The sequence below is a fragment of the Ixodes scapularis genome, unplaced genomic scaffold, assembly GCF_016920785.2.
Source record: "Ixodes scapularis isolate PalLabHiFi unplaced genomic scaffold, ASM1692078v2 PGA_scaffold12__126_contigs__length_90152505, whole genome shotgun sequence".
NCBI lineage: Eukaryota > Metazoa > Arthropoda > Arachnida > Ixodida > Ixodidae > Ixodes > Ixodes scapularis.
The window spans coordinates 72,963,644-73,107,822 of NW_024609838.1; the positions used below are offsets into that span (position 1 = coordinate 72,963,644).

At 46.3% G+C, this 144,179-nt stretch overlaps 2 protein-coding genes and 1 pseudogene across 2 annotated transcripts; 1 reads left to right on the forward strand and 2 right to left on the reverse strand.

The window, feature by feature from the left end:
* Positions 1-9,278: 9,278 nt before the first annotated feature.
* LOC120842154 lies at positions 9,279-101,871 on the forward strand. The gene is made up of 7 exons (XM_042289240.1): positions 9,279-9,404; positions 9,512-9,983; positions 15,952-16,058; positions 17,394-17,467; positions 98,628-99,360; positions 99,438-99,640; positions 101,307-101,871. The coding sequence occupies exons 1-7, from the start codon at positions 9,279-9,281 to the stop codon at positions 101,785-101,787; spliced, it is 2,196 nt and encodes a 731-aa protein (XP_042145174.1). The 3' UTR covers positions 101,788-101,871.
* A 1,206-nt stretch (positions 101,872-103,077) lies between these two features.
* On the reverse strand, positions 103,078-104,384 carry LOC120842155 (annotated as a pseudogene).
* Positions 104,385-104,878: 494 nt separating this feature from the next.
* Positions 104,879-105,870, reverse strand: LOC121835247 (THAP domain-containing protein 5-like). The gene is made up of 2 exons (XM_042289241.1): positions 105,805-105,870; positions 104,879-105,181 (listed from the first exon to the last, which is right to left on the reverse strand). The coding sequence occupies exons 1-2, from the start codon at positions 105,868-105,870 to the stop codon at positions 104,879-104,881; spliced, it is 369 nt and encodes a 122-aa protein (XP_042145175.1).
* Positions 105,871-144,179: the final 38,309 nt, after the last annotated feature.

Below are 144,179 nucleotides of genomic sequence, written 5' to 3' on the forward strand. Positions count from 1 at the left end.
CGCAAGAAGTCCTTCGTCTCAGCCACACCAGCCATCGCCGCACCACGGCGTACCACCCGCAGACCAACGGGCTAACGGAGAGGCTCAACAAGACCATCGCCGACATGATCTCCATGTACGTCGACGTGGAGCACAGGACATGGGACGAGGTGCTGCCGTACGTCACATTTGCCTACAACACGGCCGTACAAGAGACCACCGGAGTGACACCCTTTCAGCTGGTGCATGGGCGCAAGGTAACGACAATGCTGGACGCTATGTTACCCCACGAAGTGGCTGTCGACGCAAGTGACGACGCCCAGGTGGTTGCCCAAAGGGCAGAAGAAGTCCGTCAGCTCGCCAGACTTCGGATTCAGGCTCAACAACGTGTCGACACTGGCCGCTACAACCTTCGTCGTCGGGACGTCCACTTCCAGCCCGGAGACAGGGTGTGGGTGTGGACACCGATTCGCCGCCGCGGACTCAGCGAGAAGCTCCTGAAACGTTACTTTGGACCCTACAAAGTGCTTCGTCGACTCGGGGATCTGAACTACGAGGTGATGCCCGACGGAACACGAACATCGTCACGCCGCCCACCACGACCTGAGGTCGTCCACGTCGTGCGCCTGAAGCCGTACTACGCTTGATAGGACTGTGGACCTTTTGTGCTCCAAAAGACTCTTTAGTTTATCGTTCTTTTTTATTTTGATTTGTTTTACACTGCATCGGGGCGATGCACTTTTAAAGGGGGGAGTAATGCCGCGCGCAAGGCTGAGAAAGCAACGCTCGGTCGCGGTCCTCCAGAAAGCTCCCGTTTATTCATGTACCGCCCGTAACTTCTATCATTTGTCCTGCTTTTGTTTTCTAGAAAGTGCGTGTTCATTCTCGCCCCGATCACGCGACGCTCGAGCCGCTTTCGCCGAACCTTCGAGATAGCGACGCACTCTAGATAAGAAACCGCCCGCGACCTTGTCGAGTCAGTCTCGCCTCAGCGTTTGATCGTGCTGCTTCGCCGCCTTCGACGCCCGCGACGCTCTGTTGTTATCTTTCTTTTGTACCCTTTTATTTTTGGCACAAGTTCGCCACATTAAACGTTTATTTATTCCTGTTTATTCCTTGTTTATTAGTCACCACCCGTGACAATATGATGCACGCGCAAAGACGGCGGCGAGATATCGGATATCGTTATCGGAGTCATCGGACCGATCTACTAAAATTCTTCATTGTCTAAATCGCGAAGCTGTATTAGTTATCAATGGCAAAGCATAGTTGTAACAGTAAGGCGATAATTAAATAATAAATAAGGTTTGGCTCGATATTCTTCTTCCTTTGGTTCTGTACATTTCGAGCCTCACTTGAGACGTTGGTGAATAAAAAAATGTTTCCAGTATATAAATATAAGTAATAAAAGAAAAAGAAGGACACTCATAACAACAATTAATTAGAACGTCGGTTAAAACATGCAAATGTAAACGCACGTTTGCCGTGTGTACCTTTCTTGGTGCCGCTAAAAAACGCACGGAGCACGAACCGACTGCAGTTTACTCCGGTGTTCTCCAGATAGACGTCCGCTGATGCCACGGGCAGCAAAGGGTAGAGTGCTAAGTAAGCCGCGCTATGGCCCCACTCACGAGTTTCTCTCTATCCTCAAGCCAAGAATATCAAGTCTACGTCAGCCACCATTGTGTTTTATTCGTAAAAATATCTGCTTGAGATAAGATGCGTCCTGCTGGGGCAAAACAGGAAGGAGAAGAAAGGAAGACTATTAACATTTTTTAAGTGCTCGCAAAAAGCTGACTCACAAAAAGAATAGGGTAGACGGAGCGTTGTCTCGTGTTGTGACATTATGAAAATGGTCGTAGTCACTATAACCGAGAAGGACTTTGTTAAACATTTTGAAAAAACCCCGAGACTGGGACAATTGTCCCAGTCTCGGTTTTTTTTTTTTTCAAAATGTTTAACCACCACCAGCTTGTTTGTGCCCTTACCTTTTGTTCACATTGTTAATTCTTTTCAGTGCACTTACCGCCTCGAGCTTCTCGGAAAGGCGCACAATCACTTGGTGTCCTCCTCTCCCCGCCTTCAATCGCAAAGAAAAAACAAAGGGACTAAAAAAAAAAAGTGGAAATAAGTTGCCTCCCCCCCTTTTTTTTTTGTGGAATCGTTCTTTTGGATTTTTTGACATTGATGTTAGGGTCTAAAAGAAGGTAGATTCAGGGGCTTGGTGTTGCAAGAAACGGCTTTGCGGAACTGAAGAGTGCCAAGCCTCCTTTTGCGCTGGTCGATTCGCGTGACAGTGTCACTGCACTCGACATTATTAAAAAAAAAAAGAAAAGAAAGAAAAACTTAAATGAGATTTGGGGGGGGGGTTGGTTCTGAGAAAACAAAAGTAACGGATTACAAGGAATCCGTTACGTAAAAAATGTAAGGGAATTACTTTAAAATTACTCTAGAATATATGTAATTAATCCGTTACTAAATTACCCATAAATGTAAGGGATTACAAGTAATTTCGTTACTTGTAACGGATTACGTACAAGTCTGGGCTAGACGTCCCCGCGTGTCAGTGACTTACTTGGGAGCCGTATCCTCACCAGGAGCTGGCCCGGGGACGCTTCAACCGGCCTCTTTGTCCGGTTCCCTGGGTTCGATTGCAGGTTTCGGAGAGGGTCGAAGTGGCTTCCTTTTAAGGGGTGTCCAAACAGGACACTACAAAACGCACGACTTCGACAAATCGTGAAAATTGAAGCGGGCGCGAAGCGGGCGCGTCCGCTTTAATTTTCACGATTTGTCGGAGTCGTGCGTTTTGTAGTGTCCTGTTTGGACACCCTTTTAGGCGGTGCCGCCTTCACCGGTGCCTCTGCCAGGGTCGGTCTTCCGTCAACTTACTTGTCGGAGTCTTCAGGATGCGAGCGTTTCGTAGCCAGCCCGCTGGCGTCAACCATGTGAACCTCGTTAACCGCTGGGACCGCAGTGTTTAACTGAGGCCCTTCATTCTTCGACGACGACGGTTTATTTCCTGTCGCTGTCTCGTCTTTATTGGTCGGGGCCTCTTCCCGGTTTCCTGTGGGTGCGTCGACCGATGAACCAACGACCAACTTCAGCGGGTGCTCAGACGCGGCCCGGTCGACCTGCGTGCCTGTGCTTTCCGGTGACTCTGTGGCGGGGCCCGTCCCTTCCAGTGCTTCCTGCGCGTCTGCTTCATCCATGACATGCTCGGCGTTGGCGTCTTGTCCACTCGAACATGTGGCCGTTGCGTAGGTCTTGATGCAGTGATCCGCGTCATGGCCGAACCGGTGGCAGGTTGCGCACTTCGGCATACGGTGGTCCCGGCGGATGTACCCGGTCCGCTGACAGCGCAGGCAAAGCGGGGGTCTGCCCGGCACCACGACGAGAGCCGGTCCTCCGGCTATACGCAGCTGGTGGGGCAGGCCTTCCAACCCTATCCCTGGCTTGAGCCGGATAACAGCCGTGCGTGTCATCGACCCGGAGCCCATGACTCCTTCAACCCGCCACCTCTCAGTTCCTACGTCAATCACTTGGCCATACGGTGCAAGTGCCACCCTCACCTCGTCGTCGGGAACGTAATGAAGCAGTCAATGAATCTTGTTTAGGTAAATGGTCAGCTAGAACGAGAGGGACAAACATAGACAGGAAGAAACAGAGACATACAGATCCTCGAGGCCCTGGCCATTGAGCAAACCGGCGACGACTGCGTGAGCTTGCCCTCCATCACGGTCAGCAAGAAAGGCAGTTTTTGCAGTGTGGCACGGCGCCGTGAAAGGGACTAGGAAGGATATGTTTCGGCGGTGGTCTGTGGGTTGGACCAAAATTAATAATTAATAATTTAATGTAATTAATTAGTTTCAATTTTAATTTAATATTATTTATTCAGTTTCTTGATTAGTAGTGTACTGTAAGGATTTAGGGTCATTCATTGGAATTACTTTAGGTGTGAATTTGTGGGTCACAGTGATGAAGAAGAAATATAAAGTCTTAGTTGATAGTCAGCGGTGTGTATGTCTCTGTTTCTTCCGGTCTATGTTTGTCCCTCTCGTTCTAGCTGACCATTTACCTAAATTATGTACCAACTAGCTCAACTTCAGCCTGTTAATGAATCTTGACTCGGACGTCCCTATTCGCCGGGTCCACGACGGCGCATCGCCGTTCTTTGACGACGAGGTCGCCCGCAGCAATGATTTTCCGTTTACCCTCGGGTGACCTGAAGGTAACAGCCCAGACGTGGTTCATCTGGTATGCCCCTAAGGTAAGTTCCTCGGGGAGCAGTGTCAGACGACTCAGGGTGTCGCGCAAGTCCTCCACACGGTACGGGCGTCCCCGGACATCAGCGTGAAGAAACACGGTGTTGAGCACCGCAGGTCCAGTTGGCAGAGGAGGCAAAATGATCTGATACTCCGAAGACGCAGAGTCATTCGTGTCACCGCGGCCCGACTGGGCCGCTATCGCTGCTCCGGCGGAGCCTGCCAGCCCACGTCCGCACTCGGTGAAAGCCAGAAGTGGAATGCCACGGGCGCTCTGTCTGTTTGGTCAGCTGCGCTCGCGGCATTATTCCCCCCTTTAAAGAAGTGCAAGATGCAGCACAAAACGAAAACAAACAAACAAAAAAACAAAAACAAATCGACAACAAAAAGACAGCAGAATCGCGAGCCGCAGGTCACATTTCACAGTGCACAGGTCACTCGTTGACGAGCGTAAAAAGTTCTATCGTTCGTAATACGGCTTCAGCCGAACGACGTGCACCACCTCGGGTCGCGGCTGATGTCTTGCAGATGGGCGCGTCCCGTCGGGAAGGACTTCGCAGTTCAGATCGCCGAGGCGTCGGATGATCTTGTAGGGTCCGAAATAGCGTTTCGAAAGCTTCTCGCTATGACCGCGGCTCCGTATTGGTGTCCAAACCCATACCCGGTCTCCGGGATAAAAGTGGACGTCCCGGCGACGAAGGTTATAGCGGCGTGCGCCGACTTTCTGTTGGTGATGAATCTTGATTCTTGCCAGTTGTCGAGCTTCTTCCGCGCGCTGCGAGATCAGTTGAGCACCGTCGCTGCCATCGTCGGCCGGCACTTGAGGCAGCTTGGCGCCGAGCATTGTGGTAACCGTCCGGCCGTGTACCAGTTTGAACGGTGTCATTTTCGTGGTTTCTTGAACCGCTGTGTTGTACGCAAATGTAACGTACGGCAACACCTCGTCCCATGTCTTGTGCTCTACGTCGACGTACATGGAAATCATGTCGGCGATCTTCTTGTTGAGCCGCTCCGTTAGCCCGTTGGTCTGCGGATGATAAGCGGTTGTTCGTCAGTGGCTGGTATGACTGAGCAGAAGAACTTTTTGAGTCAGCTGTGCCATGAAGGATGACCCGCGATCTGTAATCAGGACTTCATGTGCGCCGTGTCGAAGGAGAATGGACTCGACAAAAAATTTGGCGACTTCCATGGCTGTTCCCGATGGCAGTGCTTTCGTCTCGGCGTATCGTGTAAGATAATCGGTCGTGACGATAATCCACCGATTTCCTTGCGTCGATGTTGGGAATGGCGCAAGTAAATCCATTCCGACCTGCTGGAAGGGCGTAGTCGGGGCAGGGATCGGCTGCAGGAGTCCTGCTGGCTTCGTCGGAGGCCTCTTATGTCGTTGACACTCATGGCACGACCGTGTGTACAGGTGGACTATTTTCGGGAGCCTCGGCCAGTAGTACTTGTCACGAATCCGTGCCAGCGTCCTGCTGTAGCCAAGGTGTCCAGCCGTCGGGTCGTCATGGCATGCTTGAAACATTTATTCTCGCAGGCTGGCCGGAACAACCAACAGCCAGGCAGGGTTGCTCGTTCCGAAGTTCTCCTTGAAGAGCACGCCTCGCCGCAGAACGAAGCTTGGCAAGTCTCGGGCCAAGACTCGCGGAACTAAACTTCCTTGACCTTCGAGGTGGTCGATCACGGAGCGAAGTTTGGGGTCGTCTCGTTTAAGTGCTCCCATGTCAATATCTGTAATTGCTCCGAGAAAACGGGCGTCATCGTCGTCGTCAGTGCTGTCTGGAGGAGATTCAACTGGGGCCCGAGACAAACAATCGGCGTCATTATGCTTGCGGCCAGACTTGTGCGCAATGGTCACGTCGAATTCTTGCAGTCGAAGGTTCCAGCGAGCGAGGCGTCCTGACCGGTCCTTGAGGTTGGCGAGCCAACAGAGAGCGTGGTGGTCCGTGACAACGCGGTACGGGATCCCGTATAGTTTTGGGCGGAACTTGATTAACAACCACACGACAGCGAGACATTCCTTGTCGGTTGTTGACTAATTTTTCTCTGCCTTGGTCAGTGCCCGGCTTGCGTAAGCGATCTCCCTCTCTGCTCCGTCTTGTCTTTGGACGAGCTCCGCACCTAGCCCGGCGTTGCTGGCGTCTGTGTGAACTTCCGTTTCCGCTGATGGATCGAAGTGTCCCAGCATACGGGGCGACTGGAGTCTTTCGTTCAGTTCGTTGAACGCTTGTTCTTGCTCGTCCCCCTACTGGAGGTTCACGTCGTCCTTCGTCAAATGCGTGAGCGGTGCAGAAATCTTGGCAAAATTGCGAACGAAACGTCTATAGTATGCGCACAGCCCAGCACATCTTCGTACGGCTTTCTTGTCTGACGGCTTCCGAAATTCGGCGACAGCGGATGTCTTTGCAGGGTCAGGACTTACCCCTTCAGTACTCACGACATGGCCCAGGAATTTGAGCTCGCCGCAAGCGAACCGACATTTGAAGGCTTCAGTGTCAGTCCGGCATTCTGGATATCCTGTAGCATGGCTCGCAAGCGTCTCAGGTGCTCGTCGAAGTCGCTGGCAAATACCACGACGTCGTCGAGATAGACGAGACAACTTTGCCATTTCAAGCCGTTAAGAACGGTGTCCATTACGCGCTGGAACGTCGCCGGTGCTGTGCATAGTCCGAACGGCATTACTTTGAATTCGTACACCCCGTAGGGCGTGACGAAGGCAGTCTTTCAAGATCTCGTTCGCCGACCTCGATCTACCAGTAACCACTCTTCAGGTCCATCGACGAAAAGTATCGGACGTGGCGCAGCCGGTCCAGAGTGTCGTCGATGCGTGGCAGCGGGTAAACGTCCTATTATGTTACGGTGTTTAGTCGGCGATATTCCACGCAGAACCGAAGAGTACCGTCTTTCTTTTTCACCAGGACTACAGGTGAAGCCCACGGACTGCTTGAGGGCTGGACAATGTCGTCATCGAGCATTTCTTGGACCTGCCTCTGGATGACATCTCTCTCTTTCACAGAGACACGGTACGGCGACCGATGAACAGGAAGCGCGTTGTCTTCAGTGATAATTCGGTGTTTCGCAACGGTCGTTTGGCGCACCTTTGACGACGTGGAGAATCACCCATTGAACTCGGCGAGAAGGTCACTGAGTTGTCTTCGTTGTGGGGTAGGCAGGGTTGGGTCGATGTCAAACTGCGAAGGCGGCGTTGTCTTGTGTGGCCACGAAGAGAGGTCTTTTGATATTCTCGCGAGGGTCTGAGCGTCGGTCGTCTTCGGCAACTCCACCTCCAGGGATAGCCGCGCCTAGTTTTCCCGGCGAGGAGCAAGGGGTGACAGGCTTTCACGTCGGGGTCGGTGCATCGGCGAAGCTGGACGTCGTGGCGGCGGCGATCGGAACTCTCGGCGGGACGCAGGTTCGTTGGGACTGAGGTCGTCGCAGGTACTCGTCGATCTCCCGAGGGCGTTCACCATAACGAGGGCGTGGGTCATTTGGGTGGAACCCCCACACCCCGAGTCGTCGGTATGGGCATTGGCGGTAGGTGTGGTTTATTTCCCCGCAATGGAAGCACAGAGGGCGTCGGTCGGGCGTTCGCCACACGTCTGTCTTCCGAGGTGCCCGGGCTCTTGGGCGGCGTACTGAACCTGGTCGTTACGGCGGCGGTCGTGCTGCGGCGCAGGAGACTGACGTTGGGGCGGCGCAACGTAGGTTCGAGGAGGAGGCGGTGGCCGTCTGGCCACTGCGGCGTAGGTCAGGGTGGGCTCCTCGGGTGCAGCTACGCTGGCAGGAGCCTCCGGTTGAATTGCCCGCTGAACTTCTTAGCGCACCACTTCGGCTATCCACAGCGAAACCGGCTGGTTGGCAGCGGGCAGCAGCTTCCGGAGCTTCTCCCGGACAACATCTCGAATGACCTCGCGGATGCCCGGAATACTGGAGGCAAGATCGCAGCTAGACGGCGCGAGGACAGCAAGGCCGGGTGGTCGATGGTAGTGGCTGGCTCGGGCTTGCACGGCACGCTCGATGTTCGTCGCCTCAGTGACAAAATCTTTGACTGTTGTCGGAGGGCTACGAACAAGGCCGCCGAAGATGTTGTCTCTCACGCCCCGCATGAGGATTCGAACGTTCTTTTCTTCCGTAGCCTGAGGGTCGGTGCGGGCGCTCAGGCGCAGAACGTCCTCGACGAAGCCGGTGACGCTCTCGTTGGGGCCCTGGGTTCGGGTTTGAAGTAGGTCTCCGGCTCTCTCTCGGCGTTGTTGGTTGAGAAATGTTGCCTTCAGCTGGCTCTTGAAAACATCCCACGATGTCAAAAGAGGCTCGCGATTTTCGTACCAGTACCTGGCAGTCCGTGTGCTAGGAGCTATAGTCATCGCGAGGCGTGAGCCGGAAAAGACGACGATGAAGAGAAGGGAGGGTCGCTCGAGACAGATGATTAAATGGCTGATTCTAAACGGACGCTGGTTGAGTCCTGAGTTCCTGAGGCCCTGACAACACATGGTGTCAGAAGTGCGCCAAGGCGATATCGCCGGAGTAGGAGCTACGCGAGCAATGGCCACGTCCAGCTTCTTGTGTCAACCCCCCGAGCCGTACACCTTTGGAAACCCAGAAGAATGGACCTCGTGGAAACGCCGCTTCGAACGATTTCGAGTCGTCAGTGGTCTCGCTGTGAAGCCAGGAACAGAACAGGTGAATGCTCTCATCTACTTCATGGGGACAAAGCGGATGATATCCTGCTGTCTCTCAGTTTACCTGAACAGCAAATGACAGACTACAGCGCCGTGCTCCAAGCCTTTGAGAACCACTTTGTCGTGAGACGGAACGTTGTTTATGAACGAGCCACTTTCCATCGGAGATGTCAAAGAAAAGGAGAGAATGTCGAAGAATTCATAACAGATCTGTCTGCACAAGCTTGCCAAGTTCTGCAACTTCGGTTCACTCCACGACGAAATGATTCGAGACAGTAGAGTGGTGGGACTTAAAGATCACAAGTTTTCTGAAAGACTGCAGTTTGATCCAGACTTGATGCTTGAAAAAGCAACAAACATGACGCGACAGTCTGAGGTTGTGAAAGACCAGCAGACCAGACTTTACACGTCCAGCGGAACCAACGTGGATCGCCTTTACGTATCAAAGAAGGCTCCTTCAAGAAAAGCCAATCGTGGAGGAAGGGTGGGCGAGAAGACGGTACCCAACTTTACTCAGTTTCAAGCACCGACTGGACACTGCGCACGTTTGGCAAGAGTCAGCATTCAGAAGAACAGTGTCCGGCACGAAAGGCGATTTGCAACAAATGTCGCATAATTGGACGTTACGCCCGCCAATGCCGAAACTCCGCAGCGCTGAACCAAGTTTCCAGCACAGAGACTGCATTTCTTGGAGTCATCGAAAGCGAAAACAGTCAACGGTGGACGGCGACAGTGCAAGTTGGCGAGGTGCCAATCGTCTTCAAGGTCGACACTGGCGCCGACGTGACAGTCATTCCGACAGAGACGTACAAAGCGTCTTTTTCAGCGACGTCCCTGCAGAGGCCCACGAAGATCCTGAAGGGTCCCGGTCGCCATGAACTAGACGTACTGGGAATGATCACGAAGGACATGACCTACAGAGCCAAGTCGACAAAAACGGACCTGTACGTTGTTAACGACTTGGATGAAGCTCTTCTTTCGAGAGAAGCCAGTGAGAAGCTGGGAATCGTCCAAAAGGTCTGCGATGTTGCGACTTTACGTACTGGAGACGTCAAGCCGGAAAGTGAGTTACCCAAACTTTTTTTTGGGCTGGGACACGTGAAAGAAGCTTACAAAATTGAGCTACGAGGTGACGCAGTTCCTTTTGCACTGATGACGCCTCGGAGAGTAGCCATTCCTTTGCTAGGCAAGACAAAGGAGAAGCTTGAGGAAATGGTCAAGATGCAAGTAATAGAACCCGTGGAAGAGCCAACAGAGTGGTGCTCTGGAATGGTTATAGTCGTAAAATCCAAGGGAGACGTGCGAATCTGCGTAGATTTTACCGAGCTAAACAAGTACTTGAAAAGAGAAGTGCATGTTTTGCCAATTGGAGAACACGTGCTGGGACAACTCGCTGGAGCGAAATACTTCTGTAAGATTAATGCCAACTCCGGATTTTGGCAGTTTGAACTAGCCGAAAAGTCTCAACATATGACGACCTTCATAACAACTTTTGGAAGGTTCAGGTTCCGGAGATTGCCCTTCGGCATCACATCAGCACCGGAGTTTTTCCCGAAAAAGATGACACAGTTTCTCGAAGGTCTGCAAGGAGTCCTGTGCAACATGGACGACGTCGTTATCTACGGAAGCACTCCAGAACAGCATCATGAGAGGCTTCGTAATGTTCTCCAACGACTCCAGGACAGGGGAATGACCCTAAACGCAGATAAATGTTAATTTTTCGTTAAGCAAGTTAAGTTCCTTGGAAACATTATCGACCAGGAGGGTATCCGACCAGACCCAAACAAGATCAGAGCAATTGTCGATATGAAAGTGCCGTCAAATCTGTCTGAACTAAGAAGTTTCCTCGGAATGGTAAACTACCTAACCAAGTTCGTTGCAGGCATGTCAGAGATTGCCTACCCGCTAAACTGCCTACTAAGCACAAAAAACGAGTGGATCTGGACAAGCGAACAACAAAGAAGTTTCGACCAGTTGAAGAACGCATTGACAAGAAGTCCAGTGTTGGCACATTACGACCCAGGGAAGCGCACAATCATTTCGACTGATGCTTCATCGTATGGGCTAGGAGCGGTACTGCGCCAACAACAAGAAGATGGAACGTACCGACCCGTCGCCTATGCCTCAAGGACTTTGACTGAAACCGAAAGGAGGTATGCGCAAGTGAAGAAAGAAGGCCTGGGGGTCGTGTGGGCATGTGAAAGCTTCCAAGATTTTATAACCGGACTTCACGTCTTGATTGAAACAGATCACAAGCCCCTTGTGCCAATTTTCTCGTCAAAAAACTTAGCGGACATCACTCCACGACTTCAAAGGATGAAACTTCGGATGATGCGATTCTCACACGACATGTGACACGTTCCTGGAAAAGCCTTGATTACTGCCGATCTTCTCTCTCGGAAGCCTCTACAGGAGACAGGTCAAGGTGACTTTCAGGAGCAAATTGCATTGTATGTCAGTGGACTTACAGCATGCTTGCCGGGAACTGACCATAGGTTGAAAGAAATCCGAGAGAATCAAGTTGCAGATGTCACGTGCAGGACACTGGTCAAGTACATTGAAGAAGGCTGGCCGACACGGAATGGGGTTCAAACTGACTGCAGGGATTACTGGCCTCATAGGTCAGAAGTAGCTTTGCAAGACGGTCTCCTCATGAGAGGATCACGCATTATTATTCCTCAGTCAATGCGCAGTGACATCCTACAAAGACTTCATGAAGGACACCAAGGCATTACCAAGTGTAAGGCGCGTGCCCGACAGTCTGTATGGTGGCCTGAACTCTCCCGTCAAGTGGAACATGTGGCACGCACATGCACACAGTGCATCCAAGAAACACACAACCGACACGAACCACTGCTTCCATCAAAGTTTCCAGATCGACCATGGCAAAAAGTCGCAATGGACCTGTTTTACTTGGAAGGAAAAGACTACCTCCTCGTCACCGACTACTTTTCAAGGTTTCCAGAGATTGCACTTCTGAACAGTCTGACGGCGACTGCAATAATAACTCACTTGAAGTCTTTCTTTGCAAGACATGGAACACCTGAAGTAGTCTTTAGTGATAACGGACCACAATTCCGAAAAATACAAGGGTCGGAGTTCCAGAAGTTCGCCGAAAGTTGGGGTTTTGAACACAGAACATCCAGTCCACGTTACCCCCAAAGTAATGGCTTCGTGGAAGTTGCTGTTGGCATTATCAAACCTAGTTTGAAGAAAACTGGGGACAGCTACCTCGCGTTACAAGCCTACCGCTCGACACCGTTGGATAACGGCTACAGTCCAGCAGAGTTGCTGATGGGAAGGAGATTGCGTACTTCTCTACCAACGGCTGACTCCCTTCTTCAGCCAAGTCAGGTAGATAAAGAAGCCCTCAATCGTTGAGAAGAACGTAGGATCATGAATCAGAAGCATAACTATGACCGACGACACGGTGTCCACCGGCTTTAACCTTTGATGCCTGGGAATAGAGTGTGGATAACCGATCGACGCGAAACTGGAATAGTGCAGTCGTCGGTGGACACTCCAAGGTCCTACTCCGTCAACACACAGGATGGGAATCTCAGTCGGAACCGATTTCATCTCGTCCCGATTCCGACAGTGCCCAAATCACCTGACCTTCCACCGTAAGGTAGGATTGCGGAAAGAACACTAGAGCTGACCTATGGGACCCCACATTCCGATCACGTTCTGACCCGAAGTGGCCGAGTAGTCAAACCCATAGTACGCTTTAGCCCTTAGCTAAAAGGGGGAGATGTGCTAGGAGCTATAGTCATCGCGAGGCGTGAGCCGGAAAAGACGACGATGAAGAAAAGAAAGGGGCGCTCGATACAGATGATTAAATGGCTGATTCTAAACGGACGCTGGTTGAGTCCTGAGTTCCTGAGGCCCTGACAACACAGTCCTTTCGAGCAAAAAATACGCGTTTTGCAGACGCTGCTCGTCGGTCCAGTCATTGTGGCGGGCGACACGTTCGTACTGGTCAATCCGATCCTCGACGTCTTCGTAGAGTTCACCGTGGAAGGGGGCAGCCGCCCGCGGTGCGACGGGCATGAAGATGACGGGAGAAGCGGCGGGGGCTTCTGACTGGTTGGCCATCGTTGCCTTCTTCGGCTTGGGCTTGTCCAGCGGCAAACCATACTCAGGAACCTCTCCCTCAGTGCGGCGGCTAGTCCGAGTTTCAGGTTCCGCGTTGAGTGGTCTTCTCACCGAGCCGGGAATCGGACTTGCACTGCGGGCCCTTGGAGGGGAACGCTGCACGGGCATGCGGTACCTCGCACCTCCACCAAAATGTCACGAATGTCAAGGGAAAAAACGGCGAATGACTGAGTAAACTGAACTTTTAATGAAGCGAACTTGTGCCGAGAAATACAAGAAAAAAAAGAAAGATAACAACAAAGCGTCGCGGGCGTCGAAGGGCGAAGCAGCGGGATCGAACGCTGAGGCGAAACTGACTCCGGCTTACCACGCGGAGCCGCTTTTGTGCACGCGTGGGCTTCTGGAGCATTCGGCGTAGAAGGTTCGGCGCGTAGAACAATCTAACCTTGAATCAGCAAGACGGTTCTCGAATTCACCAGAACATCTCATTACAGTGCAAATAAAAATGTGTAGCCGCGGCCAGGAATCGAACCCTGGCCTTCTGCGGGGAAGGCGAGCGCGATAACCGTTAGGCCATGTGTGTGTTTGGTCAGCTGCGCTCGTTGCAATATTGTACAACAATCATATAAAACATTTCAGCATCATCGAAATAGTTTCGCGGATTTAAAATTGAAAATAGGACATCAGGAACAGGTATAGAGCGTAAAGTCCCGTAGAACGCGCTTTCAGGGGATTCAGAATAACGGCAAGAGATCGTTAAGGCATCTCTCTCCATTTCGCTTCACCTTACTACGAACCGCCGAGGACGCTGCGAGCCACCGAAGCGAAATCCAAGATCATGTGAGTGTCACGTGACCTTAGGGAGGTGCGCAGTCACGCTCGAGGGGCGCGGCCACTGACACGATTACCGCACCGAATTCACTGGAATGATTCCTAGCGTTCGCTGCGGTCTATCGTAAGGGGAAACGAGGTACAGAGTCATTATTTAGTTTCTCTCTCTCTCGCTAATAAAGCCCGAATCTTTAAATATTCCCAGCTGTATAAAGATAAATGCCACACTCAGCTCAAAGATTGATGTGGAAGTCTGTAAGAAATTTATCTAAAGGGGGGAACCATGAAATTATTTTTCAATAGTTCCCTCGTTAGCTTCAATCCTTAGGTGAAGAGGGAAATGAGAAATCACGTGGCCGTGACATGCTTAGGCAGCGGATGCGATGGCTCTAAGCTTAAACTGTGCTTTCGAAGTGCACCACAAAACTTGTCATTTTTAAGTTATGGGAAGTGTTGTCCCGCTGCTGTTATTGACCCTGAACGCGAATAAAAATGCTTGTCGACGGATTGATTGTTGACGTAGTGCACGTGTGACGTAGTGCTCATGTCCATTGAGTAAACTGGACTGAGCTGGCGTGTCTGGACACAGCAGATGCGTCACAGCGTAAAGGCGGAAAGCGTTTCAAAAGCGTTGAAATTTTTTATTTCATTGAGAGACGTGTTAGAAGTTTTTGAAGATTTCGAATTTCTTCGGTGTGCAAGTTTCAGAAGTTCAAGAAGCTCATAATTTAAGTTTAAAATATGAATATCACCGGCGAAAATTGACCTACGCATTTTCAAAAAGAAAAAAAAAAAGTTTTCAGGGATGCATTTAAAAACGTCGCGAAATGGTTTGCACACTGTGGTGAAGACACTGCACTTTTTTCTTTTGCTTTAATTATTTTTTTGTACTGTGGTACTCATGATGGTACTTGTGCTATTCGTTATTTATCGTAACTTTTGAAAAAAAAAAGCTTTGAAATGGTTGATCCGTTGATCAAATAACCCAGAACGCACATGTTCTGCTTGCAATGCTGGCAGATAAGAATATATAGAAGACAAGGTCTGGCGGAAAAAAAATTATTCACCCTCCTGAAAATGCTTAGTTTCTCTGGGTGCTCGTTTTCGTTGGGATGACCCGTGAGATAAAGGAAACAATGGATACAGTAACAGCAACGGACACAGTTTCAGGTTTAGGAGAACGTAACCAAACTTAAGAGACGCCCCGACACCTCGAAACGCGGCTAATAAGGTCACGACTCGAAGACATCGGGCTCACTGTACTGCCGATGCATAGAATTTTTATTTTTTAATGAGTGAAGATATAGATATTGGCCCCTCTAAAATGCAGCCGGTTCCTATTGATAATAGAAGTTCTTATCAGCGCTCGCCCTGTAGCGCGCCTGCGACGCGCTCCGCGAGGGCCATTCCCCAACCCGTGGCTTACTGCAGGGAATCAAGGCACTTACGTTCGCAGACAACTAAGCTAGGTTATGACCAGTGTTGGAAAGTGCATAGAGTACATTGTAATTAAAGCGCTAATTTAAGTACGCTTAGAAAACTCGTACTTGGATCACATTATCTGACTGTGTAGTTGTACATTACGTGAAGTATTTTTGTCTTGTACTCTCCGAGAAAATTGGAACTCACGACTTCAGTGTTAAATTTGAAAAATTTGATGTTGTTCAATTTTAATAAAAAATGGGTGCTTTTCCAGCTCTAAAATTTTTTTGAGATTTCTTTCTGGTTAGATACTCGAGCAGACGATGCATAGTTCCGTCTGTACTGGGGGCGGCTTTCCCGCAGTATTTTGAACTCTGGCTACTTATTGATTGGTAAGCGCAGGTGAGGAGCTTAAAAGTAATATTAGAGAACATCCCTTCACAATAGGGCTGTTTGCGGAAACTAGAGATCCGTCGTCATGTTCCCTTCTAGTACGTTTATCTCCTTTGCGTGCAAGTCAGTGAAAGAGGCACCAAATTCAGAAGCCGCAGGTAGAATTGTGAGCATGGGGAACACTCGCAATGTTCACGGCACTTTCGAGGTAGAGTGCAACGCATGCGATGTCTTCTTTACACACAATAAATTACCTGCGGTTATTGATGGTGTATGGTATGAGATTGCAGGATCGGATGGCAACAAGTTTTATGCTATATGTAAGCTGTGTCCACCTGGTAAACGGCCTCTTAGTTTTGAATGCGATGCAATATCGAATCTTGCGAAGCACCTAAAGGTGAGTATGGGAAGTAATGGCAAAAACGAGCCTCATAAGTTGATTGTTAAATATTTTGTCAGCAGGAGTAAAGCAACTACTCTGCGGCCACTTGACTTTATCCAATATTTGACTCCATTTTAGAAAATAGCGGATGCACCTCGCCCTTCAATGCACACAGCTAAAAAAAGTCACTAAACAGAGGAACGAGAAAGCATGAAGAAGTATTGTCTTTGAAGTACTGAAACTTTACTTTGAAAGATGACCCTACTTTAGTACCCTACTTGAGGTACATTGCGCCCGCTAAACTCACAACTTTACTTGAAGTATATAACTTCTACTATACTTATACTCTACTTCAAAAACTTTTAGCGGTACTTTACCCAACACTGGTTATGAGGAACGTCCCATGGAAGCGAATTGGTTGAATTTCAAGTATGCAGATTACGCACTGTTCGGACCGTCGGTTATTACCTCGGGGGGGGGGGGGGGGTAGTAACCTACGGAGTTGTGTTGGGGGATGCTCTAGGAACGACACACGAGTCCAAGACCACCTCAAAGCGATCGCTGAAGTCTTTAAAAGCAAATTAATACTTTGAATTCAGCTAGTTGGTTTGGAATGATTTAAAAGCTGAAAAACAAAGAAGGCATAAAGAAAACAAAACATTGATTTTAAAGCTTAAAAGAGCAAAACGAGTCACTGGTGGCACGGTAGGTTAAATGAAACTTGAGTTCAATTTATATTCCACTCCACACATTCTTATTTTGGTTTACTTATATTTTTTGCCTTGAACTTTTCAGGGTAAACCTTGTTCGTACTTGGTCGATCTTTTGCTCAGAAGTTCAAAGTACTTCAAAAGTTGAAACTTAGCAGGTTCGACAGTTCGGCAGTCGTCAGTTTTTTTTTTTTAAATGATAATAATGAAAACACAGTGAGGGCGCAGGTGAGTTAGGGTAAGTTCAACATTATGTAAAACCACCTGAGTCTGGTTGAGAAAAAGACCTTGAAAAAAACCAAAAGTGGTAGAGACAGCGAAAGAAGTCAGTCAGACGACCTCTTATTTCAGACGTCGTCTGATTGACTTCTTCGCTGTCTTTTCTGCTTTTGGTTTCTTCGAGGTTTTTTTTTTACACCCAGTCTTGGGTGTTTTAATATAATGGTATGATAGTAATGAAAGTGTAAAGCTGTGGAACGTCCGCCGAAATCGAAATTTCGGAAGTCGTCAAATGTTTTTCCTGTAATAATATCGACATTTACAAACGCTTTCGAACCTTTTGAACCTCGGGTTCGAAAAAAGTTCGCGGCATCTCCAGGTCAGAAAATAAATTAAACTTTCGACGTTGCAATTTTTGCAGACAATGACCAACGTTGACATCGACGAGGATAAACCGAGCACGGACAAGGACACGGACAAGGCTGACCAAGAAAGGTGAGTGGCCGTGTATGCTTTAAACATCTTCATTTACGCATAGACAATTTTTGACGACTTTCTGTTTTCCCATATCCGGTCACCTCGTTGCCACAACGCTTTTCGGTTTCGGAAGGAGCGTATCGAATTTTTATGGGATGTTGCTCATCCTCAAATCATTTTAGGTGTTGCTGTTGAAAGATAAGTTTGTCCTAACGCTCGGCATTGTGTTTAGAAATGCTTTAGGCGATCGCGAGAAGTTGGAAATCAACTCTCACGAGGAATTTTTTTTTTTCGGGTCATGAACACGCTGCCGTCACCATTGCACATCGACGATGAAGGAATCTTCCAGTTTTCTCGCTAATGTTTATCCAAAATGATAGCAATTTATTCAAAGTGCCTACCAATTTCATCCAAGTGCCATCTAATGTAATCCCAGCGCTACCCAATTTAATCTCGTGGTTCCTCAACCGCAAAATACACATGCTCTTTTGTCTTCAGTGGTGTGTTTCGCTTTCACTTTTGATAACTAGACCAATTGTTCAACTTTATAAAATTATATTTTGTTTGGGTACAACTGATTTTTTTAGCACTATGTTAACCATTTGGAGTTACTAGCCGCATGACTCACGAGGCTCAATTGACATGGTGATTATTTTTTGTAACCTTGAGTTATTGTTGCGCAGTCGACATCATTATATCTGAATTAATGTTTCTTTTTACTCTATTATTTCTTCGAACTATTATGGAAACAACTCACAAGGTAAAAGTACAATTGCAGAAGGGTGTGTACTTGGGCTAGTTGGTTATTCATGAATAGGAGGTAAAAGCGCTAAAAAACGACGGACAAGTTGAAGAATGACGAACACCACAGAGCGCTAGCGCTCTGTGGTGTTCGTCATTCTTCAACTTGTCCGTCGTTTTTTAGCGCTTTTACCTCCTATTCATGTACAATTGCAATTTAATATTACTCTTTGAATTACCAAGCGTTAATATTCACATAGCTGCCATGATTAAATTTAGTTGCCGTATGGCTTCCACTTCTAACTACTCTATTAATAACAAAATTTACAAAGCAAAGTTCAACATTTTTTATTACTCTCTCGATGACTTTAGGGCATTATTAAAAAATATTGTTTCTTAGAAGCTCATTTGACCTTTAAATTACTCTTGGGTTAATGCAACTAAATTTATTTGCATCAAACATTATCATTGCTTAGTCGATTACTTTGAATTAATATTGACAAATGCGACTCATATAAGTTCATTTAACATTTCGATTATTTTTTTATTACTCTGTGTTACTAATCCCCCAATTGTAAATAAATTGACTTACTTAACTTGGTCGTTACTTATTTATTTTTACCTGATATTTTGTTCACACAATTGAGTTTATATCAGAAATGTTGACATTTTGACTACTTTGACTTACTAGTGACCTATTTGAAATTATGCTGGTGTAGTTGACATATGCCTCTCTTTTCATTACTTTGAGTTTTGTGTTTAGAAGCATTTTCAGGCCAGCTACCAATATGATCATTCCTACTAACTTTGGCTTACTATTGGCCCAATGAAGTTCAATTCGGCTTAATTGACATCATAATCACCCTTGTTATTACTTTAATCAAATTATCAACCAAATTATTTTTATGAGCTCAAGTCAAACCATTACTACAGTTTTGTACTTTAGTTCGATGTAATTGACATCTTGAGGACTTTTGATTGTTTTAAGGCTATATTCAACCAATTGATTTGTAATGAGCTCAGTTAATGTTATGATTACTTTTTTGATTATTTAAGGTAGTATTAACTGAATAGACTTTATGTCAACATAATGTACATATGGGCCTTATTGACATTATAATTATACTTTTGATTATTTGAGTTACAATCGTGCCAATGGGCTTTAATTTAAAATGACTGACATTTTGGTGGCTCTTTTGTTTACTTGGTGTTATTATACCACCAATATATGTGTTGCGTGCTCAGTTCTTGTTATTATTACTTTGTTGATTACTTCGAACTACCCTTGACCAAGGTGTAGTACGGTTTCTCCTAATTAATATTTTAGCGATTCTTTTGGCTCGTTGGAGTTAATGTTCAACTAAATAAATTTACTATGATATAATGCACATTACGATTCCTATTTTGATTTATTTTTATTCTTATTGACCCAAACGACTGTGATTCCGCCTAATTGACCTTCTGCTTAATGTATTGATTGCGTGTTATTACACCTTCAATGCATCTATTATGAGCTCAATTCGCATTATTATTTATCTTTCAATTACTTCGGATTACTTTAGACCCAATGGACCTGAAATTGGTCTGAGGAGTTTCTCTGCACGAGCTGTCGTGAGGTTGACCCAACATAGAGCACCGGCGACAGTTTGGAAAGCGCACGGAAACACGTTGTCTTGTCGCAACAACAAAGACTTGTTCGACACGTTGGCAGAGCTGATGGACGTAGCCTTGGTACGTTTTCAGGGTTTGGAAGGCTTGCGGCATGATAGAGGCATCGCTGCCGACTGCGTGGTTGTGGCGGTGATATTGGAGGTGGACTGGGCGGAGGCTTTTATGACCGCGGCAGCAAAACCGGCCAGTCCAGCAAGCTTGAAGAGCGCGGCTGCTCCAAACTGCACATCTTCTCACAGTCTCTATGAGGAACAGTTCTTGGAGCAGAACATCGAAGATGGTGTTACCACGCATCCCGAGAAGCTATGCCATTCGACGCACCAACTGTGAAAGACTTCAATTTCCGAGTTCCTCTGCTAAGAGTAGTTGCTGGTAGCTGAAAAGTTTGGAAGCTTCGGTCTTTGCAACAGAGGCGCCTTCATTTGGGCGTAGGGAATCGTAAGTAAAGGGTTGGACAGCGCGTGGTATACTTCATCGTCTGCAGTTGCGAAGAGGTTGGAGACGACGTCGCGGAACGTCCGAGCCAGGTTTTCAGTGCCTGGCAGGTGGAACTGCGTATCTGCCTAAAAAAAAAACCTCGCGCGTTGCAGACACTGTGCGGCAGGAGCCGAACCGCAACGGCCGCGATTGGAGGTGGGGTCGAGGGCAGTGGTTAATCTTCCATGCTTGACTAACTGTCGGGGTCACCGCTTCTGGGGATAAAGAACCAAGCGTGGCCGATCGGTTGGTGTTTTTTGTGTTCTCTGTTTCTCGGGGCGCGTGTGTATTAGGCGCGCCGAGAACATTCACATTTATTTCATTTATCTGTCCAGAATACTGACTGCGGCTCGACCACCACAGTGGAAATCATGAGCCATGCCGTGGAGACGACCCGCATTGGCCGAAGGACACTCGCAAACCCGCGGAAACGTAATAACATAAAGTTACACTCACACCTTACACACGAAAAATAATAAGGCAAAATTCAAACAAACCGCGCTGACTGACAACTCTTTTTATATAACTTTGTCTTCTTCAACCTCTAGCACCACCGAATTTCCCAATTCACGCGCACCGATCTCCTAGATGCCTAAAAATGTTTTCTCTTTTTCTGTCAGGTGTAAAGATGGTGTACTTATACAGTTGTTATAGTTCCTGGCGATATGTTCTGCTTCGATAATTTCTCGAGTTAATTGGTTTCTGTTCCTGCCTAAAATTGTACAGGATGGCAAGTGAACGTCGCACCCACAATCCCGGCAGTGTATGCCTAGATGCCCTGAGTTGGCTCTGGAGCTGTTGTTGTTGTGTTCCCGGAGCCTATCGTTAAGGCATCGTCCGGTCTGACCAATGTACACTTTCCCGCACGAAAGGGGAAATGAGTACACCACTTCATCGGCACACTCAACGAACCTGTTCTGATGGTTTTTGGTGCAGCATACTGTTCGGTGGAAATCAGGTGAGTTGACTTGTTTACACAAGTTGCCAAGCTTATTGGGAGCAGTAAAGACGACAGTGATGTTGAACTTGTTTGCAATTTTCTTGATTCCATGGGAGAACCTGTGGAAGTATGGAAGCACGACAGGTCTCGTAGATCTTTCTCTGGCTCTTGGTGTGATATATGATGTACTTTTTGTTTTCAAGATGCTCTCAGCAACCGATGTTAATAATGACGTGGGATATCCGGCGGATGTTAATCTGGAAATTTGGGCATCGAAGCTTATTGAAATAGAATGCTCGCAAGATTTTTGAAGAGAGTTACTTAGACATAATTTGACGATTCCTCTTTTTACTAGCTTAGAATGTGCCGAATTGTACGGAAGAATTGGTTTTTTATTCCTTGGCTCGTATTTCCAGCATATATGAGTGTGTTGTAAATTGAGCCTGAGATCGAGGAATCGGATTGATCTTTCTTCCGGAAGCTCGTAAGTAATTTCCAGTGGTTTCAGGCAGTTTTTAAAAGTAGATAGAACACCGGCAATAGTGGTTGGAACATTACTGTTCTCGGCGTCAAGAATGATCAAATAATCATCGACGTACCGAAATATTCTAGCAACTCTGGTGGAGTCAAGCCAATTGTTCAAGAGTTTGTCTTGGTGGGCGAGATAGAGATCGCTTAGCACTGGGGCAATGCACGACCCAATGCAAACACCTTTCTTCTGTAGATACGTTTTTTCTTTCCAGGTAATAAAGGTGGAGTGTAGATAAACCGAGAGTAGATGTAGAAAATTGTCTTCGGAAATACCCGCAGAATTTTGGAACGCTATGCCACCAAAGGAATCAATACTCTCTTCTACACATCGCAAAAGACCGTCCTGGGGCAGTTCGTAGTACAGGTCTTTTATGTCGATGGAAAAAGCTTCTAGGTGATCATTACTCTGCTGTGACAGGAATTGGATGACCTCGTTGGAACTCTTAATTAAGAAAGGGTCGTCAATTGTTAGAAGGTTTAGCTTTTCTTTGAGAAAAAGGGCGAGTGATTTTTGCCAAGTTCCCTTTTCGGATACAATGACTCTGAAGGGATAACCGGGTTTATGGGTTTTGGCACTGAAAAATACACTGAGGCTTAGCAACTTGTTGCGATCGATGTGGGTGCAAAGACTTTTCAGTTCATACGACTGGCACAATTGTAAAACAAAGACGAGACGACTTGAAAGGTTTTAGGGGGCCTTCCTTCTGGGTCAGCAGGGGTTTTCACAGCACGGGTTCTATCTTAGTACTTCCGGACGGCACCGATGCGACTGTGGTTGGTCTGATGATGGAAACAGCGTTGTCGCCGGCCCACCACGTGTCCGGCACGAGGCAATAGAAATTTAAAAATAAACTCAAGAGGCTATGGCGCGGTAGGAATAAATGGCCGCTCCCCAAAACATTGCCTGCGCAACTGCGCATACTGAAGCAGGGCTACTTTCTCTTCTCCTCCCGAAAAACCGAAGAGGGCATGGATATAATGAACTAAGAGCTCGTGCTTTAGGGGTTAAAAGCGCTAAAGATTGATGGACGAGCAGAAGAGACACACACCATAGAGCGCATTTCGGCTGGTTGTCTCAACGACATGCTTTACTTTTAGCGCTGTTAACCCCTAAACATGTTCGACCAACTTGCCGAAACTCAAACCCTTCTACGTGCTCCTTTTGTCGTCTTCGCCACCGTCGCAGGCTATCTCGTGGCAGAGACGGTATAAAATCTCCCGAGAGGTGGTCCGAATCGTTACCACCTGGAAAATGCGACACGTCTACCTCTTCGAGTTCATGGGAAGCATTTAGGTCGGCGGCATGAGTGAACCCGCACACTCCACCAACTTCGCTATGCACTAGATCATAAGAAAGGTTGGAGAGTTTCTTCCTGTCATGGCAGGGGCCTTCCCATCTCATTGCTAAAGATGCCCTGAAGCCTTTAGCAGCATCTCTTAGCGCATAAGTTAGTCTCAGCAAAAAATCTCCCACCTTGAACTGCAGATTTAACATTCTCTTGTACATTTTTGCCTGCTAAGTCTCGTGACTTCGACTCACTCTCGAGCTTCCAGCAAGTCTTCTGTGAACCGGTTCCGGTGATTTTCTGCAAAATGCGTTTTCGTGCGCTGCATGCTTGCTGCGTCTGTGTAAACAAGACCGATTCCCAGGGGAAACGAGAGCTCTTTCGCAAATTAAATTAAGCTGTGGTAAAACTCGTGGATCGGTTGATTTTTGTTCGGGTAGGGAATGCCGCTTCTGCCAATTCTGCGTCCCAGTCTTTCTGTCGCTGTGTATACGCTACTAGCATCAGCTTCAGGTTACGGTTTACTCTTTCCGTGACATTCGCCTGTAAATTTTACAACGACGTCCGTTTGTGCCCTACTCCTAGTGCCTTACACGCATTCACGAAGACCTTGCTAACAAAATAAGAAGCGTTTTCTGTAATGAGCTTTGCGGCAAAGGCAAAGCGCACGAACGTCTGAAGAAGACAGTCCAAACTATTCTAGAGTCCAGCCTGCATAAAGGAAAGATTTCGACTCAGTTTGTGAAGTGGTTACTCACTAGTAGCAAACACTGTTTGCCACGTGAACTATGAGAAAAGGGACCGACAACGTCAGAGGCAACACACTCCCAGGGGTACTTGCTTTTGACCGACTGCATTAAGCCTGATGGCTGGACACCTGGGCCCGTTTTCTCGAACGTGAACTGTGGTTTAAAGTTAACTATTGTCCCTAGAAGGGGGAATTTTTTGGTCACGTGACTGGGGGAGAGCAGGGGCGCCGAGGGAGGAGCAGTACCTAGAAGCAAAATGCCCGCGGCGTCGCTTAATGAGGGCTAATAGTTCTGCTGAACATTCATTTCGATCTGGCTGTTATATTAATGACTCACCATCAACCTATTAGCACGTCAAGCAAAGCGATAGTTCAGAGGGACTACTAAACTAACCGACGGCAGCATTCCGCGAACGCATCACACTTCAGCAGTCCGGGATCCAAGACGTATGACGGTACATAAGCCTTGCAAGTGTTTTTATGGTGAGTAAAAAAATGTTTTGCGAACGAGTGTTGGTACATATTTATACTAAGACGTTTAAATTGTTACACTATGCACGCCAACTCGTGAGCAGCGATTACTTTGCGGAGAAAGGGGGTTATCCTCAATAAAGTCTTCGTTCCTGGTGAACAGCTGGGACATTGTACTGTTTTCTTGTTCGAAGTGCGCCGACAGTATGCCGACAGCATCGAGGTTTCTACATATTCCCGGTGGCCAGCAATTCAACGGTGACGAGAAGCTTAGCTTCTCGTCACCGGTGGATCGGTTGGGCAAACGGAAGAGGGGGCAAACAGTTGAGATTAGCAGGAATCGCAGAAACGTGCGTCGTAAGGAACGAAAACGAGACTACAGCACCGGCGTTGCCAGACTGGAAGAAACACGGGAAAGTTATGCATTGTTTATGGCGAAACATATTAAAGGAAATGTTTCCTACATTTTCGAATATTCGTCGACAAACTCTAGCATAGCAGCTGAAATTTCTTCGTACCATCGGAAGCTAATAAATTGGTCTTCAAGTACAACATTACTACATTTTGACTTAAAATACCATACTAGATCGATGACAACTAGCGGAAAAAGAGGATAAAAAAAATGACTGCCTTGTTTCACCGATAGATGGCGCACCTTATTGCCCAGTCAAAAATAATTATTGTTCTATATCCAGCCGTTTGTTACAGTACCTAGGTACTTTTCCCTTCCTAGGCACCGTGGTTTACCAAAATGGGTTTACCATTGCTTCGAGAATACCGGCCCTGGTTGTTTCGCCTTCGTACACACCGTGCAGCTACGTGTGCGCCTTATTATATCCTGCTTCATGCCTGTCCACGTTACAATTAGGAATAACTTTTCGTAATTTACGCTTCAAATGCTGTCGCCTGCCAAGGCGGGATCATGCATATATCTTTTACACGACTAAAGCAGTTTACGAGGTATTGCAGTCAGGAATGGCTGGCCACAGGACTCATCGTCCGCCTGGGGTATGTACCACAGCAGACTGCCGTCGCTGCTCAGCAAGTATGAGTCAAGTTTCCAGGACTCCCGGCGTCGGCTCCGCTATTTTCTGCTAACTGGTGTATCACCTCCTGACAAAGTCCATCGGACAGCTGAACCGCCCGGAGCTCCTTTCTAGTTATTTGGGTTAATTTACTTTAGCATTTTCCACCCGCATTTGACCTACTGCGTGGAGTCATGGGGGTACACTTATATATTGTACTGCACAGCTAATATTGTATTACAGAAAATGGCCATGCGCATAATAGCATTAGCACCGAGAACCGCCCCGTCTTCGCCATTTGATAAAAAAATTAATAACATGCGCTTATTTAAGCTAGAGATTACAAACTTGCAATACTGGTCAAAAGGGTAATATGTACTAACACTCCGTACCACTCTTCTATTCTGAGTTTTCTTAATAGAAATACAAGGCATGCTAACAATAGTAACCTAAACTTGCCTAAAATATCTAACACATATGGGCGTCGAAGCTTTCACTTTATTGGGGTAGAAAAATGGAATAATCTACTAAACTCAATAAAATGTCTTACACAAAATGAACAATCAATAAAAACCTATATAATGTCTGATATTTATAGTTTACCTAGCTGAATCTTTGTTCGTTTTGTTATATATAGTATGTAGTCATGTAGTTTCTTGGCTCCCTGTATAGGTCCGAAGTTTTATACGTTTGTTTTGTTTCGCATCTTGGCTTTTATTTCATATTTTAGCACTCTTGCATTTCTTTAGCGTACTTCTCGCATCGTTCCTGACTTGGATTGAAAAAAAAATATATTTGTATCCAAATCTAGCCTTGTGGCTATGTATCCAGATGCCATACACAGCAGTTGTACATATGAAATTTTCGAAATAAAAACCTTCTTCTTCCCCACCGCGAATCAAATGGGATGGGTGCCGCATTGGCCAGTGCCTCCAAGTCGGAATCGACCTGCATTTTCTGCCAGGGAAGTGGAGCACGGGACAAGGCATCTGCATCAAATACGATATAGCTTCGCCAATACTGGAAACTCCTCCGAAAACCTATGGGAGCGGCGGCGAACGGGACAGTGGCGCCTCTAGCGGACTCGGAGTCTACGGAAGCAGACGACGCAATGGAAAAGTATGGGCTCTGCGACGTCCTCGAGCTTTGCGTGCCCCGTTTCGTCACCCCAACAGCAGAAAGAGTTCATTACGTTCAGTCCGTTTGCAAAGCGGAATCCACTGACCGCGACTGCAACGACAAACAAATAACAATGCGGGCATAAACAAAGATAGAGCTGTTTATTCAGAGGTCTAAAACGCCACTCAGGGCGATCACGTGCGTTTGAAGCGCATTTGGGAAGCGAAAAAAAAAGGCGTTTAGTTACTCGAACTAAGTCGTAAGAAGTTACTGTTTATCCGTTACAAACTGCGTTGCCAAAATTTCTTACCTGAATAGGTGACTAATAAAACGTGCTCAAACAATATGTTAAAATCACCAGAGCAAGTGCACAAGCCTCTGCAGCATAAAAAAAACAAAAAGTAACGAGAAAAATTACCGTGCAAACGCTTTCCGAACTTTGCAGAAAAGATGGGGACCTCATCCCAGACGGATATAAAAAGAAATGGGGAACAGTCGTAAACAAACGGCGAATGAAACGAAGAAGTTAGCCGACGATACAAAGATGCAAATCACCCAGCAAAGACCTCCTTCAACGACGACGATCGCACGGGGCGTCGGTAGGAGCATTGAACATTAGCAGGTGGTGCTCGCCGTTGGTGTTGTGTTCGCTACAAACAAAGCGGAAGTAGGTCACGTCACGCCTATATTTCCGCTAAGTTTAGCGAGGAAACTGAAATGGTGACGTCTATTTTTGCGCTGTTAGTGGGGAAACTGAATTCGTGCATAGGTCACGTGACGTCTATTTTTCTGCCAGGTATAGCAATGAAACTGAATTGATGCATAGCTGACGTCACGCATCTATTTCCGCTAAGTTTAGCGAGGAAACTGAATCTGTGCATAGCTCACGTGACGTCTATTTTTGCACCGTTTAGCAGGGAAACTGAATTGGTGCATAGGTCACGTGATGTCTATTTTTGCACTGTTTAGCGGGGCAACTGAATTGGTGCATAGGCCATGTCACGCCTTTATTTCCGCTAACTTCAGCGAGAAAACTGAATTCGTGCCTAGGTCAAATGACGTCTATTGTTCATCTAAGTATAGCGGGGAAACTGAATTGGTGCATAGGTCACGTCAGGCCTAGATTTCCGCTAAGTTTAGCGAGGAAACTAAATTCGTGCATAGGTCACGTGACGTTTATTTTTCCGCTGTTTAGCGGGGAAACTGAATTGGTGCATAGCTCACGTCACGCCTATATTTCCGCTAAGTTTAGCAAGGAAACTTAATTCGTGCATAGGTCACGTGACGTCCATTTGTCTGGTAAGTTTAGCGGGAAACCGAATTGGAGCATAGGTTACGTAACGTCTATATTTCCGCTAAGTTTAGCGAGGAAACTGAATCTGTACATAGGTCACGTGACGTCTGTTTTTGCGCTGTTTAGTGGGGAAACTGAATTGGTGCATAGGTCACGTGACGTCTATTTTTCTGCCAGGTATAGCAATGAAACTGAATTGATGCATAGGTGACGTCACGCATCTATTTCCGCTAAGTTTAGCGAGGAAACTGAATCTGAGCATAGCTCACGTGACGTCTATTTTTGCACTGTTTAGCAGGGAAACTGAACTGGTGCATAGGTCACGTGACGTTTATTTTTCCGCTGTTTAGCGGGGAAACTGAATTGGTGCATAGCTCACGTCAAGCCTATATTTCCGCTAAGTTTAGCAAGGAAACTTAATTCCTGCATAGGTCACGTGACGTCCATTTTTCTTTTAAGTATAGCGGGAAACCGAATTGGAGCATAGGTCACTTAACGTCTATCTTTCCGCTAAGTTTAGCGAGGAAACTGAATCTGAGCATAGCTCACGTGACGTCTATTTTTGCACTGTTTAGCAGGGAAACTGAACTGGTGCATAGGTCACGTGACGTTTATTTTTCCGCTGTTTAGCGGGGAAACTGAATTGGTGCATAGGTCACGTGACGTCTATTTTTCTGCCAGGTATAGCAATGAAACTGAATTGATGCATAGGTGACGTCACGCATCTATTTCCGCTAAGTTTGCGAGGAAACTGAATCTGAGCATAGCTCACGTGACATCTATTTTTGCACTGTTTAGCAGGGAAACTGAACTGGTGCATAGGTCACGTGACGTCTATTTTCCGCTAGTTAGAGGGGAAACTGAATTGCTGCATAGCTCACGTCACGCCTATATTTCCGCTAAGTTTAGCAAGGAAACTTAATTCGTGCATAGGTCACGTGACGTCCATTTTTCTGTTAAGTTTAGCGGGAAACCGAATTGGAGCATAGGTCACGTAACGTCTATCTTTCCGCTAAGTTTAACGAGGAAACTGAATCTGAGCATAGCTCACGTGACGTCTATTTTTGCACTGTTTAGCAGGGAAACTGAACGGGTGCATAGGTCACGTGACGTTTATTTTTCCGCTGTTTAGCGGGGAAACTGAATTGGTGCATAGGTCACGTGACGTCTATTTCTCTGCCAGGTATAGCAATGAAACTGAATTGATGCATAGGTGACGTCACGCATCTATTTCCGCTAAGTTTAGCGAGGAAACTGAATCTGAGCATAGCTCACGTGACGTCTATTTTTGCCCTGTTTAGCAGGGAAACTGAACTGGTGCATAGGTCACGTGACGTTTATTTTTCCGCTGTTTAGTGGGGGAACTGAATTGGTGCATAGGTCACGTGACGTCTATTTTTCTGCCAGGTATTGCAATGAAACTAAATTGATGCATGGGTGACGTCACCCTGTTGAAAATATTTCTAAAGGGCCCGTCAGCCTTGAAGGATTATGGGACCTCACAGGCCTTCAAAACCCTTCCAAAATACCCTTCAGAAAAACCCTTCAGGGATACCCCATAGAAAAACCCTTTAGTCCTACAGCCCTTCAACCCGTACGACCCTTTAGCCCATCAACCCTCTAGACGCCCAAATGACTGTGAACCATAGACAAAAATGCAGTTCAAAACATTATTGATAATTTATTGCAGACATTTAGTTTTACATGCATATTATAACTCAAAAAGACGATAAAGAGCAACGCTTGCTCAAACCCGGCGCAAGGAGCTGTAGACGAGAGATCACATCAAACAGGGACAACTGACTTCTTGATCACAAAGAAAAAGATCTTTCAAAGTACTCAAAATGCCGCTGGGTATATTCCTGATGTACCGTAGTTCAGCTAATAAAACCGAGCAGGTGCACCCCACGGACACATACACAGTCTCAGTAAGCATGTTTAGCGAAAACCACAACCTCGCAAGCAGCACCCGCCGCCGTCGAGAAATCCCGAGCACAGTCACGGTTTTGTCCATGATGACGTCGCGCCGGCGTCTTCGGCGTATATTTCGCTTGCTGGATGCTTCTGAAGTCGAACGGACGAAGAGGCGCAAGGAACAAGTCCGAACAGCGGCCGTCATCCACCGTCTCAGGACTCACAGTGGCATAATCCCGGTGCGCAGGCACAACATGCGGTGGGACGCTGACCCCGACTGCCAGGCTTTGCAGCGAGTAAGTCGACACCGGCCACCATCTCCTTGAATGCGCCGAACACGATGGCGCTCGAGCGGTGCTGAAGGCGGCCAACGCCGAGCTGGGGATCACCTGCGGAACCAAGGAAGAAACTGCACTGATCAAAACAGACCAAGGGGCGAGCCCTCAAAGCCATGCATGCTCACCTTCCTGGAGGAAATTGGTCCGCTCCGATAATCCGCGGCGGTTCTTGGGCTAACCGGAATCGCCCACGAGCAGAAAGAAAATGGCTACACTGGCGGCTGGCCTCCCCCGCTTGCACACACCACCCTCTCCCGCCGACCGCTGGCCTGGCTGCCCTGCACCCTCTCCCCATCGCCGGGCGGAGAGAAACGCAGTGTGGATTCTTTTTTGGGGACCGTCCCCCGTCGAGGAGCCGGTTCCCCGAACGAGCCGCTCCCGCGTGCATCCCTGTTCCTGGAAAACGCGCACTGCTCTCGACTTTTATGGTTGCACGGGGGGATCGGTGGCCGAGTGGTCTAGCCCACGCCAGCTCGGAGCACGTGGAGCGAAAGCTCGCGCTGCAGAACCCAGGGATCCTGGGTTCGAGCCCCACCCCTGCCCGTTTCGATCTGGATGAGCATCGTACCGGCGTGCGGTCGTGTATCACTACTGGGTGATGCACGTTAAAGACCCCAGGCTAGCGGTTGTGCCGCACTGGCTAAATTGCTCATCTACAGCTGGGAGACTCGTCGCCCCTGTGAGGCAGACCAAGTTCTAGGCTGTATAAACATACACACAACCCAATTTTTTTGCACGGATTTCGCCTCGAGCGGGCAAGATTGCGTTCGCCTCAAAACGCCGCTCGGTCAATACCACTCGGCCCGCGGCTCGTCAATTCTCCACATGGGGCGGTCGCCCTCGCTGGCCTTCTTGGCGACCGAACACCCGGGCAGTGACAGACGGGTCCAGGAGCCCACTCGTATTTGATAGAAGAGCAGTAATAAAATCTGACCGTACATACATACGATCGACATTTTCCACATACTTATTTTTGTTTTCCCGTAGCGTACAATGAGCAACTATGTTCTAATTCTGCGAAATCTGTTTTCTCCACCTAAGCCTTTGCCCACAGACATCTGAAGAAGCCTGAAGGTTTTTCCGACCCCATTAGAAAAGTTCTTGACAGGCTTTCAGACGTTTCAAGGCACTGTAAAGGGGACTTCAGACATGTCAGGAGAGCTTCTGACGGGGCCAACGAACCCACCAGGAAATATCGGTGCACCTTTCAAACATCTCAGAAATTCCTGAAGTCCCTTTCACACCCTTTAAAAAAATCCTTAAGTCCCATCAGAGCGATTTTCAATAAGGCACGCATCTATTTCCGCTAAGTTTAGCGAGGACACTGAATCTGAGCATAGCTCACGTGACGTCTATTTTTGCACTGTTTAGCAGGGAAACTGAACTGGTGCATAGGTCACGTGACGTTTATTTTTCCGCTGTTTAGCGGGGAAACTGAACTGGTGCATAGCTCACGTCACGCCTATAATTCCGCTAAGTTTAGAAAGGGAACTTAATACGTGCATAGGTCACGTGACGTTTATTTTTCCGCTAAGTTTAGCAAGGAAACTTATTTCGTGCATAGGTCACGTGACGTCTATTTTCCGCTATTTAGAGGGGAAACTGAATTGGTGCATAGCTCACGTCACGCCTATATTTCCGCTAAGTTTAGCAAGGAAACTTAATTCGTGCATAGGTCACGTGACGTCTATTTTCCGCTATTTAGAGGGGAAACTGAATTGGTGCATAGCTCACATCACGCCTATATTTCCGCTAAGTTTAGAAAGGAAACTTAATTCGTGCATAGGTCACGTGACGTCTATTTTTCCGCTGTTTAGCGGGGAAACGGAATTGGTGCATAGCTCACGTCACGCCTATATTTCCGCTAAGTTTAGAAAGGAAACTTAATTCGTGCATAGGTCACGTGACGTCTATTTTCTGCTGTTTAGCGGGGAAACTGAATTGGTGCATAGCTCACGTCACGCCTATATTTCCGCTAAGTTTAGCAAGGAAACTTAATTCGTGCATAGGTCACGTGACGTCTATTTTCCGCTATTTAGAGGAGAAACTGAATTGGTGCATAGCTCACGTCACGCCTATATTTCCGCTAAGTTTAGGAAGGAAACTTAATTCGTGCATAGGTCACGTGACGTCTATTTTCCGCTGTTTAGCGGGGAAACTGAATTGGTGCATAGCTCACGTCACGCCTATATTTCCGCTAAGTTTAGAAAGGAAACTTGATTCGTGCATAGGTCACGTGACGTCTATTTTCCGCTATTTAGAGGAGAAACTGAATTGGTGCATAGCTCACGTCACGCCTATATTTCCGCTAAGTTTAGAAAGGAAACTTAATTCGTGCATAGGTCACGTGACGTCTATTTTTCCGCTGTTTAGCGGGGAAACTGAATTGGTGCATAGCTCACGTCACGCCTATATTTCCGCTAAGTTTAGAAAGGAAACTTAATTCGTGCATAGGTCACGTGACGTCTATTTTCCGCTGTTTAGCGGGGAAACTGAATTAGTGCATAGCTCACGTCACGCCTATATTTCCGCTAAGTTTAGCAAGGATACTTAATTCGTGCATAGGTCACGTGACGTCTATTTTCCGCTATTTAGAGGAGAAACTGAATTGGTGCATAGCTCACGTCACGCCTATATTTCCGCTAAGTTTAGCAAGGAAACTTAATTCGTGCATAGGTCACGTGACGTCTATTTTCCGCTATTTAGAGGGGAAACTGAATTGGTGCATAGCTCACGTCACGCCTATATTTCCGCTAAGTTTAGAAAGGAAACTTAATTCGTGCATAGGTCACGTGACGTCTATTTTCCGCTGTTTAGCGGGGAAACTGAATTGGTGCATAGCTCACGTCACGCCTATATTTCCGCTAAGTTTAGAAAGGAAACTTAATTCGTGCATAGGTCACGTGACGTCTATTTTTCCGCTATTTAGAGGGGAAACTGAATTGGTGCATAGCTCACGTCACGCCTATATTTCCGCTAAGTTTAGCAAGGAAACTTAATTCGTGCTTAGGTCACATGACGTCTATTTTCCGCTATTTAGAGGGGAAACTGAATTGGTGCATAGCTCACGTCACGCCTATATTTCCGCTAAGTTTAGCAAGGATACTTAATTTGTGCATAGGTCACGTGACGTCTATTTTCCGCTATTTGGAGGAGAAACTGAATTGGTGCATTGCTGACGTCACGCCTATATTTCCGCTAAGTTTAGAAAGGAAACTTAATTCGTGCATAGGTCACGTGACGTTTATTTTTCTGCTGTTTAGTGGGGAAACTGAATTGGTGCATAGCTCACGTCACGCCTATATTTCCGCTAAGTTTAGCAAGGAAACTTAATTCGTGCATAGGTCACGTGACGTCTATTTTCCGCTATTTAGAGGAGAAACTGAATTGGTGCATAGCTCACGTCACGCCTATATTTCCGCTAAGTTTAGAAATGAAACTTAATTCGTGCATAGGTCACGTGACGTCTATTTTCCGCTGTTTAGCGGGGAAACTGAATTGGTGCATAGCTCACGTCACGCCTATATTTCCGCTAAGTTTAGAAAGGAAACTTAATTCGTGCATAGGTCACGTGACGTCTATTTTTCCGCTATTTAGAGGGGAAACTGAATTGGTGCATAGCTCACGTCACGCCTATATTTCCGCTAAGTTTAGCAAGGAAACTTAATTCGTGCCTAGGTCACATGACGTCTATTTTCCGCTATTTAGAGGAGAAACTGAATTGGTGCATAGCTCACGTCACGCCTATATTTCCGCTAAGTTTAGCAAGGAAACTTAATTCGTGCATAGGTCACGTGACGTCTATTTTCCGCTATTTGGAGGAGAAACTGAATTGCTGCATAGCTGACGTCACGCCTATATTTCCGCTAAGTTTAGAAAGGAAACTTAATTCGTGCATAGGTCACGTGACGTTTATTTTTCCGCTGTTTAGCGGGGAAACTGAATTGGTGCATAGCTCACGTCACGCCTATATTTCCGCTAAGTTTAGCAAGGAAACTTAATTCGTGCATAGGTCACGTGACGTCTATTTTCCGCTATTTAGAGGAGAAACTGAATTGGTGCATAGCTCACGTCACGCCTATATTTCCGCTAAGTTTAGAAAGGAAACTTAATTCGTGCATAGGTCACGTGACGTTTATTTTTCCGCTGTTTAGCGGGGAAACTGAATTGGTGCATAGCTCACGTCACGCCTATATTTCCGCTAAGTTTAGCAAGGAAACTTAATTCGTGCATAGGTCACGTGACGTCTATTTTCCGCTATTTAGAGGGGAAACTGAATTGGTGCATAGCTCACGTCACGCCTATATTTCCGCTAAGTTTAGCGAGGAAACTTAATTCGTGCATAGGTCACGTGACGTCTATTTTCCGCTATTTAGAGGGGAAACTGAATTGGTGCATAGCTCACGTCACGCCTATATTTCCGCAAAGTTTAGAAAGGAAACTTAATTCGTGCATAGGTCACGTGACGTCTATTTTTCCGCTGTTTAGCAGGGAAACTGAATTGGTGCATAGCTCATGTCACGCCTATATTTCCGCTAAGTTTAGCAAGGAAACTTAATTCGTGCATAGGTCACGTGACGTCTATATTTCCGCTAGGTTTAGCAAGGAAACTTAATTCGTGCATAGGTCATGTGACGTCTATTTTTCGCTATTTTGAGGGGAAACTGAATTGGTGCATAGCTCACGTCACGCCTATATTTCCGCTAAGTTTAGCAAGGAAACTTAATTCGTGCATAGGTCACGTGACGTCTATTTTCCGCTATTTAGAGGGGAAACTGAATTGGTGCATAGCTCACGTCACGCCTATATTTCCGCTAAGTTTAGCAAGGAAACTTAATTCGTGCATAGGTCACGTGACGTCCATTTTTCTGTTAAGTTTAGCGGGAAACCGAATTGGAGCATAGGTCACGTAGCGTCTATCTTTCCGCTAAGTTTAGCGAGGAAACTGAATCTGTGCATAGGTCACGTGACGTCTATTTTTGCACTGTTTAGCGGGGCAACTGAATTGGTGCATAGGCCATGTCACGCCTATATTTCCGCTAACTTCAGCGAGGAAACTGAATTCGTGCCTAGGTCAAGTGACGTCTATTTTTCAGCTAAGTATAGCGGGGAAACTGAAATGGGGGTGCATAGGTCACGTCACGCCTATATTTCCGCTAAGTTTAGCAAGGAAACTTAATTCGTGCTTAGGTCACATGACGTCTATTTTCCGCTATTTAGAGGGGAAACTGAATTGGTGCATAGCTCACGTCACGCCTATATTTCCGCTAAGTTTAGCAAGGATACTTAATTTGTGCATAGGTCACGTGACGTCTATTTTCCGCTATTTGGAGGAGAAACTGAATTGGTGCATAGCTGACGTCACGCCTATATTTCCGCTAAGTTTAGAAAGGAAACTTAATTCGTGCGTAGGTCACGTGACGTTTATTTTTCTGCTGTTTAGTGGGGAAACTGAATTGGTGCATAGCTCACGTCACGCCTATATTTCCGCTAAGTTTAGCAAGGAAACTTAATTCGTGCATAGGTCACGTGACGTCTATTTTCCGCTATTTAGAGGAGAAACTGAATTGGTGCATAGCTCACGTCACGCCTATATTTCCGCTAAGTTTAGAAATGAAACTTAATTCGTGCATAGGTCACGTGACGTCTATTTTCCGCTGTTTAGCGGGGAAACTGAATTGGTGCATAGCTCACGTCACGCCTATATTTCCGCTAAGTTTAGAAAGGAAACTTAATTCGTGCATAGGTCACGTGACGTCTATTTTTCCGCTATTTAGAGGGGAAACTGAATTGGTGCATAGCTCACGTCACGCCTATATTTCCGCTAAGTTTAGCAAGGAAACTTAATTCGTGCCTAGGTCACATGACGTCTATTTTCCGCTATTTAGAGGAGAAACTGAATTGGTGCATAGCTCACGTCACGCCTATATTTCCGCTAAGTTTAGCAAGGAAACTTAATTCGTGCATAGGTCACGTGACGTCTATTTTCCGCTATTTGGAGGAGAAACTGAATTGCTGCATAGCTGACGTCACGCCTATATTTCCGCTAAGTTTAGAAAGGAAACTTATTTCGTGCATAGGTCACGTGACGTTTATTTTTCCGCTGTTTAGCGGGGAAACTGAATTGGTGCATAGCTCACGTCACGCCTATATTTCCGCTAAGTTTAGCAAGGAAACTTAATTCGTGCATAGGTCACGTGACGTCTATTTTCCGCTATTTAGAGGAGAAACTGAATTGGTGCATAGCTCACGTCACGCCTATATTTCCGCTAAGTTTAGAAAGGAAACTTAATTCGTGCATAGGTCACGTGACGTTTATTTTTCCGCTGTTTAGCGGGGAAACTGAATTGGTGCATAGCTCACGTCACGCCTATATTTCCGCTAAGTTTAGCAAGGAAACTTAATTCGTGCATAGGTCACGTGACGTCTATTTTCCGCTATTTAGAGGGGAAACTGAATTGGTGCATAGCTCACGTCACGCCTATATTTCCGCTAAGTTTAGCGAGGAAACTTAATTCGTGCATAGGTCACGTGACGTCTATTTTCCGCTATTTAGAGGGGAAACTGAATTGGTGCATAGCTCACGTCACGCCTATATTTCCGCAAAGTTTAGAAAGGAAACTTAATTCGTGCATAGGTCACGTGACGTCTATTTTTCCGCTGTTTAGCAGGGAAACTGAATTGGTGCATAGCTCATGTCACGCCTATATTTCCGCTAAGTTTAGCAAGGAAACTTAATTCGTGCATAGGTCACGTGACGTCTATATTTCCGCTAGGTTTAGCAAGGAAACTTAATTCGTGCATAGGTCATGTGACGTCTATTTTTCGCTATTTTGAGGGGAAACTGAATTGGTGCATAGCTCACGTCACGCCTATATTTCCGCTAAGTTTAGCAAGGAAACTTAATTCGTGCATAGGTCACGTGACGTCTATTTTCCGCTATTTAGAGGGGAAACTGAATTGGTGCATAGCTCACGTCACGCCTATATTTCCGCTAAGTTTAGCGAGGAAACTTAATTCGTGCATAGGTCACGTGACGTCTATTTTCCGCTATTTAGAGGGGAAACTGAATTGGTGCATAGCTCACGTCACGCCTATATTTCCGCAAAGTTTAGAAAGGAAACTTAATTCGTGCATAGGTCACGTGACGTCTATTTTTCCGCTGTTTAGCAGGGAAACTGAATTGGTGCATAGCTCATGTCACGCCTGTATTTCCGCAAAGTTTAGCAAGGAAACTTAATTCGTGCATAGGTCACGTGACGTCTATATTTCCGCTAGGTTTAGCAAGGAAACTTAATTCGTGCATAGGTCACGTGACGTCTATTTTCCGCTATTTAGAGGGGAAACTGAATTGGTGCATAGCTCACGTCACGCCTATATTTCCGCTAAGTTTAGCAAGGAAACTTAATTCGTGCATAGGTCACGTGACGTCCATTTTTCTGTTAAGTTTAGCGGGAAACCGAATTGGAGCATAGGTCACGTAGCGTCTATCTTTCCGCTAAGTTTAGCGAGGAAACTGAATCTGTGCATAGGTCACGTGACGTCTATTTTTGCACTGTTTAGCGGGGCAACTGAATTGGTGCATAGGCCATGTCACGCCTATATTTCCGCTAACTTCAGCGAGGAAACTGAATTCGTGCCTAGGTCAAGTGACGTCTATTTTTCAGCTAAGTATAGCGGGGAAACTGAAATGGGGGTGCATAGGTCACGTCAGGCCTAGATTTCCGCTAAGTTTACCGAGGAAACTGAATTCGTGCATAGATCACGTGACGTGTTTTTTGTGCTGTTTAGTGGGGAAACTTAATTTGTGCATAGGTCACCTGACGTCTATTTTTCCGCTGTTTAGCTGGAAAATTGAATTGGTGCATACCAAAGCAGCAGAGATTTGGCCAATCATTGTCCATTTGCGGGCAATGATTCTTTGGATAGTGGCCAGAAAGTGGCCAAACATTGGCCGACGCCTGGCTACTCTCTGGACATGGACCAAAAGACAATCGCCAGCCATTGGCTAATGTTCGGCCGAAATCTGCACTGCTTGGGTTGGTCACGTGACGTCTAATTTTCCGCTGTTTAATGGAAAAACTGAATTGGTGCTCGGGTGACTTGACGTCCATTTTTCCGCTAAGTTTAGCATGGAAACTGAATTAGTGCATCGGTTACCTGACGTCTATTTTTACGCTAAATTGATTAGGAAACTCTATTGGTGCATATATAACGTGACCTCAATTTTCCGTTAAATTTGACAGGAAACGTGAGTTGAAGAAGGTTAGATTTACGCCAGGGACCCCCCCCCCCCCCCCCCCCGCCCCCCCCCCCCCCCCTTACCGTCTCCCCTTCCTGCCTTGTAAGTTAGAGCCCAGATAGATAGGTAGAAATCTGTGATGAGTAGTTTAATAACGCTATTGCATTATAATCTTGACGCCATTAAGAAAAACCGATGTTTTTCTTCACAAAAAAGATATTGCCTATCTTGACACGTGCTGAAGCGGTAGTGCGGTTCACTTCGTTGGTGTTTTTTTCAATAAATGTTTAGTTGTAAGTTCAGCGCTTGTGTCGTTCACACCTTCCTTTCGTCCGTGTGTATTTTTTGCGCGCTGTTTATTTCCGTTACCATGAACCAACTCGCCTACATCACGACACTAGTCTTCAGTATTATGTGAAATAAATATTTCGGTGCCCGCAGAATTCATAATCAATCAGATACTGGCCCTATTCTGAAATGTAATAATGTGATAGGATATTTCTATTTTCTGGACTCTAGTTCTTCATTTACTTTAGCATTTTTTATTTTACCAAGGTCCCACGCTTTTTTTAATGCCGGGCCTAAATATTGTCATTTCAAACAAAACGTAGCAACAAGATCAGAGGTTTATAATCCTTGAAAAAATGCCTAAAATATATAATTTTTATTTTGTACGCGTGTCTCCGACCCGAGCAACATCGGGCAGATGTTTTTTTCTTAATAATAGTAATAATAATTTTGATTACTTTATTTAGAATACAGAAAATCGGGTCCGTCAAAGCCTAGAAGCCTGTACGACGTGGCCTGGCAGCGGCGAATAGTTATTTATGCAACGCTGCTATTAGGTGTTGAAAAACAGTTTGCTTGCCGCTTTTTCGCCACTGGCCTAGTACTGGAGGGATATCGCGCGTGTACTGCCCAGATCAAACTGTCGGGCAAGTAGCGCCCAAATCCCACATTTGCGTCTGCGCTGTATCTGTTTGATGTCGCTTATGTGCTGCTTTGTGTCGACAGTATTGGCAGTATTGGCTCGCACAATAATTTTCAATATAGGCATACTTTGAAGGAATACATGGACAAACGTTATTGTTTTCGATCGCTCTCAGGAGTTTCTAAAACAATTCTCATTACGCCATGCTCCTTCTCAAGCCATTTGCTAAAGTGATACTCCTCTGCCAAGCAAAACTCAGAGGGGAAGCACCATGGAGGTTAGAGAGTTGCAGTAGATTGTTTTGATGACTCCCATAACGATAGCCGATACTCCGCCGCCGCATTTGAGCATATATCGTGTCGTTATCCGTTATTGCTGTGTGGGTAACGGATGTATCGGAACAATCTACTAAAGCTCTCCATTGAGACAAGAAGTAGTACCAGAATTATGCCTGTATTGTAGTTACGAATAAAACAACGATATCATATAATCTGGAATTGGCGGATAATCTTACTCGGGAGCACAGATCAACGGAAACACAAAGTCGAAAAAAAAGAAGGTCGCCCACAATCAAAGGAAGTTTCGCTGTCACGGATGAGCGCATAACAGAACACAGTATTTTAATGAACTTTGACGAAGTAAACGGCCATTACCAAAAAGTTGGCATGGACGTATTCAGGCCGTTTTCGACGAAATGCGACGTCTGTGTCTGTAACACAAGAATGCAACAAAATATTAAAGAGCCAATTTCGCAAACCACGCCTACATGGCGCCCTACCCACGAACATAACTTGGCCAACGGCAAAAGCTAAGGCCCCTGTGGAGATATCACCGCATTTGAGCGATTCACCTGAAAAAGTTTTGTCCAAGTGTTTTTGTGCTACGAAGAGCGGTCACTGTTTAACTCCACCCCTCTGACGACGAAGTTAAGCTCTCTCAATTTCTTTTTTTTTGTCAACGGTTAAAGTACGTAAATTCTGTTTTGCTTAATATTTTCCTTTTCTTTTTTCAACGTCGGCTCTTAGGTGGTCAGAGAACCGAAATATTTTGCGAGCATAGGGGATTTGCACGTGACACTCCAGTCTTTCAACCAAAAACCGCGGAAGGTACTGCATGTGAAGAGGGCATGGGGACGACCCATCAGATACTTCACATATATCGGCTGAATCAAAATAATATAGGCAAAATATTTTTGATGTCACGCAAATATTGGCACAATACTGTGTTCTTGAACATGGTTAGAATTGCGGACAAATAGAAAGGAACAGAGAAGAGGGACGAGAGAAAAGACAAGCGCAAACTCACAACTCGATGTATTAAGGTAGAAAAAAGGAACAGTTCTCGGTATCAGCTCGAGCCGAGGCCACACTCGCACGGGGGCACCCGACCACGCGGAGGACACACACCATCAACCAAACTCAAACGACTGTAGAAAGGCCATTTCCTTGTCGGTTAATGCCACAGAAGGACGGCTGACACAACGCTCGCCTAAGCGGAATATACTAAAAGCTTCAAAAATTTCCCGAGTGTGTTTTTCGGTGAATCTGCCAATTATCAAGGTCTTTTGTGAAGAAGGTGTACACTTACACGCTTGACAATGCAGAGGTAGGTGACCCCCCACCGTTGAATTTAAGAGAAAGATTGTGCCTCCTTAACCGGTCATTAACACACTGCCCTGTCTGTCCTACGTAGGATCTACCACAGGAAAGGGGAATGCTATAAACCACCCTGGCTGAACAGAGCGCGTAAGGGCGGACGTGTGTTGTACGGAACCTGTGTTTTGTAATGTTTTCTATTTTTGCTGGAACTTTAGAACAAAAAACCTCGATAATTGGCAGATTCATCGAAAAACACACTCGGGAAATTTTTGAAGCTTTCAGTATACTCCGCTTAGGCGAGCGTTGTGTCAGCCATCCTTCTGTGGCTTTAACCGACAAGGAAATCGCCTTTCTACAGTCGTTTGAGTGTGGTTGATGGTGTGTGTCCTCCGCGTGCTCGGGTGCCCCCGTGCGAGTGTGGCCTCGGCTCGAGCTGATATCGAGGGCTGTTCTTTTTTCTTCCTTCAATACATCGAGTTGTGAGTTTGCGCTTGTCTCTTCTCTCTTCCCTCTTCTCTGTTACTTTCTATTTGTGCGCAATTTTAACCATGTTCAATCCTTACCAACTCGCCCAACTAACCACTTTACTATACTGTGTTCTTCCCGGGCAAGACCTGCCCGATGCGGCAGTAATTAATATAAAGAGTTTTATTTAACTCGGCTTTAAAGGGGCTGTGCAACAATTTTTGTACTGTTCACAAATACCGCTTAAAACGGATCCCTAACGTTAATGACCTATGAAACACGCGTTCGTTTTTCACCCCACGCAATAGAAGTCCCAGAAAAAAATTTAAGAAAAACGAGCAGCGCTCACCCCCTCAACTCGCAGCCAGAACAAGCGGCCACGTGATCTGGAGCCGATTATATGCCGCCAATGTTGATCATAGCCACGCACTGGCGTTGGCAAAGCGCAGGACACGCGCTGAGTTCCAGACATTGTTATGGCTCGGCTGTTGTCGTCGTTGCAGCGATTGGACACGAGTCACAACCCGAATGCTTCTCGAGCTAGCAATTGTCACGAGCCCAAGTCGAGTGCCCACGCAATGCTCGGGTCCAATCTATGAACCGCATTCAAATATCGTCACTTGGGTGTACTGCGACCCCCGAGTTACGTCATCAAATTTTGCAAAGGAGAGATTGAATGAAAATGATCGCTTTTGTCCTTGAAATTACATCGCAACAAAGGAGTTTCTTGGCCAATGGCGTTGCGTGTGAGTATCCTTGAGTCCCAGGTGTGCCAGTAAGCTCGTGTAGAGAGAAAAACATTCCAATTGAATATCGTTGCACAGCTCCTTTAAACCTGCTGGTTCAGGTACTCCATCACTGTTATAAAGTGCACAAAAGCAAAAATAAAACTCTTTCGTCAATGTATGTTGAATCAAAAATTATCTATGACAAATTCGTAATATATTACGGCGACTTGTGGTATTTATAAAAAAGTGCTGACACTATTTAATTAATTACCTGGTTTCTATATACTTAGCGAAGCTTCACACCTCATATGGCCCTCCCCTTTTTCCTGTGAACAACAGAACAAAACAAGAAAAAACAGGATTCGTACTTTATTGTTGCGGCGTATACCATCAGGTAATTGTCAAATAACTTACTGGAGTTTATTAGTAAATATTTTGCAAACTTGAAGAACAAAAAGTGAAAGTTAATGGGCTTAAAGTTGATCTAAAAAAAACTGACCAATGTATACAATAAGTGAAGTTCAATAATTAATGTTCATTTTAGTACACTGATTATAAAGTCTCAATACATTTCAAGTATGCTCAAGTAAGAGTGCTAGTTTTGCCTTTACAATTATACTTGAGGGTACCTCAAGTATAATTGTGTAATTGTAGTTGTAGACGTGTAGTGTAATTGTGTAGTTGTAGACGTGTAGTGTAAAAAGTGTAATTGTAGACGGTACGTCTACAATTACGCTTTTTGTTCACTTAATATACCTTCTATGCGCCGCCCGACTAACTTTATGTTTTTGAGCATACTAAGTATATGTACTACACATTGATTTGTACCAAGCGGTGCACTTCAAGTGGGAGTGAAACGCAAGGTTGTATTGAAGATCTCAGCCATGAGGATAATGCCAACGCCGCGGCAACACCGGCCGGGATCTTTGGAGCCGCCATTTTCTAACTGTGGTCGACTAGACTTCAGCCAACTTTTCGAGCATCACGAACCTTCGTTAGAATAATTCAAAGAATCTTCGCTTATGCTTGGATTTGAGCTAGTTGGTTTCACATGTTCTACCGTATCTACCTTATGATATTACCTACCATATATATCACACTGTCTACCCTGGTCGTCTCATAGTTTACGAGTGTACCTCCCCAGTGTAAATTCGCAGCGCAGTATACCGCATAATCTTTGCGTATTCACGGAATTTCGGAAACAGCGTACACAAATATGGAGCAATCAAAGGCTACCACGTGTTTAGTGTTTGATGGATGAGCAATGGAGACAAACGAAGCTATTCTCTGCGCACGCAAAGTTCTTTGCATGCGCTATATTAGACCTTTTTATTATCATCCCCGTCATTCGTCGAATAGCTTCTATATATGGCAGCAACTGGTTTTTCTAAGAACTTTGTAGAGGAGCAGACACTCTAGAGTTCTTAAAGTGCACAGACGAACACGCAGAACGACGGACCATTCACTGCGCCTGACTGCTTAAGTCGGTGATGGCCAACGCGCAAAGCCGACGAGAACCGAGATGATGCAACTTTCACGTTGCTTTATATGCTCTATCAGGTTGTGGCGTCAGCTGCGCTCTGACTTATGATGAACTCCGCTCGCAGATCTTGAGTTGTTCCGTTCCGGAGGGGAATCGACGACTCGGAGACGCGAGGTTGACTGTGGTGACGTTTCCTTCCCGGGCAACCGGACAAAGAAAAAGCCCTTTGCTTGTCGTCGCAGCCACTTAAATGTGCACAAATTGAACACTACGCTCCTTGACAAGGCGGTTATTCAGCTTACGCAACCGCGATAAGCCTTAGACGCATTGACCAGATGAAAGCATAACAGAGCGCTCCAGAAGCACCCCTTTTGGAGCGATTTTAACATGAGGAAGATCCATAGAAAGGGGGGACGGACAACGAAGACTTTTTTTTTATAGCAACAACATTTATTGACCCGAAGTTTGCATATATAGGTGAAGGAGGGGAGGGTGAAAGACGCTACACTGGAAAGTGGGAAAGCGATGGGAGGGGGTGTGGAGCCAGGGAAGTGAAGGACGATTCCGTGGGGTTGACATCTAATCGCTTGGAGCCGCGGAAACGAGGGACGTCACTCTGGCCCCAGGAGGTTTATCTCCCTCCTGGATAAGACTATGGACGGGGACCCGAAGTTGTTGTGACTGTGGTGCATGGCGAAGGCCTCCATGATCTCTCGTCCGTATCTTGAGGCGTGACCTCCAATCCTGGTGGTCGAGGGAAGGTCGGCCGTACAGGGTTCGCTGCACTCAGAGGTGTGTTTGGCAATCGGGTGGTAACTAATCTCCGAAGTGTCAGAGGCGGCTTTCTTGATCTCGTTTGCATGTTCCCTAACCCGATTGTTTAGGCATCGGCCCGTCTTTCCGATGTATTTAGCACCGCAAGACACAGGAATTGAATACATGCACTCTTTGCAGCAGGTTACATAATTGGTCTGGTGCTTTTTCTGGCACGGGGGCACTAGACCGGGGATGTTGACCTTTCCACAAATAGACGCTAATTTGAACTTGCAGGAAATTACAACGCTGGTGTTGAAGCCGAGCGCAATAGATTTCGGGCGATGTGAGGTGTTATGTATGTAGGGGATGCATGTAAAGCGTGACTTAGGAGGGAGGGGTTTGGACTTCTGCCCCGCGAAAAGTCTTTTGATTGTTGTTTCAATCATGTCTCTCGGGTATCCTGCCTTTATGAGGCGACTAATCTGCTTGGATAGGCTGGGGGGGGGGGGGGGGAAAGGTGCTGACAGGATTTAACCTTTGCCGAAGCAATTAGATTTCGAACGATCCCATTTTTTACATTCCTCGAGTGTGAGCTGTTGAAAGGAAGAACGGGCTTAGAGGACCTCTGCTGGTGAGCCCAGCAGATGCCTTTGCTAGTTGGGACCAACCTGAGATCCAGGAACTGTAAGCCCTCAGGGGAGGGGGCGTCTTTGGTGAACGTGAGCCCATGTGAGTTCTTCTGGAACACGCTCTCTATGGCTGCAGTGTCGAAGAGGGTGGAGTGTAGGATGAGATAATCGTCAACATAACGAAAAACCTTCGCATCGGGAAAATCTCGTTGAAGGTCCGACTGAACTTTGGCGTCAACATAAACAGGTTTGCAACCTTTGGCATACCACGGAAAATAATGTCCGACAACGGGACCGCCTTTGTATCGGAAGAAATTAAGAGCTTTTACTCCTCCAACGGCATCGCAGCGGTCACCAGTGCCCCTTATCACCCTGCAACTAACGGCCAAGCTGAACGAATGGTCCAGCAGTTAAAGAAGGCGTTGGCGAAGGGCGGAAAGGGCACGTTGGACTGTACGTTGGCACGCTTTTTATACAAGCAACACAAAAATGTAATGTATCCCGGGCGAAGCTCAAGCCACGACACCGAGGAGCGTCCAGATGTGCTTTTAATGGCGCCTGGAATTGCAATGCCCGAGCACCCGTCCCGTGCCCCAGGTCCGTGCTCTTGAAAAGCGCGGGATAAGCGCGTGTGCCCGGTGACGCCATCTCTTGGCCACCAGCGGATACATGACAGTATCCGTCGGGGGGGAAGCTAATCCCCGAAAGTCGTATTTGTTTCCGTCGGTGGGGGGAACTCTAATCTCCCTCTCGTGGCTTCCACAATGCTAAGTCAAAGTCGAAAGATAAAGCAAATATGTACAGAAAGGCGAGACCCTCCTCCCGCGTTGGTCGCGACGTCACGGAAACGGTGGGACGCTATTGGATGCGGAGGTGGCGGAGGGATATCCGATTCCCTTTGAGGGGCATTTGCCGCTACCTTCTTAACCTGTAACTGACTATAGTTGAAAGTCTTCGTTGTCCGTCCCCCCTTTCTATGCGGGTGTATACCGAAATAACCCATTCCCGTTTGAACCCGTCCCGTTATGACCCGTTCCCGAAACAACCTTCCCGTTTGAACCCGTCCCGTTTCGACCCATTCCCGAGACGACCTTCCCGTCTGAACCTGTCCCGTTTCAACCCGTTCCCAGAACACCCTTCATATTTGAACCCGTAGCCAAGACATATTTTACGTTGGAATTCGTCCCGTTTGAACCCGTTGGTATAAAACCCCGCACATCTCAACCTCTTCGCGCAAAGTGTCCATCGGTCTAATCCTGATTTGCGCGGTTTTTCTGCTTAAGAATTTGTCCCGAAATCATGTTAATGCAATTAATGCAAAGGTGCAGACGAGCAATTCAGTTATGTTGTGAAATATTTTTGCTTGTAAACGTATTCCTAAAATATGCAATACTTTCAGACAAGTTTCAACGAAATGTATTTCTACTTGAACCTCTTAAAATGTTTCTTTCAAGATGGCCCCCAATATCTGTAACTACGAAATGGACTATGTACACGGCGTGACAACGTTACCACGAACACGATGTTGGCGATTTTTTTTTAAATTTTACTTCGAAATGGTATTAGAAGGTACCACATTTTACCGCTTGTTCGCGCTAACGATTTCGCGCTCCGTACAATAACAGGGAGCTTTCGTAGACCGTTTTCGACGTCATGCGACGCTCCTCCACAACCCGCTACGATACCCAGAGCTCTACAGTCAAAGCCATCGGCGCGCAGGCGCAGTAGCGGCTTCTTCGTTGCGGAGGGCTTAGCGAAAGGGGAAACGCGGTCTACGAAAATTCCCTAATAAAGTCTTAGAGTAACGCAGGCAAGCACTTTGAGTAAGTAAAAAGTAGCGTTGCCTAAGTTGTTATATCGCGGCGCTATTTTTAGGTTACCCAAAGCACTTGCGCACGTTATTCTAAAACTTCCTTATAGTGAACGGGATATTTTTAAACGTGATAAATCAGACAGGGTGACGGGCATATGATTGCGACTTCATTTTCTTACAAGGTCAAACACAGAACCGTCGCGTACACAGGAAAAAATCATAAACCACAAAATGCTATCGCCTTGCTTGAGGAAGTCGAGCAGGAAAATAGCGCCATCAGAAAGGCGACACTCCAATTGTGATGGTTCGCGTCGGTCACCTGGCCCGCACGGCACCACCAATTGCAAGCTGCTGCAGCGATATCCTTGTCAAGGCCTCATCCCGTTTGCAGGTCGATGAAATTGTAAATGTTCGGGTAAGCCCTCCCTGACACAGCGTTTATCTGACGGTTCCATGTCTCCGAGGTTGTTTCGGGAGAGGGAGAAGTGATGTGGGAGCAAGAACAGACACTGGTCACTTGAACCTAATCAACTGTTAACGAACAGCACAAACCAACCGAACGATGGCCAAAGCGGCAAGGTTGTTTAGTGGAGGGGGCGAAACAGGAAAGAATGAAACGAGAAGGTCATTTTGAGTCGGGTCGAAACGAGAAGGTACAAACGGGAAGGTTGTATTGAGAATGGGTCGAAACGGGAACCACCCTTCTATGTATCTTCCTCATGTTTAAATATTGGTCATCTCCCTCTCGTAGATTTGTTGAAGCGCCCACATCGTGACGGCGTGCCGACCTGACCGGAGTAGATCCATAAAATTATACGAAACTTCCCGTAAGTCGACAGAACCACCCTACGTTAGTTCCCTTAATTCAGTCGTGAGCATATCCGCTGCGAGTCGCTGGACCGTCCGGATCGTTTTGTCGGAGCTGTTCGGATGTGTCGGCTGTTTAAGCGGGATTGTGGCTGCTCTAACGCCACAATCTCGCGTACATCACAGGTGCAAAGGTGGGACTAGAGCGTGTCAAATCGTAAGCGCTGAATTCTATAATCCCAAGAGGAAGAACGAAAAAAAGAATGACAAAAAATCCGAGAAACCAGACGCTTAGTAAGGTATGCTCATTTTGCCGCAACTGATTGTTTACCCTCTTATACTGCACGTCGCCGTTATTTTATCCTGCAGTAAAGTGAGCAAAGACTTGGGGCAAAAACCGTACAAGTGATGGTTTGCAACCTCTTTGTCTTTATCAAAGGCTTACCAGGAATCTGAGCTCCGCCGATGGCGATCGCTGTACGCCTTCCGCTTCTCCGATGCAGCCGAAGGGTATGGGACGACGGCGAACGCGAACGTTTTTCCCGTTATTTGCAACATAGACTCGAGGGTGCGGAAAACACGCCAGGCCTTCGCGTGATGCTTACTCAGCTAGACAGGCACAGTAGTGATTTGTCTTCCGAGAGCTCAGTCGGCTTGTCAAGTTCGAGCAGCGGCCATTTTTAACGGCAGACTGTCTCGGGCGTGTCGCTTCAAAACGTTGTAGTCCATCATCCGCTCGCCGATTCGGAGCATGTCCCACAGAGCGGTTTTTTTTCCTCCCTCCAGATTTTCGAACGTTCTCCGGATTTACTACCACAGTTCACTATTAGAGTGAAGCGTAAAATAGAACCGTACGCACAATCTAATGACCTCCTGACAATGTGTTTTGCCTTTTACAGAATTGTGCCAAACAGGATGATTCTGCACGTAGCAGTCATGATGGTGTTGTTAGCTGGAATTATTTTGTTGCTGTATGCATTTACAAGTAAGTAGACCACTTTGTAACCAAACGCCTAATTTCTTTTTTTTAGTATTGACTGTTCTTTACAGCCAGTGTGACACCGTATTAACGGCAGCACATTCAAGTTGTATTCATAATGTATAACCGAGTGTAAAAATATTACTTAGAACAAAAAATAAACAAGTGTTCCTCTTTTTTAAAAATCAAATCTCGGACACTCGGGTATCCATCGTTAGGTAGCTAGCCAGCATTTTAATATTTGCTTCGAACTGAGTGCATCTCCGTGACGCGTTAAAAGAACTGAACGAGCCATACGATTTTAAAAAGTGACCTATTCAGAATTATTTAGGAACGCCCAGTGAGTTGTTTTTATCGTAAGTTATGTTTTAGGGGTGCTTAAAAGCAGGCAAATATTGCCGCGCGCGCAGCTGGCAAAATGGGCAGCGCGGCAGTGGTTTCACGGTTATCGTGCGTTCCTCCCAGATATTTCCATATTCAAATAAAAGTTTGCATCATCATCATCCCAGGCGGAGAGCCAGGATTCGATTCCGGGGACCGACGCGTTTTTTTTTCTTACAATTTAGTGTTCTGGTAAATTCGAGAACCGTGTTGCTTGTTCGAAGTCCGAGTGTTCTACGCGCCGAAGCTTCTACGCCGAATGTTCCAGAAGCCCACGCGTGTACAGAAGGGGCTCCGCGTGCCGAGCCGCAGGGCCGCCTCGGTGGCTCCGAGGCGAGAGCGCCGGCCTACGGGTCCCCATGTGGCGGGTTCGAATCCCGGTCGAGGTGCCCGCAATCTGGCGGAGGCTTATTGCGGAGAAAGCGCCGTGTAACCGAGCTTTCGGTTGCACGTCAAAAGATCCCCAGGTGGTCCAAATTAATCCTCAGTCCTCCGCTGGGGCGTGCCAGATGCCCGTCGTATTTTTGGCACGTAAAACCCCCAAATTTGGTTGATTGTGCCGAGCTGCAGGCAGTCTCGCCCCAGTGTTTGACCTAGCTGTTTCGCCAACCTCGACGCCCTGACGTTCTGTATTTATCTTCAGTTTCTTCTTGTTTAGGGACAAGTTCGCCCTATTAAACATTTAGTTTCTTCAGTTATTCTTCGCCTCATTATTTGCCATTCGTGACAATATATTTAATAATTTTATATTCAACAATGCTACGCATTTGCTAGCATGGTCCATTAGCGATTGCCGATAAGCAGCTACTTTTTGTGTTGTGGTGTATAGGTTTGGGTGAAAACGATTATCCATCGTGTTGTCAGAATTCGTGTATACGCTGAGTACCAAAATGCGTGTATCTTATCAACAAAAAAAAAGTACATTTTGCTATTTGTTTAATAATAACTTCACATATATCTCATAATCAGGATTTCTGCGCGAAGGCGCTTGCCCTCTTGATGCAGGCGAAACATTTTGTATTACCAAGAAATCATGAGCGAAATCAGCTACTCAAAAATACGAAAGAGTTAGTCAAAAAAAGACGGGCAGAACAAGCATATTTCGACTTTCAAAAATACATCAAGGTCTTCATTGTCAGGCCGACAAGCAACGAGCTCAACGAGTGACGAAGAAGGACGTGTATCCGCTGTCCCGCATCGACGACACGCTGGACCGACTGCGCCACTCCCGATCCTTCTCGCCGATGGACCAAAAGAGTGGTTACGGGAAGATCGGTCACGCTCGATGAACTTTACGAGTTTAACGTGATGCCCTTCGGACTATGCACGGCGTCGGCAACTCTTCAGCGTGCAATGGACACCGTACTGGGAGGCCTCTGGTTTACCTCGACGACGTCGTGGTATTCTCGGCCAACTTTGACGAAAACTTGCGACGCCTTCAAACCTTTCCGCAAGCAATCAGGACCGCCGGACTCACCATCAAGCAAAAGAAGCACCGGTTCGCCTAGGGCGAACCAAAGTTCCTATAGGCCACGTTGTGCGCTACGGAGGTGTTCGTCCTGACCAGACTTGGAAAGTAATCCGTTACATGTAACGGATTACTCGCAATACGTTACTTTTTTCAAGTAATTTCGTAATTCCCACGTTACTTTTTTGGAAGTAATTTGTAATGAAAGTTCGTTACATAACATTAGTAACGGATTGCTTTAATTAGTCATTACTTGTTAAACATGTGAGCTAGCTGGAGCAATACGAGTGGAACATTCAGCAGCATAAAGAGAGCAAGTTCAACAAAATAGAAAACATCAGGAAGGGGAGGATATCCGAAAAGAAAGACGAAACCCCTAGAAAAACGGGCAAGGCCTGTACAAATATACGAAAGACAAAGATCAAGTCAGATAACACCGAGTAGGCACTCCGTCGCCTTCCATCGTGTTTTTCTTGTTCTCCCGGGCAGGAGAGAGATCTTCGTGTTTATTTGTTTTTGTCTTTTACATCGTTCCACCCTTTCCAGCTTCTTCGACGTTTCCCGCCACCTGCACAGACATCGAACGTGAGTCCGTACCCCATCGATTCGCGTGTTCACAACTAGCGTACCAGGCGATGTAGCCTCCCTCGAGGGGGCCGAATTATCTTTGTCTTTGATGTGCGCTACTTTATTCTAGCACGCTCTTGAGTAAAGGCTAAAAAGCGCCCGGCGCGAGGCTAAGAGTATGTTCTTCAAGGGTACGGCCGATGCTTCTTTTCGTCTACCTGTCTGGGCATAGTAGTCGAGTCCACTCCTCCATTTTACTGTCAATTATCAACATAAAAGAGCGAGGGGGGAGGGGAGGGGGATAGGCCTTTTAAGGAGTGCTGACAGAGAGCAAGAGAGAACACGTACATTTTTTGTGATCCTCTAGTTTTTTGTGAGGCCGATGGCCACCGCTTCTTTCGCTTTCTATGCTTTCACCTCTCCTGGCTCCACCAATATTGGTATGAAAGTGAGAACCGATGAACGATCGATAACCCGTAACCTCCACTTTTTCTCTGACTGGTCGAGTTTTCGGTCATTAAGTGTACGTCGTCTCCATGGCCATCTCCTAAAGGGTAAATGCAAAGAAAAAAGAAAGTGCTTTTTTAAACAGCCTAATTGGGACAAGCATGTCACAAAACAAATCTTCGTGAAAAAAAATCGAAATATTTACGCCTGCAGGATTTAAGTTAGTTGGAGTCACAACCTCTCCACATTTGAAGCTCCCGCTCTTTCGGCACCCGCGGAAAAGAAGTACGCCCCACCCCTCGTTCTTAGATTTGCTCTTGGATTTACTTGACTGCGGAGTTCAACGACGCACGCAGCGTCTCGACTTCCGGTATGACTTGTCGAAGTAAGCCAGATCAAAAGGAGGGGCGGGGTACCGCCGCTTCCTTTTTGTCAATGCTGAGTGGGCACGGCGGCAACGCACGCAACATGTCGTCTAACCACTTTTTCGTTGCCATGCAGCTCTTGCTGATTAGCGGCGGGCGTACTCTCGCTTCAACAGCACCATCACTAGAGACATCGGAAACAGAAGCAAACAAAGCAGCGTGTCACTTTGGGCAACTGGACCACGGGAACTTTGGCTTCGTGACGTCATTGACACAAGCGCCATCGACTATAAGAGCCACAGCCGGCCCCCATGCCATCAGTGGGCACGGCGGCAACGCACGCAACATGTCGTCTAACCACTTCCTTGTTGCCATGCAGCTCTTGCTGATTGCCGGCGGGCGTACTCTCGCTTCAACAGCACCATCACCAGAAAAATCGGAAACAGAAGCGTACAAAGCAGCGTGTCACTTTGGGCAACTGGAGCATGTGAACTTCGGCTTCGTGACGTCATCGACACAAGCGCCATCGACTATGAGAGCCACAGCCGGCCCTCAGGCCATCAGTGGGCACGGCGGCAACGCACGCAACATGTCGTCTAACCACTTCCTTGTTGCCATGCAGCTCTTGCTGATTGCCGGCGGGCGTACTCTCGCTTCAACAGCACCATCGCCAGAGACATCGGAAACAGAAGCGAACAAAGCAGCGTGTCACTTTGGGCAACTGGACCACGGGAACTTTGGCCTCGTGACGTCATGGACACGAGCGCCATCGACTACAAGAGCCACAGCCGGCCCCCAGGTCATCAGAGGGCACGGCGGCAACGCACGCAACCTGTCGTCTAACCACTTCCTTGTTGCCATGCAGCTCTTGCTGATTGCCGGCGGGCGTACTCTCGCTTCAACAGCACCATCACCAGAGACATCGGAAACAGAAGCATACAAAGCAGCGTGTCACTTTGGGCAACTGGGCCATGTGAACTTCGGCTTCGTTACGTCATTGACACAAGCGCCATCGACTATAAGAGCCACAGCCGGCCCTCAGGCCATCAGTGGGCACGGCGGCAACGCACGCAACATGTCGTCTAACCACTTCCTTGTTGTCATGCAGGTTAGTAAGAAGCGTTTTTTCGAATTCAAGAGCAATTACGTTTGCCTTGTAGTGCTGCCGTGCCCCGGCTTGTTGTTATGTATTGTTGCCGACTGTGCTTGCTCCGTACGCTATGTATTACTGCTGTTAGCTGGGGACGTCGAACTTAACCCGGGCCCGATGTCGGATGCTCAGGCAAAACAGTTCGCTGATATGCTGAAGCTTCTCCGTGATCTTTCGAAGCGCTCAGTCAAGATAGAAGAGGGCCAGTGTAGCCTGATCCAGACGGTTAACAAAATCAAAACTAACCAAACACTAATCGAAAGTAAAATTGAAGTAATTGGCCGAATTATTAATTCTGTGGAGTCGGTAACAACTGATATCCGGAAAGAACTCACTGAGGCCACGCGAAGTAATCAAATTTTGTGCAAGAAGACAACGCGTCTTTGCAAAGTCGCTTGGATGACATCGAAGATCGGTCGATACGCGAAAACCTAATTTTTCATGGGGTAACAGGGGATTCAAGGTCGAAGACGTGGGAACAAACAGGAAGTAAAATTATTGATATACTATCTCGTTCAGTTGACCCCCAGATAACTCCGGAGAGCATCGATCGTGCCCATAGATTGGCATATTTCTCGGACGACCGATGCAGACCGGTTATTTTGAAACTCGCGTCGTACAAAGTAAAAGACAAGGTTTTATCGTTCCGTTCGACGCTGAAAAACGCTGGGACTACAGTGAACGAGGATTACTGTCTGGCGACACGACAGGCAAGAAAGAAACTTCTTCAATACGGAACATCTCAAGATGCTACCTTCAAACTCCGGTACAACAAACTTTTTATTGGCCAAAAAAGCTACTTTTATGATACGCTTATAATAGTGTAGGACAAGCAGACCTGCGCAGTGGCGACTTGTTTGCCTTCACTATCGCTGTAAATAACCAAACTCAAAATGCCAGTCATGCGGCACCTACGTTGTAGCATGTTGCGACGGGTGGTGGCCCTATTCAGACATCGTCCTCTGTGCAACTCTCGATTCTTTTTACAAATATTAGGAGTGTTATCAATAAACGGGACGACCTTTGTTCAATATTTGACGCATCAAATGCTAGTATTGTTGTTTCGACAGGAACTTGGCTGACAAGTGAGATTTGTAACAGTGAAATTTTGCACTGTCAAAAGAAGTCAAAAGAATATTTATCGGCAAGATAAGGTTGGTAAAAGTGGCGGCGGTGTTATGCTCGCTGTGGCTGATAATATTTCTTCATTTCATTTAAACGTTGCGACCGATATGAATATACTGTAGATTTGCATTTGTTTAAATCATCGCAAATATGTTTTGGGTGTTAGCTATCGTGCTCCTTCGAAAAGTTCTACCTTTGTTTCTGACATTCATGACGTCTTCAATGCTGTCACAGTCCGCTTCCCTGATGTTCCAGTCTTACCGTTAACAGATTTAATTATCTGAACATTACGTGGTCAAACGACGGCCCCTGATTAAGTATGTTTTCCACAGAATCCAATGACTTTTTAAATATGTGCGCCGATTTTAACTTCACTCAGGTTGTTGCGCAGCCTACTCGGGTTACTTGTTCTTCGGCCACGGTGCTGGACCCTGTGCTGACGACGTCACGCGAGCTTATATCGTCTCTCACGTACCTACCTGGCCTCAGTGATCATTCATTGCTCCAATTTGATTTTGTTGTTCCGGTGTGTCGCTCTCCAGTGCAAGTAAAATGGATATCTGACTATGCCCGCGAGGATTTCGGAGCCATTAATCATGAATTGGGTATTTTTTAAAGTGACTATCGGCGTAATTTTTGTGAGCGTTCTGTTAAGGATAGCTGGATGTTTAAAAAAAAAAGCTGCTACCCTTACAAATATATATGTACCTGTACGAACTGTACGTAATTACACTCACTCCCCATGGTTCAACCAGACGCTCAGAAGGCTCTCAAATAGGAAAAAAAGGATGTTCCGTGCTGCAACGTTATCCGTGTTCCTAACGCGGAGTGTCGTTGGGCAGCATATTATTCTGCTGCAGCAGTGTATAAGACGTCTATTGCCGAAGCCAAGCTCAGTTTTTTCGAATATACCCTACCTACTATGTTGCGCAACAACCCTCAACAATTTTGGAGCGTCGTAAACCCTTCTGAGAGGCTTGGCGTAGTGCTAAACAACGAGGATGATGAGACAATAGCGGCGAATGAGTGTGCAGCTGTGCTAAACAAATTTTTCACAAAATTCGTTTCGAATTTAACCACTAATTCCTATCCGAATGTTATGAATACAATATTTGTGCTATGAATTCCATTCATATAGAATGTGCCGGTCATCGTGTGGAATTCATATTATTAACTCGAAGATTCTCAAAAACACTACTATGTATTCCTCTATTATCTTAACAAAGCCATTTCGACAATCACTCGAACTCGGAAGCCTTCCCGAGGACTGGAGGTCGGGGAAGGTGATTCCTATCCATAAGGGTGGTGACAAATCCAGCCCAAGTAATTATCGCCCGATTTCCTTAACAAGTGTTCCTTGCAAAACTTTAGAGCACATAATCCATTCGCATCTCGTTAATTTTTTTAATTTCCCATACATGCTTTTTTCCTGCTTAACATTGCTTTAGAAAACTGTTCTCTTGCGAAACTCAGCTATTAACACTTACGCATAACCTTCACGCTTCCCTCGATCGTTCATCTCAGGTTGACTGCACCTTTTAAGGACTCTCTAAAACATTTGACAAGGTTTCACATGTGCTCCTCTTGTATAAACTCAGTAAACTGAGCATTGACTCTCATGTTTTGACTTAAATCAAAGCTTTTTTAACTAACCGTTCTCAATTTGTTCATGTTAATGGCATTAACTCGCACCCCTCTCCTGTGACTTGTGGTGTCACCCCAGAGTTCAGTACTTGGCCTTCTTTTGTTCTTTAATATATATTAATGACCTTGCTTCGCATATCTCATCCTCAGTTGATCTTTTCGCAGACGATTGTGTCATATATTCTGAAGCAACTAACGATTTTGACGTTCCGGCACTCCAGTCTGACCTTCACAGTGTTACTCGTTGGTGCGATAAATGGCAAATGGAACTCAATATTAACAAGTGCATATCCATGAGAGTATCACGTCTAAATAACACCTGTCCCTTGTACCATATAAGAACTGTTGAGCTGGAATCTGTGTCCTCATATAAATATCTTGGTGTTCATATCACTAACAACCTTTCATGGAACATTCATATTGAATATATAATTAAAAACGCTACCCGCATGTTGGGCTTTCTAGAAAGGAACTTTTCTCTTGCGCCACTGTCCTTAAAACTACTTCTTTACAAATCATTGGTCCGCAGTAAACTTGAATATTCTTCCGCTATCTGGGACCCCGGTGCAACGCTTGCAGTACCATTAGAAGTTGCTCAAAACCGTTCTGTTCGATTCATACTACATAACTATCATCGCACATCTAGCGTTACAGCAATGAAAACTACCCCAAGCTTGCCTGACCTCTCCCTATGTAGAAAAATATCTTGTCTATGTTTATTTCATAAAATTTACCACCCTAATGCAAATCTTCGTCGGCATTTCTTATACAACCATCATACGTCTCACCACGTTTCGACCATCAAAATAAAGGTGGCATCCTTCAGTGTCGCACCTCAAGCTTTCATACACATGACATCACTGGACTGAAACCGCCGTCCCGCACCTGTTGCCAGCATAGCCAAGAGTGCCGGATTCAAAGCTGCACTTTGCGAATATGTTTTGGATTTTGGTTGACAGTGTTTTATTTTAACAATGTTCTGTTCTTGGTTTCTTATGCTTACCTGCCTAATTACTGTTTGTCTTTGTGTGCAATTAGATGTGTGTGTCCACTCCCCTCTATAATGCCTTTGGGCCCTGAGGGAATAAATAAATAAATAAATATGCCAGATCAGGGGCGGTACCGCCGCTTCTTATGCAACCTCCTCAGAATTTACGGCGGTCCGTTCTGGCCGCCATATGAAAACTCCGTACCAGTGTTGCTGCATCTGTAGGTCATCTTTAAGTTAGAGGTGACGAATAAAATTTTTCCACGGCGCAACACCGATGCACGCTGGAAGCTAGAGCGGTTTGCTTTCGTGTCCTTCTTTTTTTTTGTTTGGTCGGGAAATATCTGGGAACAACGCACATTCAACATGGCGCCGGTATTGTTTTGGTTTGACGGGACACGAGAAGCGCTGCGGTTTGCGAGCGCATGTAGCGAACACGTGACCGGGAGAAGGTGCCCCTGTGATGTTTCCGGGAATACGGGAAGTACCATTCGTAATCGTCGTGTGTGCTTTGAAAGCGAAAAGAGTCACAGGGTCCACAAGTGCACAGCCACAAGCCAAGGTTCACGACAGCGCTGCGTTGATTTCGGTGATAGCGTTTTGTTTGGTGCAACAGGGCGACGCGACAAAGAGCTGAAACGTTCGTGGTGTGTGGTGCGGTGCTTGGAGGTAGAAATACACAGTAACACAGAGCGCAAATTGGTTCTTTTTGGGGTTGAGGTTCAACAAGTTGAGTCCCGTTTCCGTCAACTCATCCGGTCCAGCTGGTCTGGGAGGACACAGGGAGCGTCTTTAAAAGTAACTCTTCCTTCGTTCCGTTTCAAAATCTGGATGATTCTCGACGCATGTTGTGAGTAAAGAGCTGCGGGGCGTTTTCAAGAAAATTACGTAGTTTTAATTTAACAAAAGACTCCGGATTGTTGTCCTAAATATGCCGTTTTTATGCTTAGTGTTAGAGCCTCGACATGGGAAACGGGGGACCAGTGAAGGTTTAAAAGGGAGCGTTTAATACACGTCTGGCGGGTACGCCTGCCCAGCAAAAAGAACGGTGCGCCACGCGGGTGGTGGCGCGAGCTTGGGTCAGTTCTCTTCTTTTGCGAGGGCGCTAACACTCGGCCATCCTGAAATTCAAGTGTCCTCACTTGATGTTTCTTATTCAATGTCAACATCAAAGGTGCTGACTCGTTTCAGCTTGTCGACGGGAGCTGTTGACGCGTAGAAACCCTTGAGTCCGCTTGTGGCCAGGTATATCTTCAATGCGGTAGGTGTCATTAGAAAGTCGCATTGACTTCCGCCGCAAGTGCGACTTCTTGTTCTTTTTTTTTTCTTTCTCGAGCCTCTGGTGTTTCTCACGGAAGGTTTGCTGTCGTAGCCGCCGTCGTTGTTTCGGTGCTGGTGATTCGTATTTCGGTGAGGTCGCTTTCTTGGTTGTCTTCTTGCCGACGCGTTTTCGCTGTGCACCCGCTTGCGGCTGCCCTTGCCTCCTTCCTGTGTGTTCGGTGGTGCTCGCCAATTTCCATCTGACTGTCTACTCCGATGTTGAGACTCGTGAGGGTCGTCGTAGGAAATGATGCAGGGCGTAACCGGATTACCCCTCTTCTTCATGTGGCGTTGGTGACCAAATTGGCCGTGGCCTGCGCAGCTGTAGCAGTAGCATTCCTTAACTGGCCGCGTCTTGAAAGGCGCTCGCACGATAGGACCGTCCTCTGTTGTAGGTTGGTATCTCCTCCACAGATAAGAACAAAGCTGAGGTCCTGTTCGTACATCTTCTGCTATGATTGGTTCCAGAAGGTCCGTCGCCCTTCGCTTGATGGCGGTTTCAGACGTTTCTGAACACCAGGAGCCTCTGGCTGCTACATCGCCTTTCGAAGTATTGACGTTGGAACCGGATATGTTCAAAGTAGGCGAAACCGTATGTCCATCTCCTGTGACGTTGATTGCACAAGCAGGCAAACAGTGTTCCTTGCCTTCTTGCATCCGTAACTCTGCGTCAACAAAGATCGCCTTGGCATTCTTCTCTGCCTTTGAACCGGGTGCCGCATCGGATCGGTGGAACGCTTCCCCGACGGCGGTAAGTCGGTCGTCCAAACGTTTGAGGCACTCCAGAAGATCCTCTGAAGTAGAAAACTTGACAGCGCTCAGGCTCCGAATGAGCGTTTCGTCACTGATGCTGGACTCTGCAGGTGGTCTTGGGTCTGGCGTGTGCTGGTTTGCGGGACGAAGCAGGTCAGTCATGCCTGCGACCGCTCCTCGCACGGCAGCTTGTACAACCTCTTGTACAATAGTCTGAAGCCCAGACAGATCACCTGTCGGTCCATACAACCCAGTCTGGATTGTTGGTGGAACGTTTGCTGGGCCTGCCAGCGGTATTCGTTGCCCCACGGTGTCGGTGTCGGAGCGTTCCGAATCTTGGCCTGCCACGCCATCTTGGCTCGTGGTTGCGTCGTCGCTACCGCCAAGGCTTGTGCTCCCTGTTCCAGTCGTAACGGTTGCTGGAAGTCGGGCAGGGCCCGCCGCCGCAGTCTGCCGTATTCGGTTCCGCTCGCTCCGCCGCCGCCCTTCCTCGTCCATGTCGAGATGCTGGTCGGTGCCGCTGCTGTGACGATTCGTGGCCACAGAAGTCCACTTGCGCTCGGCCGTGGCCGCTGGATCAGGCTTGGTCAATCCCACTTCTGAGATGTTAGAGCCTCGACATGGGAAACGGGGGACCAGTGAAGGTTTAAAAGGGAGCGTTTAATACACGTCTGGCGGGTGCGCCTGCCCAGCAAAAAGAACGGTGCGCCACGCGGGTGGTGGCGCGAGCTTGGGTCAGTTCTCTTCTTTTGCGAGGGCGCTAACACTAGTGTTGTTTTGACTGCGTTTGCAGAGCGACGTGTTTGCACAACGATGCACACCGCTCGAATAGTTGATTCGGTAATGCAAGCGACCGGTTATACAGAATTTCAAGGAAACTTAAGTCACCACCGATATTTTCCTGTTAATCTCGTATGAGTTTGTGTCGCTCATCATGTTGTGTGAATAAACTGGGACAAGATCTCCTACCTGCCCACAGATGCATGAACTGGGACCATGTTTACGTAGTGAACATAGCGATTTTTTTTCGAGAAAAGGCGTTGATGCATTTAATACGGTACAATCACTTGAGAGGAGTTGAGAAGTATAGAACCTGCAAGACTTCCCAACTTTTTCTCTTTTCTTTATCTCTGGCACTGCCCCTAGTTTCAAGTCGCAGTTTTAGTGGACATACCTACTAGCAGGTACAAACTGCGCTTAATCAGGTAAAAGGCTGAAAAGCGAGGACGGTGCGGATTCCGTGTTTCGCGCTTTTCGCAAGGTGACCGGGGAAGTGATTTTGCGAGGAATGCGGAATATGCAAACGATTTTGTTATGCCCGTCATTTGGGTCTTTTCAGCAAAACGAATAAGATGATCTACAAAGGGAAAATCATCAGTCAAGATTTACGATTACAGTGCGTTTCCACTGTTATCGGCTCTAGGGGAATAACACTCCTCGTGGGAGGTTGGCATTTTACAAGTAGGAATTGACCAGTACACTACATATTCAAGTTTTACGTAAGATGGTTCGGAAGCCGAGAAAAGAAAAGTCTGTCGGCTAACGAAAAATTCGGACGTCCGAAGAATTCTGCGGACAGCTGTTACGTAATAACCTGGCCGTGCCAGGTTTTTTACGTAATTGCTGTGTCTCAGATGCTAACGTTCGGTGCACCCGGTGCGAATATCGAAGGCCTTCGGAACGAATGACGAGAGCATACCTGGACACGTTTTTTGCTACGCGAACGCCGGACTGCCTCCAGCCAAATAGCATTCAGCTTGTCATCTTTCGGGGCGACATGGCTGCTGGAAGACTCGCTGTCGCGATCACTCATCTGGCAGCACTTCACAGAGCAACGGCACCACTTTACAGGAGCTGACACCTCCACAAAGTCAGCATTTGCAAGCGCAAGCAAAAAAAGAAAAAAGTACGCTAAGAAAGCAAAGTGGAAAACGAAGAGTAACGAACTGTGTTATCGAAGCGAAAACGCCGCGTCGCTTCCTATTACTAACACCTGTGACTGCTTCACTTCAGGAAGTTTCAATCAAGTACCTGGATCAACACGAAACGAGTAGGCGAGACAGGCGGAAGCAGAGACTTCGGCAGCCATGAAAAGAATGGCGAAGCTTTTGTTTGTTATCGTATGAATCCGAACGGAAGTGCCCGCCTTGTAAACCTTTTGTAAAGAATAATAACTCTCATTACATGGGTTACTTTTAAATGTAGAAATATGACGCTCAAAAGTAAATTACAGCATATAACAAAGTTTTAACAACTAGATTGAAGCTGTCAATCAAACTCTTCGCCAATGAGAAGTATACACCTTTCCAAAAAACACTCGACCCCAGGGGCAACCAACCGTTTGTGAGCCCAGTCACTGAGTTTGAGGCTAGACTCTCACCGGCGTCCCTCCTAACCCTAACCGAGTGGACTGTGATTTCAATAGGCGCAGCTTGCGTAGGCGCAGTTTCAAACGCTGCTGGCGGCTAGATTATCACCTTTTCCCGCTATATTTTGTGTCTCATGGTACATGTATTTTCCCGAGGACATTGAGAAATCATTGTAGCCCATTTGAAAAAACAAAAAAGCAACAAAAAAAAAACTTAACTATTTTTGTTGGGTACGCGCGCGACAGAACGAATGCGACTGGAATGTATAGTTCTAGTTATTTTTGTTTTCTTACGATAAGTTTTGACGGCGCAGCGGGATTCGCCGCATGTGAAACGACAAAGCGTTTTGCTGTCAAAAATAAATTGCAACAGAAGAGGGCCGAAAGTCATGCATTTTTCACACTCACAGATAACGTGTTTACCGATGGACAGGACACGGACATACAATTGAGGAAGTGTTCACATTCGAACAATATATCGTACGTACCACACGATGCAGCGTATCCGAAAAGAATTTATTTGAGAACGATCTCAAATAACACAGTCACAGTCGACGACAGTCACATCTTGACGATCGCACGGAATCCGAGAGGACTTCGTTTTGGGGCACGTTTCGGGGAGAGCTTCCTTTTTTCACAACCGCACCAAGGCAAAGAAACAAACGCGACTGACCCATTTCTCACCCCAACCCGGACAACTAATTTTGGAGATAACTGAGGATTCTACGCGGATTATCTCTGGGAGGGGGGAGAACAATGTTCGCGAAATCGCGTCGAGGGCCGTTCAACGTCCTTCACCTTTCCCGTGAATGTCGAGCTGAAAAGCTTGAATGGCAGGCACTTACCAGCCTTATTTCTCACAATGGAAGACAACACAAAAAGGGTACGCAGCACGCATAAAAAAATAAGTGGAAACTTTGAAGAGAGGCGAGGAAACGTCGAATGCAAAACCGCAAAAACGTAGGTAGAGAACCGCGCTGAGCGGGTCTTCACAGTCCCAGAGAGTGGCAGAAAATTTCTAGCTCATAGGGGGCGCGAGAGTCGCACCAGCCGCATCAGCATCAGCAACATGGCGGCGGCCTAGGAGTGATTTTTGGAAAGGTGTATAGCCGCCACTGCGTGACGTATAATACCCCCTTTGTGGCGCGCGATTTAAAACGGACGAAATAACCGGAAACTAAAATCAGTCTCACGCACTAAATATTACTGTGAAAATGTGCTTTTCTCGTGGAAAACTTGCTTTTTGACATGCTTGTCCCAATTAGGCTCTTAAAAAAAATTTTTTTTTTCAGTTACTTTTTAATGAGATGTTCAAAATTCAGGGCATGAAAGGGACACTAACAGGGTATTTATGCTCGCCGAAGTTTCTAGTTGTACGTGACATATGAGAGCCCGACTACCCAGAACAGGATTTGCGGCTCGAAATTCGGTTTCTTTCCGCCCGAAAACCGCCGATCGAGGACTTGCAGGTCTGAGTCGCAATCACTCTCTTTTTCGTTGTCACGGGCCATTTTCAGATGTTTAGACATGACCACCAAATTTAATCAAAGTCGTGGGTCATTGAAGGCACACAGCCAATATTAAAAATAGAAAAAAAAGGAAGCCGTTTACAACTCTCTGTAACGCCGAATTGGAGCGCGGCTCTTGAGGAGGAGGAGGGAAGGGTACTGAGGAGAGGGTATATTCCTCCTCCCTCCTCCTCCCTCGTGATTCTGACTGCTACTCCTGAACGAAAGGGCTCCGGTTCGAAGCCGGCCGAGGGACAAGAGATAAGAGTCTTTTAAAATCATATTTCGGAGTTGTGAAAATTCGGATTCGTCCCCCCTGCTCATTCTCCCTGCTTCCCTCCTTCCTTCTCCTCCCCTCACGGGGGTCAAGTGATCTCGGGGGGGGGGGGGGGGGGGGGGGGGAAAGGTGGGAGGGGAGGGGGTCACTTGACCCCCGGACCTGGGGGTCACGTGACCTGGGGTTGTCGCGTGACCTGGAGGTGTCGCGTGACCTGGAGGTGTCGCGTGACCTGGGGGTGTCACGTGACCTGGGGAGTCACGTGACCGTGGGAGTCACGTGACCTGGGGAGTCACGTTACCTGGAGAGTCACGTTACCTGGGGGAGTCGCGTGACCTGGGGGAGTCACGTGACCTCACGGTTACGTCGACGGCGACGGCGACGCCGCTAAAGCCGGAAACGGGCGCCTAAGAGCTGCGCTCTAAAAATGAAACCCCTTTCGGTCTTCCAAAAAGCTACAAATACGTTGATTGAAAAAAAAACAATGTTGCACAGAAAACCGGAAGCATTTTTGGCGTTGTCTACGTGATTCTCAACATGGCGTCGTTTCGCGTATCGTGGGTCTCGCGGACTGCAGCGGACGGTGGGCGTGGACCTCTACTTCAGAACTGTCGTTCGCGGTACCGGGGAATTGTGTACTCCTTAGAAAGAGAAGTTTTGAACCGATCAAAATAATTGGTATTCATCCCGTACGACACTCCCGGCCACCAAGCCGATCTGCACGAAGACGTCGCCGAGCCGTCGTTCCTTCTCGCGGCTGAAGTCATCACTCCCGCAAACGTCAAGCACGAAGTGCGTACTTTGAGTTGAAGATGCACGCGTACGATTCCTTTACTAGGTGAGAATGTGGCCAATGCGTGGTGCTGCCCGACTTCGAGCCGAGACTAAATGTACTGGAGGGAAAGCGGCAGCAAACTTTACGATCTACAGACCAACAATCGACCGACTGCATTACGACGAGCAATAGAGTTATCCCAATAGCTTATTCAGTAGGCATATCAGAGTAAAGCTTTACCGCTTTCTTTTCTGGGGACGTTTACGGTACTGATACCTAAATCTGGTGAAGACGCCAAGCGTAGGCAAGATTCTGGTTATAGGCCAATTACCTTGTGTAATGTTGATTATAAAATTTTCGACAAAGTGATCGCAAGTCGTCTACAGGGCGTCGTGTGTGAATTGATAGGAGAACACCAAACATGCGGAATCAAAGGGAGGTCGATACAGACAAATGTTCATGTGGCACGTAGCGTTTTAGATCTTTTGTACAGACAGGCAAAGTCAAGTTGCAGTTATACAAATAGATATCGAAAAGGCATTCGATCGTGTAGGTCATGAATTTCTTTTTGATATTTTATCTCATGTGGGTGTTGGGAAAATTATACTCGAAGCAGTAAAGATGTGACATACGGGATGCTATACGCGGTTGATAATTCATAACGTTACAACACGACGCATCTACGTCGCGTCCTCCGTGCGGCAGGGCTGTCCTATGTCTCCCTCATTATTTGGCCTATACCTCGAACCCTTCTGCTTAAAAATTATTGCCAGTAAAAACTGCCATGGGATCAGCATGCACTCTGCCGAGATCAAGATATCAGCATACGCGGATGATATTGCGGTATTCTGTAGAGATAAGGATAAGAGAACTGCAAACGAAGCACTTTGCATTGCGCGATCATTCTGCGAAGTTACATCTGCCTCTATCAACTGGGGAAAGTGTAATGGTTCTCGGCATGGTGAGTGGGCTACAGAACCAACCAAATTTGAAGGTATTGCGTGGGCTGAGGAGCCTTGCAAGTATCTTGGAGTGCCCTTACGTCGTTATCGGGCTAGTAATGCGTATTGGTCTGAAGTAACTGATAATTTGAAAAGACGGGCCAAGAAATGGGCAAACCGCGACTTGTCAATTTTCGCAAAAGCAACTGTGTGCAATATTTTCCTAATTGCAAAAATATGGTATCTCCTGCAAGTTCTTCATTGTGCCAGGGTTAACATTCAGCGGTTTCACAGAATTTTTGTGATATTTGTTTGGAAGTCGTCATGGGAGCCGTTGCGACGTGATAACCTCTTTAGACGAGTAGGTCATGGCGGAATCGGCCTCTCGCACTTGTTTGTTAGACAACTGGTGTCTAGGTTTTTTTTTTTTTTTGAGGGATTAGAAACTTTCGTTTATTCGGGCCATAATACAAACTAAGCTGGCATCTTATCTACCGACCTTTATTGTCACGTCTTACGAAGAACCTTCTAGGAGCCCCTACGGTACCCAAACGCCTTTAATTTTCTCAAGGTACGATTTTCTATTGAATACCTGTCTGGTGTCGCACGTAAACGCCTCACACGATACCTTCTTGATATGTTGTTTCCAACACCTTTGTACCGAATGTTGTGTAACGATTGTCCAGGACAAGATGTCATTTGTCGAGTAAAAAAGATGTGCGTCCCACCAGCAGCTAAGACTCTTTTTCAAGCTCCATAGTTCTACGTTACCAATGAAAGTGTGGCTGGAGTCAAAAGGCCTTTTTGCCCCATGGTCTGTGAACTGCCTGCTTTGTAAACAGCCCGTAACTATTTAACATGTCTTTATCGACTGCTGGGACGCCGTCTTTTTTGGGACGTGCTCCATCGGACCTTGAAAAAGGAGTTGTGTATTACTGGCCACGGTATTCGTTTTCTACCGAAGGAGAAGCACGAACTCGTTCCTTATGACACCTTTTTTCTTCTGGGGCTTTAAGACACGCGACATGAATGCAAAACCTGTATGTTTTTACTTCCGTGAAAGTGTTGCACGCGTCAAAAATATGTATCAGTCGCGCGGAGAAACGCCAGAGTGGCTTCCCATGCTTGATGACCTTCCAAAATGGAGGAAGCATAACATCTAGACCAGAAGCCATTGCGAACATGATTTAAACTACGCATCATTAATCACTTACATACTTCATGCAATAAAGAAAAAAAAAGTTATCCCTGTAGCTCAGTGAAAAGACGCCCGCTTTGCACGCAGAGGGCACGTGTTCAATCCCTAGTGTGTGCGTACCTTTTTTTTTCTTCAAACGTTTCGCGATGTTTCCATTTCTTTTTTTGCAATTATCACTGAAAAAAACAATTGTTGTGGACGATACGTCGCTCTAAATGGTATGGAATTCCTTTTTTGACGCCTGCGAACTCAATGTAGTCACTTACCACAAAATGCAAGGAGCATATCAATCGGGGGAGCGTCCATTTTCCTAGGTGTCCGTGAGTGTTCTACAGGAATTGAAGCCAGCCAGTGGTCCCGATCCCGTTGACCTTTCGGAAACTTGTGCAGAGTATGCCGCACAATGCCACTTTCAGATGCAGGACATGTGAGGCAGCTCCTCACGCAACATCTTGGGGGTATTCTTTTTGGAGCCGATCAAGGGAATTTACCACGGGCACTCACTACTAATTTCCAACACTTAAATGTATAAAAACAAACTCATCTTGAAGTACAGAACAGCGAGCGGAACAAACATAACTGCAAAGGAATCGCACGGCGAACGGCTCCCGGAACGCAATCGTCTGCTGCGCGCGGAGAAAAAGAATAAATAAATGGCGCACGGTTGGGTGTAGCCACGTGAGTTCCGGCTCTCTCTCATCCTCTGTATTTCTCCGACCTCTGTGCGGAGGTTTCAGTTTCGAGCAGTTCCGTTTTCTGGCTTTATATTAAAAATATAATTGACTCTGTAGCAAAATATTAATTGGCTATTTTTCCGACACCACAATGAATCGCCTGGCAAAAAATTAAAACAAGACATTTGGGGGGGTGTCAGTGTCCCTTTAAAGAGAACGGAAATGTAGAGTTGTAATGCATACTTTGCATGCAAAAAAAAACCACAAAAAAAAAACACAATGTCATCAGCAAGAACAACAAACTCTAACCTACGGAAACACAACAAGGTGAGCTGGCTATACATTGTAACGTTAGAACTAAGTTCTTCTTTTCTTGTGAATAACAGGCAAAACAAATGAGCCAAAAGGTTGCTTTCGTAGATCGCTTATTTAGCTCTGCATCTTGTAGCAGAAGTAGACGCTGCTACTGAGCATGCGCACCAGCTTTGTCTGCACCATTCCAGGGATCATTCCTGGAGGCTGTAAGCTAGCGGGATGGCGGGTGGGGTTGCAGCTTTCGGTGCCTTGTCAGCTTACGGGTGAACGGAGTGCACCTGCACTCTGTCTCTTAAATACAATATTTTATTTTTACAGGGACTACCATAATACGGGCGTATGAGAAATGAAAAGTAGTGTTGCAGAACATTCTTGAAAAATATCAAAATCGTTTCTATATTTATTATAATGAGTGTACGGGAAAAATGACGTGAAAGTAATTGAGACGTAACGAGTAAAGTGATGCGTTACTTTTCAGCGAGAGTAATTGGTAACGGTAATCCATTGCATTTGAGGCTCGGTAATTTGTAATTGCAAGCCATTAATTGTTTCAAGTAACGAGCACAAGTCTGGTCTTGACATAGAGAAGACTCGTGCCGTAGCGGCATTTCCACCGCCCAACGACAAGAAGACTTTCCGAAGATTCCTGGGACTTTGCGTGTACTACCATGCAGCGATACGTTCCGGATTTCGCGAAGCATTTTGTGGCGCTCACACAATTCACGATAGACGTCGTGAACTTCGAATGGGGTGAAGAACAACAACATGCATTCGACGGGCAGAGGCGACGACTCCGGTCGCCAGCCATTCTTGGCCAATTTGACCAGTCAGCCGAAACAGAAGTTCACACGGACGCCACAAATACAGGACAGGGCGCGGTACAGAGGGTACAGAGCGCGTAATCGCATACGCTAGTCGGACGTTGTCGAACAAGGAACGAAATTACTTGGCGAACAAAAAGGAATGCCTTGCTGTCGTCTGGGCCATCACGAAATTCCGCCCATGCTGACAACACAACTGCTGTCGGTATGGGCTGTCAGTTCAGCACAATCCGAACTAACAGCACAACTACTAGTCACCACGTGGCCACTTTTGCTTTATGCAGATCTACCCGGTATTAGCACTTCACAATGGAGTCCATCAGCTGCTGTTTAGCACACGTGGAGTCCGCCTCTAACCTTTGTCTGCTAGGTCTTATGCTTAGTTTTAACTCTGACCTTATCTCACACGCCGGTTTAGCTTATACTTGTAGTGACGTGAAATGCACTATCGTCGAGAGTATGAGTACGAACAAATAATCATTAGCTCAAACACCAGCAGTCAAGTCGAAACACCTTTTGAAGTGTCGCAACTTGGTCGTTTTGCGATATCAAAGAGTGCTTCAAACACAATTTGATTGGTCGGGGTCGGACGCGCTACAGCCATAAGTATATATAAAAAAAAATCTTTCAGACTTTCCACTCTGGTGAAGAAGGAAGAATAAGGAGTAATGGCCGGCCGGCAGTCGGCAAGCCAGAGTGGAAAGGCTGCCGTCAGCTATGAGCGACGTAGTCCGTTGCAACCTAAGACCGAAGGGCGAGGGTAAGACGGGCCCGGGGAGGAGGAAGCAGACGGAACGCTAAAGAGAGAAGGAGGTTACCCCCTCTCTTCTCCAGCGTTCCGTCTGCTTCCGCCTCCCCGGGCCCGTCTTACCCTCGCCCTTCGTTCTTGGGTTGCAACGGAATCTAGATAAGAGGCTTGCCGCCGCCCCTCACAGATGGCGGTAGGTGTCCAGAGCTCGGTGTCTTCATTTCTTTACGAGAAACACGATCATGGGGAAACTAGCCCTCAGCAGCTCCGCTGTAAAAAATCGTCCAAACAAGTACGGACCTGAAATTGGGTGTGAACAAATAGTAGATTTAATTCGAGCAGGTGGTTTGGTTTTATAGACTAAAATTAGTCTGCTGAATTTCGAAACCAATGTCGATTAGGTATTTTAATACGGTCTTACCTGCACCCAGGGCTCCATACCGAACCTAACCCTTAGGCTCCAGTGATAGGTTATAATTAGAGTTCCGCGTTTTCGAATTTTATTTTTCAAAATTCAGCTTACTTTTTTTGGTGTTTATTTTAAAATTCAATTTTCGTTCTTTTTTTCGATGTATATTGCATCGAAAAATGTATACCGTATCAGATGATCCTTGTAGCTCTGATATTTGGGATCACTGAAGGAATAACGGCACAGATACATTGGAAAAAACATTGACACATTATTTGGCAAATGTGTCCAATTGTAAAAGGACAAAAAAAAAATAAAATCAACAGAAGCACACACATGTCGGTGTCGCAAAAACAGGGAACTTCACCTTCTGTACATCAGCATTACATGATCTTATTATTTGTAAACACACATGTACCTTCCCAGCTTCTCCTCGTTGAACCACGCTCATTCTTTCCCGTCAATGACCCTGGGCTTCGAGAATGCCCACTCAGCGTTAATACTATCAGGCTGAGGAAGAGGATGCAGTTTAAATATCGAGTGTTAAGTTTGAGGATCTCGTTGAGTTTTCAGCGTGCACTTCTCGGGAAGCTCAAGGACAGAAAAGGCTACCTCTACCAGGAGCGTCTGGAAAAATTTCTTTGAGGCGGTCGCTCTGTGACAGAACATTGTAATTTTTGCTCAGTATGTTGTTGATGTTTGAAAAATTGCCCGTATTCAATAAAACAAGGTTAGACTATCTGTTTTCTTGAGGACGCTCTTTTCGTTTGCCAATGATGTCTGAGTGGTGGAGGTTTCTTGCCCTGCTTATAGCGTAATCGATTACGTTTGTTGGATACCTCTGCTTTGTTAGTACGCGTTTGAGTTCCTGAGCGTTTCGTTCAAATTCTGTGATTCCTGAGCATATGCGCTTAAATCTCTGCGCATGACAATAGGGCAGACTAGTCTTGCAGTGTTGAGGATAACAGCAGTTTAAATCGAGGTGTTGTTGTCTATTCGTAGGTTTTCTGTAGATTTTCGCATTTAATTTGTTATTAGCGATTTCCACCGTTACATCCAGGAAGTGTATGTACTTTAGTGATACGCAGTAAATAAAGTTTATTGATGGGTGGGCTAAATATATATATATTCATATGACACTGAAGCGAGCCATGAACGCAAAACGTAAAAAAATGTAAACGTACCCTTAAATCAACCTATCGACGTTTATTTCTAACAGTTTCGCCGGGCGGACCCGGCTTTCTCAAGGTCTCAACATCTGTTAAGTCAAGCCCTTGAGAAAGCCGAACCGCAAAACTGTTGGGAATGAATGCTTTAATGTTTCTTTAAGGCGCCGATTTTATTTCGTATATATATAAAAACTGTCAACGACTCAATTTTCGCGAGCTCAATATCTTACGATATGGCTCAAAGCTCAAGTTTAGAAATAATTCGCGGGTTATAATTTTCGCGGTGCGGTGTAATTTCAAGATAGATTGCAATTAGTTGATATTCTACCGGAATTCTTCGCAGGACTTTATTTTCGTGATTGGTAGGCGATATATATATATATTCTCGCGAATGACAATTGATGAGGCGATGATAGCTGAAGAAACTCAACGTTTAATGGGGGTGAACTTGTGCCCAAAACCAAAAAAAAGGAACAGAAGAAATCGGCAGAGCGTCGCGGGCGTCGATGTTGGCGATACCGCAGGATCGAGCGCTGGGGCGGGACTGACTCCGGCTTGTCACGCGGAGCCTCTTTTGTACGCGCGTCGGCTTCGGGAACATTCGGTGTAGAGGGTTCGGTGCGTAAAAGATTCTAATCTCGAATCAGCAACACGCTTCTCGAATTTACCTGATCATCACATTGCAGTGTCAACAAAAATGTGTAGCCGAGGACGGGAATGGAACCCTGACCTTCTGCGTAGAAGACAAGTGCGATAACCGTTAGGCCACGGGCGCGCTGCATACTTGGTTAGCTGCGCTCGCCGGATATGGGTGGTTTCATTTGAAATCGAACACGCTTGTCAGGGTGGGCATTTCGATTTTTTTTAAACAATATATGTAATTTCCCCATTTCTGGAAAGAACAAAACCGCTTTTCAAAATTTTTTAAAAAATATTTCGCTTCACAAAAAATTATTGAGTGGAGCAGGGTGAAAATCTGTTTTTTACTCCGTGATTTTTCTATTCACTTCTGTACGCAGGTACGAATACGGGAAGCATACAAAACTCGCAGTAATTTTTTCTGCTTTTGTATGTTATTTGGACTATTTTTTAGTTTAAAGGAAGATACTTTTGTATTTTTGTTTATTGAGGTAAATTGCCAAACATCGTCTCTTTGACAATCCAGTGACATCTTCAGAGCCTTGTAACTCATGAGTTATTATATTTGTCACTTAATCAATACTATGCGGGTGTAGCCCTATACATGAGCTATCGACGGGCATAAGTTTAGTTTATTTTATTTTCACTGATTGTTTTATATAAAATTTGAAATATCGTCGAAAATGAGCTTAACAAATATTTTGTATCCACTTTATCGAAAAAGGCCATTTTTTATTTCGTTCAATTTTTTTTATTATTGCTGCCGATCATATGAACCTTCAATTGGCTTGATGCGATTTCCCCCTTTTTTGTTGTATCGTCTTTAGAAGTGATCGATATCGCTCCCACGTGACAATGCGGTGACAACTTCAGAGCCTTGTAACTCATGAGATATTATATTTGTCGCTTACCAAATACTATGCGGGTGTAGCCCTATACATGGAATATCGACGGGCATAAGTTTAGTCTATTTTATTTGCACTGACTTTTTTATATAAAATTTGAGATTTCGTCAAAAATGAAATTAATTGATATTTTGAACCCACTTTATCCAAAAGGCCATTTATTATTTTGTTAAATTTTTTTATTATTGCTGCCGATCATATGAAATTTTAATTGGCTTGATGCGACTTCCCCCTTTTCTTGTTGCATATTCTCAAGAAGTGATCGAAATCGCTCCCACGTTCTCTGAACGGCCAAACGCAGTTTCCGCAGGTTGGCTTTGCTGCAAAGACTATACTGCTTATTTGTGTGTTGAAATGCAGCGGGTAAATTCATTTCGATTGAGAACACTCGTGCTTGGCGACATTGTGTTTTATTAATTTTTAATGATGGCAACTGACATTCCTTAGTCTGATATTTAGTGGTGCAGCGTAAGTTCCATTATCCGATGTTTAAAGCCAGGGCACAAAGGGCGGAGAAAACGGAACGAGCTCTTCATGTAGCCAGACTGGGGTCATATAGCTGTACAATCTTTGCATTAAGCTCGGTGCGACAAAGTGGAGAAACTAAAAAGTCTACATACAGAGACATTAAGTGACTGCTTTCGCAGACTTCTGTGCATGTGGGAATCGTTGCTTCTCGGCACCAGAAATATCGATCCTCCCCCAGTCTTGAACAAAACCCCGCACTTTTAGTTTTAACAGCACACACTTGTTCAAACAGAAGGGCCACCGTCTCGGGTTCACCGCTCGCTTGCTTTGGCTCTAGTTTTCATTCTGTCCGTCTCGACTGACCACGCTGTTGAACTTGTCGGGTGCATCCGACCGCTGCGGTACAAAGTTCAGCTCGCCCCTGCGCTCGATCGTCTCCACAGGCAAGCCGATGCCGTTGTCAAAAAGTTCCAATAATGCGTTGCTCGTGAACTGGACTATTTAAAGCAGAACAACACATTGTTTTACAAGTGCATCCTAAATATATTAGCGTTAATTAATAAAAGTGACTATTTATTGACAACTGGTGTTTGTGTTCTGTAAAAAATTGTCTTCGCTTCATGTAAACTCAGTCCGTTTTCCTCACTTTTTTTCTGAAAACTGCTTTTATATGTAATATAAAAGCAGATATAAAAGCAGTTTGTAATATGTAATATCACATGCCCCATGCGATATTACATATTTTTGATATACACGTTGACAATAAAGAACAGGACATGGTTATTTGATCGCACGCGACAAGACACATCATGGATTGGCGCAACTGCCGGATGCTTCCTGGGTGTAACGGAGATGGGCCTATAGCGCGAAGGGCCGGGCGTGCTGCACGTGCCTAACAAGCTGTGTATAGCACAAACAGATATATGACCCCGGTCTGGCTACATGAAGAGCTCGTTCCGTTTTCTCCGCCCTTTGTGCCCTGGCTTTAAAAATCGGATAATGGAACATCCGCTGCACCGCTAAATATCAGACTAAGGAATGTCAGTTGCCATCATTAAAAATTAATAAAATACAATGTAGCCCAGCACGAGTGTTCTCAATCAAAATTAATTCAACCGCTGCATTTCAAGACACAAATAACCGGTATAGTTTTTGCAGAGAAGGCGGCCTGCGGAAACTGCGTTTGGCTGTTCTGAGAACGTGGGAGCGATTTCGATCACTTCTACAGAAGATACAACAAAAAAAGGGTGAAATCGCATCAAGCAAATCAAAATTTCATATGATCGGCAGCAATAATAAAAAAATTGAACGAAATAATAAACGGCCTTTTTCGATAAAGTGGGGTCAAAATATCGGTTAATTTCATTTTCGACGATATTTCAAATTTTATATAAAAACTTCAGTGAAAATAAAATAAAATAAACTTATGCCCGTCGATATTCCATGTGTAGGGCTACACCCCAATGCTATTTGGTAAGCGACAAATATAATAACTCATCAGTTACAAGGCTCTGAAGTTGTCACCGAATTGTCTCGTGGGAGCGATTTCGATCACTTCTAGAGAAGACACAACAAAAAAAGGGGGAAATCGCATCAAGCCAATTAAAAGTTCATATGGTTGGCAGCAATAATAAAAAATTGAACGAAATAAAAAATGGCCTTTTTTTATAAAGTGAGTTCAAAATATCGGTTCATTTCATTTTCGACGATATTTCAAATTTTAAATAAAAAACTGAGTAAAAATGAAATAAACTAAACCTATGCCCGTCGATAGCCCATGTATAGGGCTACACCCGCATAGTATTTCATAAGTGACAAATATAATAACTCATGAGTTACTAGGCACTGAAGATGTCACCGGATTGTCAAAGAGACGATGTTTGGCATTTTTTTACCTCAATAAACAAAACTACAAAAGTATTTTCCTTTGAACCAAAAAACAGTCCAAATAACATACAAGAGCACGAAAAATTACTGTGAGTTTCGTATGCTTCCCCTATTCATACCAGCGTACCGAACTGGGTCGAAAAGTCACGGAGTAAGAAACAGGTTTTCACCCTGCTCCACTAAATAATTTTTTAGGAAGTGAAATATTTTTTAAAAAAATTTGGAAAGCGGTTTTGTTCTTTTCAGAAATGGGGCAATCGCATATATTAAAAAAAATTAAAAGACCCACCCGACAAGCGTGTTCGACTTCAAATGAAACCACCCATATATTTATATATATGTATGGATGGTTTCACCCATATATACGCACGTAAAAAGGCGTTGAGACTGGCCGGAAAGACGTCTATAATGGAGAGGAAAATGATCCACGAAAAGGCATGATAAAATAATGTAATGAGTTTCACGTATTGAGCGGTGACTGCTCTTCATCAGGGTGATTACTTCCTTGGTTCCCTGGGCTTGACCCCGTCGACTTCAATGGCCTTTCTGTCATTGCAGAAAATGTGTCCTTGGTGCGTTTTCGCTTTCATCACCAAAGCACTCAGAACAGAGTATTAATAAAAAATAATCTATATGGTTAGCGGGTTTCTGCTGTTGTGAAAGGCCCCCGGACCTGGCCTTCACCTGTCGCCAACGGCAGCAAAGCCAATTGTCACGATGGGCCCCGGCGCGCGCCGGCGGCGCTAGACGGTCACGTTCGAATTTCCGAGACTGACCCTTGAGTCATCGGGCCGGTGGCGGCTTTCGAGGAGGGCTCCAAACACAAAAAGAACGCCTCCCGGAGGCCACGGGACCGTCTGGGACCGCCAGCATTCGGAGGGAGAAGCACCGGAGTGCGTGTGCGTGCCTGTGTTTGTGTGTGGGTCCGTCGGTGTTGGGTTTCAGCAAGAGCGTCGACTCCTTGCATCAGCCGCCGAAGCGGGGCAAGAACGTGGAGGGATTGCATCATCTGCCCTTGGCGAAAGAACACCCGCAAATTGCATCAGCCTTTGCGAACTTCGAACACCATGTGAATGCCTGGAAGTCTCCTCTCACGCTCCGCGGGACTTCTCGCCCTCGGAGGGTTATATAACATGGGCTCTGAGAGCCCGAAGTCGCCGACTGCCGACTGCTGACTGCCGATAGCCGATTAACCAGTCGACCATGTTACTTGTATATTCTCTGTATATAAAAGTTATACTTTAGTACTCCCACTCCAGGCCTGTTTCCTCGGGACCATGCTAGCAGCGAGCCACAGCCCCGACTAGTGGGTCCGCGCCTGAGGTCGTCACTTTCCCAGACGCTACACTGCTGCTTGTTTTTGACAATTAAGTATGCCTGGAATTTTATTAAGCCCGTGGGTAAGTGATTTAAATTTGTGAATAATATACGCACCTCTTAGTAGGGAGTTTTAGTAGACCGTGTTTCCCGCTCCGCTAGCCCTCCGCTACGAAGAAACCGCCACTGCGCCTGCGCGCCGATGGCCTTGGCTGTAGAGTTCCGGGTAGCGGAGGGGCTGAGCGGAGCGGGAAACACGGTCTACTAAAACTCGCTAATATTTCCCTTTCGCGATCGTAACTGAATCCAGATTGAGGAAGCATGACTGTTATTGCTTCAAAGTTGTGGTTCGGTAGGTTCATATGTGTGGAAAATGGGAGGTGTGGGACAGTGGACGTGTGATTTGTGATTGTTAAATCGTCGTCTGAAAGAGGTTCCGGTTTGGCCTATGTAGTTCATTACACACGGGTTGCACCGTAACACGTAAAACGTTTGCCGTATCGCAGTTGAGAGTTCCATTAATTTTGAAATAGAAATCTGATTTGGCACTATTAATTTGATTGGTGGAAATCATGTGGTCGCAAACTTGGCATCGCGACTTTCCGCAAGGATGGTAACTAAAAGTTTGTGAAGGTGAGCTTCTGGATTGTACCAAGACTTCCTCGAGGCTCCTGACTCGTTTGTAGACTACTCGTGGTGGTTCTGGAAATAAGCTGTTAAGTTTGTCGACCTCCTCGCTTCGGCTGCCCCGGGCCCCAAGTTCCGTTCTCCCAAGTTCATAGGTTCAGAAGAATTTGTTCGAACTTAACTGATTGTGATCGTAACGCAGAAAATCTAAACGCAGTGCTCACCGAACAAAAATATTCCCTTGTGATTGTTGCTAAGGCCAACGAAAATGCCCGATCACTTTATGCATCACAACCTATTAATCAGAATCGATCCAGTGTACCTAAGAATCAACAATCCAACCTTGTAGTTACTTATTCGACCAGTCTCCCAATTTTTAAAAATATTCTTAGGAAACAGTTTAGAATTTAACAGCAGAATGACAAACTTTACACGAAGTTTCCAGACCCACCACGAATAGTCTACCGACGAGGCGGGAACCTCAAGGACAACTTGGAACAATCCAAAAGTTTAGCTTAAAAAACTTTTGGTTGCCAGCCTTGCGTGAAGTCGCGATGCCAGGTTTGCGACCACATGATTCGCCACAACCAAATGAAGACCGCCGAATCCGATTTCTTTTCAAAATTAATGCCACTTTAAACTGCGATACGGCAAACGTCATTTACTTGTTACGATGCCACATGTGTGATGTGGACTACAAAGGCCGAACCGGTACCCCTTTCAGTCTAGGGTTTAACCTCAGATCACACCTTCACTCCCAACCACACCTCCCATTTTCAAAACACATGAACCCACCAAACAATAATTTGGTGCAATAACTGTCATGCTTCGTCAATCTGGATCCAGTTCCAATCGCGAAAGAGAACTAGGGGAGGCGTACGTATTTTATTTTAAAATGCAGATCACTTACCTACGGTATTCACGAAAGTCCAGGCATGCGTACTTTCTAAAACAATCACCAGAAACCCGTTAACTATTTACAGTGTTTTTATTTTTAATCTTTTTTTATTTCGTATTTATGAATATTTTGTTCTTAGTGCTTTTCTGATGGGAGTGAAAATGCACCAGACAGATTTCCTGCAATGACAGCAAGATCATTGAAGACGACAGGATCAAGCCTAGAAAAACAAAGTAATGACCCTGGAAAGGAGCGGTCCCCACTCGATACGTTCGAGTCATTATATTATTTTACTATGCCTGTGAGCGGATAATTTTCTTCTCCACTATATATATGTACTGATTTTCTAGCTCCTACACATTTTCAAATAGAGGCGGAAAGGTTGTCTGAATGCCGTTTTCGCTGCATGTTTATATGTTTCGGTGGACATTAGACTGGAATTTATTAAACTATTTCACTAAAATTTGTTCATCACCTCTTTAAAAAACCCGGGACACGCGCTGGTTAAGTGAATTTAACAAATGGGAACAGTCTTGGCATACAACCGTCTCAAAGCTTGCATTATAAGCTTATATATTATAGCTATAGTAATTAAAAAAAGTTAAATACAGGTATTTAACTTAATTAGACTCAAGATTGTGATGGTTTTCTTCCCATATAATGTCCGCCGATCCACATAAACACGCAGTAAAAGCAACATAAAAACGTTTTCCCCCTTTTTGGTTTATCTGCGCTCCAGAAACTTAGGGGACATGCTTGCGCACTCTCGCAACAAACGCCCCTTTTTCTCGGGGTGTAGACAGTGCGGAAAGTCTCATTGTGGTGCGTCCGCTCAGGTTCCCATAAGGGACAACGAATTTAGCACTAAATCTGATTTTAACATTAAAAATGTCGGTGATCTCTCATGCTGCACTACGAATGTCGTCTACCTTTGGAGTGTCAGGTTTGCCCGGTGCCGCATGTGGGGCAAACCAAAACAACCTTTAGTATTAGATTCATCATTCACATATCCCATTCAAATGCCCGAAAACACCTACCCCTTTCAAAACATTTTTCGTTGCCGAAGCCCTCTTTTAAGAAACTCTTAGTAACACAGTTTCAATCCGGCTTTAATTCCGATTTAGAACGTGCACTAGAAGCTCACGCCATCTACAAATTTGACTGGTTAAAATGAGGCATAAACAAAAGTAATGAACAAACCAAGTTGTGTACAACTTTTATAGGAGACTGATGATGGGTGGCAGGGTCTTTATTCTAGTGCCTACCACGCGAAATTTTGGCCAGGACCACACGTTTTGTGCCGCCGGCGGGTCCCGGTTTTATTTGTCGTTGGCTAGGCTCTCCTCACCATCCCTTATTATATATATCTATATATATATTGTCATGAAGAAGACGAAAATGACCGTCTTTATCGGGCCGCTGGCGGTGGGGCTCGCTCCAGCGCAAGCTGGAGCGGGCAGTTCGATTAAAGCGCAGACCGCATGGCGCGTTTTTCTGCACGCGAAAACGCGACGCGCTATGAACGCTCGCGCGGAAGCTAACGCGGTGCCACCAGCATGCAGACAAAGCCAAGCGGCCAAGCCGCCAAGCACCGCCGGCCGCGCGTTATCAGCGTTGCCAGATAACAGAATTCTCAACACGCGATGAAAATGTTAACGCAGATACTACAAAATGAGAATTAAATGAACAAATAAGTAAATAAAACGGGTTTCTGTGTCAAAAGAATCACCTCTTCAATTTTTATATGGAAAATAAAAAATGCTTTTTGAACACTTCGAAGTGTGCTGAATACGAAACAGCGTACTGTGCAGGATCACGTGATAGTTCAATCGACCCTCATTGGGCGAGAGCCGCTTTAACGCCTCGGCGCGCGCGTCTTGTTCTGGGTCGGCTAGAAACCAACGCTCCCGCGAAAACGCCGATTTGACGCCGACGCGCCTGAATCGCGAGCAAAAACGCGCCATGCGGTCTGCGCTTAAAATATCGAGGCTGGAACGGACCGCTCTTGTTCTTGCTCTTAGTTTCCATCGTAACATCGTGCTGAAGGTGCGGGTCTTTCCTCTTCACCTCTTCGCCCGCTAATCGCCAGTCTTCGACCTGCTTTTATTGCGGGGTAGCTGGCCATACTGCCCGTTTCTGTCGCCGCCGCATATCGGATATTGCAAGGAGGACTCCCGATTTCCGCCCGTCCACCTTCTATGGCACCAACCAACTGCCCTCTTACAACGAATACGACGACGACCTTCCACACAGGTACCAACGGCGATCGGTATCACCCTCCAGTCGCAATGCTCGAGACCGAAGCCCTTCTCCCGGGTACCGACGCCGCTCTCCTCTACGCACAGTCACAAAATAATCGAACCACTGTTTGGTTAGCAAATATTACTGAAATGTGCCAAGTTCTACCAGCTGGAACCTGCGTTTCGAGAACAAGTTTGAATGATTTCTTATATATCGGTGCTGTCACTGATGAAAGGATGAAGCCTCACTGCTCTCATGGCGATCAGGAAGCGTTAAGTTCACTTCGGAAAACTATTAACACTCGTCTTCCACGTCATCAACAGGATGCGCTCTACAATCTACTATGTTCTTTCGTGGATGTCTTTAATATCAGTTATCCTCACTTAGGTCACACTTCTGTTGTCCGACATACGATCGACACCAGCGATCATAGACCACTACGTAGTCGCCCTTATCGTGTCTCTTCCTCTGAAAGACTCATTATACAAGAACACGTAAGCAAGATGTTGCAAGGAAACATAATCGAGGAATCCTCGAGCCCATGGTCTTCCCCTGTAGTGCTCGTCAAGAAAAAAGACGGTACATGGCGATTCTGTGTTGATTACAGACGTCTAAACAAAATAACAAAACGAGACGTTTACCCTCTTCCTCGAATAGACGATGCTCTTGATCGTTTGCATGATGCCAACTATTTCTCCTCAATAGACATGCGTACCGGATACTGGCAGATCACTGTAGATGAAAAAGACAAAGAAAAAACAGCTTTCGTAACTCCCGATGGTCTTTACCAGTTTCGAGTAATGCCCTTTGGCCTGTGCAATGCGCCCGCGACGTTTGAGCGGATGATGAACACTTTACTTCGCGGCCCACGCTGGACAGCTTGTCTATTTTATCTTGACGATGTTTTAGTTTTTGCATCTACCTTTGAACAACATCTCTCCCGCCTTACTTTGGTCTTGAAATGCTTCCGTAAAGCAGGTCTACAACTCAACTTAAAGAAATGCGCCTTCGGTAATACGGAAATTCAAATTCTTGGCCATGTAGTCGGCCGTCAGGGAATATCCCGCGATCCAGAAAAGCTCCTGGCTGTCACACATTTTCTTCGCCCTACACATTTAAAAGTTTTGCGCTCTCTCCTTGGTCTGTGTTCTTATTTTCGTCGTTTCATTCGCGGCTTTGCTGATTTATCCGAACCGTTGCAGCGCCTCCTCAAAAAGAATGTCCCTTTCGTGTGGTCCCAAGACCAAGAACAGGCGTTTCTTTCTCTCAAAGCGGCACTAACAACACAGCCTGTTCTGGCTCACTTTGACCCGTCTCGTGAGGTTGAAATTCACACCGATGCTAGCGGCTACGGAATTGGTGCCATCCTCATTCAAACCTGTGACTCAAAGGAACATGTTGTCGCGTACGCCAGCCGGTCGCTATCCAAATCTGAAATGAATTACGGAAATACAGAGAAAGAATGTCTCGCCCTGATTTGGGCAATACAAAAGTTTCGGCCATATGTATTCGGGCGACCATTTAAAGTTATCACTCACCACCACGCCATGTGCTGGCTATCGAATCTAAAGGACCCTTCTGGAAGACTCGGACGCTGGGCGCTAAAGCTTCAGGTGTACGACGTTTCTATATTTTATAGATCTGGCAAAAACCACGAAGCCCGAGATTGTTTATCGAGAAATCCTGTTTCCACGGCACGTGCGACACATCATAATCCACCAATCACGGCAACCTCCTTGACATCCACATTAGATTTTGCTTTTGAGCAGCGAAGAGATTCCCACTTACAACAGGTCTTCAAATGCCTAAAAAAGGCTCATCTTACACGCCAAGAACAGCGTTTGAGCAGTCTTTATACACTCAAAGAAGGCATACTTTATCGTCGTAACTATAACCCCGAGCGGCCCGAATTACTCTTTGTTGTTCCCAAACACCTCCGTACGAATATTTTGCGCGTTCTACATAATGACCCTACAGCTGGACATATGGGATTTTTAAAAACATACATGCGCTTTCGGAACACATTTTACTGGAAAGGAATGTACCTCGACATTTTTAAGAATGTCACATCCTGCCTACAATGTCAGCAACGTAAAAAACCAACCCAATCACCAGCTGGACTCCTGCAAACTCTTACACCACCGCGTTATCAATTCGAACGAGTCGGAATTGATCTCCTGGGACCACTTCCCGCCACTCAAGCTGGTCACCGCTGGATTATTGTGGCGATGGACCATTTATCTCGTTATGCAGAGACTTCCGCTCTCCGCACCGCAGACTCTGAAGAGGTTGCTGCTTTTCTTTTAAAACAAGTAATTCTCTGCCACGGCCCTCCCAGGCACCTTATCAGTGACCGTGCAACAGTCCTCCTCTCCCGCGTCATTCAGGAGCTTCTACATTTGTGCCAAACTGTACACAAACCAACGACAGGGTATAATCCCCAGACGAATGGCATGGTTGAACGTTTTAATAGAACAATCGTTGATATGTTGTCTATGTATCTACAGTCAGACCAACAACAATGGGATTTAGTGCGTGCTTTTGTGACCTACGCATATAACACTGCAATCCAAGATACCCAAGGCTATTCTTCATTTCTCCCTCTGCACCACCGTTTTCCAAAGACTTTTCTCGACAACCTTCTGCCATATAGTGCTACTGAAGAAAAACTCCAACCAACAGTTGCACAACTTGTCTGCCGCGCCGAAGAAGCTCGTCAAATAGCACGATTACGCACAGCCTCTTCGCAACAACGCCAACGTCAACGCTATGACCACAGCCATCGCCCGGTTTCCTACGCCATTGGAGATCTCGTCTGGGTTTGGACACCGACTCGGCACCAAGGCAAGTGTACCAAGCTTCTTCACCGGTACACCGGGCCCTTCCGTGTCACTCGACGGTTATTAGACCTCGTATATCAAGTGACGCTCCACGAACCAACGGTTGACCTTCGCCGGACTTCCACCGACACCGTACATGTCGCCCGCATGAAACCCTACTTGCAACCATTCACACCATAACAGACCCCACTCTGCACTTACGGTCGGGACGACCGCTGCCACACCGGGGGGGTAATGTCATGAAGGAGACGACGATGACCGTCTTTATCGGGCCGCTGGCGGTGGGGCTCGCTCCAGCGCGAGCTGGAGCGGGCAGTTGGATTAAAAGATCGAGGCTAAAAACGGACCGCCCTTGGTTTTGCTCTTTATTTCCATCGTAACAATATATATACTATATACTATATATATATATATATATATATATATATATATATATATATTGAGAGAGAGAGAGAGAGAGAGAGAGAGAGATACGGGATGTTTCACGAAAAATGGACAAAGTCGATATTGCTAAGCTAAGCGTCGCAACAAAAAAAGGCTTGTGTCGTTTCGGTCCTGGGCCAGGGGCCTATTTAGGAAAATTATTAGAGTCCGGGATAATTCGGTTGTTAATTATTTCTGCGTAATTAACTTTTTTAATATTCTGTTTAAGGGCTATTGCTCAGAATCATAAAAAAAAACATTAGATCAACAAATCTCAGAACGATAGAAGGCAGGCGAAGCATTTTACGGCTTTCTGCAAATCCGCATAAATTCGACGGGTTTTCAAGTTTCGGTTTGCTATTGGAGTGCATCTCACCTCTGACGGCACCGCGCCCCGTGGATACATAGTGCAACCAGCCTCTGCAGCGTCGCGCGATGAAGCGCAGCAGAGGTTGGTTGACTATCTCTCTCTCTTTCTCTCTCTCTCTCTCTCTATATATATATATATATATAACGAAAGTGGAGGAGTTCCAGGAAAGGCCTGTCTTTACTGCACCAACGTTTCAAGCGGGGACCGCTTTTGTTCAGGGTGGGATGGTTGTGAAATGTCCTCTTCTTCTTGTTGATGTCCACGTGGAAGAGGAAGAGTTACTATGAAGGGTATAAAAATATTCAGAACAGGAGCAAAACAATTATCGTAAATCTTTGAAATTAGTAATTATAAGCAATGTTAATTCAAAACAATAAAACGAAATAAATTGATTTGTAGTATTTGCAACAGTCTTTGTTACAGCTCCTAAGCACAATCACCCCGGAGCAACCGGAGCGCACACAAAAGTAGCAATGAGGATGTGTTCGGGATTAATACCGCTTCGAGAGCGGAGATCTAGACAGCGCAAGAGTGCCGTGGCGGTTTTTTATGAAGTATTTATGTCATATTTTATTGATGCTTACGCGCCCAAGAATTTAACGCAGCGGAAGGATTACCACGGGACGCACGCTCACGAGGATGTTCACGAGAGGGGTGGAACGAGCTCACGATGGCAAGCGCCTTTGGTGCAACAATGTGATCGACGCGCTCGGCTAGCACAGTCCATGCAAAACCAAAATAATTGTGTGGCCTCGGCCCTACACACAGCGAGGCAGCCAAGTGAGCACGCCTGGACTTGCATTAATACCACAATAACCGAATTGAATTTGTGAATAAAAAAAAGCCTCCTTCAACTCTCTGTCGTTATCAGAACTAAATCCAGATTCAAGAAGGATGGCACGTATTTTTTTAGTGCTATGCTTTTTAAGATGCATGTGTTTTGAGAACGGGAGCGTGGGTAAGGACTTGACATGAGACGTGATTATTGAAGCGCAACCGAAATGAAGTACTGGTTTGTCCTGTATAATCCATGTTACATAGTTTACAGCGTAAAAGAAAAATAACGTTACGCGTACCGCAGTTGAGGTTTCCAGTGATTTTGAAAGAAAAGCCAGAGTTCGCGCTAGTGACAAGATTGGTGGTTTTGACATATTCACAAATTTCACATCTGGGCGTCCGGCAAGGTCTAGAACCAGAAACTTCAGAAGTTCTATTTTTCGAGTGCACCAATATGTTCTTAAGGTTTCTACCTCGTCGATATACCACGCGTGGTGATACCGGAAAAAGGGTGCGTAGTTTATCACTTTGCTGCAAAATACTGTGATGTTTCCTGAGAATATTATTTAGATTTGGAAGGCGGGCTGAATATGTAACCACCAGGTTTGCGTAATCGTTTTGTGACATTTTGGGTTGGGGTGGATTGATAATTTGCTCTCGGTCGAGAGCACGTGCTCTTTCAATGGCCTTATCGACAATGGCTGGTGGATAATTCTGCTTGGGTAGCACGAGTTTCAGATTGCTGGCGTTGCGTTCGAATTAATCTAAACTGGAGCATATTCTCTGGAATCTGTGAGCTTGATAAAAGGGAATACTTGTTTTGCAATGTTTAGGGTGGGAGCTCTTGAAGTGCAGGTACTGTTGACGGTCCGTCGGCTTCCTGAAGAGTTTTGTTGTAAGAGCATTCCCGCTGATCTCGACTGTCACGTCAAGAAAATCAATGCTCGTTTAGAATAACTGTGCGAAAACAAAATACTGGGGAGGAGACCGTTGAAGTCCCGAATGAAGTCTATGAGTGCTGACTCCCCGTGTGCCCATACCATAAATATATCATCGATGTAGCGCTTATAAACTAGAGGTTGCAGAGAGCGACTAGACAAGAATCGTGACTCTAAATCGGCCATAAAAAGATTTGCATAGTTAGGGGCCATCTTTGTGCCCATTGCAGTTCCCCGAGTCTGTAGAAAGTTTCTTCCTTCGAATTCAAAGTTGTTATTTTCTAAAACTAACCTGAGAAGTGTTGCGAGGACGTCGTTGTTGACACGAATTGTTGGAGGGTCATTCCTATACGCCTTGATTACTGCTTCAATGCCATCCTGGTGAGGGATGTTTGTATATAAGGACGCAACATCTATGGTGACCAGGATTGCGTCAGTACGAATTACAAGTTCTGTTATCTCTCGAAGAAAGTGATTTGTGTCCTTTATGTATGATGGCATCGTAGGAGGAAGGTTCATAATAAAGAAATTGACAAAGCTAGAAATTATCTCTGTCACCGTGTCTATTCCGGATACAATTGGTCGTCCTGGATTTCCTTGTTTGTGAATTTTAGGTAATGTGTAAAAACGGCCAGCCTTTGAATAGGCCGGCTTCATTGCTTTATGCATATCCTCCGAAATGTCTCCATTATCCAGCATTAAGTCCAAAGTGTCCGTTATTAGTTTAGTGAATTTTTTGGTCGGATCTGCTTGAAGTTCTTTGTAAAACTGTTTGTTCATTAGCTGTCGAAATCCTTCATCTAGATAGTCTTGCTTATTCATAAAAACTATTGCTCCTCCTTTGTCAGCAGGTTTAATAATAATTTAATCTCTTGAGCTGAGTTCACGCATAGCGATGCGTTCAGCAGGAGTAAGATTGTGACGTAGACATTTTCGTTGTTGATAGCTTCTGATTACATCACGCTGTACCGATTCGATGTACAAATCAAGGTACTTGTCGCGTTGCTCTTTTAAAGTCCATGACTTATCCGAAGTATTAGAAATGCGCTCTCTGGTGTTTTGCGGATAATCGTGGAAATACTTTCTGAGTCTCAGGTTTCTTGCGAACTTATCGAGGTCCTTATATATTTGGAATTCATTGTACTCTCCTGACGTAGGACGGAAGCTGAGGCCTCTGGAACACAATGAGAGTTCTGTGGCGGATAGAACAACACTGGACAAGTTTATAATATTCAGCGATTGGATGCTCATTCCTCCGGTAGATGAGCACTCAGTAGGTGTAACTTGTGTGCATCGTTGTGGTTGGTTCGAGGTAGTGAATTGTGAACGGGGCTGAATGTTAGTATGGTCATCTGAGATATGGATCATGTCCGTACGGCGAGTGACAGTGTTAGAGGGAGCAGCCGATAATTCTACCACATTGTCGCGTGCCAACTTTTTATTTTTTGTTACGTTAATTTCATGTAGTCTTTTTCGCTCGTATTCTTCAAGGGCGTTTTTCTCGGTGTGAGATAATAATTTGCTGGACTTGTAACTAAACTCTGTGACGGCTAGGTCACCGGCGCGTCGTTCACTATGTTTGACAATAACATTAACTAAATCCAGAGAGGCTCTTTTTAAGACGTTATTCCACTCATTCATTTCTCCTTCGCTAAGAGTATTCATGAATGGAGTCAAATGTAAGCTTAGTCCCCTAGGCGCGGTGCCACAGTTAAGATAGCTACGGGGTGTTTGAGCATGAAGGTGAAATCGTATTCTCTTATCTATAATTTTGCGTGTCTCCATAAAACATGGAGGCATGTTTTATAAAATAAAACATAAAACATAAAACAACGCTCCGATTGCTGGGGGTGATTGTGCTTAGGAGCTGTAACAAAGACTGTGGCAAATACTATAATTCAATTTATTTCGTTTTATTGATTTGGATTAACATTGCTTATAATTACTAATTTCAAAGATTTACGATAATTGTTTTGCTCCTGTTCTGAATATTTTTATACCCTTCATAGTAACATTTCCTCTTCCACACGGACATCAACAAGAAGAAGAGGACATTTCACAACCATCCCACCCTGAACAAAAGCGGTCCCCGCTTGAAACGTTGGTGCAGTAAAGACAGGCCTTTCCTGGAACTCCTCCACTTTCGTTTTACGTCCAACCGGCCCGTTGAACCTTTTATATATATATATAATCTGTAAAAGTTCTTCCTGACGAAGGCCGGACTCCGGCTGAAAAGTCGAAGATTAAATCGTCCGTTGTTGCTGTTTTCACCAAGGGTTCTTTTCGTCTTCTGTACCCACGCCTTCGGCCCCTCCGCCACCATGCCCGTTATATATATATATATATATATATATATATATATATATATATATATGGAAGAAAACGCACCTGAGACGGTTGTTGGAGTTTTTAAAACATATTATTGGTAAAGTTGGTCGACGTTTCGGCCTGAGTCAGACCTTTTTCAAGACTGCCTATATATATATATATATATATATATATATATATATATATATATATATTGTTACGAAGATGCGGAAGCCGGCAGGAGAGGACAAGGATGTTCACATAATGAAGCCGAATTATTTAATGGCGGCCGGGCCCTGCAATTGGGCCGAGCGCTTGATGGCATAGTGCACACCACTGCCGCAGCGTCGTCGTCTTCATCGTCACAGTATATATATTGTAGGAAATTGCATATTGCCCCCGATTCACCGTTTCCCACGTGGTCCGTCAACAACCCGAGTCCAGCCTGGTTATTTCCCGGGAGCGGGATTCCGCTCCCAGTTTATTGGTACAACAAAACACAACGCTACAAAACGCTTAATCTAAACTACAAATACACGCAACATTACACAAATATTTACAAGCGTACGTTAAGCCCAACGCTAAACACAAAGAAGGTCCTTAGGCCTCGCGTCCCGCGATATCCTAGATCCGGTCGCCATCCACTTGCCTGCCAGTGCCTGCGTCTCGGTCGCGTCCGGAGTTTTTAGAGGCCCGTCGCTCCCTGCCCCACCGAGTATGGTATCTATCGATGGGCGAGGAGGGTTTCTCCTCGCCTGCCACGCGGGCGCCTGCAGCGCCCTCCAGTCGCTAGGAGAGAAAGCGGCGCGTCGGGAGCCGAATTCGAGTTCCCGATCGACCCCGCGGCAACACGACCATGTGATCGTGTCGCGGCCAAGATTGGCCGAATGGTTTGATGGGCGCCCTCGTGAATGCACGGTGCGCCATAATATATATATATATATATATATATATCAGTGTGTCAAACCGAAAAAAATACGGGTTCGGTTACGGTTCAGGTTCAGGTAAATTTATTTTGTTCCGGTTCAGTTCCGGTTCGATTAATTCGATCCGCGAACCGGTTCGCGAACCGGTTCGGGGCGCTGAACCGGTTCGCGAACCGGTTTGGAAATTATGAATGACAAATTGCAACATCAAAATAAATTACAAATAAAACATCTGAAATCAGTACATACGAAACGGGATACATCGTAGTGTAAAGCTCAGGGATTTCTACCAGGAATGGTTTCCTTATGTGCACTCAAAGGTTACCTCACCGACGTTTACGCATTCGGACTTCATATAATTGGGTCCGACGCAGTAGCTGTAAATTCCGCGACCTCCTTACAAACCCACTTACAAGTAGAACTCGCTAACTATCCCGCCACCTCGGCGTGTAAGCAATTGAAGGAACAGTGGGGAGAAAATACAGCTTTCTTTATTTGAACTAGCGTTCGGTAACTCAAATTAGACCCTTAAAGAAGTTTTCATTAAACAAGATACGGTATATGAAAAACACTTCACCGAACGTAACGCCAGAAGGACGTAATAGGATAAATATTAAAATAGAAGAGTTCGTTGTCTCACAAATATGTTGGCTTCTAAGTGCCTATACGAAACCGGAAACATTATTATCAAACTCCACAGCCTTTTCTTTTCTCATTCCGATGGAAGCAAGCTTCAAGAACTCGCGCTTTTAGAAACGTGTTATGAAATGAGCACACAGCAGCATTTAGGATTTACGAGATTGCAGGAAAATGAAATCCCGTGACCCGATTTTTTTTTGCACAGCTTTTTAATTCTCTTCCGTGCAAGCCACGACCAGCGCAATACTGGTTCCTATGTCAAGATTCATGGATGCAGCGTTTATATTCCTAAGACTGAGTGGAGAAGAAAAATATGTAAGCGAGGTGTGTGTCAGTTGACGGCACCTAAAAAACAAATGGCATTGATAGCACATTCATTGTCAACAGCGCGTGGCCGAACCGTTTTGACATGAGCCGGCAACCGTTATTTTTTTTCCGGTTCACTTCCGGTTCGGGTTCATCGCGATAACAATATAACGGTTCGGGTTCGGGTTCAGTTCCGGAAAGAATACCGGTTCGGTTCCGGTTTTTGGTTCGGTTCCGGTTCGACACCCTAATATATATATATATATATATATATATATATGCTGTATACCAAAAATTGGGACTGCCCTTAAAAGGTGCGTCGGGAGCGACTCGCTCCGGCCGGAACGCCGAAGAATAAACCGTCCGTTGCCTGTTTTCACCAAGAGTTTTCTTTTTTTCTCAGTTATATAACCACGCCTTCGGACCCCCGCCACCATACTCGATATATATATATATATATATATATAATTTTATTATTAATTAGCGTGGGCAGGGACATTGTCATTCCCTGCGGGGACGCAGCGTATGGTCATCGGGGACCTAAGGGTGTAGCAATGTCAGGTGGGGGACGGCCAATTTCGGAGAACCGGTCTTGATCTGCAGCAGGCGACCGCCCCACATGTGGAATTACGGTTCCTAGCGTCCCCAACAGAGGATTTTTGTCGTCCTAAAAATTACTGTTGGCTACTAAGCCGGGTTTGCCTATTGTTCTTTTGTTGTAAACTGCGTTTTTCTCCCTCGCTCACGGCCTGTTCCTTGTTTCTCCGCACTTTTAGTTAAAGATGGACAACCAGTTCGCGCTTCAGAATTTTCCTTCCTGCGTCCTTTCCCCCTTCTACCCGGTCTACTGTTTCCTGTTTCCTCCTCCCCCAGGGCGAGGAGGATCGTCTGCCTTGCAGAACCTCTTGTCTGCTCGTTGGCCTTTAAGCTGACTAAAAAGGGCACCCCTCAGAGACGTTTCTTCTTTATATTTAATTGAACTTTTCGAGTTCGTCTGTGCTTAGGTTGCTTGTACGTCTATATTTGATATATATACATGCAGATAGATATACATATAGGCAGATAGAAGGCGGGCGGGCGGGAAGGTGGGCAGTCGGGCGGGCAGGTGGGCGGGCGTGCGGGCAGGCGGGCGCAGGAAATAGGTGCGTGCATGGCGGCGTGTCTGGCAAAGTAGAGAAATGATAGTTCTCATGCGAGTCCACCTGTAACCTAGCACCGTGTGAGTCGACTTACGTAAGAAATTTTAAAGAGCCGATAGGATATGTGTGTTTCGCGTTTTACATCCTTCTGTGTATTATTCTCAGCTTCGAAATCTCCAGGGGAGACGGCCAAAGCGACCGAAGACCAAGAGACGGGAAGCCCGACATTGGCGAGGTCTGCCAAGCCTGAAACACCAGCCATTGACGGTACTTCTTTTCAAGATGTATATCTTTGGACATATATAGGTGAAGATCTAGAACGTTATCAAATATTTGAGGGAAAGCATTTTTTGACTGGCGTTGGTAGAATAACGTTTTTTCGGCAATCCGATTCTTCATTTAAACGACCAAAATTGACAATATAGAATGTAATAAAAATCGCAACTTTTTCTTAAGAGCGGTCCAAACCAATCCGTAAAGTGAGCAAAAACTGGTCTCGGAGAAATCGGGGAGAGAGGAGTGACGTCAGCGTTCACGCGAACCTGAAGTTTTGCGACTAGCGCTTTGCGGTTCCAAAATTAAATATATTGAACTTTTTCCGCCCCACCCCGGAGGGCCCCTCGGCTAATCAGGAGAGAGCGGTCCACCATCATCACCCCTCCTCGTAAACCGTGTGTGTGTGTGAGTGGGGGTTGGGGGGGGGGGGGGGGGGTTGTGCGCTTGTTGCTTCTTGGGTACCCTACAAAAGGACGAAAAAAGGCTTAAGAAGCCGTAGCTTTTCTTTTATTCGCCCCCTCGAAGATAATCAAAGATCCCACAAAGAGTGTCTTCCTTCCTCCCTCTTTAGCCTCCTTTTTTCTTTTTGTTGGGCGTCCCGAGAAGCGATTAGTAAACCCTCCAGCCCCCTCTCCTTCTCCACCTCTTCCTCGAGGTGTTCTTCGGCGACGTCCGGCTCTCTTTGGGCCTGTAAAGCGCGATCCAAACCAACGCTTCTTTTTGCGCCTGTAGGTCGTGCGGCTGCGGATGTGACGTATTTTCGTGACGTCGCGCCGCTTCTTCGCTCCTTCCGGGCGCGCACAAGAAAGTTGGTTGATTTCAACTTCTTTCTCAACGCGCACAAAAACGCGCGGTGACGTAGTAGGACGCTCCTGCGTCCCGGCCAATCGGTGGAGGGCAAGCTAGTTCCGGCTCCGCGTTTCTCGCCGTCTGGCTGCCCTCTCCTCCCCGCCCTTTTATTCTCTTCCAACATGACAACGCGATCTCTCTCTCTCTCTCTTTCTCTCGCCGTCTGGCCGGCCAGTCTGTCGCAGTTGCACCTTGCTTGTGCGCTCGTGCCTGCGTGCGCGCGTGCGCGCTCGCCCGAAGTTTCGCCCGTCCAAACCAAAGCGCACGGTTCTGACTCAGAAAGCGCGCCCGGAAACAGCAAAAACGCCACGAAATGCGTCACATCCGCAGCCGCACGACCTACAGGCGCAAAAAGAAGCGTTGGTTTGGATCGCGCTTAAAGCGCGATCCAAACCAACGCTTCTTTTTGCGCCTGTAGGTCGTGCGCGCCCCGGATGTGACGCATTTCGTGACGTCGCGCCGGTTCTTCGCTCCTTCCGGGCGCGCATAAAAAAGTTGGTTGATTTCAACTCCCTTCTCAACGCGCACATAAACGTGCGGTGACGTAGTAGGGCGCTTCTGTCTCCCGGCCAATCGGTGGAGGGCAGGCTAGTTCCGGCTCCACGTTTCTTCGCCGCCTGGCCAGCCAGTCTGTCGCAGTTGTACTTTGCTTCTTGCTTGCGAGTATGGCTGCATCTATGAATTTTCCCCCCGTTTCCGACGCGAAAAAGGTGACCTCCAGAGTGCGCTCGTGCCTGCGTGCGCGCGTGCGCGCTTGCCCGAAGCTCGCCCGTGCAAACCAAAGCGCACGGTTCTGACTCAGAAAGCGCGCCGGAAACAACAAAAACGTAACGAAATACGTCACATCCGGGGCGCGCACGACCTACAGCCGCAAAAAGAAGCGTTGGTTTGGATCGCGCTTACACAGTTCTATATATTCAACTTTGGAGCCGCGAATCGGGACCCGCAAACTGTCACGTTCACGTGACTAGTGATATCACTCCTTTCCCGCCGGATTTATCAGGGACTTGTTTTCCTGCTTGGTTTAGACCGGCCTTTACTCTAGTGCCAAAGAAAGTGGTAACACGAAATGTATTGCAGTGTCGAGCTAGGTGCCGTCTTAGCGCCTCCTTTTCGGCGTCGCAACAAACCCGGCACCTTGACTTTGGCAACGAGGCGTATCGGAACCATGCTGACGAAAGAGTTGTTCCACGTTGCGGAATCCTCATAAATGGGCGTGTTCTTAAGGCCCACCGAATTGGGGTAAAAATGAGTGCGGACTCTTGGTATGAAAACTGAAAGCTCACAGCTGTCTCGTTGCGTGTGCTAGGAGTAGAACGTGTCCTTGGTGCCACTCTGTCTTGATCACGTGATGTGACCCACTAGAAGACATCGTATGTAGAGTCCCGGAGGATACGAAAAATCCTAGGTGACCACGTGGTATGCACCGCCTACAGCGCTAGCTATCAGAAAACTATATCACCCATTATTAAGGTTTCAGCGGCTGTAGAAAGTTTTGTCGTCCCTACCCGTTTGACCGTCTGTCCCTGAGAAAATTCTGTGACAGCGCCGATTATAGCGAATTCCCCTGACTTAAAACGAGATAAACGACCTGTAGAAACCACCAGGTTATGGTGGGCCACCATAACTGGGTAACAAAGTTCAACAATCATTTTTCGAGTGTTTGAAATAAGCTCGCTGAATGGAGATGATAAGCTGTTTTAGCGTGCAGCTCTTAGGCGCCCGTTTCCGGCTTGAGGCGCGTCGCCGTCGGCGACAGCGTCGGCGTAACCGCGTGTTGCATTATTGGACGTTTCTCATGATGACGTCACGAGGGTCACAAGTGACGTCACTCTTGAAGTCACCGTGCGTTGCAACATGGGTAAATTTCTCCGCTAAATTTAGCTGAAAATTATTCCCTCCAAATTCAGCGGAAAAAATTTCCCCTCAAGATATAGCGGAAAAAATTCCCTTCTAAATTTAGCGGAAACCCCCCTCCTTCTATATTTAGCGGAAGAAATTCCCCACTAAATTTAGCTAGAAATTCAGCGAACATTTTGCTCTAAATGGAAGGGGAGCAGGAGAAGAGGAGGGACATACCTTCCTCTCCGTACCTTCCCCTCCTCCACCTCAAGAGCTGCGCTCTAACTGGACGTTACAGGTGATTGTGAACGTCTTTCATTTTTTATTATATTTCACCTAGCTGCGAAGTTTGATTTAACAACTGTGTTGGTTAAGGTGTTGACTCACCACTCTTTTGGCGACCAAGTGGGAAGAAACGATAAAAACCTAACAGCTGCGAAAATGCTGATTGTGCACACACTACTCTAAATTAGATTTCCGCATTATCTCGCTGAATAGCACGGGAGGCATTGAAAGCCACGCGCTCGCCTGGGATTTTTTCCCATTCTCCTCAACTGTATCCGATTAAGACCTATGGCTGGGAGTCGCGTTTTGTTTCCGTGTTTCGGTAGGGCTATATCAAAAACAGTTATGGGCCAGCCATGTAACGCGTTTTGTGTAAAAATAAAATATGCCGAAATCGCGGTTGTCGCTACTCACAGTGCCGTACGACACTAAGCGTAGCGACAACTGCGATTTCGGGATCATTTTTGTGGCATACAAGGCAAAAATCTCGAAGCACAGCTAGGTCACTGGTGTGCGATCGAAAAATTCCGCCTGGCCCTGGTATCAAACCAGAGACACTTCCATTTCTAGTAAACCGCTCTACCAACTGAGCAAACCAGAAGTTAGACGTCAGTAGAGCGAATGGGTTTTATCAGCTGTGACAAGTTTAACACCAACAAAGGTAAACGACCTGTATATTAAGGTTACGATGCGAATGCAATTAATGCAAAGGTGCAAGCGAGCTGGGAAAGAATTACGATAATTATCCCTGGAGAATGGGAACAAGGGTGACAAAGAACAGACAAAAATCTCCAAAAACAACTAGGTGACTGGTGTGCGAAAGAAAAATTTTAAATTTTTGTTCGTCATTTATCCCCCTTCTTCCTCTTCTCTCTGAATTATTATCGTTATTCTTGTCTAGCTCGTTGGCACCTTTGAATTGCATTATCATGATGAAGACTCTACGGTTCATTGGTTCGGCGAGGGCTCTCCTTCTACCAAGCTTTCAGCTAATGGAAAGAGAGAGAAAAAATATTATTAGAAAAGCAGCGCCTAGCGATATTAATTATACATTTTTTCGACTGCTACCATGTGATTTTGTGTCTATTTCGTCGGTCTCGAAGCGGGCTTCGAAGGACGTTAGACCGCTGCTTACGCCCATTTTGATGTAAGCACTACAGTTGTCACGACACCCTATCGCTCTATATGCTCGTGTGTTTGACGTGCATGAAGTCTTGAGAGAACTGTGCCAGTACGCATGTCATCAGTGTAGGCAGAGCAACGACGCAGCAATCGTGACGCGAGAGCCGACTGCGCTTCGACCTGGCTGAGCGTGTTTGCTCTGCTAAAGTATGAGAGTGGGACTTTCGAGCAGTGATTGCTTGCTGATGATGCAGTATGCTGCTTTGTCGAGCCGTGGCGGTGTGTGTTAGCGTGGGTTCCTCGGGGACTGCCACGCTGACGGGAGCCTCTGGTTGGGTGGCTCTCTGGACTTCTTCCCGCTCGACCTCTGCGATGGAGATCGAGGCGGGGAGGTCAGCGGAGGGTAAAGTTTTGCGGAGCTTTTTCTGGACGATGTCGCGGAGAATTTTTCGAAGACTGTCAGCGCCGATGCCGTCCTCGTCGAATCGGGAAGATGCCAGAGTCGAAGCAGCAGACGTGCCGGCGAGTTGATTGTAGTGGCTGGCTCGGGTCGACAGGGCACACTCGATGTTAGTTGCTTTGGCAACGAATTCATTGACATTAGTTGGTGGGTGGCGAACAAGGCCGCCGAAGATGTCACTTTTCACGCCTCTCATCAGGATGCGCAGCTGCTTCGTCTCGGTGGACTGAGGGTCGGCGCGGCTGCTCAGGCGGACGACGTCTTCAACGAAGCTTGATACCGTTTTGTTGGTCATTTGAGTCCTTAATTGCAAGAGGTCTTCCGCTCGCTGTCGACATGTCTGGTTTGTGAATGTCTCATTCAGGCCGGCGATACAGGCGTCCCACGACGAAGATGAAGCCTTGTGGTTTTTGAACAACTGCCTCGCGGTACCATCCAAAAAGAAGTAGAGGTTTTAAAAGCGCGGCTCAGTGGTCCATCTATTATGGCGGGCTACACGTTCATAGTGCAGAAGCCAGTCCTCCACGTCATCGTGGGTCTCGCCATGGAAGGTCGTCGGGGTTCGCTGGGCGACGGGCAGTAAGACAACGGCGGCGGCGGTCGGGGTCTGCGACGACTGGTTGTCCATCGTCGGCATTCTTGGCTGCATGGTTTTGGTTGGGAGAAGTCCGCATTGTGGTTGTAGGCCTTGGGTGCGGCGACTTACTCAGCTCTCGGTAGTGTCTTCGTTGAGCCTTCGTTTGATTGATGTCGGACTTGCACTGGGGGCCCTCGGAGGTGTACGCTTCAGGGACATGCGTTACCCCGCACTTCCACCAAAATATCACGAATGACGAGGTGACGAAACCAAGGATAACAATGGAAACTAAAACGTTCAATGTAGTGAACTTGTGCCAAAAAATACAACAAAAAAAAAATGACCGCATCTCCACGTGGTGAATGATGTTGGTGGGAGCGAAGCTCCGGTGGTGCTGATGATACTGATTTTGTTCATAGGTAGTGCTGATGGTGCTGATTTTTTTATTGCTCGTAGGTAGTGCTGAGTTTCGGGTTGCCGTTTCGACTTCATCATTAGTGCTTTATGGTCGGTGAAATGAAGAGCCAGTGGTTTTTCTACGCTAGAAGCCGTGGGAATGCATCTCCACTGCTTAAGTCAACGGCCCATGTCAGAAAGAGAATGTGTGGTATGGAACGTGGTTATATAGGCATTCGAGCATTTGACCGCAGCGCCCTCTCGTCTATAGACGTTGAGCCAATGCACGCAAAGTTTAACGACATTATATACGCATTTGACCGCAGCGTCTTCTCCTGTATAGACGTTGAGCGGCTACATGCAACGTTTCATCCATGACATCCCCAGCTAGCTCTTGAGTTACTACCACATCTCAGAGCCCATTACTCGTCCCGCAGTCGTGGCCGAGTGGTTAAGGTGATGGACTAGAAATCCATTGGGGTCTCCCCGCACAGGATCGCATCCTGTCTACTGCGCAAACAATATTTCTTTTTTTAAGAAGACAGATGGGATGGCAATCGATGTGAGCACGGACGCCGGACAAGGCTAGACCCTAAGGAGCTTCGCCCCCCAAAAAGAAACAGAAGGTCACGGGCTTAGAAGTCGGCGTAGCTCCAGGATCGAATGCCGGGGCGAGATTCACTCCGGCTTGCCACTCGGAGCACCTTTTGCAGCCGCGTGGGTCTCTGGAACATTCGGCTTATAACGTTCGGCGCGTAGAAGAATCGTAACTCGACCCGACAAAAAGATTCTCGATTTTGCGAGAATGCCAAGAAAAAAGAATAAATAAAAGAACATTCCGCTGCCTGGAATCGAACCCAGATCTTCCGCGCGACTACCAAGCACGGTAAACATTCGGTCACGTACGCGGTCGCTCAGCGGCGCGCGCGGCAATATATATATATATATTTTTTTTAATTTTGGATTTTGTTTTAACGTTGGTGCCGTAATTCGGGATTTAAGAGTGAAGCGGATACCTGTTCAACCAGGGGTCAAGAGGTTCTTTTTTAAAGTTCACACAGGCACGTTGTCCGTAAGAATATAATTAGAAGAAAATGGAATTTCCGCTTCCTGGGGAACCATCTGTTACAGTTGCCAAACCCCGAGACAATTGAGCATGTTTTACTGCATTGTTAGGAGGGAGTCACCTTTTGGGACGTACTTCAATGAACTATGTGTAACAATTTTCCTTTAGATCAGCATGATATTCGCTTCTTGGCAATAGACAAGGACGAGAGGGTGCCTTTTGTTCTGATAATGCTCATGGGCCTCCACAGTTTATGGCGCTCACGGAAGGCGAGGCTTCATAATGATGCCTACGCTGTTCCCGCCAGGATGTGCTTTCGTGAAAGTGTTCCCAGGCAGCACACAGTATTGAGCCAACATTGGATTTGATGTGGCAAAGAATGGCCCCACAATGGCCCAACTGAGCCATATTTTTCCCAATATTGGAAACACATTGGACAATAATGGACTATCAAAGCCAATGGTTTTCCAATATTGGTGATACGTTGGCATAGGCTGTTCAACATTGGACTGTCAAAGCCAATAGCTTTCCAATATTGGATATATGCCGGCATAAGTTGTCCAATGTTGGACTGTCGGAGCCACTGGCTTTATGATATTGGCTATATGCCGGCATGAGCTGTCCAATATTGGACTGTCAAAGCCAATAGCTTTCCTATATTGAATATACGCCGGCATAACCTGTAGAATATTGGACTCTCAGAGTCAATGGTTTTCCGATATTGAATATACGTTAACTTAAGCTGGTTAATATTAATCTGTGAAAGCCAAGATATTTTACAATATAGGCGATGTCTTGGTATAGGCTGGTCAGTATTGTACTGCCATAGCCAATGGCTTATCAATATTTGTGTCACCTATGCTATAGACCCGCGACCCTCTTTTTTGCATTGCAGAGGTAGGAAATTGGAAAAGAGTCATTCATGAGCTCGCTCAGGCGAGAATTTCATTTAGCGAACTTCATGGAGCGTACGTCGCCGGCGCTTTATAACCGCGATCACAAATACGTCCTTAGCTGCCTATAGGACTATTGCAGTTTTTTGCCGGCTGCTCTCTCTTCGCATTGCCTTAGCTCGGCGTTGACAACTTAATTTCGTTTTTTTAGATTTAGGTATTTTTGTCTTTTCCAATGTATTTTGTATGTATACGTAGCGTTAACGTCTTCTCTTGGTCCGTGCCCCTGCCATGTGTGTATTTCTTTCTGCGAGGTCTATTTTTTATACTTAATGTTTCTGTGCATATTTAGTGATTGTCGATGCAGGTTTCAACAAACATAAAACCGGCGTTTACGCCGCAACCGAAGTGACTTTCAGTTTTACGAGAGTCTATCGGGCTATAAAGTCATATATTAAACCCGAGTGAAGTCTCGAGAGGGTTGCTTCGACTGCCAGTGCACATGTCATCACTGTAGGCAGAGCAGCGACGTAGCAATCGCGACGCGAGAGCATACTGCGCCTCGATGTGGCCGGCTGCGCTCGCTCTGCGGAAATGTGAGCGTGGGACTCTCGAGCCCCGTAAACTTACTGAAGCTGCAAGACGCTACTTTGTTGTCGCGAATCATTTGCCCTTTGAACGGTCGCGAAGCCGTTGCGCTCGGAGTACCCTACCCAGCATCTTTCACAAACCGTTCGCGCAGCATCGCAACCTTCTGTCTGCGAGCGTCGGCGATTCATCGTGTGTTGAAATTCGGACGATGTGCTGTGCAGGGTGTCTTTTATGTCTAACTCTTTCGTAAAAAAATTTGAAGTTTGAAAACGCGAACCGAACAGTGTAAAAACAGTTTTACATTTATTGATAAAAATATATTTATATATTTATAGATATATTTGTGTACATCGTGCGCAAAAATAGTCGCGCTTAGTTCTTCATTCTAAATAGACCCTTTCCGAAATTGCGGCAGGCAACCATGATCCGCTGAACTTGGCTTTTCTTCAAAACACGACAGACAACACTGATATCGAGGGGGCGCGGGGGGAGCAGCCATTGGTATGGCGGCCGCTGCAGCGTCTAGTTCGCCCGGCGCTATCGCTGCCGGTCTACTATGGAGCAAAAGTTTGACAACGATTCCTGATAACTTCACTGCTGACCAGGTGAATAAGTATTACGCCGCCCGGAAGACGAGCGAGCGTAACCGGCGACGTAGTTACAAATTCATGACCGAAAGCTACGTTGAGCCGTCGTCGCTCGAAACTGCGATAGTTAACAACGGGTAAGTTGTCGATTCTGCATTAGCGACTACTGCGCGTTATAAAGTGTACGATAAGCATTTTCAAAACTTGTTTTTCTTATACACAGGAATGTGAGCTTCGTCGTGGCGCGCGGGCAGTGCTACGCGAGCCAGAGAAAGTCATCCAAGCCCTACCGCGCAACTGCAACGATCGCAGCAGACGGCTCGGTCTCGACGAGTACCTGCCATTGCGCTGCCAAAGAAGGCTTGTGCAATCATTCTTTAGCACTGCTACAAATGATTGCCCTTCTCAAGAAAGAAGGGTACAGGGAAGCACCCCTGGAAGTGACATGCACGGAACTTCCGCAGCAGTGGCGTCGTCCTCGGGGATCGCAGATCAATCCTGGGAGCGTCAGCGACCTGGACTGGAGGAGCGTGAGGGAAGGAGGGCCTTCCGAAGCACTTTCTTCGAAGCTCTACGACGCGAGAAAAAGCAAGAGGAGCATGACAGACATGCAGCAGGACCTCCACACTTTGGGCGTCGATCTCGGCCACCTCGAGGATTCGCCTTTTGCGAAGCATCTGCGTTCCCTGCAAGTGCTGGGCACTGATTCAATGTTTGGCATAGTCCCCGAGGGCTCTGGAATATCTTACCAGCACCCAGTGTCTCCACATGGATTCAAGACATACATCAGCCCGAACATTGTGCAGTGTGGCACAGATGCCTCCAAACCTGTGCTCCCTACCTGGCCGGTGCTGTTCACCTCGTCAAACACCTACAAGCTCGGGACGGAGTTCCTAAATGCTACCAGTACATCGCTTCTTCAGGTATTGTTCCACTTGCTTCACATTTTCACTTTATATTTACCTTCCTGTTATGCATTACCTTGTCTTTTTCTACGTAGAGCTTGGTTTTAACCCCGGAAGAAGCACGCCAACTGGAAAAGGACAGCCGAACACAAGCAAAAAGCGCAACGTGGAAGGCTGCCCGCACCAACAGGCTCACGGCGTCTTCATTCGGGACCGTTGCAACCAGAGAGTCGTGGACGAATGTGGGGCTACGGAACCTCACTGAAGAACGAGATCTTTCTCGAGTGAGAGCCGTCAAGTGAGTGCTTACACACTATTTGCGGGCAAGATAGTTTTTCTCTTTTCAGAACACACACTCTTCAACTAGACTCCTCTTTTTGATAGAAAGATGCATGCACAAGAATACTTGCAGTACAACATGAAACGGCATGTCTGAATCCACAGTAGAGTCACAGCGATAGCTGCAACACCACACTCGGACCCTCATTAGCATCGTTTACATGAATGCGACTTAGTCGCATCAAATGCAGTTGTGGTATTGAATGCAGTTATGTAAATGGTATGATGCGCTAGGAAAGTGCAACACATTCAAGTCGCTAGACAGAGGTGGATCGAGATGGCAAATACGCATTCATTTAACCCATGTAAACGGAGCTCGCATCACATTTTGGAACGGGGAGGATTATGGGAAAGCGCTCGCTGCGGCAGCGAGTGAACAGCTGAGAATATGGCGGTAGCCAGCCTTACTGGCGGCGGCAGATAGCGGTCCTGTGTGGTCGCCCCCAGTTTTCTCCCGAGAAGAAACGCGAGCTTTTATTTCCATCATAAGTGAGCGGAATATAGCTGAGCAGCTTGGTGAGGGCGGCCCCCGTCCAAGCCTTGCGAAATGCGACTTGCGCATCCGAGGGCGTTTCAAGAGGCTTCGGCGCAAGCACGAACGACGCCGAGAGCTCCTAGCACTGCATTTTAGCACAGAACAAGCAGCTCCTACCTCGGCGCTGTTCCTGGCTGTGCCGGAGCCTTTTGGCCTCGGGGTCCGGTCGCGGTTGGCAAGGTTTGGCGAGGCGCAGCGTGGTGGCGTCCTCAGAATGGTTGCAAATGATCTCGCTCGCCAGGCCGTGCACAGGTACGTCGCCTCTGATCCAGAGTGACCTAGCGGTCCGACCTGGAACCCAAAACACTTGGGTTTTGATGCTCCTTCCGTCTCATAACTTCTTGTACAGCATTGAAGACGGCGGGCACAATCTTTACGCTTGCGGAAAGTGTTGAAAAGCCTTCATGTGCGATGCATCGGAAAATGTGGTCACGTGGTGCAGCCGGTGCCGGAAACACAGCTTTAACTTTGAGCTACGACACAGCATGGCGCCACCTTCGCGTAGGGCTTGGTGCACATTCATGCAAACATTGCCACGTTGGCTTCATTCGAAGGCCGATTGGAGTCGATATGCTGAAGTCGCATTCATGTAAACGCAGCTATTATCGCAGGCACGCACTTCACTGCTCTCCTGGCGGCGACGGTGAACTGCTTACAATGATCTCTGCTCTTCGGTTTGATGAGCCCGATGTTCCCTCGCTGTTGCGAGAAGTCTAGCCTTGCGCTCCGCTTTTTCTGTCGCAGTCGGCACTTTACGAGGAGGAGCCGTTATTGATGTGTGGGCATAGCCAGGTCGTGGGCGTTGCTTGACCAGCTGTTTGTAGTGCCCAGTGCCAGGGGCTTATGAAGCAGCCCCTTTTCATTAGAAATAGGGTTAAACCTAACTGCCTCACTCCGCTTTCCCACGCTCAGCTCAGCGGACACCGCTGAAGCGCTTCACAGAAAGAATCCCTGCCCTAGCAGATTACTTTTGTTTTGTTGTAACTGTTAATATGAACTTAAAACCGGTACGAGCATCTCCTCCGTCCATTCTGTAACTATTCATGAAAATTACTTTTTTCAATGTTTTCATTGCCCTGTTCTTTTGCAGGCATGGTGTCACTCACGAGCCCCATGCAGTGAGGAACTACGAAAGAGCACTTCGTTGTCGTGGCCACAGCATCCAGACTACCTGCTGTGGCATTATGGTGGATCCATCTTTGCCATGGCTGGGAGCGTCTCCGGACAGACTTGTATATGACCCCAAGGAGCCTGTCCCTCATGGAGTTCTGGAAGTCAAGTGTCCTTATACCATGTACCACTCGGCCGATCCTGACTCGCAGACCTTCTACATGGTGAAAGATGACTCGGGAACATACAGATTAAGGCGCGACCATAACTATTACTACCAACTGTTGGGGCAAATGGCGCTTTCAGGCTTAATGTGGGGCGATTTTGTGGTTTACTGCAAGAAGTTTTTGATTGTGGAGAGGATTAGATTTTCTCTTTCTGACTGGACGGAATGCAAGGAAGTGCTTAACAAGTTTTATTTTCAGACACTACTGCCATACCTAGCACGAAGGTGTGATTAGTGAAATCTTGACTGAATGGAGGGCAGCATGCTAGTTTGGTTACTATAGTCCGTTGCAACTCAAGAAGATAGCGCGAGGGTGAGACGGGGGCCGGAGAGGAGGAAGCAGACGGAATGCTGGAGGAGAGAGGGGGAACCTCCTTCTCTCTTTAGCGTTCCGTCTGCTTCCTCCTCCCCGGTCCGTCTTACCCTCGCCCTACCTTCTTGAGTTGCAATGGACTCTAGAATAAATGACAGAGTAACAAAGAAAATACAGAGTGAAAAAAATGAATTGGGGTTTTTGAACATAAACATCAGCTACCCTTTATGTGGCATTTGTACGTGCATCATAGCGAGGGTTGCGTTTTTTGTTTTTTTTTCGGTAAATACTGATAAATAACCCCCCCGAGGTGGTTTCTTCCTGATTGGTAAAAACCAGAAACCCTGGAGCCGTCCTTAAATAGGAAAAACCGACTTTTCAAAGTGGGAAAACCTTTGACCTTTGTCAGCATTTTCTTTTCTTTGTGACCTTGAACCCAATCTGTACTAAAGGTCATTCAGTTAGATATTAAGCCTATTGACAAAATAAGCCCGATAACTGCCTTTTCCTTGCCCGGCACTAAATATATACACCGAATGCTAGAAAATAAGTAAAACACAGAAAAACACCCCTCGACTTCGAAGAAAAATAAACCCTAAAAACACGGAACCCTAAAGATAACTCAGTGGTTTGGTATTTTATAAGATCATGCAAGATTTGAGCGCGAAAAGCGTCGGTTTATGTGGTGCAAGTAAATCGGGATGAGAGCCACTTCGTGGACATGCTTTTTTTCTTCCGATGAGTGTAGCAGCATAAGCAGTTACTAAGAAAATATGACCGTTGCCTTCTCTTTCCTTCTTCGTTTATGCTGTCGCTCTTACTACCGAGGCTTTTCAATCAATGTTTACACTGCCATCTTGAGAAGTGTATGGGCAGTTTCCTACTTTATCTCTACAGTCCTTCATTTATTCATGAAACTTCCCAAGGTTGAGCCAATGAGCCTTCATTTCATTTTGACTGTGCCCCGTGTAAAAACATCTTTGCAATGAACAGTGTAGTGTGCACCAGCATGCATAGTTCTGTAAATAAATTTTGAGACTCCGTGATGTGATACAGTGTATGTACTAATTTTTTTTAATGCTTCGGTAATTTATCAGCAGTGCAATTTTTACAAATAAAGTAACCCTTTGCTATACTAAGTCCACCTCGTTTTCATTTGGTTACACTCCGGGGAATGATAAAGTATGAAAAATTGGTGCCCACTCTGTTTCACTGCATTCCTTAGCATTCAGAAACTCGCGCTTTATTCGTGCCAACAAATGTTTTGGAGTGACAAGGGAGTAAAGTTCTATGCACATTGCATTTTTTACAAGAGCCCACCATTAACACTGAAAATTCACTCTTCAGATGAGCACTCAAAACAATATAAACATGATCTTTAAAATGAACCTCTCACTCTTACTTTTTGAAAAAAAAAAATGTTTCTTCGCAAAAACAGTAACTTTTAACATTTCAATGCTTGTGTACAGGACAAGTGATGACCGTTAGTCATCACTTGTCCTCATCAGGGGACTTTGCAAGTTGGTGAGAAGGGCACAAATAAACCACATTTCATTGACAACAGGGGCAAGCGAGATCGAAACGGGCCGGTCAAAGATGTGAAATCCCTTGATTCGTTGGATGCGTCGCTCAACGTGTATTCGCAGAGATGCAATTTCTTCTGTTTCTTTCACCTCTTCAGTTGTGAAGTTACCCTTCCGAAGGAAAGGAGGTGTGTTCAGTTCAACATTGATCTCTTTCAACTGGTCCTCTATCCTGAAGCCCTTATCGGCCATGACAGAATCTTTGTTATTAAATCGCAGCTTCAGGAATCCACTTGTTTCGACACATTCATTATCTGACATCGAGCCGGTAAATAACTCCGATACAAAAGTCACCGTTCCATCGGGGGAAATGCCAATGAGGCCCTTGAAGGTATTGGTTGACTTATAAGCTGAAAAGGTGGCTGACTGCAGTACTAGTGAACTTGAAGCTTGACACTTGACTTCAGTGGCATCAAGGATAACCCTTGTTGTTGGATAACGATCCTTAAATGCTGGTGGCATTGAGTCATCTACTTCCTCACTGGTCAGCCACAGCGGTATCTGGCCAAGGTGTAAATACAAATAACTAATCCAAGTTATACAAATCTTGGAGACTGTCGCAGTTGAAACTCGAAACCTGTATGCCAGATCTCGCTCAAACAGCCCGAGGCGTAGGCGGACCAGCAGTAAAAATAACTGATCTTTAGAAGACAAGATGGAAGGTCTTCGAGCTTTCGTGACCTTTCCACTGTATGTGGTGGCCCACACTTTCACATTTTCGCCATCCTCACCAGGTTTTAAGAAAGACCAGAGGCTCATGAACTTCCCATAACTTGGAAGGCCGGTGTAAAACTGGATGTCTGCCGGACTGTCTTTAAAAGAATCTATACAAAATCTACGACTTGACTTTGCCTCAAGTGTATCGCATTTTGCCAGAGCAAGTTCAAGCTGTCTTTGAGTTTTGTACAGAGCTTGCTTCGTTTGCTTCGAGAGCATGCGGCTTCTCTTGGCAACAATTACGGTTCCCACTTACCGGGGCATTGTAGAACTTGTGGTTGTTCCCCCAAGCTGGACGGTGCGAAGGTGGAGGGACGAAACAAAGGAAGGAGGGAACGAGAGTTGCTGGAGGCAGTGAAAATACGTGATTGTGACAAAGACGTTTGCATAAGCGTCGCATCGGTGTATATGCAGCAGAAAGAGTACCATTTCATTAACACTATCTAACTTGACAATATTAACGCGGCGTTTTTTCTATTCTTTTCTCGTTCGGATTGTGCGGCGGGGTGATGTAGCTGTTTTGCTGACTTTTTGGAAAGGGCGGTGGGCGGTATGATTGTGCGGATTTGGCGGTACGCCCTGTCTCTGTTGAACGAGACTAAGCACGTGCATGGCGATAGCAAAGTTGGAAGCTTTCAATAAAGTTTAGTTGCCAGTTAGCGTTTGTCCTGTGTGCTTCTTCGTCTTTTTGTCCCGTCTCTTTTGCGCTATTTTTAATATGAATCTGTTGCGTCTTCGTCAGCAGCGGTCAGCTTGCTCGTAGCTTGCACTCTTTGAAGGGGCGCTCTCCTAGGAGGCTTCTTGGCGGCGTTAAATCCAAACACGCTCGGTGCGACTCTTTCCTTCAAGAAACGGAAACCTGAGGCGATATTGATGAGATAATCCTTCTCTTGAAAATGTAGTGAACACACCTTTGTGTATTTTGTGATGGTGAATAGTTTGCCTTCGTCCCGTTTAATGGCAATCACCCATTTCTTGCGCACAGTCGGCTCTTTCGGGAAAGCAAAAAATGATACCTGGAAAGATAAACAGAATAGGGTTCGCCAAATCAGATCATGTCACGATCATACTCATAAACACGGTTGAAGCGAATGCGCGATCACGGAATTTTGAACGGGCCTGTCACACCACCCGCAGACAACCTAGACTCTTCAAAATTCGTATTCTTCTTAAGCTCTGGGGAAGTGTCGAAAACAGAGATGGGCTGCGAAGCGTAAGCTCGCAGGCTACCGCTCAAAAATTCGTATCCTTTCAATGTGGCGCACTTTATACTCCCAAGCATAGGCGCTGTTAGCTCGTGTTTTCTCTTTCGTCCACATAGACCTAAAGTTACAACCTCGCGCTTTAAAGATTAGGCCGAACCGCATGTAATCGAATTCGCGAGCGATGAGACGAGCGTCGGCGACAGCGACGAGAATCATCGATGAGCGACGGAAATTTCTCACTGTCGCCCGTAGCGTCGCTCGGTTCTCGCATTTCTAGAAAACGTCGCTCATCGCCTTGTTCGCTTGCTCCCGTCGCGCGAATGACCGACGACAGCGAAGCCGGTCGCCGTCGCATGTCTCACGCTTCTCTCTTCCGTTGGTCGCCAAATCGCTTGCATGCTGTTTCTACTTAATAGCAAAACAAGAAGTCTCACCTTGTTTCCGTTATTATCTTTTACACCTCTCTGCTTGCAGAGGGGCACGCAACAATGTAAAGGCATCTTCCGAGACCCCGAGCAGCGTTCGTCGCAGCAGCGGCAGTCACAGTGTTGCAGTAGGAAAGGAAAAACAAAGGAAGGCGGCCAGACCAAGACCAGGCTTACGCGAGCACCCGATCACTGACCCGCCATACGAATGGCCGCCGACGGTGGCCAACAGCGCTCGCGCGTAGTTTTGAAACGCCGCCGCTAGATGGCGAAGAATTTCGGAAAGGGTCTATTATGATGTGGGTTATACGACGTAAAACATACCGTCTTCAAGCTTGCCCCGTTTAGAACCACTTTTGGGCTGGAGAGCTTCTTTAGAACTTCAAAAGCTGACCTTCAAAGAGCTGTCCTGTTAAATCGGTATTGACAGCAGGGTAGACGTTATGCGTGTTTAAGGCCAATCGTGTCTCCGGTTAGGGTCACGTGACTACAGTCTCGAAGCTGGTGATAAGGCAGAGCACGGAACCTGCCTAAAGCCCAAGGTCACGCATAACATCTACTGCACTATCAACCTTGGGTAGAAGTGACAAATTCTCTCGCTGCGTTCATTGTTGAGATGCCCCTGAAGATTAACCTTTGTAAGCGCACCCCACCCCCGTTCTGGCCTGCTTGCTTTGTCCTCCTTCTCTTTTTTCCTCTCTCCCTAAGCTGAAGGCGCGGTAGACGGTGCGTACTCGCCGGACCAATGAACCGTACACGTTTTATCGCTTGAATCCGCTCTCTGTGCGCGGGTGACGACAGAAGCGTGATCACGTGGCTTGACGGGTGACGCATTAGCCGTTACAAACTCGGAATGCCTGCGTCGCGAAGACCGGACCTAGTTTCGCGTGTGATGCGGCCTGCGGGGTGCGGGCACGCTGTGCATTTCGCTAAATCTAGCGGAAAGATTTCCCCGCTAAATCGAGCGGAGAAATTTTCCCGCTTAATCTAGCCGAAAAATTTCCCCGCTAAATTTTGCGGAAAAATTTCCCCTGTAAATCTAGCGGACAAATTTCCCCGCTAAATCTAGCGGAAAAATTGCTCCGCTAAATCTAGCGGAAAAATTTTCCCGCTTTATTTAGCGGAAAAACTTCCCCCCTAAATCTAGGAAAAATATTTCCCCGGTAAATCTAGCGGAAAAATTTCCCCGCAAAAGCTAGCGAAAAAATCTCCCCGCTAAATTTAGCAGAAATCTTTCCCCGCTAAATCTAGCGGAACATTTTCTCCGCTGAATTTAGCAGAAAAATTTCCCCGCTAAATCTAGCGGAAAAATTTCCCTGCTAAATTTAGCGGAAAAATTCCCCCGCTAAATGTAGCGGAAAATTTTCCCCACTAAATCTAGCGGAAAAATTTCCCCGGTAAATCTAGCGGAAAAATTTCCCTGCTACATTTAGCGGAAAATTTTCCCCGCTAAATCTAGCGGAAAAAGTGAAAGCCGTTTACAACTCCCTGTAACGCCGAATCGGAGCGCAGCTCTTGAGGAGGAGGAGGGAAGGGTACTGAAAGGAGGGTAGACTGGCCAGCAAAGACAGCAAAAACCCGATGCCGGCCAGTCACTGTAACGTCCAGGGCTGAACTGGCCAGTGAGAAAGACGAGACCCCGACGTCGTTCGGGGCCGGTGGCTCACCGGCGCCAATATCCGGGCGCCACCATCCTGTTACCATGCATGCAGGACTGGCTGGCGAAGTCCAGATACTGGCCGACGCAGTGTGCTACCTGGGATACCCGCTAAATTTAGTGGGGAATATGTTCCCCTAATTTTAGCGGGAAATTTATCCGTCAAATTTAGCGGAAAAATTGTTTGATAAATTTAGCGTGCAAAATTTATATGATACAATGCGCGCGATCACACCGACACCACTGGCTAAATTTAGCGAACACGTATTTGCCCCAAATTTAGCGGAAAAGTCTTTCCGGTCATTTTCGCGGCGGAACTTTACCCGCTAAACTGAGCGGGTTATGTTTCCACGCTAAATTTAGCGGAACCATTTCCCGTTAAATTCAGCGGGAAAATTTTCTCGCTAAATTTAGCGGGAGACGTTTTTTGCTAAATTTAGCACTCAAATTCACCCGCTAAATTGATCGGAAAATGTTTTTCCGCTAAATTTAGTGGGTACGTTTCCCATCATGCAAAGTGGGCAGTTATGCCGGCGGCGACGCCGACGGCAATACCGCCCAACCCGGAAACGGACGCCTAAGAGCTTCGCTTTAAAATTGAATAATTATCCTCTCCCCCCATGTTTTCTGGTATATTTTATATTATTTCTTCTTTGGAGACTACTAACGATTATGAAAGTGATATATATGTTATTTGGCTGGAATGTCAAGGATAATAATAATAATAAATTTAAGACAACATATATATATATATTTATATGGTATGTATTAATGGTATAATAATAATATTATCGCTTTTCTTTTAAACTAAATCACATTTATTTGTGCAGTTAATAGAGGCGTGAATGACGGCGTGCCAAGTAAAGCAGAGAAAAACACTTTTTACGCGAGTCCGCATTAGCTTAGCACTGTCTACTTCAACTTACAGATACAAGAATTTAAAAAAGCCGAAATAAAAGGCGTATTTCGCGTTTTAAATTCTACTCTGCATTAATCTCTCAACGAATTTCCAGGGGTCACAGCCAATGAGTCAGTAAAGCAGCAGACGAGAGGCCCGACGGTGACGTGGCCTTCCAGTCCTGGAGCACAAGGTGACGTTATAGCAGACACAAAAAAAAAAGAACAAAAAAAAAAAACAAAACAACATGGTATTTGTTTTCACGGCGTATGTTTTACACAGCTACGTAAAGATCCAGAAAGTTTGTTTTAATTTGAGGCCTAGTATTTTTTGATTGGCGTGGCTAGAAAAAGGTTCTGTGGAAGATCCAGTTATTCGCTCAATTGAAAAACAATAATGTTATAATAAAATTTGCCGATTGAACTTACTCCCGTAGCAAAGAGAGTGGTAAGACAAGATGTAATGTAGCGCCGACCGAGGTAGCCATCGTATACCGCCGCCGTATTTGGCGCAGCAGCAACCCATTGCACCTTACCTCTGGCAACGATACGTACAGTGCGCCTCAAACTTAACGCCGCCACTGCATTTGCCGTTTCTGACAGTCCCTGTGGCGGCCGATTGAACTATCTGAAGAATGTTTGGGTTCCCGATTTCTATCCCAGCCTGAGAAAGCATCCCGAACGTTTTGGTGACAAATTTAACAGTAAGCAGCCGACACGAGCTCAATGTGTGGGAACTTAGTCGCTGCGTTAAGTTTGGCGAGCACTGTACCTGAACGAAGCTGATGAAGGAGTCGTACTACATTTCAGCTTCCTCATAAACGACCCTGTTCATAATGCTCACCAAAATGAAAACATAAAAAGAGTGCGGAGGCTTGGAAGGAACGCTGAGAGCTCAGAGCAGCCTCGTTGCGCGTGCTAGGTGTGGAACGCGTCCTTGGCCTTGCTCTGTGTTTGATCACGTGATGTGACTCACTAGAGAACCTCGCATGTACAGTCCCGTGGGATAGGAAAACGCGTAGGTGAGCGCGTGTCATAGAACGGCTACAGCGCTATCTATGCGAAAAATATATCACCCATTATTAAGGTTTCAGCGGCTGTAAATTTTTATTGCCAGTCCCCGCTTAACCGGCTCTCCCAGAGGTAACGCTGAATTCAGCGCCTATTATAGAGACCTTCTTTGACAAGGGTGAAATCAACTGCGGTTGAAACCACCAGATTATAATGGGCAACCCTAACTCGGTAGGCTTGTTCATTCATACTTTTCCGTGTGTTTGATGATAAGTTCCCGCAATCAAGACTATTAGCTCTTCTTATTCTATATTTAGCCAAGCACACACGGGTGATCTAAAAATGTACCGAAGTCGGCCTTAAAGGGGCACTGACACATCAAAATCATATTTTTTTATCATTATCCGAAACGATTGAAAACGATGCCGGGACATTACCCTCAAAATTTGAAAATTTGGGAATTCAGTATTTGTGAAGTAAAAAAACAATTTCCAAATGCTGAATTCGAAGTTCCCGCGCGATCGGCGCCGGTGCCTTGACGTCAAATATTGCGAAGTCCTGAGAGTCCACTTTCTTTCACCACTCCCTGCTGTTGCCATGGCGACCCAAAGCGAGGAGGAAAGGAGCGAGCGCCGGCGTTGCGGCGGACCGGTTTTGAGCGGTGTCGCCTGTTTTCCGTTGGAGGATACAAATCCAGGAGACGGCACCACAACGAACTCCCGATTTTTGGTATTTCAAAAAGAAGGGCCGTAGTGCGTTCGCAATTGCGTTAAAAACATGTTTTAGGATTGCCGTTATTAAATGTTATAAAGATGTCGCCTACAAAGCTTCTAAATTTCATGATTCTTGACGTCACGAATCAAAAGAAGCCAGGAGGCGAGGGGGGGAGAATCAAACGCCAAAAATAAAAAGGCGCGCGCGCGCGCGGGGAAGTTTTTTTTCGCGATGCGGTTTTTTTTGCGTGTCTAGGACTGCAACTTGGATCGTTTTAGACAATAAAGATAAATACGACCTTTGGGGTGTCAGTGCCCCTTTAACTCAACAATCGTTTGTCAACCATGTGAAGAGAAACGACTAAAATTACAGGACGACACTTCAGCTTCGTCTTTAATAGTGGAGTGCGTTAGCTAAACATATAGACTCCCGCTTATTCACAAGACGTGAAAGCCTGTCTGCGAGACCCACAATCAAAACGTGTCCTAACCTGCTGATCTTGTAATGCTCCTGGGCCTGACGTAACCTTAGCTATGCACCAATTCCGTATCCCCGCTTACTTGAGCGGAAAATGGACTTCACGTAACATTTGCACCCATTTAGGTTTCCGCTAAATGTAGCGGGGAAATTGACGTCACGTGACCTATGGACATATTCAAATTGCCCGCTAAACTTAGCGGAGAACCGAACACCTACCTGTGTGTGCAACGATAAATGCTATCGCATTCAAAGATAATCAATCTTGTGTTTTCTACAACTTTGCGTTCATCAATTTTGATTGGTGGTGGATACGTCACAAAATTAATGATGGAAGCGATTTTGTAGAAACCACACTAGAAATCATCTATAAATGTCGTAGTATTTTGACCTATTCCAAAATTAAAGTTCACCACTAAATTTAACGGTAAAATTGACGTCACTTGACCTAGGCATCGATTCATGATCCCCGCTAAATTTAGCGGAAAAATTACGCCATGTGACAGGGGCACTAATTTAAGTTGTCCGCTAAATTTGGCGGAAAATTAACGTTACGTGAGTTATGCACCAATCCAGGTTCCCCACTAAATTTAGCGGAGAACCGGACACCTTCCCTAGTGTGCGACGATAAATGATCACATTCAAAGATAGTCACCCCTGTGTCTCAACAAATCTGCCTTCATCCATTTTGTTAGATCGTGCATAGGCCAAAAGATTAATGGTGGAGGCAAACTTGTAGAAACAACAGGGGTGATTATCTAAAAATGTGGTAGCATTTTTGTCACTTACAGAAATTCAGGTTCTCCGCTTAATTAAGCTATAAAGTCGATGTCACGTGATCAAAACGCCAATTTAGTCTAGCCGATAACTTTAGCGATAAAATTGACGTCGCGTGACTGAGGTACTAAATTCAGGTTCCCCGCTCAAATTAGAAGAAAAATCACATCACGTGACATAGGCACCAATTAGGGTCCTCGGCTAAATTTTGCGGAAAATCGACGTCCATTGAGCTGTGCACCAATTTAGGATTCCCGCTAAATTTAGCGGGGAACCGAACACCCGCCTGCAGAAAACACTCCTGTGTTTTCTACCACTTTGCTTTCAGCAATTTTGATTGGTGGTGGATAGGTCACAAAATTGATGATGGAGGCGATTTTGTAGAAACCACACGGGTAATTATTTATAAATGTGGTAAATGTTTTTACCTATTCACCGATTCAGCGGCCCAGCTAAATTTGGCAGGGAACTGTACACCTTCCTGTGTGTGCAACGGTAAATACTATCGTATTCAAAGATAATTACCCCTCTTTTTTGCACAACTTTGCCTTCATCAAATTTGATTGATGATGGATACGTCACAAAACTGACGATAGAGGCAAATTTGTAGAAAACACAGGGGTGATTGTCTACAAATGTGGTAGCATTTTGGACCCATTTACCAATTCAGGGGTCCCGCTAAATTTAGCGGGGAACCGTAGACCTCCTCATGTGTACATCAATTTTGATTGATTGTGGAGACGTCACAAAATCCTTTATGGAGGCAAATTTGTCGAAATCGCAGGGGTGATTGTTTATAAATGTGGTAGCATTTTTGACATATTCACCAATTCAGCTGCCCCGTTAAATTTAGCGGGAAACCGTACACCTTCTCGTGTGTGCAACATAAAATATTATCGCATTCAAAGATAATCACCCCTGTGGTCTGTACAACTTTGCCTTCATCAATTTTGATTAATGGTATCTGGTAACCCCGCAGCACACTGTGCAAGATGCAGCTGCGAAGCTCTCTTTGGAACCACAACCATCTTAGATAGATTACAAGACAGTACCAAGCGCGAAATTATGGAAGCCTTTCACATGGCTTCCGGAAGGTGTGGCACGTCCATAAGTGAACCCTCAAAAGCTTTAAAACAAAAAGAAATAGAGCTGCTTAAAAAGATTCCGCAGCACAATAGGGCAAGCATCAGCTCCAAGGTGGCAAGAGTATAAACACAAACACCGCCAACATCGTCTGTCAACAAATGACAGAAAAGACATTAATCGTCCCAGTCCTTTTCACGACTTCTCAGGTACATACGCATTATCCAAACTTCAGTCCCACCTTGTCTACATATGGCCGCAAATACATCAATTTTCAATTCCGTGAATTATTAGGCAATCTTCATCTTTCAAAAGAAAGGTATAAAGAAGGAAGAAGAAGAAACGAAAAAATAAACAGTTGTTAGTCTGCGCATTCACAAGTACGTCATATCTTAACTGCCTTTCACATCGTCCCGTAGTTCACGTCTTTATGTGTTAATTGTAACTTTGCGGCGCAGTATACATCAGAATGACAAACCAACTAGCCCGAATCCAAGCATTGTTATGAATTACACGTAGCTCGCTGGGACCTACTGAAAGATAAAATTTAATCTTAAAAAAAAAACTCATTTAGCAAATATTTTACAGACTATATTTCTACAACAGGCTGTTCAATATTTTTGTGCTGCCTCTTCTGCACATTCTTCTAACTTGCCGTCATGGAGCCGTCATGTAGACGTCATATAGCCAAGATGCAGCATTATTTCTTTGAAAATGGCAAACCGGGAAATGTTGCCGTCATGTAGCCGTCGTGTAGCCGGTATGCAGCAGTATCGTTTGTAAGGTGGCAGAAACGGCAAATGTTGTCGTCATGAAGTCGGGATTCCGCTACATCTTCTGGAAGTTGGCTGAAACGGCAAATGTTGCTGTCATGAAGCCGGGATTCCCTAATATTGTTTGGACGCTGGCAGAAACGGAAAGTGTTGCCGTCATGTAACCAGTTCAGTGCCAGCATTCTGAAATGCTGGGTCTCGACTGGTCAACCTGGTACCATATGGGGCCACCTTAACCGTGATGACACCAATATTGGCACAATATCGTGTGCTGCCTGGGTGTCCAAGAACAGTTGTTGTAGAGTCAGGAGTTCCACCTGTACAGCCATTAACGCCACGCCATTTTAGTGCTCAGCAAATATGGCAAATACCTGCAGAGGATGAGCGAGCGGGCATAAAATTATGTTCCGTTCATTCTTAAGCTCCGACTGCGGTCGAAGCTACAAGCACGATCTATCCCGCACACCTTATATATTTAGACGTGGCATAGGTTATTCGTGGTGAGAAGTTCGGGTTTCTCTGCCTGGCGGAATTGTCTCACAACCCTGAGTAGGGATACTTCAATTTCCCCTGTGGATGCAAGCACGTGCAATACAAACCGTCTGTGCCCTATGAAAATTAAAACATTACCGCGTGGGTAGTACGTGCACTACCTCTAGCGAGCTTCTCACCGCGAATGGACGTGCCTAGAGACACTAAATGAGCTACGCCTAAAGAATCGGCGAATGTTAGTATCGGCACTCTCTCCCCCCGATATTGTTGTGGGGCTCTTCACCTTGGTGATTACTACAAAGACGATGTAACTGCCGATCGACAGGATTCAAAAGTGCGCGCCTTCCTCAGCGTTATTTTTGGTGTTAGGAAGCCCATGTAATACGTCTTTGCTTTGCGGCGAACTGTTGAACATGTGTGGATAGCGGAAGAGCTAAAGCCACTGGATCCTGGAAAAGTAACGCCATTGTCTTCCCTGCCTGCTATGCGAACAAACACGAATGCTAATTTACAGACAACCAAAATTTCACAAGGCGATTGGCTATCGGTCTCTGTTGCCATGACATTCGCCATTTCGGGCCATTCAAATCTTCGAAGCTTCGAGAGTCGTTCTCTACGAGTTGCACAAAGACCACCTGGAGCATCATTGTACGGAAAACGTTCCTCGCCAATATAATTGTCTTTTGCAATGTGTATGCCATCAAATTATCGTTCATGCCCATCTCCACTTATGTCTTACAAATATATTTCTCTTTTAGTATATTTCAAAGCAGAGAAATTTTGTTTCGATGCTTCCTTGCACCGACTCTGCGTGCGGTAGTGGTAGGAAAATTCACGCTTGTTTCGCCGGTGTGTGGATAGGAAAATGTCGGTATACAATAAACTTATCTATAAAGCTACCCGTCAGCAGAAAATTCAGATGGTCTCCCCAAAAATAGAGGTCAAGGAGAGATTGTTAATTTCAAGGGCCAAAATGGGGCCATACGAGGAGCTTGGCGATAATTTCCCCATGATCCAGTTACTTTTGGAAACGTTTCCTGTGATTTACAATATAACTTCAGATAATCGGCAACCATGATTTTAAGCACCAATATGCTAAGTGTCATTACATTGAAGCTTAGCCTAGTTGATGTTTGTGACATTTTCAACTGGACATAAAATAATAAAAGACACATATAAATAATTAAACGTCCACACAACTGGACTAGCAACCGTTTAATAACGATACCTCTTTTTTCTTTCTAACTCTCTAAGCTATCGGAATAAAGGTGTTTTTTTATATATTTTATGCCTCATATTTTTCAAAGTTGCACTCCTGTGGACCCTTGCACGAATACAAGTTTTTTGAGGTGGAGTGCAATCAAAGAGATAGGGGGTTTAGAGCTATAGACCTTTTCTGTGTACTCTCGTCTCCAGCCACATAATAGGCGCATCCGGTATGGGCGACGAAAAAATAATCAAACGTTTCAACCTGCAAATTGTAAGAAAAATAAAGGGGAGGCAAAACGACAAAGTGTGACGTTTACGCATATATCCTAAATGCCTTCTATACGCCTCGCAAGTGGGCTCATTTTCGTCTTCTGCGCATGAGAAAGGAAGTAGCAGTGACGTCAGAACGCCGAGCCCTGATTGGCTGATCGCGACCCCCTATCTCAGCGTCGTCTGCTCCTTTACAATGTCGTCTGCCCAGGTCTTTACGAGCGAGCTCGACTTCGCCTTTCAGAGAGGGCAGACGAAATAACTCGAGCGGTACGTTGTTTTTGTCTAACAACTAGCAGACGCGCATCAAGGAGGGAAGTCAAAGGAATCACTAGCGAGGTGTCCCGAGGCGCCGAGGTTTGTTTGCTACCGAGAGTGAGGGTGGTTAGTGTCCGCAAGTTCCCTCCCAAATACTTTTTCCCTCCTTTCGTGTGCGGCGAGACCCCTCATTCTTTAACGGCGTCGGCGGATTGCGCAGTTAACGTCGTCTGCTTTACGTCTGCTTGTCAAAGCGATGGCTACTTTACATTTCCTGTGTCTGTCGGAGATTCACCGCTTTTTCACCGGCGAGAGTCACCGTTGCCTCGGGAAACAAGGAGATAACAAGAGGAAGAAATTGACCTCTTAATCTAAAATTGAGGTCAGCGGTCAAAGTATAATACGGGAAGGGTTCACAAGGGTCGCGCGGGCATATTCCATTCAGCACGCCAGCCGGTCGTGGGTAGACGGTCGCCGAGTCGCGGAGTGCCTGCTAGGCCTAACTGCCGTACTCGCTTGGTCGTGTTCGGTGTAATCGTGACCGTTGGAGCTTTTCCCGGGTGTTTGTGGATCCTGCGTTCTTGTTCGTCGTGGTCTGTTTCAAGTACTTTTACTTTTTTCTTGCTGCTTGAAGTCGGGACGCGTGAGAAGCGCACGTAGAAAAATAAACGTCCGTGGGTCGTTGCGACCGCGACGCTGTCGGCCATGCTCATTTGATCGTAAGATGGTAAGACAGCTTCGGAGCTGTCGTAGGATTTCGTCGTAACCTGCGCAAAACTTACGAAAATTTCGTTTCGTGAATACGAATTTGTTCTTAAGTTATGTCTTACGCACATTTTTGGCGTAAGATCGTTTCGTGAATCTGGCCTCTGTACTTTCAAAAGTCGCAGTAAGGGTAAGACAGACGCAGACGACGTTGCGAGCAGACGGCGTTGCAAAGGAGCAGACGACGCTCAGATAGGGGGGCTCGATCATCCAATCAGGGCTCGGCGTTTTGACGTCACCGCTACCCCCTGCGCAAGAAGCAGACGAACTTGCCCTCCGCATTGGCGTGGCAAAGACAAAACAATGTTTTCGCCCATACTGGAAGTGACGTCAATTTAAGATGGCGGCGCACTTGTAGAAAAGGTCTATAATCTGGCTGCTCAAAGTGTCCCCCCCTCGACCGCCGCCATGTTGCAGATTCTTGAATCCCTATACAAGTGACATTATAGTTTTAAGTCTTCAATTTAACAACGTAAAGCCCAGTGATAATCACTTAATGATCTTTAATAACAGCCTCGACAAGACAAGTTATGTTTCGTTAGTTTTAAGTCGAAAAATGTTCTTTTACGACAAAACCTCGTACAGCTTCGCAATGGCGTCAGGCGCGGTGCTGTATTTTGGGTTTTTATCGGAGCTAGGCACTTACCTCTGGGGCTTACACTATCAAAGCAGTTTATAATTTTTTACAGCAATTGCGATACTAATTTTGGCTAAGCATAGCGAGAAAGCCCCAGTATTTGCTACGGTCGCATGTCTAGTGGTCAAAATTGTACAACATGGCGGTAGCCAGGGGCAGGGGGGGGGGGGAAGGGGGGGCTACTTTTACCTCGTGAACGGGATACTAGTTTATCGCTCTAAACCCCTCTACCTGTTCGCGTACGAACCACTTTTTCTCGATAGAGATGGCTTCCAGCACTTACCTAGTGTCTCTAGACGTGGCCTTATAGCGCGAGTGCTCGTTCTGCTGAACAACCTTTCAAAGCTGAGATCTCGTGCTCTCACCTTTGTAGACTCAGTTTCTTCTTAAAGGCTCATTTACACATCCTCGTATTCTTCAGTTTTGTTACGTCACGAAAGCCTACATCTGCTCACGCCACAAGTCACCGGGACATCTGTGCTTCATGTTAAGCGCCACTGCCAGTTCCAGAACACAGCCTATGGCACGCGACATTCGAGACACGAGTTCTTCGTTGACTTATGCGCGACGCAAGGAAACGCACGAAACGTTGCTGTTTGAATCTGCCTTAAAGGAGCTGTGCAACAATATTCAATTGGAATGTTTTTCTCTCTACACGAGCTTACTGGCACAGCTGGGACTCAAGGATACTCACGCGCAACGCCATTGGCCAAGAAACTCCTTTGTTGCGGTGTAATTTCAAGGACAAAAGCGACCATTTTCATTCAATCTCTCCTTTGCAAAATTTGATGACGTAACTCGGGGATCGCAGTACACCCAAGTGACGATATTTGAATGCGGTTCATAGATTGGACCCGAGCATTGCGTGGGCACTCGACTTGGGCTCGTGACAATTGCTAGCTCGAGAAGCATTCGGGTTGTGACCCGTGTCCAATCGCTGCAACGACGACAACAGCCGAGTCATAACAATGTCTGGAACTCAGCGCGTGTCCTGTGCTTTGCCAACCCCAGCGCGTGGCTATGATCAACACTGGCGGCATATAATCGGCTCCAGATCACGTGGCCGCTTGTTCTGGCTGCGAGTTGAGGGGGTGAACGCTGCTCGTTTTTCTTAAATTTTTTTCTGGGACTTCTATTGCGTGGGGTGAAAAACGAACGCGTGTTTCATAGGTCATTAACGTTAGGGATCCGTTTTAAGCGGTATTTGTGCACAGTACAAAAATTGTTGCATCGCTCCTTTAAGGGGGAACGCAGTATTGGCGCCAAAGTGTTCCGTTGGGGCCCTTTCATGGTTTTCGGTTCGTACCGTCACGTCCAAGATTTGCCTCCGTTACGTCCCGAGTTGTATAATCAAATGAAATGAACTGAAATTCTCCTACAGAGCACACCTTAAATATGCCTACTTAGCGCACAAAGCGTCTTGTATTATTCAGAAAGTATGATTAACGCAATCTGTCTCCTCTTTTATAATGAACAACCTTGAAATAAAATATTGTAGAGTTAGAAACTGTAGATAGTCAGCTTCGCGTAAAATTTAAAATATGTATTCCGCCTACTATTGGGGGCTCGAGCAAAATCAACGGCACTCTCGGGCTAGAGAAGAATGCTGTGACGGAGTTTCGCTCGTCAGCACATTTGAGAGAATCAAATATTCACAGCGCCTGGTGGTCTAAAGACGCCGCCGCAAAAGTGCAGTGTGTTCACGAATCCGGATGAAGCATTTAAAGTGGCCATATAAATCGACTTCGTAACACATTGCGCTGAGATTTACCCCAGAGGTGCCCCGAGGTGGTGGAAGCGTCGCATGAAGACTTTAAAGAACAGACTTACCTAACTAATAAGTAAAGAAACTATAACTGAATTTCTCTTCCCACGGCGCTACTCCACGCACCCTCTGACTGGCAGATTGCGGCAGCGGCCCCGGCTCAATCTTACCGCCCGGTCACGCCAAAAACAGACGACATGTAGCTGAGTTACTTGACGAACAATCGGTTATTCGTGTTGTCTCCATTTAATTTGTTTTATTGAGATCAAGCAATTTTTGATTTAAAAACTTAGTTTGCTTCCGGCGCGCTTGAGCCGGCAGAAGCACAGCAGCCGTAGCTAAAACGATCCAGTTACTGTTTTTGTTAACGTTTTACTCAGGTATGTTTGTCGTTTGAAATTTTCACGCGATCCTCACTTCTTAACCTTAGGGGACCTTCTAGGTAAATCGTACCGCAATTGGTTCCCAAGCCTATTAAGGCGGCCCCTTTAAAAGCTTCATCCAGATTCATGGGCAAGTTGGAGGTTAAAAAACGCGTGGTGAAAATCGCCTATAGTCCCGAAAATGGGGTGTTATACAACTCGCCCAGGCATTTATGCTTACAGCGAAAACATAAGAGTAGTTTTGGAAACACTCAGATAATTTTAGCCAACTTGGTAAAGTCAGTGCTCAAAAAGTCAAATTGGACGTTTTTGTGATTTATACAGCGTAAGGTTGGTCTGCCAGTAGGGGCGACACTGGTTTACACTGTAGATAAGCAATTTTGCCTGTGCAGTACGACTGTTAACCTGGGGTCTTTAACGTGCTCACACGACCGCACGCCGGTACGATGCTCATACAGATCGAAACGGACAGGGGTGGGACTAAAACCCAGGATCCCTGGGTTCAGCAGCGCGAGCTTTCGCTCCACGCGCGTCAAGCTGGGTGTGCGCTTTAGCCCACTGACCAGACACCACCTGACACCACCACCTGACGAGAAAACATGAAAAATTAAGGAAACATAAAGAATTACGTTACAGAGTATCAATGTATTTTCCGAGACGTCTTATCTGCTGACCCCAACCTGCAGTTCTATCATTTATTCATAAAATTATTTAATAGGAATAGATTTTAAACAGGGGACAGCTACGTCAAAGCTTGCAAAAATACGCAAAATTGAAAAAAAAGTTATACAGAGCTAGAATCCTATGAACATCAGCGAGCTCATATGTAGGTACAGTCCCTTTCAAATGTTTAGAGCCCACCGCGCGCGTGGCTGGAGCTGGCTCGCTCCCGTGCCCTGACGCTCCTACCGTCGCCTTTTGCTGGTTGCGAGGTGTTTGATAGCAAAGGGGAACCTCGCTCTCGCTATTTTGCGCCGCTTCGTTATCCTGCCGAGCGCGGCGCGAGAGCGAAGGTTCCTCTTGCTCTAAAAATCTCGCAGCCCGCGAGTGCCGCCGGCAAGAGCGGCGCTGAACTTTAGCGAGCCCGCCCAGGCCACGCGCGCGGTGGGCTCTAAACTTTTAAAAAAGAATGTACGTTCATGCAGGCACGCCATGTGCATAAGTTATTCGCCGTGTGTGATTGAACTTGTGTAACTGGTGTTTGGGAACCAAAAATAATAAAGTTAAATAAAACTAGATTTTAGACTACGTAAGCTCGGTATTTCTTTGAGGCATGGAACACTGATCTACGCTTTAAATGGGAAGTTTAGACAGTGCAATACGACTGCTAGCCTGCTAGCCTGCGGTCTTTAACGTGTATGTGATACACTACCGCACACTGGTATTCTTCTCTCTCCCTGGAAAGACTACTTCTCCTCTAATACAGTTAATCTACGGGAAAGCAGCGATGAGGAGGACGTGAACGCGTGTTCGTTTCGTGAATTTCTGAAATTCCTACCACACAAGATGATTGCCCCCGTGGCATTCCCTTTTCAAGATGTGTGTCAACCGGGACAGGGCAAATGTTTTTTGATGCACCTTAGAGGTGACAACTTTCCGCCTTGCCCTTTCTTGTGTTACGGAATTGATGTCCCTCGGAGCTTTTCACACATAATTCTTGCTGTGGTTCTTATGGATACGAGGGTATTAATAGGGGGTCCAGTTAACGTCATTAAAAACTCTGGCCCGATCTTAGCGCTGGCACTTGTCCTAATGACAATTATGTGTTCGTCAGAACATCCTGTATCATCCAAGTTCGTATAAAATCTTCTTTTATAGGATCACAATGACAAAGCCCTTCGAGATGCTTTTCATACTGATAGCGTTATAGGAATCTTTATGATTCAGGGGACAACCTCTGGTTGCTAGGATCTTGCAGTTAAATTGCCCCTAAAAAACTTATTTTTCACACCCGGTTTTTTACTACTTTATTGAGAACTTTGATCGTGAAATTTACAGCGAGACACAGTTTGTGTTAATGCCCCAACAATGTTCAACCGAATCGTTGGCCGCTACCACAAAAAACAAGTGTGAGTGTTTGCTAATATTAAGAGTGGTAGTATACAATCAAGCTAATAATGCCTAAGGGGAGTGCAGGTGGACGGCTGGATAGATGAAAGAATATATGGATGGATTGAAGTTAGTATAAATCAGACTAACCATAAAAATGATAAGGTTACTTCGCGTGCTGTCAAGCTATAATGGTGAGCATCCATCAGTTAAGGAAACGTAGGTTGACCAAAAATGCGCTGATAGCTTGAATGCGCGTCTGTGAGCACCTCAGAATGCTCAGCAAATCATTGCCATGAAAAAGTTTACTGCGTAACAGATTTGTTTTCTTTTTTTTTTCATTGGTGACGGAACTCTTTCTATACATGTAGCACAAGTAGTGGTGAAGATTTCGCGATTACAACTGCCGATGCATACAAATATCTAGAATTGGATGTCTGTTGAGGAAGGCAATTTCCAAGTATGACATGCATAATATTTTATGCGGATGCGTACTCTATATTTATTGACAATGGTCACTAAGACGTGCAAGCCTTTTGAGGGAAGAATTTCCCAGGTAACACCTTTTTAAGGTACAAAATCTGGTGTTTGTCTGGACATTTAAGACCTAAAAAACCCGAAAAAGCTAATATAAAGCCAAACTTGGTTTAACGTGCCCACAATGTGGGTATATTGGGCACTAATTGGCCGAACAAGTGTAAGATCAAAATAAACGCAAAATAAAAATACCCTCGCACTGACTAGCGCGTCTTTGAGCAAAACCGTATACGAGGGGTACTCAGCTTCAAAATGTGTTGTATCTCCGGAAGAAAATTAGCCACGGCGTTCACATATAGCTGAATGCTCCTCCTAAGAATATTAATGTAACCACAGCCTCCTTTGGCTATGCTTTAACATATATATTTTACATAAATATACGCAAAATTATCACCCGGGTAATCATTGCATGATCTAACGTGATTTTTCTGAATAAAAAAAATCACAACTTTATCCTCCCTTTGCAAAAACATAAAACAAAAAGTGCGGGCTTCTTTGAGATGGGCGCCCGAAAGCACAAAGAGCAGATTATAGCATCTGCGGCGCCATCTGTGCTGAGATGCGTGAACCAGGCTCCTCGTTTCAGCTAGTGCCACTAAATGAGCGGAACAGCCTGAGATCTGTCTCTACTGCAAAGAAACCCTGAGTGCAAACCTGCACCACCTCGTGTGGGAGTGCGGTCACTTCACCGAGGAAAGAAAGAGGGCGCTTAGTCTTCTACCACCCGCATCGAGGCCGTCCAACCTGGAAGGATGGGCCTGTCCTGAGGGAGACTCGGCCAGAATCGCACTGATCCTGGACTCATTGCTCCCGTACTTGGAGAACACGGCCCTACAGTCGACGTTCTGAACACGGCCGTTCCTTCGCGTCAAAGACTTCCTCAGAACTTGTTTCCTCCTCGAAACACGCCTAGGGCGACCGTTCGAATGTTTCTCGCAATAAACGTTTACTACCTACCTACCACTAAATGAGCTACGCTTCAGAGTAAACACACTTACCCATCTAGTGTCTTAAAATCATGGTTGCCAGGTATCTGAAGCTTTATCTGAAATCACAGTAAACGATCTTCCGTTATCCACAGACGATTTAAAAGTTCGCAACAAAAGTAAAGCAATATTACATTGGCTTCCTAACACCGCATCGAATGGCGAGGAGGTCGCACTTTTGAATCATGACGATACGCAGTTGCGTCTGCTCTGCACGAGAACCGAGATGGCGGCCGCCACAACAATATAGGAAAACAGAGTGTCGATACTCTTAGCGTAGCTCACTTAGTGGCTCTAGTCTCAGCTTTTCTCCCAGTGCATAAAAAATAAAACAGGAATTTTGAGGTTTAATTCTGTTTCCCGAAGCTCACACTTATGCCATTTGAGTGTAATCAATGCACTACTTAAAGACACCTAGCTAAAACGTTGCGATGCACTTCGTTTTTATAATTATTCCTAATGATAATTTTACGACCCAATGGAGACCAGAATTAGCTTGTGTAAATCCTTTATGTCATCGAACTCGAGAGAATATTTTTTCTTTCAAAGCCATGTGAAAGAACAGGAATGAAACGGCATCTCACAGAAAGGGGTTTGCTTTTAACGTTAATATAGTTTCAATTGTTATTTTTATTTTTCAGGTCCAAACGGCATCATACAGATATTCAAAATACCGGTTTGTGTTTAGCTAGGTGGTGCATTGTCCTTGGTGATGAGGAAACAACTTGAACACTGAACGATTTCACAGAGACAGGAGACATACAGAAACTTGACTACTAAGTGCTCTATAGTATTTCAGCTTCCTTATACCTCGGTCTATTCCTCTTCCTCATGCAATCTACGACTACAGGTTCCTGAGATTCGAATAATCGGATAATGTAATGTCTTGCTTCTTTCTGTGTGATGCATTGCTTGTTGTAATCTATATGTGTATATAATGTATCCAATTATTCAAATCTCATAAGCTTATAGCGGTCGAGCGGATAAGGCAGAAGACTAGACCAAGGAGTGAGGAAGATGAAAGACTATAAACAGTTGACAGACAGCTTTGTGTGCGTGTTCTGTCTGTTTGTAATCATCTAGTGTTCCAGCTGTTTCCTCATAATTATTACAGAGAGCAGTCATTGAATTTTAAACACGCACAGAAAAGCATATGTTGGGTTTTCTTATACCTTGCAGCGAAGTACCGCATATGCTCGCATGGGGCCGCATGCAGCGGCAACCAGACCTGCTGCGAGTTCCCGGGCCAAACCGGTGGCTGCTGTCCCTTAAAAGACGCGGTGTGCTGCTCGGACAACCTATCCTGCTGCCCCAACGGCTACACGTGCGACAACAAACAAGACGAATGCGTCAAGAAACACAGCCATGCAACGCTCCGATTGAGAAGGCTCTGGCTTCGTTCGCCCCTCCGCTCGATTGAAGTCAGACGTAAGTATACGCGACAACACATGCTTTCTTCTATTGGCGACGTGCGCAATCAAAAGCGTCGCTGTGGTCGACCTGCCACGATTAGCCCAATGCTGACTATGACGTCAGGTAAGGATTTCTCATCGGTGGAAATGAGAGGAACGTGCGATCTTCAAAATTGACGGTGCTGGCAAAATTGGTATCACAGCGCTATGATTTCAATCTTCCAACAAGCTCCTTACAAACACCAACGAGCTTGTTCGCAAGGTCATGACGTCACGAGAGGAAACCATGCGAGGACGCCACCGTAACATCTCGCCGCTGATAGACCTTTCCAATGTTTACAAATCCACAGCTCAGCGTGCGATCTCCAAAGCTCAGCACGCGCGTGTGCGTCGCTTCGGAAAGCGAGCAAATCACGCGCGATACGCACGAACATTGAAAATGAAACCGGCCAGCAGCCCTTTTCTGGAAAGGTCTATAGCCACCGAGAGCTTAAGAAACGAAGTGCCATTGCCCGTACACCATACAAAAGACCTGGTGTTCGCTGCAGGCTTGACGACATCATTTTGCGGACCCACCTCAAGCGCGTACAAAGTTCGTTTGCGCTTCGTACTCATGTAGGGTTTCAAGATGCCTAATGGATTAAACGTGTCTGAATCCATAGTCACACGGCTTATAGACGCTTTACACACGCGCCAAATTACAGCCGCCATTACTGACCTTCTTTTGTCTTACCGGGGTGCCGAGCAACTGAAACGGTAGTTGACGATCCTCTACAAAGGTCGATGCTTTAGAAAAGGACACAGTTGAATCTAATATGGCAATAACCTGGCCTGCTACGGTAAAGACGAATTGAAGAAAATGGAATAAGAGGAAACAAAAACTGAAGGTCAGTTATGGCGGCGTCCATGCACAGCTGCTGCAAAGCGTCGATACATATGATACAAAAGAGACACTGTCTGCGTAGATCAGCAACCGCAACATCCGTGGTTTGAACGCCGCGTGAGAAGTTTTCTTCTAGAAATCGTTGGCGTGCTGCATTCGAAGCACGGATCTCGTGGTAACTTCACGCTCATGAATATGTTTCCAGATTGCCGTTTTTGATATGATGTATAAGCAGTGACTCTTGCCCGCAGGTGGAAGAAACACATTGAGGTGATGACTCTGGCCGCTCTTCCCGAGGGAAGCGAGCGACCAGATCGTGTTCGGAGCTAGCCTCGAATCGGGAGTACTTATTTTCGCGCCACCGCGGATGGCGCTTAGGTATGAGGTTGCTTCAAGAGGGCTTTTCATGGCGTCATGAGGCGCCGCCGGTTAACCGCCATGGCACAGCGATGCTCGCCACTGGAAGAGTAAAGCGCCAAGGGGCTGAGCGAGCAGAGCTGCGCGCTCTTTTTTATTTATTATTTTTATGTCAACTGCCATTTTATACCTTGTGGCACCATTCTCACAAACTCATTGGTTAATCGGTCAGACCACACCATCGCGTGACAAAACAAACGCCAATCGTATGACCACTCCGGTTGCGACGGCATCTCGACAGAGAGGAGAGCTCTCGAACCCAACAGCAAAATAAAGTAACAAAATAAATTAAAAAAAAAAGAGAAACGAAGAAGGGAGCGGTTGGATGCTCCAACGGCGTCTCCGTTGCTGAGAGGATGAGCGGCCGAGCTGCTAGATATATTCCTTGTTTGTTCTTTCAGAGGGCAGCTCTTAGGTGCCTGTTTCCGGGTTGAGCGGCGTCGCCGTCAGTGCCAGCGTAACCGCGTGACATCATACGTGACGTATCAAGTCACAAGGACCACGAGTGACGACACAAAGGTGACAAGTGACGTCACGAGTAACCTCACGAGGGCGTTGAGTGACGTCGCGAGGGTCACCAGTGACGTCACAAGGGCCATGAATGACGTCACGAGGGTCACCAGTGACGTCCTAAGGGTCACGTATGGCGTAGTGAGGGTCGCCAGTGACGTCACGAGGTTCACGTGGACGTCACCATCGTCACGAGTGACGTCATGAAAGTCACCAGTGATGTCACGAGTTACGTTATAAAAGTCACGTGTGACGTTACTAGGGTCACCAGTACAGTCACGAATGACATCACGAGGGTCAGGTGTTACGTCACGAGTGGCACGAGTGACGTAACTAGTGACGTCCCGAGGGCCACGATTGACGTCACGAGGGTCACCAGTGATCTCACGAGGGTCACGTGTGACGTTCTGAGGTTCACGAGTGAAGTCGCCCTCGTGATGCCACGCGGGCGCACCATCCCCTCCCCTCATCCTCCTCGAGAGCTGCGCTCTAATTTGGCATTACAGGGAATTGTAAACGTCTTCAATATTTTACAGTAGAGGATGTCACGACGTCTGCAACCCTTATTTAAAGTTGATTTGTTGATTTGATAACAAACAACGCGTTGGAACGGCGGAGGCGAAGAGTCTTGGCGTAAAATTCCTTTAGTGGGATTCGGACTTCCGGTTAGGCAAAACATGAGGCAGGAACCACGTTTTTTTTTTCTTCATCTTGACAGTACTAGTTTGACGTCCGACCATCTTTTTCGGATTTGAGCGGGGCCTTAATCTCTTAAGAAGTTCCCCTTTCCGTGAATTAAAGAGTGGATCCTGTGTGGCAGACTTCCGTAGAGGTGGAGCACCAGGTCGTCGTTGTTGCGCAGGTCATTCCACTCTCGTTGGACGGCTTCCCAAAGTTCGTTAGGAAATGCTCTGTGAAGCTCTTGAGTGACCAGTTTTGACTTTATGATGCCCCAGACGTTTTCGACGATATTGACGTCAGCGCCTTTGGGAGGCCATGGCAGCTCCGTTATTCGCGTTATAACAAAGACGCGTCTTGGTGGGACGGTAGGTGTGGATGGGACTCAGGTCGTGTTGAAACCAAAAGACCCCATCCGGAAAGGGCCAGTCTTGAGTAGTAACGCGTTACAATTAACGCGTTACTCTGACTTCGTTACTTTTTGGTAACTTGTAACTGTAACGAATTACTTCTTAAAATGTAACTTGTAACTGTAGTTCTCTTACCTTTTTCTGAGGTAACGATGAAAGTAACGACGTTACATTTGTCGTTACTTTCCAGTGTTTATTTAATATATCACTGAACGGGTGCAATTTAGCCATTCCTTGCACTTTCCAAATCATCTATTCCGACATTTCGAGATCCAAGTTGGCCTTGCACAAATTTGTGAATACGTTCTTTCTCGCGAGTCACGACCCCAATATAGCCACGTGTAGATTTTATGAAAACATATCTAGTTATCATTACGCACGCGCTTGTACTTTGTGCCTGAACACTTACATCTTAGTGTCTTGAAGCACTACCTATGTTGTGGTTTTTCATTTTTTTTGTGTGCAAACTCTTTTTAATCGGGTTAACCAACCATAAAACAACAATGACACGTGAAGGACACTGCTCATGTCTCGTATTTTGATTAGCGCCACAACTCCGCACTGCGCATGTTTCGTATTTTGATTTGCGCCACTATGGCGTGGAAACTTTCAAACACTAACTTCGAGAAGCAACTGCTGCTAAGTTACAATATAAACTAAAAAGCATACTTTTTAATTTTATGCAATAAAACGTTGTGAGGGTCGTTTTCTAGTTTTTTCTTAATTTTTTTGTGTAATAGAAAAGTAACTCAAAAGTAACGTCGTTACTTTTTAAAAGTAACTGTAACTGCAACGAGTTACTCTTTTGTTGCGGTAACTGTAACGGTAACTTCGCTACTTTTTTCTGAAAGTAACTGTAACTGTAATGAATTACTTTTTAAAAGTAACTTACCCATGACTGGAAAGGGCCCATCTAGGACATAGGGGTCAAGACGAGGTCAATTATGTTCGAGTAAAGTTTCCACGTCAGGCGCCCGTCGCTCCTGAAGATGGGGCCAAGCCCTTGGCGGGATATGGCACCCCAGACATCCACGCACCTACGACCACTTTCGGCCACTTCCTGGATAAAGTGAGGGTCGTATCTGCAAGGCAATGAAATAGTTTTTGTCTCTTTTAGTCGCCGCTGAACTTGGCGATCATTATTTCAGGTAAGGCTTATATTTGTTTGTAGTTTTCAGGCTTTAGCGGCGGGCGGGAAGCTTATAGCTGACCAGTGATGATTTCTCAGAAAGTCTTGGTGACTAATGGCCTTGGACGTTGCAGTTGGAAAGATAAATCTATACAATCTGTTAGCTTAAAGGTCTGATAAAGCTTACCGGAAGTTGTCAGGCCTCCAAACTCGCCTCTGCTGGTCTAACTGGGTGCAGAACCTAGACTTGTCGTTGATGATGACGTGGGTCCAGTCCTCCACAGTTCACTTCTGAAGAGAATGGGCGAAGTCAAGCCGCAGGTGCTTGTGCCCTTCCGTCAGCAGCGGCGACTGGCAAGCTACACGGCTGTGTAGGCCAACATCGAGGCGTCTGCGAACAGTAGTGTCGCTGATCCCGCGTTCCAGTGCATGCCAGATATCCCTGGCAGCGCGGAAAGGGTGGCCCCAGGCTTCTCGAGGATGTGACGGTTTTTTGTTGCTGTAGTTATGCGGGGACGGCGACGGTGGGGGACGTCGTTTCAGCGTCTATCGTCATCCCGAAATGCTGCAATAATCCTGTGGACGGTTTTGACGGGCCTTCCAACTCTGCGCAGTATTTCCCGCTCTGAAAGTCCTTTCTGAGCAAGGACAAAGATCTGGACGCGCTCATCCCTTGGAACTCGAGGGGGCATTTCTGCTGAAACGTTTGAAGACGAACAGTGAACTAAAAAATAAAGGTTTAATAGGCGAACTTGTACCAAACAAAATAAGTAAAGAAAGCGTCGAGGCAGCAGAAAAACAGGTGGCGATTCGGCGGCGTAACAGAGAGCGAGAGCGAGACTGACTGGACAAGGTCGCAGGCAGCTGTTTATCTACTGTGCGTCATTCACTATCTCGAAAGTTCGGCAAAGAATGTTCGAGCGTCGCGCGCTCGCTCGAGGATGACCTGTCACTTTCGAGAACTAGAAAGCAGGGAGAAAGTTGCGTCTGGTGTGAGAATGAACGCGAATCTTCTAGAAACCCGTGACTGAGTGTTGCTTGCTCGGCCCTGTAGGTGGTTTATTGCCTGTAGGCTGTATTTATTGCTGAATCACAGCCCATTTCACATTTGTTGCAGTTATTAGCGAAATCTCATGAATGAAGAAAGCGATTGATCACGTATAAACCATGCCAAACAACCTCGGCTCTAGTTCATATGCAATGTGCAAATCATTTGCCGGGAATGACGTGGGCACGGCGACCACAAAAAGCAATGCCGAAATCGAAATTCACTTCTACGATTTCAGCAGGGAGTAGCAGCAGAGCTGAGAACGGCGCTCGATCCAGGCACTTACTCTCGGTGAAGCGCGCGATAAGAAAGCGAGCCGCCACGGCAGCCGCGTCATGGCGCTGATAGCACGGACCGGTCGACGGTCCGGCGTTCACTTTCATATTGTCTGCGGGTGTACAATATACAGGAATAACGGCCGATGTGGGGCTTTAGAGTAATTTTCTTATTCATGAAAGAATACTTATCATATTATGCATTGATAGAACACATCTCGCACCTATTCTAAATGTGCTATCAGATATTGAATGTCTTTTTTAGAACCCCAGTTATGGGAGATCGGTCCAATTTGATTATGTCATTTGTTACGGGTTGTTAAAGAAAGATTATTCGTAAATTATCAAACTTTTACTACGAAAGTTTAATTTGTAGTATGATGATGCTTTTTTTAATCTCACCTGAGAGGGTTATGTTACTAAAGAACGATCGTAATTATTGTCTAAAAGATATGCTTTCTGGTTATTTACGAAAGTAATTAATTGACTAGAACTCTTGAGTTGGAAAACTATAAAAATAGCATCACCGCACAGCTCCATTCTTCCCGATAAAAATTATACCAAACGTCCGAATATTGTGCAAGGCACACTTCAGAAAACGCCTGTAAGGCATTATTACTTGTAAAAGAAGTGTGAAGAGAAAAAAAAGCACTTGAAGTATATGTATTCCTACTGTGTTTTAATAGAAAATTTGGATTTCATTTTTTTTCGTATTTGAAAATTAGATAGGACAATATTATTTTGTACAAAACTGGGTGGGTGTGTCTTAATATGAGAAAAGTCATTTTTTCAAAAATGACTTTTCCCCAACCTTTTACCATTTAGAAACCAGCTTGCTCACCTTAACACGCGCCCCCATTATTCGCTAAAACGTTGCTGTTCACTAAAACGTCAATCTCTCATGTGATATTGACCCGCGAAAACGAGCTATGACACGCAAGTGCTCGGACCTTCTATTCCATAATTATGTAACCTACTGAGATTGACAGAAACATTTATTATTTACAAATCTGGAAGTCAGCCCGAATTGTTGGTGTCGGTACACCTTAGGGAAGGGTAAGCTGAAGCACAGAAGTTTAGAGGTAAGGATCACATGCACAGATACATCACACACGCACGCGCTGTAATTTGGTCCTGTAATAAAAAAGTTTGTGTTTATAATGTGTCCTAGTCTTCGACTAGCGACAAGCCTGCAATTAGTGTGCATAGTGAAAACGCGACACTTCTTACTTAAAATAGGTGTGCCGAAGTGTAATGCGGCGCATCAAGGTATATTTTTTTTTTATATTTGGGGACGTTGCTGTACTCAAGGCTAAGTTACAACTTATTTGAGCGTAGAATAACAAGTTTTGTCATAATAATAATGTTACATTTGTTGATCACATGTAGAAGTAGTACGTAAAGTACACCGCCACCGGTATGTGGCGGTGTACTTTACGACTTCTGGTAACTTAGGTGATAATATGACTTCTGCATGGACGCATTCTTGGTAAAAATAGCACCGATTAAGCTTGAAACCGTTGACAATCATGATTTATGGCGAGCTGATGACGTCTTTTAGCCAGTGAAAATTGTGGAGTGCACCCAGATGCTTGCCTAGCGCCTGCACTGATTTCGCGGCAAATATGATTTGGCATGAAATCAACAGGGAGGTGATGAACAGCTGGGCTGCGCTGCTCGCTCAAGCAGTGTCACGGCCAGGGGGAAACAAGGCAGGTCATAAAAATATGTAGGGCGTGTTGCCCAAAGCCGTGCGGATAACTGGCTCCAATAGCCTCCCTATTTTTACTTAATGCAGAGAGGCATTATAAAAGATAAAGCTAAAATTTTGTGCGCGCGTTCTATTGGCGGTGGCATTGGGGCAGGCTGGTGTGTTAGTATGTGGGTGAAAGGGGGAGCGGGCTCATAGTAGAAGTGAAGGAGGAAGCTAAGAATCAAAACCGAAAACTCTGGATCTTAAACCAGACGTACAGGGTAAGGCCGCCTTTCAAAAAAATCACACGCTGACCCACCCACCCCCTACTCCCCCCCCCCCCCCAAAAAAAAAAATAACAAAAAAATTAAAAAAACGCTAAAGTTAACACAGACCGCTGTATCAGAAACGTGACGAACAGCGTTGTAACTGGTCCGTTGTTGTGTTCGCGCTGACATTGTCGCCCTGTGTACGTGGTATCAATACGGTAAACAGTCCTTTCTGCAGCTTACCCGGTGAGCAGCTCACCAGGGGCGCTTGTGTTGTCCCCACTGTGATTACGTGGTACTCACGCGGTATTGTTTTAATTTTTATAGTTCATAGAAACTTGGCATGGCACGTGCTTGCAGCAGCAGAGGAAGTTGAAGCATCCTCACACTGGGTTGTGAACAAATTTCACCAGGCGGTAACATCCAAACTTTTCGCCGCGAATCGGCAAATCCCAGTTATACTTCGTCTGAGAAGCATCTACAGTGCAGACAAAGGCATGGGCAGGAGCGCGTGGCTTTGGAAAGTGCTTCCTTTGCACGAGCTCTTGTACAAACAAAAGCATTTCGTTGAGCTAGACTCGCGTGCCTTTGCCTTTACTGCAGACATTTGCAAACTGGAGTAATACCCAATTCACACGGCAGCGTAAAGGTACCTTTAGCTTAGGTCGCTTAGCTGAAGGTGCCTGTAGTAAATGGCGTCCTTGATCACACGATAAATAGACGGAGCACTTTGAGCTGTATCGATTGCATTCCTGCTGAACTGCGAAAAAAGCACCTGATAAACAATTATTCCTCGAAATTGGTTTGACGCGCAGTTTTTGATTATTGTGTGTAAAATATCACATTTAAAACCTAAACATTATTGGTGTTTGCTTTTGCGGCACTTTATTTTTGTTCTCTAAGTCGAAGGGCGCACCTAAATGAGTCTTGCTTTAAAGCATCCGACCCGTCTGGCCACACTGTCTCTAAGTCATATGCGTTTACCAGTTTTCCAACGTTACTAGAACCACTCAGTTGGGAAACTGTCATAGAGTCTGCTTTAAAAAAGTGCCTGCGATCCGTACTCGAGAACCGAGTTAATAGCGAGTTTTAGTAGACCGTGTTTCCCGCTCCGCTAAGCCTCTCCGCTACCCGGAACTCTACAGCCAAGGCCATCGGCGCGCACGCGCAGTGGCGGTTTCTTCGTAGCGGAGGGCTAGCGGAGCGGGAAACACGGGTTACTAAAACTCCCTAATGGCAATCGTAACACCGCCATTTCTCCCGCAGCGTCCACTCCGAGAACTCCACGGCTGCACGTCGAGTAGGGCAGGGGCTGGTGGCGCCATCTCGCAGGGCCATCCTATAGAAGCTATGTAAAGCAAACTTCATGTTTCAAATCGTCGCTAAAGGGTGGCGCTGTTATCGTATTCAGCTCGGTCTCGGTGGACGCCAGCGGCCCAGGTTTCAACGGCGAGTTTCCCAACTGAGGATTTTAGTAACGTTGCAATTTGCATTGCGAGGAGGGAGACTTTTTTCTCTTTAGCAGCTCCATTTTTCCGCAAAATTCTCACTGAAGTAGCTATACAGTGCCCGGCAGAAACGAACCATGTCGGAGTCTCACGGTTACGCCAGTCACGCCATCGAAAGGGTCGGACGACGACGAGGATAAAAGGTCCTGGGCGAGAGAGTCGGACGACTCCTCTACAACTTCGAAAAGTGCTCGCAGTGGTCCGTCACCTTCGAGTTCGTAGCAGACATTGTTTTCCACGTGCCGCCGCTGCTACCTGCTAGCTCAGTATGCGTTCCTCGTTATTGTATTATTCCATCACATTTGTGTTCCTCATCATTTCATAATTTGCTACTTGTATCTACATTCAATTTGTTAGAAATCATTAAACAAGACATATTTATATATCTATGATTTTTATTTTGAGTTCGTGGGTCCCAGCCTCCCAGGCTACTTACTCCCTGTAGCTGTAAAGGGAGTTTCGCGAGTTCCGTTTAACACAGGACCTCTCTTAGCGGAAGGGACCTTTATGAGCCGTCTGATTACGATCTCCAGTTCCCTTTTCTAGAGGTACCTGTGCCAAAAGTACCTTTACGCTGCCGTGTGAACTGGGTGTAAGCCGTGAAAAAGAGCAACTTGGTTCGGGAGGCATTATACGTGGCGCTGACAATTTCCGCCCCATATTTTTCCGGCATCAGGAACCAAGCAGCATAGCAAGAGTTATCTTGAAACTACAAAAATAATAATAATAATTAAAAACGGCCGGATCTCCGCAAAACCTTCGATGCACGGTGGAAGTCTCGTCACAATAAAAGATCCAAAGAAACAAATTCAATAGTCCAACGGTCGTCGGCGGCGTCATGAAGCCTCGCCGAGTGCGTATTGTAACGGTTTTGCAATTGATTACTGTAAACGACTTATTTTTCGCGGGCTGAATATTTCGTGATTTAAGTGAAAGCTGACGTTTTGGAGACATTCGCGGGTTCTAATTTTCGAGACGTGGTGAGATCTTATTATAGATTCCAGTGTGTTCACCTTTTACCAGAATTGTTCGCAGGACCTATATTTCGTGATTTGTAGGTGATTCGCGAAATTAGCGAAACTTAGGTTTTCGCGAAAATAAATCGTTTACTGTATATTGTACATTTGTGAAGTCCCCTTTTTTTTCGACCACGCCAAATTCTTACATTAAGACTCTCCCCCTCCTTTGTTCAAACGCGTTGTTTATTATTAAATTAACAAATCAGCTTCAAATAAGTGTGTAAGACGTCTTGGCATCTTCTAAAGTAAAAACAACAACAACAACAACAACAAGAAACAGTGCGAGCAGCTTGGCCGCTCCTTCTCTCAGCAACGAACACGCCGTCGGAGCATCCAACGGATTCCTTTTTTTTATATTTTTCACTTTGTTACTTTTTTTTTTGTTGGGTTCGAGTGCTCTAATAATAATAATTGGGGTTGTGTGGGTAGTTAGAGAGCATGTAGTTGTTCAGCCATATCAAAGTTGCGATGAATCAGTCGCTGTCGAGGAGTAATTTAGCCAGTGCAATAGAACTGCTAGCCTGGGGTCTTTAACGTGCGTCACGCAGTAGTGATACATGACCGCACGCCGGTACGATGCTAAGTTTGAGTGCTTTCTTCTCTGTAAAGGTGCCGTCGCAACCGTTGTTGTCACACGATTGGTGTTTGTTTTGTTGCGCGATGGTGTGGTCCGAGCGATAAACGATTGAGATTGTTATAATGGTGTTCCGAAGTATAAAATGGCGGATCAAATAAAAAAAATAAATGCAAAGGAGCGCGCAGCTCTTCTCGCTCAGCCTCCTCTGCGCTTAAAGGCCTGTTCACACTGGCAGGGAAGCGCTAAATCCACGACCGGCTTTATTAGGGGCGACCAGGTCACTCCCCGTTTCTTAATGGGAGTGCTCGGGCCAAGAAATACCACGTAAACAGCTTGGAGGGACCGAGTGTTTCGCTTGGCGCATCCCTCTCTCAACACCAAAAGCGCGGTGGCCGCTATGGAAGGTAATGGGAACGTGTAGAAATAACGTTGGTTTCAGACGTTTTTTTGTCGCATTTAATAGGCAGGCGCCAATGCTGGCGCATAGTGCGTATAGAATAGGTTAAAATGAGTCACTCTATTTTAGTTTTCTTGAGCAGAATAGCTAGTATTGTGAGCTAAGCATCAGTAGGATGTACGAGTGTACAAGATGGTGCCTCCTGTTCACCTGCTGGAGCCCACTCCCGTGATCGGAATAAAAGAATCGAGTTAGATGGTCCGCAGGTGGGCCGTGACGCTCTTGGTGAATGTTCGAGTGAGACACTGTCGATTGGTGATGAACGGGTGACTGGTGGAGGGGGGGCAGGGGGGGACCTTTAAAGTTGCACTGCACGTGGTGTGAAGGAGTTCTAGTGACAAAGCGTATGATTTTAAAGGGGCTGCAGTCCACCAGTGTGAGTACGCCGCAGGGAGGCGGCAAAAGGAAGCGAGGAGTCCGGTAGCAGAAAAGCGGCTAGGAGCCGCGTGGTCGCTACTTGACGTCGATGTTCAAGCGGGTCTCTGCGACTAAACGGAGGAGGTGCAGTGCTCGATACGATGGATTTCGGGGGCCAAGTTGGTGCCTCGTAATAATGTTGGAAGCGCGACATTTCGCCGACTCGAGAGAGGCAACAATTTGCCTGGTTGCCGAATCCTATACCGAGCACCAAAACTCCAGGATGGGCACCACCAGTGCTGTGAACAGCAGTCTGGTCATATTGAGACTGGCTCTTCTTCTGGACCGAATGACGAAGCCAAGGAGTTATCTTTCCCGGGACACGATGTTTTAGACTTAGCGATGAAAATCGAAATGCTGGTCGATGATGAATGACACCTAGGAGGTGGATATGCGTTGTTTTTGGGATCTCCACTCGGCTCACAAAATGTGTTGGAGGGGTCGGAGTTGGGCGCTAAGCAGTGGTGTGCATGGAAGCGCATTTTGTTTTAACTTTGGGGACGTTTGTTATCTTTTTACTAGAGAAGAATGCGATCTAGATCAGATTGTAGCTCTTTACCGAACATACAATCGCAATAAAGATGAGAAAAGTTCTTAAAATACAGCCGATTATCCTGAAAACGTCGCCGGTCGTGAAGCAGACACACAGATACAAACGCGAAAGCGTCTGCGTTAAGCTACAGCGCCAGAAAATGCCGTGGCGGTTCAGCGAACTAGAGAAAGCACTAAATAAGCAAAAACAACTGCGGCGCGCTCGTGCTGCCTCGAGTGACTTGGTCGCCCCTATTAGCGGCGAGATGTTTTGGTGGCGCCCTCCTATGGTTCCCCCTTGTGACGTCATTAGCTTGCAAACAACAAGTTCGATGGTGTTCGTAAATAGCATGGTGGAAGCTTGAAATCATTGAGCTCTTAAAGCAACACTGCCAACACCGTCAAAATGAAAGTTCTTTCATTCCTCTTATTTCCGTCGATGATAAATCCCCTTTCCTACGTCATAGTCAGAGTTCGGCCAATCGCGGAAGGCCGACCACAGCGACGCTTTCGGTCGCGCACGGGGCTGATAAAGCCGGTTGTGACTAAAACCATAGCGCAGACCTCCCACCAACCGCGTTTTGACGGAAGCGTTCACCAGCTTTGTATCGCATCTTCAAAACTGTTGCTCATGGCAGACGATAAGTAGATGACGGCACGTGAGGAGCGCTACATCAGCGCTTCGCTGCATGTGGAAACCGGCCTTTATTCTTCCAGCGGCGAGCACTGCACTGCAAGACGTTTAACCTGTGCCATCTTCATGACAGCATGAAATACCCTCTTTAAGAAATTAGTTTTATTTAGGGTATGGGCCTGCTCCTGGGTTCTCGTGCGTGTCAGGTGCGCGAAGCTTCAGTGACGCTGCAAGTCCGCGCTAGATCTGCGGATGGCTACGCGTGGAGGTGTGGATGACGTGCTCATGAGGAAGCCGTTCAAGGTTCAGTGCCGGGGCGAGGTCTCGGTACGGGGCGGTCCCTTTTTCGAGGGATCGCACCAGACACTTCTCCAACTCATGAAAATCACCTACATCTGGTGCCAGAACCTGCCGTGCGCCGTCATTTAGGGGGAGACTGATGTCGCAAAGAAAGACAAGAACTAATTGGATGAACCTTTGTCGGGAGGTTGTAGTAAATGCTGTTTTTATGCACTCTGAGATGATTGGCGGTGAAGGCTTGACTGTAGGACTAGACGAGAGTATGTTCGGATGGCGAAAGTACCATCGCAGGAATTTTTAGGCCTTACCAGTGGGTTTTCGGCGGTGGGGAACGTGACAGCGGGTGCTCCTTTCTCGTACCCGTGGAGACCCATGACGCTAAAACAATGCAAGGGCTAATAGACTAGTGCGTCCGCCCGGGAACAAGAATAATCACTGACTGTTGGGCTGGATATCGCAAGCTTGCAGATGGCGCTCGCTTCACGGACCTTACCGTCAACCGCAAGCTGCCCTTTGTCAGCCCGAACAGCGGGGCGCACAGCAATATGGTTCACGGCACCTGAGCCCTCGTCAGAATTTCTCTTCCATCTGGACGGCGCATGAGTCACGATTTCACTTGTCATTTTGCAAAGTTCATGTTTTGGAGGAGAGACAAGGCGCGCGGAAACACTGATAGGGTCGAGTCGTTCGTCACCGCGGCTGCCGAATCCCACAGCCCCGACGCAGACAGGGACCTCCCCTATAGTGCGGACGTCGAAGATTCTGACGGCCCCGGTAACTTCCAAAGATCCGCTGCGCTGAGCCCGTGGCCCGCTTGCGTGCATAAAGACGACTTATGTGCCAGCCACTTGTGAAATGCTTCTTATGTCAGTTATGTTCTGGTAGCGCTCTAAACGGCCCTTTTTAGGGCCCTCGTATTTTGCAAATGGAGTTGCTTTCTGAATGTGGTACCCCGTGGCCGTGTGTCTCCATTAAAAGTTTACAGGAAAGACCCAGCAATGGTATGTGGTCCCCAACTAGGATTTCACGCGTTACGATTCAAATACACATTTTTATCTGGCTTATTTGGCGCCTTTGATCCCAATAAATACCCCCATTGCAGTCGCCCGCTGTGCTCTTGCTTGCTCAATCGGCGTCGGCGTTTGTCATGCAGTCTAGAGGGTTTTTGGTGCGACACAAGGGACAATCAAAAGAAAGTAGACACGGACAAGCCCAAGCACAAAACTCGAAGATAGTCATAAAAAAGTCTGACCTGCCGTCGCAACTCACTTCTCAGTACGCTACAAGTGCGTTTTGCGTGTCCCAGGGGCAGTCTTAACGGACAGTCCAAACAGTTTCGTAATTTCTCGGGGTATAAGACCTTTTCTCGGGTAAAAGGTAATTACTCTCGCCCGGCAGGTAGAAGAAACAATGTAGCTCGCCATTGAATTCCTTGGTGAGCTACATTGTTTCTTTTACCTGCCGGGCGAGAGTCAACACCTTTTACCTGAGAAAGGTCTTATACCCCCAGAGATTACGAAACTGTTTGCACTGTCCGTTAAGACTGTCCCTGGGATACGCAAAACGCATTTGTAGGGTGCTGAGAAGTGAGTTGTGGTGGCAGGTCAAACGTTTTTATGACTATCTTCGAGTTCTGTGTTTGCGCCTGTCCGTGTCTACTGGCGTGTAATTGTCCCTTGTGTCGCTAAAAAAAAAAACAAAAAAAACCTCTAGACTGCATTATGAACCAACTAGGCCAACAACAAGTTTTAATTGGCATTTCTCATCTTCGTCGTCTTTGCTAACGACGCACCGGCTTGTGCGGCCGATCTGACACACCGCGTTTGGCCTTGGCTAGCAAACGGCGTTCGTAAAATGGCGTCAGCTGTTGCTGGTTTTACGTGGCGGTATCGTGCGTGCCTCCATTTATTCGGCAGTCATTGCCATGGTGAAGTCGGTTAAAGCAGACGGCCTTTATGTCGGGGAAAGACACTGCGGCGCAGCTACACGAATTGCGTGCTGAGGCCCCTCCTGTTTGCCTTTTAATGGCGGAACGCGAACGTAAAGTGTTCAAAGTAGGGACTTAACGCAGAAGGCTGGTTTTCTCAAGCGCCTCATAGTTTGACGACCCTTGCACGGAAACGTGGCTTTTTTTTTTGCAACTCCGCGCCATATTTTTTTTTCTGTAACATGGGTCTAAAATATCAAACTGCCAGCTGAGTGACTCTTGCGTAATGCGTGTTTGATGCATCGTACAAAAAGAAGCACGGACCCCGTGGTGACTTTGCGCTCACGAATTTGCAGTGATGAACAATGCTCCTTACAACAGTGTTGCTCTAGAAAAAGCATCAACGTTGTCGACTTGGAAAGCCGACATGGAAGCTTGGCTCACAAAGAAAGGAGTGTCTTGGTCTGCTTACATGGTGAGGGCTGAACTTCTCGGGCTTCCAAGAAGATTAGCGCACCCGGCACTGTGTACCGGATCGACACCTTGGCAGCTGCGCACAGCCTTGAATTCCTGCGACGGCCTATGTACCATTGGGAGTTCAATGCCACTAGCTGGTACGGAGGAAGGTGAAGGGCTACCTGGCGATCAAGAACAAGCTTTTTTACGCTGCAAGAGGTGGAGTGACTCCTACCAGGGGCGCTGCTATCGGTGACCCAGGAGGACTGGCAAAACTGTTGTGCCCATGTTCAGCGTGTTGAATGGGAAGCGTGGGAACGGGTCAACATTGCCAACGGTGACATCGATCCAGTGGTATTCACTGTTAGAAACACGAGTAGCTCCGCCAATGAATCTAGCCAAGATCTAAGCGGCATCGAGGAACTTGAGTAACGGGCACTTTGTCAGTGTTTTTAGGTACGCAACCGTGCTTGTGAGGGCCACAACAATATGTGGAAATCGCCGGTGTATGAGAAAAAAAAGGAGATCACAAGTGCACCAGGAGCCGAGTATCATCATTGCGTTCGCCCATACAAAAATGGTCTATGGTCGGCTATAGAAAATCCTTTGTATGGCCGGCTATAGCAAATTGGCCCAATTAGCTATAGCCGTTTCTATGGCTGTCTATAGCTTTCCCTATGGTCTCCCCTATAGTTGTCTATAGCTTTTAGAGCGCAGCTCTTAGGGGCCCGTTTCCAGCCTGAGCGGCGTCGCCGTCGCCGTCGCCGTCGCCGTCGCCGTCGCCGTCGGCGTAACCGCGCGTTGCATGCAACTCAGAGGAGATGCAACAGGTTGCATGCAACCTGACACGCAGCAGGTTGCATGCAACCTGAGATGCAGCAGCTCAAAGGAGATGCAACAGGTTGCATGCAGCCTGAGATGCAGCAACTCAGAGGAGATGTAACAGGTTGCATGCAACCTGAGATGCAGCAACTCGATGAAGATGCAACAGGTTGCATTCAACCTGAGATGCAGCAACTCAGAGGAAATGCAACAGGTTGCATGCAACAGGTCACGTGACTCCCCAGGTCACGTGACCCCCCGGTCACGTGACCCTGAGGGGGTCACGTGACCACTCCGAGGTCACGTGACCCCCTCCCCCGAGGTCACGTGACCCCCCCCCCCCCCGATGGCGTCATCGTCACTGATAACGTCACCGGCATCCGCATCGTCACCGTCATCATCGCTGATAGCGTCATCAGTGACGTCACTTATGACGTCACCGGCATCCGCATCGTCATCGTCATCATCACTGATGACGTCATCGGTATCCGCATCGTCATCGTCACATGAGTGACGTCACTGATGACGTCATCAGTGACGTCACTGATGACGTCATTGGCATCGTCACGTGGCCCCCCAAGGTCACGTGACCCACCCACCCCCCTTACCCTTCCCTCCCCCTCCTCAAGAGCTGCGCTCCAATTCGGCGTTACAGGGAGTTGTAAACGGCTTTCACTTTTTTTCAATGGAAATTTCGCTATCGAATTCCGTATGGTTTAGTCTATGGGTCTCTTTAGAAAGGATGCTATAGCCACCTATGGCTTTTCTTTTGGTTCCTTTAGCCGCCTACAGCATTTTGTATGGTCTGCTATAGAGATCTCTATGGCTTACTCTATGGATCTCTTTAGACACCGTGTTTTAGCTGCCTATGGCTTTTCCTACGGTTTCTTTAGCCGTCTATTGCCCTTTGTATGGTCCGCTATAGCTCATTCTATAGCTCGTCTTATGGTTCTCTATACCCATCGTGCTACAGCTTTCTATAGCATTTCATATGGTCCCTTTAGCCGCCTATAGCATATTGTATGGTTTGCTATAGAGATCTCTATGGCTTACTCTATGGATCTTTTTAGACACCGTGCTATAGCTGCCTATGGCTTTTCCTACGGTTTCTTTAGCCGTCTATTGCCCTTTGTAAGGTCCGCTATAGCTCATTTTATAGCTCGTCTTATGGTTCTCTATACCCATCGTGTTACAGCTTTCTATAGCATTTCATATGGTCCCTTTAGCCGCCTATAGCATATTGTATGGTTTGCTATAGAGATCTCTATGGCTTACTCTATGGATCTTTTTAGACACCGTGCTATAGCTGCCTATGGCTTTTCCTATGGTTTCTTTAGCCGCCTATTGCTCTATGCATAGTCCGCTATAGCTCATTCTAAAGTTCGTCTTATGGTTCTCTATACCCACCGTGCTACAGCTGCCTATAGAATTTTCTATGGTTCCTTTAGCCACCTATAGCATCTTGTATGGTGTGCTGCAGAAATCTCTATGCCTTGCTCTATGGATCTTTTTAGACACCGTGCAATAGCTGCCTATTGCTCTCTGTATGGTTTGCTATAGCTTCTTCTATATCTCGTCTTATGAGTCTCTTTACCATCGTGCCACAGCTGCCTGTAGTTTTTCTTTTTACCGCAATCGTATGAAATGTGAAACAAATTATTTGTTGTCACTGGACATCTTTAAAAAAACCTTGTGAGACGTGCCGAACTTCATAGCCCCATTTAAAACAAAGAGCTAACATTTCAACAAAACAACAAAAAACAAATGCACTCACTCAGGTGTTTGCAAAAGCACAGGTAAACATACACAAGGTAGTGTTTTCAAATCTCCTAGAATTTTATTACACACAGCCCATTCTGTAGACAAGCACACACTAAGCAATCTCTACTATGTGAAGAGGTACTACTGAGCTGTTATACAACTGAGAATAGTGTAAAGCAAACAAGAACCAAAGGCAATTCCTGGGTAGTGTCTAGTCCCCCGGCAGCCGGCCGAATTCCCCCCCCCCCCCTTTCCCCCCGAAATTCTAATGCCAGTCGCCACTCGTTGGCGCTGCAATCAGTTTATCAAAAGACGTTTCATCAACACGTGACGTTTATAAACAACTCCAAATATGTTTTTTTTGTTGTTCTTTTTTTTTGTAATGATTTGCCAAGAAGTGGCGTGAACGGGTGGGCTGAGTCGGTGAGCACGCGCCTCAGGAATACAGGCGCGACGAAATGTCCCTGCAGCATGCAATTCGCGTAACGAGTGCCGACTAAACGTGTGTCCATGAAGCGTCTATCCACGCAAAGGTGTCCATGAAACGTCTTTTCACAAAACACAGAGAAAATAAGAATGTCAGTATTCTAACTACAATTTTCACATGATTTCAGAGAGCTGATGGCAGGCGACTGCGGTAGAATTACGGGGAAATTATTCTTCCAGCTGTCAGAAGATAGGCACTGCCAGGAGATAGACACTACAGAACGGTCAATTGTCGCCGAGTAGGTTGCAGCGCACTTACGTTCAAAATACCGGACTTGAAAGATGTAATCCGAAATATACGTCGACACGGGCACTGCAGACCAACCACTCAAACACAAAACCGAGAAGGAAGGGATCCGTGAAGATTCACCACGATGTAGCACAAGCTGTCATTTGCCGAACCGAACACTGAACTCATCACAAGAATGTCTTGGGCTTCTTTGAAGAAATCGCTTGTTGCCGACATAGGGGTAGGACTTTTCGATCGGGATACCTTGTAACATAGAAGCGAAATCCACAGCAGCCCCGCGGGCCGCACGACACGCGAAACTGGGTCCGCAAGCAGCCTCATTCCGGGATTGGCAGCGGCTATTACGTCATCCGTCAAACCACGTGATCACGCTCCTTCCGTTACATGTGCACAGAGAGCGGAGTGAAGCGATAGAAAGTCTACGGTTGATTGGTCCGCCGAGTCCGCACCTTCTGCAATGCTTTTAGCTTAGGGAGAGAGAGAAAACAGAAAAATTGAAAAGCAGAGCTCCTTCAAGGCCAGAACGGGGGTGCGATCACAAAGACTAATCCTCAGGGGCATACCAACAATGAACACAGCGAGAGAATGTGTCACTTATATCCTGTTGACAGTTCGAGCCAAGGTTGATAGTGCAGTGGATGCTATGTGTGGCCTTGGGCTTAAGGCAGGTGCCGTGTCCAGCGTTATCACCAGCTTCGAGACAGTTGTCACGGGACCCTAACCGGAGACATGATTGGCCTCAAACACGCATAGTGTCTACTCTGCTGTCACTACCGAGTGAACAGGACAGCTCCATGAAGGCCCCCCAGCTTTTGGACTTCTTTCTAAAGCTGCACTTCCCAGAAGTGACCCAAAACGAGGCATGTTTGAAGATATCATATTTTACGCCTTTTAGCCCACATTCTAATTCAAAATGAATAATTAATGGCGAAGAATACTTTCTCTTTGCGCAGGATGTCCACAAACAAAAAAATAAATAAATACATACATACATATATATATATATATATTTTACCAAGCACTTTTGGATTATGTGTATACTGTTAGGTTCGCATTTTTAAACGTCAATTTTGGGAATCTGCATTGTTGTGGGATCTATGATTGCGTGGTTTAAGGAATTTGTGCCGTAATACGTTTTTCATCCGTGAGTTCAGTCTATATCACTGCCATCAATTACAGTCTCTGAGCACCATGATGACAGATGGTGGGGACGTGTGCTCCAAGATGTTCCAATGACTTTAATGTCTCATAATTTAAAGAAAAAGAAGAAAAATTAGCCACAGCGCGTGCTTATTTGTTGAATTCGCAGAACAGAGAGATAATAGGACGCACCTAAGGTAGCGCGTGCCTAATGATATTAATTTTTTTTTTTCGGCTGTTATTTTTGTATATTTCGCCGTTCTCGACATGGGCGTTGACGGACATTGCACCGCTGCTTACGCCCTGCCGGGGTAAGCTTTTTTGTTGTCACGACACTCTATCTCGCTATAGACGCGTCGATTTAACGCTCATGAAGTCTCGAGAGAACTGTCAATTGTTTAGTCAGAGCAACGACGCAGCAATCGCGAAATGAGAGACGACTGCGCCTCACTCTGATAAAATGTGAGCGTGGGACTCTCGAGCAGCGTTACCTTGCTGATGATGCAGGGCGCTGCTTTGTCGTTGAGATTCTTTGTCCTGCGAACGCCGGTGAAAACGTTCCAGTGCTCGGCGTACCCTAGGCAGCAGTGCCTGTCAGCGACCGCCCGCGCAGCATCGCAACCTTTCTGGAGCCT

Excerpts from the sequence above, each read along its gene's own strand:
- LOC120842154 (XM_042289240.1), top strand. The coding sequence starts at position 9,279 with ATGACGCGACAGTCTGAGGTTGTGAAAGACCAGCAGACCAGACTTTAC. Across the intron at positions 9,405-9,511 it reads AAGCCAATCGTGGAGGAAGG|GCGATTTGCAACAAATGTCG; the intron begins GTGGGCGAGAAG and ends CCGGCACGAAAG. Across the intron at positions 99,361-99,437 it reads CCAGTACATCGCTTCTTCAG|AGCTTGGTTTTAACCCCGGA; the intron begins GTATTGTTCCAC and ends TTTTCTACGTAG.
- LOC121835247 (XM_042289241.1), bottom strand. The coding sequence starts at position 105,870 with ATGCCTTTACATTGTTGCGTGCCCCTCTGCAAGCAGAGAGGTGTAAAA. Across the intron at positions 105,182-105,804 it reads AAGATAATAACGGAAACAAG|GTATCATTTTTTGCTTTCCC; the intron begins GTGAGACTTCTT and ends TTATCTTTCCAG.